This window comes from Camelus ferus, chromosome 18 (assembly GCF_009834535.1).
Source record: "Camelus ferus isolate YT-003-E chromosome 18, BCGSAC_Cfer_1.0, whole genome shotgun sequence".
Taxonomy (NCBI): Eukaryota; Metazoa; Chordata; class Mammalia; order Artiodactyla; family Camelidae; genus Camelus; species Camelus ferus.
In genome coordinates, this window is record NC_045713.1 from 3502273 (window position 1) to 3646451 (window position 144179).

Genomic DNA, 144179 nt, shown 5'->3' on the forward strand with positions numbered 1-144179 from the left:
CAAATGTCTGTGATCTAAGACTCCTGTTCGACGGTATTTTGTTTTAGCAAAGCCGACTAAGACACTTACTTTGTTGGGCTAGTGGAAGAGATGCTGCTGTGATAAGTAGGTGCCCAAATCAGAGCTGGCTCACAGTAGCAGGTGCTCAATAAACAGTAACGGTGATATTGCCCTCACAATGACGTCCATCATCATGTTCATCAGGTAAGCCCCACCTGCAAGGAGCTCCCAGTCTGGAAGGGGAGACAGATATGGGCAACAGTGCTTGAGGCACAATAACAGAAGCAAGCTCGAGGCCCTCGACAGCCCTGGGGGGTGGGAAATACGGGGCTCTTCACCCAGGGAGAAAGCTGTGTTCGCACCAAAAGCCGTGTCTGCTCTCCTGCTGCACCGGGCGCACAGGCACAGCTGAGCCCGGGGCAGGGGGTCCTGGGCCGGCGGGTGCAGCTGCCCAGCGCATCCCGCCCCGGCCCCCGCAGCTAGCTGGGTGCCACCCTCGGCACGCGCAGCAGGCGCGGGGAAGCCGGCCGCCTCCCGCGTTGTGGTGCACGACGGCACCCTTCTGGGTGCACAAGCTGTCCCCGTTCTGATGCCAGAAACGTAGCTGCGGCAATGTCATATGGAGATGGGTTTCGTCCCCACCTCCACCCCACCCCTTCACACACTACGCCTGGCGAAAAGTTAACTGCGCTTTATTTCACTTCAGGTCCATATGGCGCCTCAATTTCTGATCAGAGGTATTACAAATTACAGTCTGTCTCTACAGAACTTTAAAGCAGGCTCATTCCTTTTTCTGTGTCAACACATTAGTTGCAATTGTTTGAGAGAATATGCTAGATGGCATTCTCTTGGTTCAAAGGTAATTTTCTCTTCTTCGCTCCTCAGTGACAGGACCCCTGGTTAAGATGTTCACCCCTGCCCCTACTTCATGCCCTTCTCATGATTTAATCTGCCCAGGGCAGCCAGGCTGTTTTACAAAGTTTGTCATCTAACCATTGGAAGAGAGATGAATTAAGGAAGAAAGGATTTTCTCTCTTTCTTTCTTGTGGGTTCAAATGCTTCTTTCATAAGAGGAATCAATGGAAATCAAAATACAGGAAGGGAAACTAGGGTCCTTTACCCTCCCCCGCCACCACTCCCCAGGTCTCTGCAATCAGGGCCCAAGGCACGTGGGTCTTTGGCAATCTTTCCCCCGTAGCCCTCTGTCAGATGCCCTCAGAGAAATCAACTGAGTGCCCCTACAGGGAAGAGATGGACAGAAGGAAACTTAAACAGGATTTTTATAAATTTCATCAATACTAGCACAAAACAGAAGCAGGACAGCTTTATTGATTTAAACATTAAAATAACATGTGCTTTCTTTGCATTTTCCCAGAGGTGATAATGTTTCTTATTTTTAATCTAGATTGAAATCTCGGAGACTTTCCACAAGCCCCTTGTGGTGATTACCAAAGATTAGTAATAACATGTCTAATTAGTGTGGAAGGACATAAAAATCAATGGCAGTGTGAATGTTACACTGACTGGCAGCGCTCAGAGGAGAGCCGGCATGCGTCTCCAGAGATGGGGCAGCGCCTGGCGCCCCCCAGCTCAGCTCCAGGCCCCGGGGTGGGTGGGCTCACACCCACCCCAAAGGAAGCCCAGGGCTTTGCCGAGGATTTCCAAGTTCCCAGGTAGCCTTTCTTTAAGCTTCGGATGTCTTTGTTGGAGGAAATGAGAGAAAGAAAGGGTGATTCATTGCCAGGGGGAGCCAGTCAATCCAGCAAGTGCCCTGGTTCCCAGTTCTTGCCTCTAGGTGCAACTCGACAATATTTACCAAGCACTCCCAGGGAACAAAACGAGGAAAGACCCAGGTCCCGTTCTCCAAAAGGCCCTGGTCCACCGAGTTGAGGAGGGTCCTATGGATGGTGGAGACCCCTGTGCCTCGTCTCATGATCAGAACTCAGAAGGAAATTCCTAGGTTGGTTCCATTCCATCCGGGCAGGAGGTCAGGGTCACCCTTCCATCCCGCAAGACAGCCACACCTCCACCCTAAGACCCTTTCCAGCTCCTCCTCTAAGACCCTCTCCCTCCTTCTCTCATGCCCTCCCTCTCTCTCTTCCCCAAGGCCCAGGGTGACCCAGGTCAGACAACAGAAAACAGCCTTGCAAACTCTCCAGAGAGAATCTTCCTCCCACACCTAGGAAGGCATTTTCTCAGAGCCTCTGTTTCTGCTTCACCATATTGTCTCAGAGAGGGGGCAACCAAGGGAGGGAAAGACACGGAGGATATCCAGATACAAACATGTGGGTAATGGGTTATACACAGAGACAGCTCACCATTCAAGCGCTTGTTAATTTAACACACTGTCCTAGGAGGTATAATGAAGTGTCTTAGAAACACAGAGGAAAGAGGGGTTAATGCTACCTAGGAGGCAGGATACAGAAAAGAGCTAAGTTTGGAGATGGGCTCGAAGGGTGCAGAGGTGGGAAACAGTGGTGGGCCTCATGAGAGCCTACGTACAGGGGCAGAAGCATCAAAGTGGGGAGGCAGCGGGGAGAGGGAGGGATCCATGTGGTTGAGCAGCAGTGGCCTTCCCTCCCCACCTCATGCCTCATCCCACCACCAGCTCCCTCTGACCCGCCTCTCCGCCAGGACCTCCAAAGGCCAACCAATGGGCACCATCCAGTCTTTACCCGGTTGCATCCTGCTACTGCATTTGACCCCGTGGACCACTCCCTCCTCCTAGAAACACCTCCCTTGAGCTCTGTAGCTCCGTGTTCTCTTGGATTTCCTTACATCTCCGTTTCCTTGTCTAGGTCTTTCTTTCTCTTTCCCATTGATAATCCCCGGGACTCTGTCCAGAGCGCCCACCTCTCTCAACCTTCTCCCACTGGATGGCATCGTTCAGACCCATGGCTTTACCTCCATCTTTATCCTGAGGAAGCCCCAAATCTCCTTCACAGCCCATGCCTCCCTGTCCATCTCCAGACCCACATGTCCAAGGCATTGCCTGACACTTCATCTGGGATGTCCCACAGACAGGCACCACCCACTCCGAGGGTCCAGAACCAAACTCCTGTCTCCAGCATACAAGCCTTCTGCTAAGCCTTCCTGCAGGGAATGACAGCACCATCTAGTGGCCGCGCTGGCCAAATCCCACCGGAGCCCTCTGTGTCACCCCAGCATCCTGTCACCCCAGCTCCTCCATGATGTCCGCCATATGCCCTTCTCCTCTGCCCCACACAGCCTTGGTTCAGGAACTTTGCTATTTGTCCCAGCCCCTGTGAGCACCTCCTGTGGGTCTCAATGTCCCCCTCACCGTCCCCTCTTGGGTGGCCCCCACGCTGCTGCAGAGCTAGTCCTAAAATCCAAATGTGATGGCATTATTCTTCCTTTCAATATATTCTGAGGCCCCCTGTTGCCCTCAAGATAATGTAAAGACTCCTCAGCTTAGCACACAAGGGTCTAGGTGACCCGTCTTCTGCAATTGTTTCCCTCTCAAACATCCAGTCATTCCAGCCGGATGGAATCACTACTTGTATTGCCACTAATACACTAAACTAGTTCATCAACTCATCATTTTTTTAACTGAGAATCTACCATGCCCCAGGCTCCAGGAACACAGCTGACGCTGCAGGCAAGGTCCTGCCCTCTTGGAGCTCAGACCAGCATGGAGACGCAAATGAACAAAAAGGAAAAATACATACGATGAGGTAAACCACAACAGAGGTGCTGGGGAGCCAGCTGTGGAAAATCATCAGGGGCTCGAATTCAGACTTGGGGTCTTCAAACTTACTACGTAGGCCCTCTGAGACAAATGTCCTTCCTCCCTCCACCATATACCAGCCAGTCCCTCTTTTGTCTTCCAGGACTCAACCCAAGTGCCATCTTCCACTGCCGACCTCTTCCTCTTGTGCCCCCACAGCACCCTACCCTTATAAAGCCCTCATTTCTCCTGATTTGCTTCATGGCCTCTGGGTCTCGATTTGCAATCAAGAACTCTGTCTTTCTCGTTTGCAAATCCCTGGAATCTAGCACAGAGCCCAACACAAAGCATGCACTTGATAAATATTTGCTGGGAAAAGTGAATAAATGAAGTGTCACATGGCCCAGGTCTTTTCTCTTGCCTAGTGAGAGAGGGGACAGAAAGCCATACTGGCATTTGCTATCCCTCCCAGAAAGGTAGGTGCAGACGCCTCGGAATTACTTGGGAAGTAATCCCCAACAGTCTCCCCTCCGAGTGGGAAGGAGGAGTGTTTTGAAGGGGAGGGTCCGTGAACTATGAGATGCCAGCACCAAACCCAAGCCAGAGTTTCCAGGCTGAGATGGGTTCTGGAAGGAAGCTCAGGATGTGAACTGAAAGGGCTGGGACCTAAGAACAACAGCCGTAGTGAACCAAGCCTGGGCACCTTCAGCCAACCTGGGGATGAGGAAGTGACTCGTTTTTCAGGTATTCCCAGGGGTCTTTCTCCCGGCCTGGGAGATTATGCAGGACAGAGTGCCAACAGCGACACCATGTGGCCCTGAGAAGCAGCAGCAGGCTCTGATTGGATCCTCAGTGTGGATGTGGGGTTAAACCAACTTCGTTTTGGATTCGATTGGGATGCTTGAAAAAGTCAAGATTAGCATCAGCTTCAGGAGAGAGTTACTAACTTCCTGGAAATAAGGCATGTTATCCTTAAGCAATCACATGTGAAAATTAGACCTAAGTCTTTACTTGCACTTGGAGCTTGGGAAACCATTCAGGCCGGTTAGAGAAGGGTAGGGGTGTGGAGCCCGGAAGGCAGCCAGGGCCAGCTGCAAAGGGTTACTGAATGTCACTATGTAAAGTTTAACTTTTACACTTTAATTTGTTTTTTAACTTTCAACTTTGAAATCAATTCAGACTTTTTTTTAAAAAGCTGCACCAATAGTACAAATAATTGCCATATACCCTCATCAGCCCTGCCCTAATATTAATATGTTACATAACCGCAGTACAGTGATCTAAATTAGTGAGCCAAAGTTGATACAATGCTATGAATTAGCCTACAGACCTTATTCAGCCTTCTCCAAGTGTTTTATTAATGTCTTTTCCAGATCCAGGACCGTCTCCAGGACCCCACATTGTACGTAGTTGCTATGTCTCCTCCAGTCTCTGACTGCTCTGCTTTACTGTTTATGGCCTTGATACTTTTGAAGAGTATTGGCCAGTTATTCTGTAGAACCTTACCAAATCTGGATCTTTCTGAGGTTCCCCTCATGTCTAAATTCAGTATGTCTTGGCAAGAGGACCACAGAAGTGAATGAAGATGCCCTTCTGGGTACATCTGATGAGGACCCACCTGGGGACATTATGTGTCTTACCCCAGCGAGCTTCACGTCCTCCCTTGATAAGGTGGGACCTGCAGGCTTCTCCACTGTAAAGTTACTGCTCTTCCCTTTGTAACTTGGAAGGGGGTATGTTGAAATTATGTGAATATCCTGTTTCTCATCATACTTTTATCGGTTCATTTTACCATCCTTTGGTGATTTTTGCATAAAGCAATTATTGCTGTGGTGTTTGCCCAGCTCCATCCTTCCGTCCACACTTGATAATTAGATTTCTACTGCAAGAGTTCACTTTCCCTCCTCTTCAGTTTGTTTATTTAATTATCTACTAATGAATGGAGTGCGGACTCCTGGGTATTGATCTTATTCCATGTATTATAATCCATTATTTCCTTTTCAACTTGTCTCAGATTTGGTCCCTGGGAGCTCCTTCAGGCTGGTTCCTGTGTCCTTTGGGCATGACCCTGTTGTTTTATTTAAAGCAACTTCTTACTTGTTGGCACCGAGACATTCTAGGCTCATCTTGTGCTTCCTCTGCCCCAGCCCTGGAACCAGCCACTCACTGAAGCTTTTACATCCAGGAACACAGTCATCACAAGCAGTGTGGAAGCACCCTGAAAACACACCCTGTGGCATAGGTCCTCACTGCTCCCTCCGCACCAGCATAGGGCCCAGCCTTTAATAGTTTTTGTGCTCAATAAATTACTGGTCATTGGGTGAAAGAGAATTTGTGGCATTTATTCATGGATTCGGCAAGAATGCACCAAGCCCATACCATGCTGTAGGCTCTGTGATGGTTGTTAAGGTAGAAATTCCCCAAGCCTGAATCCCCCTTCCAAGAGCTCAGAAGCAAGGGGGAACGCAGTACTGATGTCAGTACAGGGGGAGAACAGCTCATGCTCAGACAAAGGAACCAAAGACCATGACTATCACATCCCCAGGGAGATCCAAGCCACATGAGGAATTTACCAAAGAGCAGTCTAAATTTCGGGGTAAGAATTGGAGATTAGGGAAGATTTTTGAAGACAGCCTCTTGGGAGAAAGTTGTGCTGAGTCACAACCCCAGTCCTACCTCCAAGGGGAAGGGACACTATTTCCTAACCCGAGCCTGATGTCAAGGCTCAAGGAAAGGAGAATAAGAAAGGATTTTTAGAACCAGCTGTTGATGTGCTGAGAATCCCACCTCCTACCAAGGGCAAGGGTCATAGCGGGGTCTGTACTTAGAGAAAGGGGAGATGGGCTTCAACACGAGCCACCAAAGCACTTAATACACATCCCTTAAATAGAAAGACATAAAGGGCTGGTGTCTGTTTCCAACCTGAGAAATATAAAGGGTGAGAGATGGGTGAGCCAGTCTCTGACAGATGAACCCTAGGAAAGATGGTGGCAGTCGGGTCCTTCCTCTCCCAGTGTCAGGACAGAGCATACAGGGTCTCTTATGGACCAAGTGTGGTTTTAGATCCTATCCCACAGGGCCCCTTAGGGAAGCAATGGACCCCAGCAAGAATAAGCAACAGGGCCCAGAAAGATGCGTCACTCACATCAAAGGAACTCCAGGTAACAGGTCTCTAGAAATGGGGTAAGGGTGTCTGAAGAAATAAAAGCGCCCCCAAGAGAAAGGCTCCCCACTTAAGCCTCCTCAGGGACAGAGAATGTGACATCCTGGCCCTCAAGTTCCGGGCATACAGGATGTGCATCCCCTTACCTCCTCTCCCTCCTCAGACCCTAACTGCGCAGGGTTCAAGGAGCTGGCGATAGAAAGATCAGGAGGACCAGCAGGAGAAAGAAGGGAACGAGAGGGAATAACACCTACCCCCATCCCCAAATTTCCTGTCTGCCCCAGGCTCAACATGGAAACGTGAGGTTTGATAGACTTGAATTCAGGTTGTGATTTTTGATTATCACACGAGCTTGGGGTTCAGTTTTATAACTCAGGGTGTTTCTTCCCTATCAAGACCAGAGGATTTGTGTGATTTAAACAGACGCTTCAAAAGATGCAAGAACAAAGCATTTTAAGAGCCCAAAAGGAGGACTTTAAACAAACCCTTGATTTCTGGATGCTTCAGTGTCCCGGTCCAAAAGCAAAAAAAAAAAAAAAAAAAAAAAAAAAAAAAGGAAGGACTTAGGATCCAGACCTTCCTAAGAGCCTTCAGAAGATAATGGGGATGGGGATGGGGTACAGTTCAGTGGTAAAGCATGTGCGTGACATCCTGGGTTCCAATCCCCAGAACCACCATTTAAAAAAATAGGAAGATGAAGGGGAGGGAGGGGGAGCCAGGACTGTGTATCCATGCCCTGGGCGAGGCCTCTTACCTATGTCACCTTGTTTAATCTGTGCCTAAAAACAGAGAAATGTGGTTAGATGCCAGATAGAGCCAGAGAAAAGAAAACCATTTGTCTCAGCGGACGCTTCCGCACCAGAAATCTTCATTTGCGGCTCAGTCGATAGAAAAAGAGAAACAGAAGACTCTGGATTCAATCAGCTTCCCCTCTTTTTTTTTTTTTTTTAATCTTCAGGAGCACTTTTCACCACCTGGCAATATTTCTCCTTTTAAGCCCAGATTTGTGCTTTTAAAGCTTTATAAAAAGTGCAGCGCGGGCTTCGTGTTCCAGGCAACTGGACCCTTCCCAGCCCACCGTCCTCTGCAGCAGATCCCTCTGGCCCATGTCCCCAGGGTAGGGGGCAGACTGCACTGTCGCCCACCCCCCAACCCCACCCCCGGAACGCATTCCCTGCAAACCAAGCCAGCAAAAGGCTCCCGGGGAGCAGATGTTTCTGTTTAAGGCTGATAGGAACTGCAGGGACCATTTTTCTCCCCATCAGTTTTCAAGTGTAAGAGGCAGCTGCTTGCCAGGAACACAGACCTGGATTCTGACGAGGTTCGTGGCTGAGCCAGCGCTGCAAGAGGAGGCGCCTGACCGAATCCAGGATGGAGTTATTAACGAACCCCGGAGAAAGCTGGCAAAGGGCCATTTTAACAGTCTGGAGGAGAAATGTCTTGTTTCCTAGGACGGAGTTTGATATTTGAAAAAGCATAATCAATGGGAATTGTCAATTTCATCTGATTTCTGCCAGGGATCATTGCTCAGCTTGAGGCAAGGGCTGCCGATTTTTCAGGATGTTGGTTTTGGTCCAAGGTGCCTGGTGCACTCACACACTACATCCCCAGAAACCTAACCTACGGCTCCTTGTGAGGTCGGGCAAGCAGACTGGTGCTAAGCAGGGTGGCTGTCACTCCAACTAATGACCACCCCTCGGGTGGTCCCCTGCTGCATTCTCTTATAACTTTGGAGAAACCAGGAGATTTCACACTCCACCCAGGAGAGAACGCTCCCTCCGATGAAGTGTCTCCCATACTCATTTTATCTGCAGAATCATCATCCCCTTTGCAGAAAGCTGGGTCTCTTCAAATAACCAAATGTGCCTTTGCTAATACAGATTCTCACTCATGTGAGTTTCTGCTATGATCATTTTGGTAGCAGGAGACAAAGGTTTAAGGACGAGTTTCTGATGTGGTTTTGGAGTGGAAAGATGAAAATTGAGAAAATTCCTAGGCAGGCACTGACTTCAATTTTTCTGCAAATTGGAAAACGATTGCAATTATCCTTTAAATAGAATGTTACAGAAACAAACCTTTCATTTTATAACGAAAACCCTACAGACTTAGAATAAAATCCATCTGGGGGAAAAAAAGACATTAATTTAAATTCACCATAAAATAGAATAGCTTAATATTAGAACTTCTCCTATGTGCACATTTTGATAAGGGAGAGAGAATGTACCAGAGAAAATAAAGGGCATTCCATTTATTGAGTGATTAATATGGGTCAAGACTTAGCACACATATTATCCCATTTTTTCTGCACCACAATTTTAAGAGATTGATATTATTATGCAAATTTGGCAGATGTGAAACTGAGGCTCAGAGAGGTTAAGTAATTTGCCTGAGAGAACACAGCTAGTAAATAGTTAAATTCGGGGGGGGGGGTTTAAATTAAATATTGCTTACATGAGTAAAAGCTGTATATGAAAAACACTGAAACTAGCCGAGAAGTTGCCCACAATACCTGAAGACAACTGTATTTCTGTGTATACATATGTGCATACACACACACTCATTTCCACACTTAAAATGGAATCATACATACTATTATACATTCGTTTTTTCATTTTGTGTTCTAATCATGACTCCCTGTCTTCCACACTATTTCTCATTGTCCCATAATTCTCCACTGCACTGCTGTTACCAAATTATATTTAACCATTCCTCTATTGGACAATTAGGCTGTTTCTCATTTCTTTCTACTATAAACAATGATGAAATGAATATTCCTGCAAATGAATATTAACCTGTCCCCAGGATTGTCCTTCAGGGTAAATTCCTACAAATGGAATTTCTAAGTCAAAAAATAAGAACATTTAAAGGCTTTTATATATGTTGTAAAATCACACTTCAAGAAGATGGTACTCGGTTAAATCAGTGTATGCAAATACCCCTTTCCTCAATAACCCTGGCATTGTCTTTTTCAAAAGTGACAGTTTTTGAAAATTGGAAAAATGTAAAAAAAGACATCTCGTTTAAACTTCTATTTCTTTAACTAGTAGTGATAATGAGCTGTCTGCATGTTTCCTGGCTATTTGCATTTCTTCTTTTGTGAATTGCCATTTGTGTCTTTTGCCCATTTTATAAGCATCCTTTATTTCAGTGATTTGTAAACATTCTTGATATAGTAAGACGATCACACTTTTTTCTGTAATGTATGTTGCAAGTAGACGTCCCAGCTCATGTTCAACTCTCTTTCTAGTTTATGGTGGTAATTTGCCAAACTAAAACTTTAAAATTTTAGATTGCCAAATGCACCCATCTTTAAAATTCCATCTTTGCCTGGAATATAAAAGCCCACATATATTTTACTCCAGTAGTCTTATGAATTTTTTTAAATGACACCTTTAATGCATCCTGAAATTTAATTTCCAAACTCTTAATAATTCATTGACTAAAATCATCCCCCTCACTTTACTGTGCACTAAACTGTCACATATATTGAGCCTGTTGTGCACTTTATTCTCGGTTCCCTGATTTACTTTGTCCTGAGCCAGGGCCACCTGCTTGAATCACAGTAGGTTTATAATGTGCTTTCAGTATCCAGTCACTGGGAGCTACCTCTTTCTGACCACGGAGCCTGTGTTTTCCAACAATAATCCATCTGGGGGCTCAAGGAAGGAACTGTCATTATGCTGAGGTTGGGAAGAAAAGCTCTTTCAGAAACATAGCACCACTTCCCGCTTGTCACCAGACTTGTTCGTGCCAAGGAAAGTGAAATGAACAGAAGACTGAACTGCAGAAACTGAGTTGAGGCTATGTGTGCGGAGAGTCCAAAGATTCATCGCAAGATGAATGGACGTTAATGGAGGGCTACGACATGCTGAGAATCACGCTAGGCTCCAGGGCCCCAGAGATGAATAAGGCATGACAATTGGCTTCAAGAAGTTCACCGAGCAGGGACGTGTTATAGGAAATCAGTCCCACTGACCTCCTCTCTTGGCCAAGTCTCTCCATAGCATCTCTCAGCAGGGACCACCAGCCCAGAGCTCAAGATCCGTTCTGCCCCGGCTTCTGAGGAGGCAACATGTTAGCTTAGCATCTGTCTTCCCTCCCTCCCATGAGTTCACTGCTAAATCAGTTCCCAACTTTCCACTAAGTGCTACAAGATCTTAATTTGAGTTCTAGTTGCTAACCTGCATCAAACGCAACAAACTAAAAACACAGTTGCAAGACCCAAAATTTAAAAATTGAAAACATCAGCAAATCAGTTTCCCTCTGAGACTTCCCCAGGGAAAAACAGTGCCCCTTCCCTTCCCTGAAGGCTGCAGCTCTGAAAAGTGCTAACCTGTCCCGATATCAAGGCTCACACTGCCAAGCCTGCCTTGCCGAGATCCAGGCTCCTGCAGCCAAGGACCTCCAGGTGGGTCCGTGGAGTTCAGGCTCCAGGTTTCTTCTCCCATCTGTGTACAGACAGTTAGTTCACTGGTCCAAGCCCCTGGCCTTCTGGCTTTTTCCCAAGTCACCTTCTTTGAAGAATCTAGGGGTGATCCTCTGACCCAATTCTGTGGCTGGTGAGGAAGCCTCCAGGAAAGCTTATTTTTAAAGTCTGACTTGGCTAGAACGCCTTTTTGACTCTTTACAACTTCTTTTTCTTCCTGCCTGGAGCACAGACGTGGTGGCTGGGCTCTGTGTGCTGCCCAGCTGAGGATATCCCCCATCACCGTGCTCCCTCCTCTGATGGGCCACCCAGGGCTCCAGCTTCAACCCTGGGCTGACCACAGGCCACTCTCTTGACCAGTGGCCCCTGTTCCTCTCAGCTAGACTGCCTACCCAACCCCAGGTACTGGGGAGAGAGCACTGCAGGCATGAGAGAAAAATCAGAGGTGAATGAGGAAGTGCTCCCGCCTCTCCTGGGTAAGCAGACTCTGGTGGAGGTTTTAGGGGTTAGAGTGAGGGCTGGAGAGGGCAGAACTGGAGAAAGTGGAGCCAAGGGCAGAGAAAGACCGGGTCCAGGGAAGAGCTGAGACAGAGGGGAGAAGTAAGTGTCAGATACTGGACAGATTCCCCAAATGCTGGGATATCTTAGGGCGTCCGAGATTCCCAGAGGGGGTCCGTAGCACTCCGATAGCACGCCTGTGTCGTGCCCGAAAACCTGAACCTGAGCCTGAAACAATCCTTCAGTCCTCCACGGGCATCCACTCCTCACTAAACTGTGTTAGAGTCTCTAAGAAAGTCCAAATCCCAGTCAATCTTTCCAATGAAAGGTGCACATAAAAGCGGTAATATGTTCGGCTGTGAGTGGATATACCCGAGCTTTTCTCATATTACAGAGACTAGAGTTTCGGGCATAGATCTGTGCTTTACGTAATCCATAAGTGCTAAGAAAGAGTGTCAAATTTTAGAAAAGGTCACACACATTCAGGTATTAACTCAAAATGGTGAAAAATGAAGAACTCAAAATTTCATCTCCTCTTTGTTTCCAAGGAGACCAGCAGGTTCGTATCACAGGGTTCTACAGGAGCCTATTGCTCTTTAAGTAAGAGAAACAGACACACAGTTCTCCCTCCCCCATAAAGAGGTAAAACTCATCGCTCACATGGAAGAGGGTCTGGGCCGTGTTCTCCATCTCAGGGAGTAATTGAATCACAGAGCAAGAAGGGCCCTGGGAGGCCACCTGGTCCTACCCACCCATTTTGCAAGTGGGGAAGCCGCCCCCTGCAAGGTTGGGTGAGGTCAAGGTCACACGTAGGCTGGCCACTGAGCAACGGCAACAGCTTGGGTCTTTCCCATCATGTTGCCTCCCTCTCACGGTTCAAGATGAGATTCCAGACAAAGACAGGAATCATCACCGCACGGCAGCAAACCAGAGGCTCCAGCTTTTGCCATTGTTCACAATTCAACTGCCAAAATAGTTTGACAGCTCCAGACACAGGCAAAGATCATGTTCCAAATCATGTCTTCCCGTTACAGCTCTGATTTTCCTCCTCTCAATGTCATTACTTATCTTGTTCAGAGATGTCGGACCGTGGGTGCCTGGGAGAGGGAAACAAGCCACTCCCAGGTGTCTGAGGCGCTAGGTTGATGGGTTGAGACTATAATAAAAATGGTACAAACGAGAGCTACTGTGTAGAGAGGGTGACCTTGTCTCTGGCACATCACACAGACTGACTTCTTTCAATCCCTACAAAACATTAGAAGTGAGTGTGACCATTATCCCCATTCCTCAGCTGATAAAACTGAGGCCCAAAGGCAGAAAGGCTTCTGCAAGGCAATATAATTACTAAGCAGAGAGCTGGGACCCTAAAGCCAGGCCCCTGTCCTCAGACACCTGCCTCCTCGACGATGTGGGGCCACTTCCTGGTTTGTCCACTTCCTGCCACGTGGTCTACACTGCAACAGAGCTGTTTCACCAAGACCAGACATATGCTTCACAGCCCTGGAGGGGTTCCCTTGACTAAGGACTTTTTAAAGAGGAAATAAAAGTTGGTTGAGAAGAGTTGAACCCATGTGTGGAATGGAAACCACATTTAATTTTAAGTCAAAGGTATAATCACACTGAAATCAAGTTAAAGACAAGAGCACAAGTCTCCAGGGCAATCCTCCCCTACCTCCTCTCTGCTTTCCAGCTCTCAAGTGCCTGGCTTAGTGGAAGGAACCAAGAGTCAGACGAACCTAGATGCATCTCCAGCCCGAGCTACAAAGATATGCAGCTGGTGGTGCAGTCGGTGGAACCCCCACCATCATTTCCAATCCACCTCTCCATTGAGAAGGCATGATGACCACCAGCTAACTGGGGATGGTTAAGCCATCTCTTTCCTCCCTGTCTCTTTCATTGCATTGTCTGCTTCTTCGTCTCCATTACAAGATGCCCCATGCTTTGCCTGTTCCAAGCCAGTCCAGGCTGTGAGCCCCTCACTTTTACTAGGAATCTGGGATGCTCTGCAGAATCGCCTTCCCTCTTCATTTATGAATGCACTCAAAACATACCCTGAGTACTGACTCTTTACCCAAAGTATTGATAAGGAAACTGCTTCTCCCCAGGGCCGCCTGTGATGGCTCCACTGATGACTGTTTCGGCTTCTCCCTGGGTGCAGAGCCCTGCGTTGCTGTCTTCCGTCACCAGCTCTGGGCTCTGTCCCTGCGTGCCAGAGGGTGTTTACACCTGATACCCCTACATGGTAATGTTTGCCATCACTACCAGCACTCACCCTGCACCCTCTGAGCCCCGGGGGTATAATTATTGAATGACTCAATGCCCCTACTCCGGGGCTTGCCTTAGCATGGGTGTACGCACTCACATATGTGTACGGGAAGACTCTCCCAGCTTCTGCGGTTGAGAACCCATGGGAGCCGAGCCCCCGCTCTGATACATGGCCTTTCTCTGGATGTGCCTGCGGAGACACATGCAGTCCATCTGCCATTCACATTTGTCAGTGAAGAAACAGTGATTGGGCAGAGGATCGAAAATGAGTGGTTTGGGACACTGTCCCTCCATGTGCTGACAGTAATTGGTCAGAGATCCCACTGGAGGCTCTGTAAACACAGCGGAGGTGTTGTATTTATAAAACCCTGTTATTGTTGGTTCCACTTACAGAACATTAAGGAGGGGCACACCTGCAACTCCATTCCCCTCCGGAAGGACGGAGGCTTGGCATCCTTGCCCTTCCGGTCACCCTGCCCTCCCCTACATCACCCCATCTCCCTCTACAGCGTCTTTCACTTGCAGCATATTAACATGCCCCCATCTCTTCGTCTTAAAAAAATAAATAATCCTTCCCAAGTCTTCAGTAACTTTTAAGTTCGATTAACACGGAACCATCTAGACTCAGCAGAATGGGGACAGAAACCAGCTTCACACATTCTCCCATGGTCGGTCCTGATCATTTAATGCCCACTCTCTAGGGTAGCACTTTCCAATGGAATTTTCTGGTGGTGGAAAAGTTCTATGTCTGCACCGTCCAGGAGTATAGCCACCAGCCGTGGGCACTGAGCACTGGAAGTTTGGCTAATGTGACTGAGGAACTGAATTTGTTATTTTTTTTAATTTTCACTAATTTAAATGTTAATAGCCCCATGTGGCTGGTGGGAGCCACATGGGGCTATTAACATTTAATGGCTACAGCCCTGGGACTGGACCATGATACTGGCTACCATACTGGTGGGCCCTGGCCATCCCTGAATGTCACTGCAGTCCACTGCCATGGCCTTTCTAGTCATTTTCAGTGGGAGGAAGTCTTGTCCCAGTAATGACATTGTCTTGCCTGGGGCAATAATCACATAATTACAGTCCAGTCTAGGCTAATAACAGCCCTCCATGCTTCTGTCCACTTAGAACCCCTGCCCTCTGCCCACCAGGCCAGCTTTCAGGCCAGTACGGTGTGTGCTTGGGGTGGTGGGAGGGGTGGTTTCTTGTTTCCTCCTTCCACCCCCTCCTCTCTGCCCCAGCTTCCCTTGTCTCCTCATCCCTGCAGGGACAGAGCAGGGGAGTGGGGAGAGGAGCAGTGCAGGCAGGCTCCCACAGACTCCTGCAGTGGGGGCGCAGCCCCAGGGCTGTCTGGAGCAGGGGGTGCACAGCTGCGAGCCTACCTCTCCCACGACGTATTTGTGGGGGTGTGCTCTCCTCGGTGGGCAACTTAGTTCAGCACCTGGCCCTCAACCCCCGGCCACCCCTAATGCCGGCCTCTTGGGGCCCTTTTTGGACAACCCCAGATGGGCCGCATTCCTCTGGGTCCACGGCTGGTCCTCAGAGACAGAGTCCTCGTGGAGAGTCAGCTTGCTTCCAAGGTCTCCCAGCTTCCACCCTTGTCCCCGGCAGTCTACTCTCAACTCAGCAAACCCAAGATCCTGTTAAGCATAAGTCGCAGAAGGCCACCCCTCTGCTCCACACTCCCTACTGGCTGAGAGCAGAACCCTCACAAGTCTCCCCACATTCGTTCTTAGTCTTGGCGGCACAGGACTGGGATCTCCTGGAAGACTTTGAAAATCCTGATTCCTGGATTGCATCCCCCAGGGATTCAGATTTAATGGGATTTTGATATGAAGTGTGGCCTGAGCACCAGGATTTTTAAAGCTCCCCAGGCGATTTTAATGCACAGCCAAGGTTAAGAGCCACTGGTCTGTCGACACAAGCTGGACCCAGTCTCCTCTCGGTCCTCACCGCCCCCTGCTCTCCCCTGCGTCCACACTGCTCCATCCATCAGGGCCTCCTTGCTATCCTCAGTCACCTTGGGCCTTTGTAGTTGCTGTCCACTCTGCCTGGAATGCTCCTCCCTTACCTCCTTCAGGTCCTTGCTGAAATGTCTCCTTTTTGATGACATGTTGTTAAAAACAGAGCCTCACCCATCCACCCACTGACACGTGTCTCTTCCCGCTTCTTCTCTCCATTGTAACTAACACAATTTGGTGTACAACATACTGTGCTTATTTATTTTGTTGGTTTTCTATCGCCCCACTGTGGGTCTCTGGAGGGTCCAAGTGCGTTCTGATCCCAGCCCAGCTTCCATCCCAATAGGCAAATACTCCAGGCAGCCTCCCAGGCAGCAGCTGGGCAGCCTCCAGCCCATGAGTCTTGTTAGGTCCCAATTGTAGTCCACACCACCTGTTGTCTCCTGTCCCTGAGACATCCTTCAGTTGGGCTGAGATCATGGGAAGGAAGCAGGAGAATCAGGATCTGACTCAGGCTCCCGCCTCTGTCCTTTCCAGACACCGTGCCATCTCCTCGTGCTCCAGCAGCTCAAGGACCTGCCTTATTATGATTGTCACATGTGCAGCTCCTGGTTTATTTCACATCTCCCACGGCAAGAAAATGATCGCAGCCTTAGTACCATGACTCTTGGGAACCTGTTTGTACTGAAACAGTACAGATCCTCTTGCCTCCACAACACCCAGACTCACTGCCAGTCACAGCATCACCCACGACACCACATCCATCCTCCACGGGGCTGCCCGCGGATGCCGCTCCCATGACTCTTCCCAACATTGTTCTGTGCTTTGCAGAAGAACCACAAATACAAGTCTTGCCCGGAGTACACAGGGAGAGGCGAGCAATGATTCACTTTTTGGTCGTGTTAAATGTACTGTTCTGAATTTTTTTCAGCTTTACTGAAGTGTCATTGACAATGAGAATTGTATATATTTAAGGTGTGGATCACGATGTTTTGTATACATAGTGAAATGATCACCACAGTCGAGCGAATTAACATGTCCATCACATCACACAGCTACCATTTTCTTTCTTTTTTCTTTGTTTATGGTGAGAACAGTTAAAATCTACCACCTTAGCAAATTTCAAATACATAATACAGTGTTACTAACCATAGTCGCCAAGCTGTATGTTAGATTTCCAGAATTTCTTCATCTTCCACAACTAAACTTTGTACCCTTTGAGCAACATCTTCTAGGTTCTCCCTGTCCCTTCCGCAGCAACCACCATTCTAATCTCTGCTTCTATGAGTCTGACTATTTTTAATTTCACATATAAGTGAGATCATGCAGTATTTGTCTTTCTGTTTCTGGCTCATTTCACCCAGCATAATATCCTCCAGGTTCATCCCTATTGCCACAAATGGTAAGATTTTCCTTTTTAAGGCTGAATAATATTCCACAATGTAATATCCCAAGACGCTTACATACAGTTGACCCTTGAACAACACAGGTTTGAACTGCGTAAGTCCACTTATGTGCAGATTTGTTTTCTAATAGCAGATACTACAGGCTACAGGATTCACAGTTGGTTGAATCCGCAGACACAGAACTGCAGACACAGAGGAGCAACTATAAAGTATATGAGAATTTTCAGCTGCATGGAGGGCCAGTGCCCCTGACTCCCACATTGTTCATAGTCAACTGTATGTGTGTGTGTTTTCACATTTTCTTTATCCATTCATCAGAAATTTAGGTTGTTTCCATTTCTTGGCTATTGGGAATAATGCTGCAATGAATATGAGAGTACAGATATCACTTCACAATCTGGATTTCATTTCCTTTGGCTATATACCCAGAAGTGGGATTGTGGGATCATTCAGAAATCAACTCAAAATGGAATAAAGACTTAAATGTAAGACCTGAAACCGTACAACTACGAGAAGGAAACAGAGAAAAAGCTTCTTGACATTGATCTTGGTGGTGACTTTTTTGGATATGACAACAAAAGCACAGGCAACAAAGGCAAAAATAGGTAAGAGGGTTGCAATTAAAAAGCTTCTACACAGCAAAGAAAACAACCAACAGAGTGAAAAGGCAACCTACAAAACTGGAAAAAAATATTTGCAAACCATATCTGATAAGGGGTCAATATTAAATATACAGAAAGAACTCATACTACTCAATAGCAAAAAAAAAACAAAACAAAAAAAAAAACAAGGAATACAATTTTTTAAATAGGCAAAGGACCTAAATAGATATTTCTCAAAAGAAAATATACAAATGGGCAACAGGTACATGAAAAGATGCTCAATGTCACTAATCATCAGGGAAATGCAAATCAAAACCACAAGAACGGTATCACCTCATACCTGTTAAAAATGGCTATTCTCAAAAAAACCAGAAGATAACAAGCATTGGTGAGGATGTGGAGAAAAGGGAACCCTTGGACACTGCTGGTACGAATGTAAATCGGTGCAGCCATGATGGAAAACAGTATGAAGGTTCCCCCCAAGTTGAAAATACCATTCTGAATTTGCTAGTGCAAAAGAAGAAGAATGCGTTTTCCATCCATGTCTTAAGGTCTTAGACAGTAATCTCTAAATGTGACGCACTTGAGGTTGAGCACAACCCCACCAGCCGCACACCTTTGCTAGCAGAGAGACGAGGTCAAGACCCAAGGTGGATTGAGAAGAGTGGTCACTTTCCTACAAAGAATACCTGTCCTTCATTCAGCAAAGATAAAAACTGACCCCGGAGACCATGGCATTCCAGCGCTGATGGGAGTTAAGAGAAGATTTGGTTGGAAGGACAGTTTTGGAAGCACAGAGTCTGCGGAGGCGATGGGAACGGCCACCCCCAGAGGGCTACCTGACACCTGCAGACAATAGGAGCGCACCTGTTGTAACAAAACCTGCCGCCACGCCCCCACCCTTGGACGCTGAAGACTGGAAGTGGTACCACAGATGGACAGATGTCAACGTGTCAGCTCACACATGTGGCTCAAGCCCTGGGGTTGATGGTAGACCACTGGCAGCTGAAAGCTCTGAACTCTAGCTGGCCTGTGTCAGATGTGAGTGAGAATCACCGAATCAGCATGTCAGCAACAATCTACCTGACCTCGTGCAGCCTCATTAAAGAAACACCATACTAGCAGAAGCAAGCTGCCTGCCAGGCTGCCCCCCTGCATCTGAGGCTGAGCCATGAGGTCCCAGGGTGACATCATAGGCATGATTTCTGGAGCTCCCTGGGGCATCTGGTCAACCTCACATAGGAAGTAGAGGATCAAAAAGTGCCTGAAAAGGGAGAAACAGGGTTTAGCCACCTGGATGGCACAGCTGGTCCCAGCCAGTCCCAACCACAGAAAAGGAACTTAGAAAATGTCAAGAAAGGAGCTGCTCGAGGGTGGGATCATTAGGACAGACCGGGGCTCAGGGCATCCTGTTCAGATGGCCCAGGCAGCCTGGCAGGTCCCAGGCACTAAAGAAGGATTTAGGAAATGTTGAGGAAGACCCCCCACCCCCACCCTGAGACACGAGGCTCAGAGCAGGGATCCAGCTCACCTGGGTCTAAAAGTCATGTTGTCTCCTGCCCTGAAGGAACCCATAGCAATATAATGAGTAGAACCGAAGCAGGGAAAGAGCCACAGGGGAGGGCAGTGCAAAACTCATTCACAGGCTGCTGCTGGGCCGGGAGGTGGGATGAGGAGTAAAGATACAAAAGCCACTTGGTGATGCTGGCGATGCTCTTGGCGGTGCCCTCTTCAGTGGGTGGTTCTTCTGGAGGCCACTTGCATGGGTTTTTCAGAGACTGTAAGGGAGACTTCCAAGGTTTCACCCTTCGCTGATGAGGCCCATGCCCTTTCCTGCCAGCCTTTCATTCCTGGTGGCTCTTTTCCCTGGAGTCTCCTTGCCCAGGCAGGCAGTCCTCTTAGCTGGGATCCTTTAAGGATGGCTCCGGCTCCAGCTATCCTCCCAGTCCACTTGGCCCATGGGGAACATGCACCCTTGCCCAGCAGCTGGAGAACAGGCAGCTTGCCCCAACTTCAGGCTTTGTTCCTCATCCACTTCCCTCTTCCACTTAGTAAGTTTCCCCACACTTTCCTGCTCTGTTCTCGAAGCAGCCGTACTAGCACTCAGCCAGAGCATCATGTGGCCGTCCCCTCATCTGGCAAGCACCCCACTGCCCACACAGGGTCATCCAGCAGAGCACTGTTCTCCGAGACCAGTGATGGCCTCAGAGCCCAGGGCCCCTCGTGGGCCACCTGCTCACGGTCCTGCAGGGTGGCTCCAGTGCTTCTGCTGAGAGATTTTGCTCAAAGTATGAATGGACTCACACAGACCTTTAATTATTGTGAACGTTTACGAGTACCTACAAAGTGAGTGAACCGTGGAAAATGCTTTGCAAGGATTCCCCCCAGTCAGAACTCACAATGGTCCCTTAGATAGGTGTCACTGCTGCCAGCTCCTTAACAGATGAAGACACGGAGTCTTAGAAAGGCCACAGAGGGCTCCAAGGCGTGACACAGCTGATAAGAGTTGGAACGTCTGTCCATGCTGGACTGTCGGACCCCAGTGTCTGTGCTCTCAAACCAGTGCCATTAAGCCCCCTGGAGTAGGCTCCCTGTGCCCCCAAGAAGTCAATTGTATTGGTAAATGGCTTAATGTCTATCTTTGTCTCCTTCTCCTTGAGGTCAGGAGCCTCTATTCACTGCTGGCTTTTCAATGTTTAACATCAGACTGTTTACATAGTAAGTGCTCAGTAAATAGTTATGCAATGAATGACTGTACTGTAAGACAAACGGGAGAAACATTGGCTGTGCCTAAGTCCTGCAGAGATAAAGAGGCCGATTATCGCAGCCATGAGGATTTATAGCCTGAGTCAAGTGGGCACAATACAAAAAAAAAAAAAAAACCAAAAAACAAAAAAAAACGGGTAACTCAGGAGAATGAAGCATGAAGACGCCTATCTTTCGGACAGCATCAAATCCACGCATCAGCTCCGGGAGATAAGGATTGCAGCTTCTGTACCCTGTGCTGTTATCTCATTAGGAACCTGCAAGTTCCTGGGGTTGTCAGGGGGGTCCCTGGCCAGGCAGGTGGAGTCATGGGGTAGGACATTGAGAGGAACAAAGCCAAGGGCCTTTGGAAGTAGAGGAAGGGATCTGGCTGGGGAAGAATGGGATTCTGTCCCGTTTATTCTTTCTGCTTCTTTCCCAGAAAGGCTCTTCCAGAGTCTCAGTATATGTCTCTCATAGGGAAAAAAAAAATCTGATAATGTGCTCCTTTTATCAGCAAATATCATGACTAAAGGCAACAGCATCAACCCAATATGGTTATTATGGAACAGACTCGAAAACTGGAAAGTCAATGCCAAATCAATTCCATCCAATTCCCAACACCTGAAGATGTTGCCGGGTATTTTGCAAATTAACAAGAAAGTAGCAGAGTTTAGATTGTGAATGCACGGAGACCCAGTAGTCCTCACTAAAACCCAGGGGCTCCAGCTAATCTGAGATGTGCCGCTGTCTGCTGGCTGTGCCACGTCCTCTGGACTTCCACGGAGGCATTCAGCTCCCCTCGCAGATTGCAACAGGCTTCCTGCAGTGATGCAAGAGAACAATCACAGCCTCGCGCCACAGCTCCCAGCCCCATGGCAGCAAACGCCTCCTTTTACTTTCCCCATTGTCACCGTAGCTCCTTCCAAGGAAGAGTATGTTCAATCACTGTGTCTTATCTATGCCAAGACTCATAATAAGGAATTCTCACCCAGCAAACAAAGTGCTCAGTTCTTTCCTTGCATCTACTATGACCTTGGTCTGGGGATCACAAAGGTCAACCACGTTGTCCCCAGAGTTAGGAGACAGACATACTCACAAACGTTGCAATGTCACTGAGTAAGAGTTGTTATAACCATTGGTACATGGTGTTGGAGGAACACAGGAGAGAAAGTAACTAATTCTGCCATGGGGAAAGCAGGGAAGGCTCCCTGGAGGAGGTGGCATTTGAACCGTGTCCTGTTATAGACAAGGTCAGGAAAGGGTGTCTCAAGGAAGAGGAAGGAGCTGAGGCAAAGTCACAGAGATGCAACCATGTGAGATTTATCAAAGGAGACACAAGTGCTTCCTGTGTGGCTAATCATGGAGAAATGGAAAAGGGTAGATATAGATTTTTAAGGGGAGGGCATGTCATGTGGTTGAGTAACGTTGTTAGTCACATAGGCAGTTACCAATATGCCTCCATGTCAGACTAGCCATGGATCTGGTTCTTACTAGAACTGCATTGTTACAAATTCATAACATCTTTAAGGCTGAGTCTTTTGAGAGAATCAGAACCACCCATGCATTTTACAGATGAAGAAATTTAGGAACAGAGAGGGTAGGTGACTGGCCAAGAAGTCACACAGCAGTTTAGGATGGAGCCAATGACCCTGAGTTGATGGCTACCAACTTAGGGTTCATACAGCAGTAATACACCTGGGCTCTACAGGTGATGTTACCAATTACTAGTGTTTTGTTGGACATGAAAATTTTGCTCCCAAATATAAACCATGGTATGATTTTGAGTGGTTTTTATTACATTTTATACTTTCCTCTATTTGCTAAAAAGTTCTATCATGAATATGCATTACTTCTTCAATAAAAAAAAAGTCCACATTGGTAAGGGAAAAAATAAGTCTTTTGAGTGCTTTAGACACTAAGAGGCTTTGGCTGCGGCTCACAGCAGACCTGCCCTAAAATGGGTTTAACGTAACAGGGAAGAGCATTCAGAAGAGGTTCCTGCTAAGCGGGAAGGAGAGCTGGGAAGCTTCTGTGGATGGATTTATCTCCACTGGAATCTTTGCTACCTTGCAGTGTAAGATACATTCTTTGGTTTCTAGGTGACTTCTTTCTAAAACATAATATTCTGCTGGCTTTTCACATAAAAATGTGTGTGTGGTTCTTTAAGAGAGTAAAAAACAGTAGTTGTAACCTCAGTGTATCACCAGAGGGGATCTGGTCATAGCCCTCAGAAAACTGTAACAATCCCACTGGGTATTTACGCTATGCAAATAATCAGAGATGTGCATACAAGCTGTGTGTAGCTCACACAGAGCATGGTGCCTGGGGACCCATTTTTGATGCAGGAAACAAGGAAGAGAAGGGGGAGGGAAAGGAAAATTGCCTAAAAGAGCTAAATGTCTAATAATCAGAGGTTGGTTAAACTAGTAGACATAAATATCCTGTTACAGACTATTTAAGTCAATGCATATGATGCAATGAAAGCAGAATGTAAATTCTGTGTGAATTTTGTTTTCAAGAATGTCTACGTGTGTAGGTTCAGGTGCTCAGACGCAGGATGGGAGCACCATAGCGGGCGACGCGGGCCGTGGTGACTTCTAGACAATGGAATCATAGGTGATCTGCATTTCCTCCCTCATATTTCTGTATTCCCGAAGTTTCTGCGATGGACACATTTCTGTCATCAGAACATTCACAAAATGTACTCTGAAGGAGTATTGTTTGGACTGGTTAGAAAAATGTCAGCAAAAATAGAATTGATCTTTTGCGTCTGCCTACAAGGGGCTAAGTGCCATGCGTTCATTGAGGACACAGGAAAGAGTCAGATATAGTTCCTAAGTCTTTGAGCCCAGAGGCCAGTGAAGGAGACAAATTTAGACAGATAAATACAACGTGACTTCATTAAGTTTTGCCTAGGACGATAAGTAAGAGGGCTGTGGAAATGCAAAGGGAACAGCACTCAGTCTTCTCCAGGGTGGGGCAATGAATGGGACAAGCAAAAGCATCACAAAGGAGGGGATATTTGAGTTGGGCTCTAACGAGGGAAGAGGAGTTCGTTAGGAGGGCAGGATCAAGAAAGAACACTCCTCGTAGGCTGAGCAGCATGAACATGGGGAGAAGAGCAAGGCAGGATCAGTGTTAGCGAACAAGGAAGGATACAATGGGGCCAAGTCCTGGGTGGGCACTACCAACTCTGGACTCCATCCTGCGGGCCAAGAGGAGCCAATGGCAGATTTCAGGAAAGATCACTTCAGCAGCAAGATTAAAGACGACGGCTGTCAGACTCCAGCAGAGAATGCTTCCTCAGTCACATTGTTTTTTAACAATCAGTTGTCTTTGGTATTTTTGTTTTCCTTTAGGATGATGAGACCATAGGTCATTTCCTTTTTTTCCCTATTCTCCCCCCTTTTTATATAAGTTGCCCTGTTCCTTGGTTTCATAAGTGAAAAGATTGGGGGGAAATCATTTTTATAGAAAAGCAACAAAAATTTTCCCTTTCCAACACTATCTCTTCTCATGTTTGAATAGTATATATAAATCAGGTTGGAAATATCTTTTCCTGAAAAAGCTTTTCCATTAACCGGCGTATTAAAAACGGATTCCCTCCCCTCTATCGCCCCCCAGAGGAAATCATTCCTTTTTCTCCGTTTGCGTCTAGTTGTTCAGTTGGGCATCTTCTGCGCAGGTGTGAGCACCCTGGCTGGATATATTTGGAGCCTTTTCATTTTCCGGAAGCCTTTGCCCGGTGTTGTCATCCGTTCTCTGAAGCACTACTTCAAATGGGTCCTTAATCGCCCATCGCTTACTTAAATATTCCCCCTCCATCGGACTGGTAGTTTGTGTCAAATGTGTTAAAAAATAAGGCTTCCGTGAGCCTCTACTTATTTCCCTGGAATCGGTTACTAGAAATGAGAATCTGTGCTAAGGGTGAATAGAAACAATCTCGAAGGAGTTAGAGAATATGGACATTTTTTAAGACTCTTCATACATACTTACTGCCAAATTGCTTTTGTGCGTGGGGTGCTTCAAATCACGCTCCCTGCGGAATATGGTTTTTAGCAGTTGCTCTTTTTTGTGGCAACTGGCCTGGATTTTAGTTCTCCCTTCATCAACCAGGGGCAAGTCCTCCTTCATTTCTGGCCCTCAGTGGCCTCGAATGAGGGAAATGAGTTGGGGGAGATTTTGTAGCTAAAATGTTTGTTCCTTCTTTCTATGACTAATAAATTTGGAATTAAAAGAGTCTGTGCCATCATTTTGAGCTACTGCACATGAAAACAACATGTATTTTCTGCCTTCCTTCTTTGGCTCCGGTTTTTCAAGGTGAAACCAGGCTTGAGACAAATCTCTGCAGCATTTCCCCCACACACCCACACACAAATCTCATTTTCTGCCAGATTTAAAATGCAATAGTTACAGAGTGCTGCCTATTATTCGAGTCAACATGGTGCCTTCACCCAGAAGTCTGGTCACCATTATATATAATTTATGAATCCACCCCAGAAACAAGGCGAAGAGAAAATGAACATAGACGCAAGTGTCCATGGTAATGAAACCGCTTTTCTGTATCATGTCCCCACGAGTTCAGGCTCATTTCCATTTCTCGATTTCTTCCCAAATTTGTTACTCCAGTGACTGACGCTCCAATTACAATTTTGTCCCCTCGCTTGCTCCCATGTTATCCAATAAATGCCATGGCCTTTCGCTGTGCTGTGCACTTATTTTCCAATTACTGTGGGTAAACAGGATGAGCAAGCAATTGAATTGAAGCTTTTAAATCATTTGATTTGGTCCTGAGCAAAATTTCAGAGATTGAGATATAAAACACGAAGGCCATTGTCTCCAGAAATTACAAAGGGTTGGGAGACACTGCTGTCAATACGCCCTTTTTTGCCAAGAGCCATTTCCGCGGGGACATCTTTCCCCCAAAGTGGACGTCACGTTCCAAAAAGACATGTTTCCAAGTCTGTCAGAGTGATGCCCTCATTTGTTTCCATTCTGAGCTGGTGCCCATAAGCCTCTTTCAATCTCCATTAGCAGGCTGGAAATTTGTTTAGAAAGCCGACAGGTACTATTTGGGGGATTAATGACAACTGATTTATGAATATTGAGGAGCTTTTCAATAATCGGAGGCAGAGTAATCACTGGTGGTTGCAGCCGGCTCTCTCTGCCATTAGAGTCTACAGCAATCACTCAAAGCCAGTTAAATGATTCTGATTTATGACCTTAACCTTCAGGGTCCACTCCATTTGCTCTCTCGGTGTGTAAATTCTAAAAATGCAATTCCCTCCACCTCCAGAGAGCCAATTTAAGTCAACATTATGCATGAACCGAGAATGCGGGAATTCTCAGATCTCTTATTTCACTCATTAAATTTGCACCGAACATCTTGCAATTAAAATTTCATATAGATTTCTTCTTATGATTGACATTTGGCCTTGATAAAATGAGTTCAAATTTGGTCTCTCCGAAGACTTAGGAGGAAAGAGATAGGTCTGGACATTGTTTCGAGAGAGATGATGATGGGGCACTAATACTTTGATTAGCATTTTGAGCAGACTGGTCGGGGAAAGGCTGCCTCGACCACGCAGTGAAAGATGTCGGGGAGCCAAGCCAAGAATGAGAAACCAACCCAATCTGCTTTGAAAACTCTGCTCGTTTGGTTTGGCAACAAGGAAACAAGAGACTCACGAACTCTTACAGCAAGAAGGAGCCTCGCAGATCCCATCGATCAAGGCTTCCACGTTTCAGACACAGAACATGGTACCCAGAGGGGAAAGGACGTTCCCGACACAGCACAGATGTGGGTGTTCACAGATCTCTTCTTCCTTGGGCCTCCCGTACCGTGTGACCACGGGACCAAATTCTGACCAACAGAGTATTATAGAAAGTGATGACTGCCACCTCCAGGCTAGCCCGTAACAGCTTTCCAGACCCCGTCCTCACTCCCTTTCCCCATCCTACTGCAGACAGCTGTGTGAGTGAGAAATCAACATACTGAGATCAGCCACTGAAGTCCAAGGGTTGCTTTGGCAGGCAGTTCAACTCCCCTAGCACATCCAAGGCACCCTGTGAAGCAGCAAGCCTGCCCTTCAGCAACACACCTAAAAGCACAGTTAGCGAAGGAGTAAGAGCTGGAGGCCAGGTTTCTGGAATGAGAGACGTGCCTGTCTACTCGTCAAAGTGCCTTGGGTTTTGTTTTTTTGTGACTTGGGTGGTCATGGGTTGTTGGATTTTTTTGTTTGTTTTTTTTGAGAAACAAAAGTTTTAAATGCACATGTCTAATTAAGTGTCAGGACCAAGCCCGAGCTAAGATCTGGAAAAGTAACTATGCCCCCACCCCACCCCCGCATCTGTTTCAGTGGACTCATACACCCTGGGGCCACTGTTCTGCTCTCCTGTTTCACGCGTGCTTGTCTGACTTTGGATGGGGGCGTTCTCGCAGGAGGAGAAAGGGGGCTGTAGTTGCAGGTATTTTTTCAGGGGTGGAGCCTGAGGAAAGATGGACGCGCTGTCATGTTACCCAACTCTGCAGAGAAGGTGAGGGGCTGAAACAGCACTGCAGCTGAAGGCGCAGAGTTGGTGAGGGATACAGGGAACTCCAGGCATCTGCAGAGAAGGTGAGGGGCTGAAACAGCACTGCAGCTGAAGGGGATATAGGGGACTCCAGGCAGCCCAGTGCTCTTTCAGGGCCCAGGACACAAAGTGCAGCAGGGACGGGGCAGTGATGTGTAAATGTTAACAACAGGCTGGGGAAAGGGCTTCTCCATATGTAGCGTTTACCAATTTCCGCAGCGTAAGTAACTTTCACCATGGTCCGTCTCAAGCTAACAACATGGACATCACTGGGAAGAAATGCACACAGTAGGCTCTCACCACCAGCAGGAGCCAGCGCTGGCACACCCCTGGGATGGAGCCCCAAGAATCCTGTTTGAGGCTTGAGGGGGGTTCAGTGAAGAACAGCTGGGCCAGTGGGAGCAGCTTCTCATGGAAGGTACCAGCAGCAGAGGTGGGAGAGGCCCTTTCCCTAGATAATCTGTGCCCAGCGGACCGCAGACAAAGAGGAGTGAGGTGGCAGAGGGCACATGGACACATCCTAGACACATGTGTTAGATGGAGACGGGAGCAGATCAGAGGCTGTGGACCTGGGATTTCACAGGTCGGGGACAGAAGGTATCATAGTCGGGGCATTCATATTAATACATCTTCATCTTTCCCCACAGGCTCCTGAGATCTCGGCCACTTCAGGTACCCGAGAGAGACAATGCTGACTGTTGGAACAAGAGGTTTTTCCCAGCCTAGGACTCACTAAGGTCTGCCATATATTTGGGGGACAAAAATCAAAAAGGGAAAGCACACAAAAGACTAGTGGGAAGCAGACTGGAGTCTGAGTGAGAATATCTGATTCTGGTCTCAGTCCTGCCACTTTACATCTCACATTTCTTTCTCCAACCATAAATTAGGAAGTGGGCTCCCACAGTTCACGAGTCTCCTGTAAGAATTCAACGAGACAGGACATGCAAAACACCTCCCACCCGGAAGCCATCTCAGCATCACTCAGAAGGTGAGTTCAATCTGATTCTGAGCCAGAAGAGCTGTCTCTCATCCAGACTGAAGACTGTGGCCATGATGCCTCTGCTAACCTTAGAGTCAAGCTGGAGGCAGATCAGCACTTGACTTACCCGCCTTCTTCCTGATTAGTGGGGGAACCCACCAACCCAACACAAACCCAGGGCGAGCATTCAGTTGTCAGCCAGCTGGCTTCACGGATGGAGGCCAACTGTTGTTTACCATGTGGATTCCAAAACAGCAGGCAGGGCTGCACTGAGGACATGGGCAGAACTTCAATAGACAGGGACCCATCAGGCAGAGAAACGTTAGGAAGATTCTCCAGTGCCGCAGGTGGAGCCCTGCTCCCTGGGACACGTGCCCACCTGGCAAAGGAGACGGAAGCACATCTATCCTGTAGTAAAGCCAGTCATGGGCAAGATGGAGAGGAAGCAGCAAGTTCCCATGGACCATTCCTCTCCACATCCAATGCTGCTCTCAGGGTGTCACCCCCTCCCCTCCCTCACCAAGCAGAAGTAGATGGGATAACATTATAGAAGAGGGTTGGCAAATATAAGACAGGGCTTACCATTCAGCATACAGCATTAATTCATTTCTTTCATTTGTTCATCAGTGTGTGAGCATTTGGTAAGGGCCCAGGTTCCAGGCAGGGTGCTAGGATCTGGGGGCACAGGATATGTGAGGCAAGGTCCCTGCCATCCTGTAGCCCAGTTTAGAAGGAGCTGAGGGGAAAGGAGACACATCTGCAAACAGATCACAGCAATAAGATATGTCAGGTGCAATCCAGCTATACAGGTAAGGCTTGGTGGGAACCCAGGCGGTGCTCGGCCGGGGCAATGGTCAACCTCACCTAATGGAGGAGGCTCAGGAAGGGGTCTGTGAGACGTGCTTCACGTAAGCTGAGTGTGTATTCACGAAAGAGACTTGAGGAAAGCAGTGTTTAAGGCAGAGGGAACCATGCGAGTAAAGGCACTGATTTATGGGACAGTACGGCAGTGTGGGGGGCGCCCTGGTGACTCAGTAAATCCAGAGTGCTGGGGGGAAAGGAGGTTCTGTGAGAGACAAGGTTGGAGAGGTGGGTGGAGGACAGATCAGGGCTCTCCTCACTCTGACCCCAGCTGGCAGAGGCGCCCCTGCTCCTCTGACCAGCACAGCTGCCAGCCCTTTCTCCATAACCAAAGAAAAGCATCTGCATATGGCTCAGGACACAGAAGCACAGCGAAGGGAGGCAGGACAGAGGGGGCCATGAGTCTCCAAGCTACAAGGTCACACAAAGATGCCCTTGTACCTAAAGGAGGTGCAAACACAGCGCCTTGCATGGTTGTCATGACATGAGGGGCAAACGCAGGCCCAGCCCTGGGGATGCACCTCCACTGGATATGGGCCCTCAGGGGGTGACACAGATCATCACAACCTCTCAGCTGCCATCAGCACGTGCCCGTGATGTCAGCCACCTTGTGCTGGAACTGCCCAGCGTTATCCACTCAGCGAGACTCGGCAATGCCTCTGAAGTGTTTGCTCTCGCATCACATAACCCGTCTGTGCTGTGCAGAGCGACCATGCGCCATCCTCCCAGAGGCACGAAGAAGTGGGTGGGATGGAAAGAATAATCACCTTAACGGTGACCCCACCCTGCAACCCAACAGGGCCCCAGGCGCCTGATGCACTTCGGTGCATCCCTTGCTCCGTTGCTCCGTTGCTCCGGCCTCTGGGCCGGCACTGGCGCATTTGCAAGTCAGCCTCCACACAGTCCGGGTGGGGGAGGTGGGGCTCCCGAGTCTGGCTGTCTGTCCATTACAGGCTCATCTCTTCCCCACATTGGCTCAGTGCTTAGCATGAAGAGTGTTGCCATTTCAAGACAGCGGCTACTCTCATCATAATGACGGCAGCGGCGACATCCAGAGCTGACAGGCACTGTGCAAGCTCGGGAACAGAGTGGGCATGCTGTTCCCATTTAAGAGAGGAGCCTGAGGCTGAGAGAGGCAGCTCACCCAGGACTCACAGCTGGCCCAGGTGGGCTCGGGGCGCTACCCAGTCTGGTCACACTGTCTTTTAATAAGTAAGCAAAGAGTGATCATTTGCTGACGATGTGACTCCTGACCCTGAGACGGCAGCCTGGCCCAGCAGCACTGGATGCTGTGTACAAGAGCTCCCTGTCAATCAACAGGGAGGGAGCCTGAGGGGACCCACCAGCCCTGTGAGTGGCTTCAGACAGAGCTGGGCCTCCAAGGAGAAGAGTATTAAACATCTTTCTCAGAGTGCAATAATCCTCCTTATCCAAGTTCTTTATGGACTCACAGGAGCAGTGTGTGTGTGTGTGTGTGTGTGTGTAAGTAAGTGACAGAGAAAGAGAGACTGAGAGAGACGGAACTCTGGACGGATCAACAGAGAAAGAGGGCAATTCCATTTTCAAAGTAATATTTGGGACCAATTTTTTTAAATTACGGAATGCCCCCTTTAGTTTGAAGTGAATATACTCTGTGCAAAATGTTGGAGCATCCCCGACACGGGACCCCCCACTCCCATCCTCACAGTGCTTTGTGTCCCTGCCACAGCTCTGATCAGATTCCGGACGTCACACATCACACCGCGTCCCTCTGCGCTCATGTGTCAGGCGGGTAGAACACCTCTAAGTGTGTTCCCAAAGGGCAGGATTTCCAGCTTGCACATCCCTCCACCCACAGTGCCCAGCAGAGTGTCAAACACATAGCAGAGGCTCAGCAAATATTTGCTGATGGAAAAGTTCACATTCCAGAGGGGAAATCCAGCATGCAAACAAATGGATTTTGCTACAACACGGTCACCGCTGAGGAAGAAGCAGGGACAATACACCAGAGCAGACCGGACAGATGTTTACAGATCCACGTTCGAGGCAGCGTTATTCACAAGAGTCAAAAGCGCCGCTGATGGGTGAATGGATAAACAGAATGTGGTCTGTCAGTACAATGGACTATTATTCAGCCACAAAAAGGAATGAAACTGTAACACCTGCTACAACATGGATGAATCTCGAGGATTACAATAATTGAAAGAAGCCAGACAGAAAGGGGCAAATGTTGTAGGATTCCTCTTATATGAAGAATCTAGAAGAGGCAGATTCATAGAGACAAAAAGTAGATGAAAAAATTTGCAACTAAATAGTGGTGCTGGTTGTATAACACTGTGCGTGGAATTAATGCCACTGAATTATACACTTAGAAGTGGCTAAGATGGAACATTTTGTATTAGATATATTTTGCCACAATAAAAAAAAAAATTCAAAACAAAAAGGAACCAGGAATTAATGGATGGATGACATTGGCAATTGGGTTTGGGTATTTAAAAAAAAAAAGTAGAGCAGAATGGAGAAGAGCTAATTCACTCCAGAGCATCAGAGAGGGCTTCTAGGAGGAGGTGATAACTGGATGTACTATCAAAGGCATTGGTCTGTGCAAACAAGAGAAGGAAGTTCATCCCAGGAGCAGGAAGAGTATGTGAAAATGTGCTTTCTCTAATTCTTGGTAATGAGATGTATACGAACTGTTGAATCATAGGCAATACTTTACTTCTCCCACAAGGGCTCTCTGGGTTCCAGGAGAAGGACCATCCACACCCCCCAGGGAGCCACTCTCTGCCCTCATCACCCACTTAGAATCTGCAGGACTCGGCTCGGCTCCTCCACAACAACTCCCCACTTGCCCAGCCAGCACCAACTTTCCTGCCCTGAGTCTAGTTGTGCTCTCGAGCTGTTCCACACACTCTAGGAACTTAATCACCCAGCGCTTTCTATTGCTTCCTAATCAAGGGTCTTCAGAGCCATTCTGTGGTTTATCAATCTCCCAAAATGCCCTATAAAGGAGAGCTTCCATAGTCAGATAATTTGGGGAGACAGAGCAGACCATCTCTCCCTCTCCAACAGACCAAAGCACATGAGCTTTTTAAAGACTCCAAGAAGCCCAGCAGCATTTAACTTTGTTTTGTCCGACGTGTCCTACAGAATTATTTGTCCACACGACTCTCTTTTTATTAACACCAGTTAATATCTCACTGTACTCATGCTCCCCAGGACCTAAGTAGGGAAATACTGCCCTAAGAGATTCACAAACCACAGACTTGTCTTTCCAAGGAGAATGTAGGCTCATGGAGGGTAGGAGCTGCATTTACAATTGCTTTTCTCCCATCTTCTCCTGGTGCCAAGCTGCGGAACCTCACAGTGCATCCTGAAGGATCCTGTTGCCTTGACGACCAGCACTGAATTGCTATTTCAGTTCTCTCTCTCCAGCTCTGGAGCCCCAGGAAAGCAGCAAATGCCATAAGGCATTAGTCTGAGTGTGCAGCGTTTTCGGCAAAGTGGCATTAATAACGTTCAGCTCAGCTCATCAGCCGGGGCTCCCCGAGACAGGCAGGGCGAGATGCTGCTGGTGACATATCACTGAAGCCGCCTCCTTGAGAGCCCGCTGCTAACAGGAGCACTCCGTTCTCTTTTATTTTTCCAGCTAATTTGGAAGGTGGGAAGTGGGCTGTGTTGTTTACGGCCTCGTTCTTGGAGGTAATATGACCCCTCTGGTGAGTAACTCCAATCTCTGTCACGCCATCTGTTTTGTCATTGTCAACAGCTCCACTGTGCTTGTGGAGTGCTTTATGGGGATGCTGAAGCCCAAGGGTGTTCTTCGTGCCTCTAATTATAAGGAGAGTGCAGTTTCCACCTGGTCCCAGGGAAGAGGGCTCAGAGAGGGCTTCCTCCCTCCTCAGTTAAGTGCCAGCAGCAGCTCCCCGTCTCTGGACCCTCGCCGTGTCCCCTCCATGCTGCAGTGAGCCCGTGGGCTCTGCCCGGGATGGAGAGAAGCCTAAAGCTCTTCCTAACAGCACCAAGCTGCCCGCAAAGCTCAAAGAGACAGACTCGGCCACCAGGTGGAGGGGGCATCTGTGGCCAGCTGACTGGAAACGGTAAAAGGGCTGTGCTGTGGCAAATAAGTGACATTCGCTATGGACTTTTATCATGGTTTGTTTATTTCCTTGATGATCTTCTGATTTCTAGCACCAGAAACTCTTGGTGCCATGGGTGTGTGTGTGTGTGTGTGTGTGTGTGTGTGTGTGTTCCCGCTATCCTGTGGCTTCATAGCAAACTGTCCCCCCAGCCTCAGTGGCTTAAACACCAGTTGTGAACTTTACTCACACGTCTTCAATTTGGGCGGCTCCACTGGAGCTGGAGGACCTAATTCCAAGATGGCGTACTCACTTGGCTGCAAGCTGGACCTGAACACGGGTGCTGATTGTTGGCTGGTAGCTCAGCTGGGGCTTCATCTGAGGACCTTGGTTCCTTGCCTCCTGGGCTCTCTGCGGGGCTGTGTGGGCTTCCTCGCAGCACGGTGGCTCAGGGCAGCTCCAGGTATTCCGGGAACAAAGAGTAAAGCTGCCAGTCTCTTAAGATCTGGGCCCAGAAACTGGCACCGCATCACTTCTGCCATATTGTAGTGCTCATGGAGTCACAGAGCCCTCTCAGATATATAACCACACACCCCACCTCTCAGTGGGAAGAGCTTCAAAGAATATGTGGTTATCTTTAACCTACTACGGCGCTCAATACCTGGGAGATTTATGGAACACCCTTACTTTGGCCCACATGAGCTGGTACCCAGAAAGAGCTGTGCTGTCTGTCCTCAGCACAAATCCCCATCTGTCGAGAGTTTAGCTCAGCTAATCCATCGTATTCCTGCCTCAGCGTCCGTTTTGTTTAACCAAATGTCTTGCAGGAGCCGTAAACAGACATCAGCCCCTTATTACATTAGTATTATATATTTCACATATTACATATAGCATATAATGTATACTATATATTTATGTTAATACATTATATTATTATTATGATAGCAAGCACATACCCTAGGTAACAGGCTAGAGTCACAAGTAAATGTCTGTTCCTGACATGGCTCCCCCAGTGGCCCTAGTGACAAACAGTCTCCCCACCTCCCAGGGCATTCCCCTTGTAACACCTTAGATAAGAACCCCCCAGGAAGTTTACCAAAACCCTGCTCTTTTTTGTTTGAACTGACCAATATAGACTTAGCCCAGGCCCCCCAAAGCATGCTATTGATGGGCTCTAATAAAGGCCTGGGCCCTAGTCTGTCTCTCTGCCTGCATTCCATGGGTCTGCCTTGACCTCTCCACGGGGCCCCTCGCAGCCTGCCGGGTACCTCCTCCAGGACCTGTGAGTAATAAACTTCCCTATTTCAATTCCCTCTGGTCTTTACTGAACCAAGGCTCATCGTCTGACACCCTGGAGCTCTACTTAACAACTGCTAATTTAACAAAGCCACAACACCATCTCTCGGGAGACAAAAAGAGAGGACCACTATGGGCTTCTGGGCATGACTGAGTCTTTCAAAATTTCATCTCACCTGTTTCTCACAGTGACTCTGGCAGTAGGGATTTGCTCCTTCATTTTACAGAAGAGGAGACGGAGCTCCAGAAACTTAAGAGATTTCCAAGGTCACACAGCTAGTAATGGTGGAGCCAGGATTCCAACCCAGGCCTCCTTCTTGGGGGTGCTCTAAACAGGAGTATCTCTCTCTTTCAGTCTCTCCTCCTCCCCTCCTCCTCTTCCCTCCACCTCCCCCTCCTCCCCCCACTGCAAATGGGAACCACAGATTCCCTCGCAGTCTATCACAGGCCCTGTTGGAGGCAGGAAGCCCGTATGTATTGCCGGCCTCCCTGAAGTGCCACCAGGCCAGGTGCTGACCATCTGAGTCACTCATCTGAGCAGGATTCCTAAGAAGCAGGGATTCTTAATCCCATTATACAACTGAGCTGAATTTCAGGAAGTTGCTTCACTTGTTCAAAGTCACGGGGTGAACAGATGGCAGGGCAGGAGTCCAGGGTGGCTGGTGTCTAGAAGCCCACAGTCTCCAGTCACCTCCTAAATTGTCCCTCTGTCCCAGAACCATCTCCAGGTTCCCCACCCTCTGAGTTCACCTGAATATTAACACCAAGTTACTACCATTCTTCATCTCCACTGGCTTATTTGAAATCCCACACCTGACCCGCTCAAGTCTTTCCAAAATAATCCTGGGAGTTCCCGGGGGGGTTGGGGGTGCCCTAAGAAGATCTCCACCAATTTCCAAATGCGTCAGATGCTGCCACGCCCAATTGTTTAAACGCAGCGCCATCACTCACAGACCAAAGTGGACCCCTGGATGGTCCTTCAAATCTGGGAGGATGGGGAGCAGGGTTGATGTAAACAGACAGGGATATGAAGTCCAAGTCCAGTGTTCTCAGGAGCAAATCACTACTCACTGGGTCTTAGTTTCCTCCTCTGTACAATGATTGGGTATGGGTTCAGTGATAGCATCTCCTCGGTGGGCAGGGCCAGTATAAGGGCGAAACTCACGTTTCAAAGGACTGCACTGTCTCTTGAACACGCTATGTACTAAGAAAGTGAGAACTCTTGTTTTAAAAATTGTTATTCCCTTCGTTGTTTTTATTAAATGACAGGAAGGAAAGCAGACAGAAAGAAACCAGGACTTTTTTCTGATATATAAAGCAATCAGCCCAGATGTGACAGTGAGCTGGAGATCAAGCATGATCAAAATACCCTGCATTGACTGCTTTTGTTAAAACACCACTTTTCAGAAGCAGAAGGGGTGGCTCACAGGTCAGTTAGGATTTGTGAGCACACGAGCTGCTCCCACTCGTCACGTGGCAGAAATCCAGTGCCCAGGAGTGTGCCTGTAAGGTGCAGGCCCTGCCACGCTCCTGGTCCTTCCTCGTCTGCAGTGATGACCTCCAGGGCTGATGGCACCTGACCTCCAGCCCACCTCTGCTTATGTTTTCTCTCTAGAACGACCAAGAATCATAACTTACAGTCCTGCTTCTTCCTCCTCTTTGGCTCACCAAACCCCAGTATTTTCATTCTCCAAGCATCTGATTCACCTGAGGAACTTGAAAAATGAATATTCTCACCCTGTCCCGAATGCAGACTGAGTCGATCTCCCGGACTCCAGCATCTGGTCTTAACAAGTTCTCCAGAGCCTCCTTAGCCCACCAAAGTTTAGAGGTCACTTCTCTAAATTTTGCCTATCATCCACTTAAATCTCACCTTTTCCAGGAAGCCCTCCCTGATTGCCACAGTGGGCTGTCCCTTTTCTACAACAGAGAATAGGTAGTCTTTGCAGGAAACAGTGCCATGATTGATTACTCATGTCTGCCATGAGAGGAGGAATGGGTGAATAATGTCTCCCATACCACACATCTGTTATCCCTGGGCTAGATGATCACCTTTCAGGCCTTATCTTCTAAGATGTGTGTTTGTGTGTGTGTGTGCGTGCACACACACACACACACACACCACACTACTTTATCTCCCCTATAGGAACAGAGCATGAATCTCACTACAAAATATAGACACCATCACCTGCTCCTCTATCATTGCAGCGTTGTTTCTCCCTATTTTACAAACTTTGGGTCCTTTTGAATCCAATTCTACCATACAAAAATCCCCAGTAGGTATCATAGTCTGACCTTTGCTCAGTTAAGGCCAGTAACAGCCGGTTAAGTGAGGGCCTCAACTCATTAGCATATAAACATAAAATGGATTTTATTTTTTCTCGTTAGCGCTACAACTCTTCTGTCAAGCCTCCCTTCCTCCTGGGCTGTAGGCTGCTCTTTCAACAAGATGGAATTCTGTTTCGTAAGCCCTGCTTCAGCTACATTTAATGAAACAACCTTGCTCCTGTTGCTAAGGGGGTCCTATTTGTTCTACAACGTTACCCTTGGATTTGACGCTGAACTCCCCTTGCTCCCCCATCTCAGTGCCAGCTGACGACGTCAGGACGAGTGGCTCCATCACCAGCCTGTGGTTCTTTGAACTCAGAATTCGGGGTACTTACTGAGCACCTTGTGTTCTCGTCTCTCATAGGCAGTTCCAGGAAACAGGAATAACCCCCACCCCCCGGCACCGCATACTATCCTGTCCCACGGGATCATGAGTTACCTCCTGCAGACATCATTGGTGGGTGATGGTAGGGCAGAGGGTTGGAAGTGGAGGAAGCTGAGGGCAGACAAGGAGAGGGTCTCAGGGGAGGCTGGTGGCTGAAGCCAAAGATGACCACAGCCTGGGCCCAGAAATCTCAGGGTTTCCAATGTGAGCTGGTGTCCACGGCAGAGGACTGCAGGTGCACATAGCAAGCTCATATTTCTATCTTTGGCGAATGAGCTACCTTGGATTGCCGCTCAGTGTCTCCCTGTAAAATGGCAGTGTGGGAAGAGGAAGCAAGCACCCTGAAAACCAGAGCCTGAGGACCTTCTGTTCACTCTCTCAGCGGCCCTCAGTGGCCCCCCAGAATCCACATGTTCAAGCCCTAACCCCCTGTACCTCAGAATGTGACTATTCAGAGGTGATTAAGTGAAAACGGGGCCATTAGTGTGGGCTCTAGTACAATGTGACCAACATCCTGATAAGAAGAGGAAACGTGGACGCCGAAGGAAGACCATGTGAGAACACAGCCAGGAGGCGGCTGTCTGCAGGCGAAGGCGAGAGGCCTCAAGAGAAACCCTCCCTGCCGACACCTGGATCTGACTTCCAGCCTCCAGAACTGTGAGGAGTAAAGGTCTGCTGCTTACGCTGCCCCGTCTGTGGGGCTTGGCTGTGGCAGCCCAGCAGACTAAGACCGTCCGGAATGGGTGGGGTTTCCAGTTCCTTGAATCTGACAGGCCAGCTGGCCCTAAACCAGCCTCCAGGAAAGTTGGGAAGAGCCAAGAGAGTGTAATAACAGCCAGGAGAAAGGCAAAGACAGCTTCTCCAGGGGTCACCCCAACCAGACAACAGTGGCAGCAGCTGGGGCCTCCACCAGGTCGGGAGGCCAGGGGCTCCCCTAGGCGGGGAGGGCACCACCCTGCCCCACCCCACCTGCACCAGGCCTGGGTCTCATGGCCTGTGTGCACTCAAGGGGACTTCAGTTCTCCCAGACGAATGTATCACCACCCCAGCATGACAAACACAGGGAGAAGCATAACCCCTCTCTTTCTCAACAGACCTGAGTGTTCTTGAAGAGGAATCCCAGGTACAACTCCTGTAAACTCTTATAAAATGTCCCGGTTGCACTGAACTCCATTCCATTCCCTCACTTGTCCAGAGAGGTGGTTGTAGTCAAGATAAATGAACAAAAACCAACGCATTGTCGTTATTCTCACAACATTCCTTTTACCATCACGTCAAAAACTATAAAATACGTATGAACAAATTTATGAAGAAAAGTACAAGACACACATGAGGACAGCAATAAATGTTTATTAAAACACATAAAACAAATTCTGAACAAATGGAAAAATATTATATGTTCAGTGTTCCCAAACTTTAATATATAATTTTAATGCAATTCTGCATACAATCCTGACAAGGGATTTTTGTTGGTGAGTTGCGTTTTGGTTTTCAGAATTGTATAAATGTCTTAAAGAATTATCAGTCAATTTAGTTTTGACAAAGGAATAGATAAATCAGTGGAACAGGGTAAAGAACCCAGACTTAGACGTCTTTGAATGTGAGAAATTCATTTATGACAAGGATGGCAGTTTAATTCAAGGACAATGAATGGATTATTTATAAAATGTGTGGGCAAACTCATTATCAATCTGGAAAAAAAATGAAAACAGATACTCTGTATTATTTCTTGCCCAGAAAAAAAAAACATAACCCAAATGTATTAAAAACATAAAAAGTAAAACCAAATCTAGGCGACCACATGTAAAATCTGACAGTTAAAGTAAATTTCCTAAGACTAGAAAAACAAAAACTGTAAAATAAAGACATGCATACCGAACTATGTAAAAATTTTCAATTTTAGTATGAAAAAGAGCCATAAACAAACTCAAGAGTCAGATAATGATCTGGAAAAAGTATTTGCCATATAGATGCTAGATGATGGTTAATAGCTACGATACAGAAAGAACTCTTGGGAGTTTAGAAGAAAAGATAAACACAACCAAATAAAAGTGGAATCAACCATGTATTCATAGGCAATCCACATAAGAGCAAACCCACATGGCTGAGGAATATGTGAAGAGATGCTCGCATCCTCCGCGAATTAAAGCCGCCATGAGATACCACTTCCCGCTCGTCTGGATGGAAAAGCACTGGAAACAGCAACAGCACTTAATTGTTGCAGGAAAGGAGTCTCCTCGGAGGGGAAATGTTTCCATCTTTGGGAAATGCACTCTAGTAACGTTCATCGCAAAAATTTTTTAAAAATCAGACATCCTGTGACCAAGGCTCCCACTCTGAAAAGCTTTGCCCCGGAAATAAAAGCGACAATCAGTTACCTGCAGCCTACTTCCTATGGCAAAAACCTGGAAACAGAATGAATGATAAAAATGCAAGAAGAGCTGAATGAATGGTGGTTCCCACACACACACCATGAAGTAGAGCGCAGACATTTAAGGGAGAAGATTCAGAGTCAGACCAGATGATTCAGAGTGGTGCTTCCTAAGCTTTCTCTCATGATCGCCCAGCCCATGAATTTTAATACCACAGATACACTGTCCATCTGTTTATGTTGTCAACCAGCACTGAGCTTTGGAGGGCTCAGTTCAATACAGACCATTGTAACACCTAAGTTTTTTTCACATCCTGAGACCCAAGAACCAATTTTTGTCCCCTTGGGGTCAATACTGCCCCCATTAAAAAATGCATGATTTAGAGGGATTTCCACAAGCTCCTATGAAGTAATGCAGAAAAGCATTTATAAAAAGATACTATTATTTGTCAAATAAACAATGACCTGAAAAACTTCTATACGTGTGTATAAACATCTGTATAGAATTAGATAAATACCATTACAGGGGTTAGTAATATAGGGGTGTGGGATGGGGGTAGAGGTGGAGGCAGAAGTGGGGTGGGGGGGATGATATGCCTGCATGGGAGAGGAAAAGAGTGAGAAAAACAAGAAGGAAAAGGTGGGGGAGATGATTTTAAGCATATGAATAATTGCATTTATGTACTGTATAAAATAGATAAACAAGATTATACTGCATAGCACAGGGAAATATACACAAGATCTTATGGTAGCTCACAGAGAAAAACATGTGACAATGAATATTTTTATGTTCATGTATGACTGAAAAATTGTGCTGTACACTGGAATTTGACACAATATTGCAAAATGATTATAAATCAATAAAAAAATTTTAAATAAAATAAAATAATGCATATATGTGAATATACTAATAAAGACTGGAAATAACAAGTTATAATTATTTTAAAGTTGCAAGGACTCACTTAACAGACTTGAGCACTCCTTTGGAGAAGTCCTACACATGGCCAGCCTAAAGTTACCCAGGGTCTGGCTACATCATGTCTCTCTGTTCCCCAAATAGGCTGAGCCTTTCAGGACCTCACGCCTTTGTGCAGCCTTGGACACTGTTATAGTTTCAGTTGTGTCCCCTAAAAATTCTTATGTTGAAGTCTTAACCCCCAGACTTTAGAATATGCCTGAATTTGGAAATAGATCTTTACAAAAGTAATCAAGTTAGAATGAGGTCGTTGGGGTAGACTGGAATTCAATATGACTACAAAAAGGGGGAATTCAGACACAGACTGACATGAATTGAGGCAAGAAGATGTGGAAACACAGGAGGAACACCATGTGGAGATCCGAGTTGTGCTCACCACAGCCAAGAACACCAGAAGCTAGGAGAGCAACCTGGGGCAGATCTTTCCCTGGAGCCTTCAGAAGGGACAGGACCCTGACTGAGGACATGCTTGATCTCCGACTTCTATCTTCCAGAGCTACTAAAAAATTAATTTCTATTGTTTACACCATTCAGCTTGTGGCACTTTGTTATGACAATCCTTGGAAACTAAGACCCTTATTTGGTGAGCATGTGCATCCTACAAGCTCTACATAAAATTCATATCCTCTGCAAAGTCTTCCCAAATTAATCACCCCCTCCCTCTTCCTTGTTCTAATAATATTTTGTGCATGCCCATCCTATAGTGCTTCCATAGGTGATTTAAATTATGTAATCATATTTAATTATTCAATAATTATTTAATTGAATAATTAAATTATTTCTTTTCTGCTAGATCTTGACCCTCTTGAAGACATCTGTCACATGTCTTTGCATCTAGTTTTTTAGAAATTGAAGTATAGTTGATTTACAATGTTGTGTTAGTTCCAGGCGTATAGCAAAAGTGATTCAGTTTTATGTATACGTCTATATATTCTTATGTAGATACATATATATATATATTATATGTGTGTGTGTATATTTATGCATGTAAAATCTTTTTCAGACTCTCTTCCATTAGAAGTCATTACAAGATATTGAATATATGCATCTACTTTTGCATCCTCCGTAGCCTTGCACAGTACTGAGCACAGAATAAGTGGTTCACAAATATGTGCTAAATGATTGAAAAAAAAATCTAAAATAAAGCTTTCTACTCTGTTACCTCAAAGCAGGAAGAGACAAGAGTGAGAGCAGGAGGCTCCTTGGACAATAATTCTTCTGTCTTGGCAAGGCTCCTCAATTTTAACAAATTGACTTGATAATGAAAATGTCTTTAATGGGGGCAATATGGCAAAAAGTAATTAACTCCCTAATTGAAATCCAGAACTTTAAAAGTAACTAATGGGAGGGCCAGGTTGTCCTTCACAGCAAGAGTGTGGAGCAAACCAGCCAGCAGAGGGGCGGCAGGAGGAGGGCTCCAGAAAGATGTCATGAAGCAAACCACGTTGGAAGGCAGGGCAGACACCCACATGATGAGTGTTCCCCCTCATCAACGCGGAGATGCCATCAACCAGGGCTGGCAGGTGCCACTTTGCTCCGTAGGAAGGAACATTTTTTTTTTTTAATGAGCAGAAATTTCCATCACCATTTCGTGCTCAGGCTCCGCACTTGAAGGAAGAGCCAGGGGAGCCCCTCTTTCTGAGTCAATGAGCATTACGCAAGTGCCTGACTATTCAAGACTCACAGAACCTCGGAATCCTGGCATCCTTCCATCACCTTGAAGGCTCTGGAGTTCCGCCGCCTGTGGGATTTTCTCTGTCTCCTCATTGGCTGAAGCTTGCACAGGGGTGGGGGGCGTGCCTCCCATTGGGTTTACAGCAGCCTCTCCTCCTAGCCCGTGAGGAAGCCACTGTTAAGTGGAGAATCAGTGATGACATACTGCACGGCAGCAGATGGCATCTATATTTAGAGGCCCTTCAAAGGGAGGATTAATGCCATTTAGAACACAAAACAGGCCAAGAAAAAGAGAGCATTCCAAATGAATCCTTTAAAAACCTCTATTTGTCCCGTTACGGGGTAGATTGTGTCCCTCAAAAAAATTCATAGGTTAAAATCTTGACTCTCAGTATCTTAGAATATGGCAGTATTTGGAGATAGGGTCTTTGAATATTAACTGAGTTAAAATGAGGTCATTAGGGGAGACCCTAATCCAATAGGACAGGTGTCCTGATAGGAAGAGGAGATTAGGACCCAGACACATACAGAGAGAAGATGATGTGAAGACACAAAGGGAAGACGGCTATCTGTGAGCCAAGGAAAGAGGCCTCAGGAGAAACCAGCCCTGCTGATGCCTTGATCTTGGACTTCTAGAACTTCAGAACTGTAAGAAAATGAACTTCTGTTGTTTAAGCCACCCAGTCTCTGGAAATTTGTTATGGCAGCCCGAGCAGACTAACACCTCCTCATACACACAGAACACAGCACCATTCCTGAGCTTAGCACATGTTGCCCTTGGTAAGCTGGCGCCTCTGACTCTCTTAAGTCCCCTCTCCTGCCCCTTCCCAGCCCCCCTCCCCCAGGCACATGGCCCTTCTTCCCATTTCTCCAAGCACTCCATGAACTATCCTGCCACTAGGCCTTAACACGTGACCTTCTGTCAGTGGGGAACATGCTCTTCCCCTGCGCTCTCCTCTTGAAAAGGCCTGTTTACTTTCCAGACTCAATCCAAACGCCCCCTCCTCAGAGACGACCACCCCAAGCCTCTTGCCCCCGCCCACACTAGAATCAGCTGCTTCCTGCTCTGTGTTTCTCTTACTCTATCTTTGTGCCTCTAGTCTGTCGGAGCTCCTTTGGGGCCCAGACTGTGTCTTTCCCACATAATTGTCACCCAGGCAGTGTCTGTGGAATGAGGGAACTCATTAGCGAAGGCCACATATTATGAAGGATCATGGGGCAAGAAGGAGGACTTAGCACATGGCCAGGCAGTCTTTGCCACAAAAACAGCCCCACGGATATAATGGATACAAAGAGAACAACCAATGCAATGACAGAATCTGTAACTGGGAGGGACCCTATGGGGCCTTCCCAGGACAAACCCTCCAACCCCCATCCCCTGCCTGCCTCTTGTTTGTAGAAGAACTTTTAGCCTCCTAGGCCTTCCCCAAGTTTCAAAGAATAAATTTAATTATGAAGTGAGAAAATGCAGAAAAAAAGGGAAATAGTCAAGCAAGACAAAATAATAATAGTTTACCATTATACAAAGTCAAGAGCCTTTAATTCTTTCTCAAGGGCTACAGATGAAATTCTGAGCCATGTCCTTTGAGCTGTTTTGCCGATACGGAAACCCGCACCAGGTGAAAGCATGCAGCCCACAAGCACATAGACCCCAGACTTGATGGAACTAGAGGTTGATGATGTTGACTCCTGGTTACCTCACCACCAACCAATCAAAAGAATGTCCATGAGCTGATTATGCACCCTGCAACCCTCTCCTCGGCACATAGCCCCTTCTTCTTTTCCCTATATAATTTTCAAACAAAACCTGTGGAGGGGAAGTTGGTTCTTTGGGACATGAGTCCACCTTCTCCCCATGATTCCCAGCTTCCTCTAACCCAACACTTGTCTCAGTATTGGATGCTTGAGCAACAAGCAGCCAAACCTGTTCAATAATAAAGCCACATATCAGCAAAGAAAAAGCTTAGAACCCTGGAATGCTGTGTTCTAGTCCTACTTCTGGTACTAACTTGCTGTGTAATTTTAACCAAGTTGCCTAAACTCTCTCTCCTCTCTCTCTCAGTCTGAGGTTGGACTAGTTCATCTCCAGCTCTGAGAAAAAATTCTAAGAGACTGTGACTCTGTAGCCATGGACAAAATAAAACAAAAAGACCATTTTCCCTCTGACCAACCACATTTATTCATGCTTTAATTTATTGAGCATTTATTGAGACCCTATAACTTGCCAGGAGGGTTAGACGTTTCCAGGGGATGCAACATTTGAGCAAGAAATTACAGAAGGAGACTTAGAAATGAGAAAATAGTATTACCAGAGAAATTAAATTCCCCAACTTCACAGAATCCTTCCAACTCTTAACAATGTTATGCTTTGCCATTCCAGACACAGAGCATTATTTCTGTTAAGCAAGTGTGGGTGGATGGGAGGAGGAGGAAATAAAACAGTTCCAGTGGTGGGGACACAACGGACAAAGGTCAGAAGTGAGAGAACAAAGAGCATATTGGGGAGCATGAGAGCCACATTCTGGAAGAGTGAGGAGCCCGTGGAGAGTGGGGAAGAGGACACACTTCAGTCTGTGGACACACTTTGAAAGGGTTTCAACGTTGACCTGAAGAGTCTCGACCAAATTCAGTGGCAATGGGCAGCCCATGAAGGTTTCCAAGCAGGGGAGTAAGCTAAGAAGACTCGTGTGTTGGAAAAATCCTGTTGGAAGACGCTTGAAAGCGGGATGGAGAGGGTGATTCTGGACACAGGAAGCAGTTTGGAGGCCAAGGTAATGGCTCAGGAGACGCACGGTGGGTCCAGGGATGGGGCCTCAGGCCAGGATGAAGAGAGGGTGGCTTAGGTCTGCCCAGGATTGCTTATCTTTCAGACACCATGGCTTCCCCGGGTCTCTGCCTCTTTCTGAAGTCATGGCAGGCCAGGCCCAGCAGGACCGTTCATCATTTCATCAAATCCCACATCTCCAGTAGAAATGAAAGAGCTTTAAATTCAATCATCAGCTAGAATGCATCTCTTCTCATCGTCCCCAATCCATTGCCGCCACCACCGTGCATGCACACGCGTGCGCGCGCACACACACACACACACACACATGTGCGCGCACAAGCAGAGCCTTTGTCTTCTCATGGGAAGCCTATTATTCTGTTTAGAGAAGATCTATGTGGTTTAAATTGGAGGCTTCGGACAAATTGCATTTGAAATCGAAAGGGGGTGAAGTAGCCAGATGTATCATCAATTCAGGAGGACAACGAGAGTCCTCGTCTGCTACCCTGGCCCATTGTATCCCACTGTTACTTACGATAAAAGACCACAAGCTGAGTAACTCTAAATTTCTCAGTCTGAGCCTTTGACAGGGAACTGAACGATTCATAAGTAGAATTCTTTATTTTCCATTAAGACCCAAGCCTTTTCCTTCCCAGTGAATGAAGATGACGTGTCTGAATTGTGAGCTTAGCCTCATTTCCTGCCTCCCCTCTCAGCAGAGTCCATTTGGAAAACAGGCCAGTTAATTCGGTTTAGATGGAAGGGAAGTGGAGGGTCAGGTTTTCTCAGAGCAGGGAGTACAAAAGAGTTCCAGGAGACAGCCCTGCCTGCTTAAAGGCAGAAACTAGAGTATGAGTCTGCGAAAGACCAGATTCAGAAGTCCTTGGGCAAAGCATTGCTTATTAATGTCCCGCAAGAGAATCTCAAAAACTGTGGAACAACTGACAAATTAAATACTATTGCTATGTATATTATTATGAAAACATTTATCAGGAAGGGACCCTTCAGAATGATGGGGTCCTAATTTAACTCAGAAGCAGAAAAGTAAATTGTCCCCCTCTCTGAAGCATCACCATTTAAACACCTCTTTCTACATGACGTGCATTTTTGATCCTGCAATATGTAGACGTTAGAGTCAGAGCTGCAGCCTCAGACAGCACTGGGCCAGAAGCCTGGGCTTGGCACTTAGAGACTGTGAGATACTGACTGGTGAAGGGAAGTAGCCTTTCTGAGATCTGGGTTCCGCATTTGTGGACTGGAATAATAACGGTCCTTGCATCCTCCCAACGTTCTCCCGAGAAATTCTTTGGTAAAACGTTGACTATAAGGCCCAACATGTAGTAAGTGCTCAATACTGTTTCCTTTGATTAAATTTGGAAAAAACCAACTCAGCATCTCACGCTAGTCTCAAAAAAATAGCTAGAGCTCGTCCTGCTCTCAGTTCTAAGTGTTTAAAAATATTTCAAATGAAAGGCAGACTGGTTGGAGTGGGAGAGAAGGCTGAGGTATCTGGGAAGGAAAAGACATCACAGATGGCCCATCAGGAATTTCACAGAGTGTCACATCCAGAGGTACCTGCCAGCTCAGGCAGGGATGAATCTTCTATGAGGACCAGATGCTACTAATTGGCGAGGAATCCCGTGGCTGCCACCCAAAGAAGAGAACAAATTCTTTGTCACCACGTGGTTGTTTTTTCCTTTCCAAGCAGAATGCATTAACTCATTCAAACAGTTGTACCAGCTTCAGTCTCCAAAAGTCCATGGCAACATTTAGGAAATTCTTAAGCAAGATACTGGGACATTTCTATTTCATTGATTCTGATTCTCTGTTCAACCAGCAATCCTTGGTCCTGTATGATCTTTGGGAGGACCACTGATGATGACACCCTCCGCATAGGACTTCAACTCAATGTCCCATGTAGGACCTAGAAGCTCAGTGTTTACACTCTCTGCCCATCCCTCCTCCTACATCATTTTTCTCCACCTCTCTCTCTCCTTTCCAAATTGTCACCTCTTTCAAAAACAAGGACTGGTCTTCATCCCCTTTACTGGGGCCTCCCAGAGCCCAGCCAAGGGCCTGCCACATGGTAGAGATTTGCTCAGCAAGTAGGTAAATATGACCCAGGCCCCAGTTCCATTTTCTGCATTTCCTGCCTCTTCAATTCCCATCCCTCAAATTAACACCATCTGCTCCCATCTCATCAAATTATTTTCTACCTCTTGAATACATCATGCCGTCCCGCACATCCGTGCCTCCCTACATGCTCATCTTTCTGTCTAGAGTCCCTTGCACAGAACAGGCCAAACCCCATAAAAGGAGAATATTATAGAGCAGAGGTCATCAACACCACAGCCTGTGACACCAGCCCACTGCCAGGTTTTGTCAATAGCATTTTATTGGAATATATCCATGCCTATCTGCTTACATACTGTCTGTGGAAGCTTCCGCGCTCCCATGGCAGAGCTGAGTTACCCTCGGGATTGTATGGCCTGTCAAGCCTAAAATAATCACTTCCTGGCCCTTTTGCAGAAAATGCTGCTAACCCTCGTTTTAGAGGCAAAAGGCATAGGCTTCAGAGTGAGACAGACTTCAATTTGAATCCTGGCTCTGCCAGTGATCAGTAAGTAGCCGTGGGAGAGTTTCTTTACCCCTCTGAATGGTAGTTATTTCTCTCTAAAAAGGAGATAAAACCTATAGGACAGGACGATTATAAAGACAGGATAAAGTAACATGAGTAAAAGGTCCTAGTATGGTCTCTGGCAAAGGGTACAGGCAGACTTCATTTTATTGCATTTTGCAGATACTGCGTTTTTTTACGAATTGAAGGTTTGTGGTAACCCTGCATTGATCAAGTCTATTGGCACCATTTTTTCAATGGTGTTCACTCATTTCATGTCTTTGTGTGACATTTTGGTAATTCTCACAATATTTCAAGTTTTCTCATTATTACTATATTTGTTGCGGTGATCTGTGACCAGTGATCTTTTGTCACTATTGGGAAGAGTTTGTGAACCACTGAAGGTTCAAATGATGCTTAGCATTTTTTAGCAATAAAATATCTTTAATTACAGTAGGTACCTTGGTTTTTTAGACATAATGCTATGGCACACATAATAGACTACAGTATAGCATAAACATAACTTTTATATGCAATGAAAAACCAAAAAATTTGTGCAACTCCCTTTATCAGGATATTCACTTTATTGTAGTGGTCTGGACCCGAACCCACAACATCTCCAAGGTACACTTGTATGTGCTCAACAAATATTTTCTACTTTCTCCCCTTTCCTCTTTCCTCTGTGTTCTATTCTGCTCAGGCTGAATAACAAAATACCACAAATGGGGAGGGAGGGGATGGGCCAGGGGCTTAAAACACAGAAATTTATTCTCTCACAGTTCTGGAGGTTGGAAATCCAAGATTAAGATGCCTCCCTCCTCTGCTGACAGGTCAGTAACTTCTCCTGTGTCCCCACATGGACTTTCTTCTGCACACGAGTCAGGAGAGAGAGTTCTCTGGGGTCTCTTCCTCTTTTTATAAGGACACACGTTCTAAAGGATTAGGGCCCCATTCTTACGACTTCCTTTAATTTTAATCACCTTTTTAAAAGGCCCTGTCCCCATAAATAGTCACACTGGGGATTAGGGCTTCATGATATGAATTTGAGGGGAAACAACTTCAGCTCCACAACACTCTACTTGATTCTCTTTCCTTTTTCTCTTCTAAACTTCTTGGAAATCCACCTGGGCTAGGTTGTATTATTCGCCCTTCCTTATTTATATCCAGACCCTTTGCCATGTGATTTTGCATTTCCCCTCATTAAAACAGAAGAGTAGATTTACTTACCCCTTGGCTTTGGGTTCAACCATGTGGCTTGCTTTGGCCAACAGAATGAGGTGGGAGTGCCCACCAGCTCCAAGCCTAAGCCTTAAGAGACCTCACAAATTTCTCCTTGCCCCCCTGAGTCTTTGTCATCACCATGAGAAGAGCATTCCCCAGGCCAACCTGCTGGTCCCAGGAAGAGAGCCACTTCACTTAACCCCAACCTGAGTCTGTCAGTCTCCAGCCACATCCCAGAAACATAATTGAGCCCAGCAAAGCCATCGAGCCAAGCTCAGTTGGTGTCAACCAACTCCCAGCTCACCCATAAATCCATGAGAATAAATATTTGTTTTGATTGTGGACTTTGGAAGGCTTGTTACACAGCAATTTTTTGTCAATAGCTAATAGATACACAAGCATTCATTCATCAAGATACAATTCAAATACCACTTCATTTGGGTTCAAATCCTAGCTTCCTCATTTACTAGCTATGTTGCTTTGGGCATGTGGATTATCCTCAATTTCTTCATCTCTAAAATGAAGATAAGAACATTACACCATAGTTACTACCGTGAGATGAAGGGGCAATTACTTAGGTAAGGCGACATACCGCAGACACAGAATAACTGTTGATTCCCTTTCCCTTTCCTGTCACTCTGGGAAGCTTTTCAAGAAATTCTGGGACAGAACCAGTCACTTCTCACACTAGATTTCTTAACTCTCTCTGTGCATAACACTTGTCACTTGGTCTGCTCCCCTTTCTAGTTTGTGTAGGGGCTATCAAATGGTGGTAGCTGTCAGAATCACCTGGGGGCAATTTTAAACACACCAATGAACAGTCTCTGCTCCAGTTCTGCTAAATATTTATGTTTAGGAATGTATATGTAACTCCCCAAGTGTATGTGTGTGTGTGTGTGTGTGTATTCATATATATTCATTCCCCTGGCTAAGAAACAATGACTCAGAGATCTATGAAAGCAGAGACCACATCTCAGGATCACTGGACCCCTGGGCTCCCCACCTGGCCTAACACAGAGAAGATGCTCAGTAGATATTTTTTGAATGAATGAAATTTTTGAAGTGCACATGTTTACAGGGGATCACAGCATGTAAGAGCTGGAACAAAGCCTCATTTTCCCAATGCAGAAGCCTAGGTCTAGTCTTAGAAGTGCATCTCCTAATTTCAAACCCTTTCCAGACAGAACGGGCTGACATCAGAAAAGTCAGGAAACCTCCTATTCCCAAAATTGCCATTTCTTGAACACGTTGCTTTGGCCCACCTCAAGCCCTCAACCTCTTGGTGGAAGTGCAGACTACAGGGTTGGGCAGCCCTGAGTTTGGGTCCAGGAGAAGGAGGGCATCCTCTGTCTCACACAAAGACCACTACGGGTCCGACCAGGGCTGGAGCATATAAGGCACTGTAGACCCTCCTTATGAGAAACAGGCTGTCTATAACAGTGGACTTTCAGGTTGATCTAAACGAGAACCTCCAATCTTGCTTTAACTCATGGGCTTACTGGCCAAAGGAGAGCTGAAACTTCTGATATGCCTCCCCGTATTCAGGCAAGACCTGTCACACCCACAGGCAAATTGGAGCTTTCATTAGTATCAAAAATGATACACAAATAAGCAACTCTTACTGATAGATTTAATTTAATAGCTCCTGAGGATGGCAGATGTTGTATCTCTTTTCCCATCTTGGGAAGCTTGTTAGAGCTTACCAAATATTTATGTACGGCCATACACTTCCCAGCCCCACCATAGGAGTGGAGCCATGTGACCATTTCTGGCCACTGGGATACGAGCAGAAGTGATGCAGGTGATATGAGCTATGTCCAGACTTGTAACTAGAAAATATTGCATGATATGCTCCGCCTGTCACTGTAACCACAGAAACCAGGCATTCCAGATGGCCTGGCTCCAAGATGGAAGAAACCTCGATCCCTAAGGAGGCAGAAAGATGCTCTAGAGAACTGTGAGACCCACCTCAGACTACATTAGGAGCAGAAATTTATTTTGCTTGAGCCGCTGAGATTTCATGGTTTATTTGTTCCTGCAGCATAGCATAGCCTCTCCTGTCTAAGGCATCTCCCAATCACAGCAAAAACAGACCCACAAATGCAGATAAATCCCATTTATTTTCTAAGCCCTCTATTCCTTCAACATTGATATTGGCAAGTCATGGTGATGCGCACATGGGTCATACAAAAAGTTGGCAATCCAACATAAGGGAAAAGATAAGCAAATACATATCTATATTAGACAGCTAAATGGAACAAGTGTCATGGGGAGAGACAAAAGTACTATTGGCAGCCTTCTGGCAGTGCTGTGAATTATACAGCCTGAAAAATCTAACTACTATAAAATATCTAAAAATGCTGGGTGAAAAAAGAAAAAAAAAATGTCTTCTTAAATATATAGCCTAGTAGTCTGGAAAGTAAGAAAATCTCTCAAAGTCAAAAAATGAAATGGAGCAGAAACCCAGTAATGTAGTAGAATGCTGTATCCCCGGGCATCTTTCAATCCCCCCAAATCCTGCACTACCACTCAGCAAAAGAAGACAGCCCAGGACCCATACAGGGTTGGGAGTAAGATCTGACTTCCTTATACAATGCCCAGACCACTAGGGGCTAGTCTTTCAATGAGGCAAGAGCTAGAGGAAATCTCCCATTGCAAGAGAAGATGAACAGGTAGCTTCCCATCTAAGTTTTCCTTGGAAGGAAGGAGGAGGGGTGGGGAGGTGGAAAGGGCTTATTTCTTCATCTCTCTGGAGAATTCCCAGCCACAAGTAGGCCCTCACAGGGGTTTGGGGACTGAATTGATCTTTTTTTTTTAAGCCCAATTTGAGAATTTAGTTTAAGGTGGTCCTGAGTTGGTAGCACCTTCAAGCAACTGGCAAATGTCCCCAAGCAAATTGAAGCAAACATGCATCCTCTGAACATACCCTCAAAGAATTATCACAGATAAGTATTTCAATAAATAAGTTCACAACGAAAAATCAAAAAACCAATAAGGAAAAACTATGAGAATCAACAACAGCAACAAAAACTGAGCAGAATAAGAGCCACAAACGAAGGCTTTGCTCTACAAGCAGAATTTCCTGGAGGGACATCACACACACGGCAACCCCAGGGGACAGAGGAGGCCCAGTCTAAGAACAAAGTGTGAAGAATGGAAAGGAAGTGTCCAGAAATTGACCAGAGGTCTGGAGTGGTGTCCCTAGTTGTAGTATGGATGTCCCCTGTCTCGAAAGAAAACCAGAGAGGGATTGGAGGCTCGGAGCAGTTTCTGGAAGAGTGGTCTCAAAGCAAATGAGGCAGAGTTCCCCACAGGTGCACAGGATACGCAAAGCCGGCCAGGGAGGTCAGCCCCCGCCCTCTGCCACTGTCACAAGTCTCGTCCACAGTGGTGTGGGCTTCTCCAGCTGGCACTGATCTGTCCCGTCCTCCCCTACATCAACAAAAGCAGGCAGGATAAAGAAATGCAATCTACCATCAGATAACAAACCCAGTGGCTTAATGCAGGCCGCCATGACAAAGTGCCACAGACTGGGTGGCTTATAAATAACAGAAAAGAATATTTTTTTCTCACAGTTCTGCAGGCTGGAAGTCCAAGATCAGGATGTCAACACAGCCAGGTTCTGGTGAGATCTCTCCTCCAGGTTAGACTGCCAACATCTTGTATCCCCACGTGGCAGACAGAGAGAGAGAGAGAGAGAGATCTCTAGGGTCCCTTTCACAAGGGCACTGGTCCCACTTATAAGGGTACCACCCTCATGACCTAATGCATCCACCAAAGGCCCCACCACCAAATACACAGGTTTAGGATTTCAACACATGAATTTGGGGAAGATGTAAATATTCAGTTCATAATTCTGCTTTACTTGACTGTGGGTAGAATATAAAAACTCAAAACTGTGAAAGAAAGTAAGCTGGTGAATAATGAAAATGAATTAGCCAAACTCTTCCAAAATGAAAAGGCAGAGAGAGACAAAGAGATATCTATCTGAGTTCAGAAGTGGCTAAGATCCAGAGTAAATAGTCAGCTTCACAAAATTACCCCTTTCAGTTTTGATCTTTTATACTTTAATCATCTCCAGCCACAGACACGGTTCTTACCGTGAAGACAAGGGCTCTGAATGAACACAAGGATAATGAAGGTGAAATACTATTATATTTAATACTATAATATCACTAATGCGACTGCAGTCAGAGATCAAGGACTTTTCAAATTAATTATTTCTTGTTCTAACACACACCATGAAATGGGCTTTCTAAATCAGAATGACACATCCCAACCTTTTCTTTATTAAGATAATTCTATTTTATTTCTTGGATCTTTGCAGCCTGCACAAGTTTTATAAATATTTAAGAGAAGAATTAGGTGGGAAAATGCTGGATAATGCATGAATAGCAACCAGTTGGCTGAGACGGAGGTACAGTGAGAACTCCTGTATAACCTTCCTGCCTCTAGTACACAAATTCTGCAAATTGAGACCGTTTTTTTTCCCTAGACGGTGGGAAGACTAGCAGTCCCTGTGAGTACACTAGAAGTCTGTTTGTCCTTCTCAATCTGCATTTTCCACGTTAGTGCCAGAGGAAGGAGGGAAAGTCACTGCTTGAAATATGCTCATTAAGACTGAATTGAGTCTTTACGGCCAGCGGTAAAAACTAGGCAACATATTGATAACTTGCGTATTAATGGTCCCTCCTAGGTGGACCTCTAACTGCTTGAATGGCTGATTGTCGGCAGAAACCACTTTCACTCCTCATTTAAGTCTCCAAAGAAACTAAGACCATGATCCTTGGAAATATTTGGGAAGCTTGTTAGTCATCCACTGAGAGCCACTCCTGTGCGGTGGCTGGGGGTCAAGTCCTAATGAAGGTGACATCTGCTTTCGTGGCTGGCAGAGCATTTTATATCAATGCAATCACTGATTTCCAGGAAGGGACCACCTACCTCCCCGCACCGAGGTGTTTCCAGTCTTGGTGCAGTTGGACAGTTTCTTCAAAGCAAATGCTTTCTGTGAAATGCCTCCCCAGGTGATGCTTCAGAGTTGACTAATTGCTGAGATAATCGCTTCTAACCATTTACCTTTTGAAAGCGTCACTCTTGACTTGATCATTTAATTCTCAGAACACCTTCGACTGACGGGAAAGTATGCTATTTTACTTGCAGAGCTGATTGCAAATTATTTTCTGATTGCAGATTTATTTTGTTTGTGACAAAATGTTTCCTGCTAATTGCAAAAATAATCTTGCAGGAACTTGCAGTCGAACGCCTAATTTATTAACCCACTGTAGTTTCTCCCTAATCCCTATTTTCATCCTTTTATTTATTTTAAACACCTATTTACAGGATCATTAATCCTCATCAATATTGTCTGGAATTCTTGAGCAACTACCAGGGCTGCTTCTGCAAAGAAAACCAGACAGTCAATGAAACTCAACACTCCAAAATCTGCCCCGCTCATCACACTTCCCTTTGCGCTGAAGGGACGAGGATAAGAAAAGGAAAGACCTCTCAGCCGGATCCATGATGAGAATGGAAGGAATCAGAAGTGAATCTTTTTTGGTCTATAAAGAAATACCCATTCTTCACTTGCCTCTGAACAGCCAGAAAATTAGAAGTTGCCAGATTCTTTTTTTGAATAGTCACAGACAGTCAGAACAGAAAGAAGCTGTTTCAACAATATCCATATCTGAATAGCATTCTTTTAAGACCGTCTGGCCTAATATTAAGCAGGAGGAAGACACGGACTCATTAGACGAAAAAACAGCAGTGACAGAAGTGAGCAGGTTCAGCTCACTTACGCAGGTGAGGAAACTGAGGCACGTGGCAGGTGATCAGTTTGACCCAAGATCCTGTGCTAATTAGGACTGAACTGGAACTGGCGATTGGAAGCCCGCTGCAGTTCCATTATTTAAGTGTAGCTTCCATACCCAAGATTTCCTCTCGGTTATTTTGCATTTGCGATGGAAGGAAATACTATTACACATAAATGTTCCTTTTTCTAGGGGCTTTCACACAATTACAGAAGATAACTGACTTTTCCTAGACATTCATCTTGGAGACAACAGTTTTATTTCTTTAAATGCTACTAAAGGTTAAAGCACATCGCATCTGAACCCAAAGACCTATCTTGGCGGTGTCTTGACGAAGGTCAGTTGATTCCAAGCACCAGAAAGCCTTCTCAATACTGCATGCCCCTGACTCAAAGCCCAGCAGAGAGAAGGAACTCAAGCTTTTGGGTGAATAAACAAGTGTATGACAATTTCTCTGAGCTTTGTTAGGAGGCAGTAATTCTCAAGAAAGGACTTTTATCTGACACTAATTCTCCCAGCTCTGCTTGGCCAAAGTTCATGTCAAGATGACCTTAATTCACTTACCTTCTTGGATATGCTTCAAGCTCAGCTCCATTAACTCTCCCTTCCTGGTGGGATCCTATGCTCATTGCAACCCCCTTTTCTGGATCTGGCAGGGAATTGCCTATAATTACCCTTAATGTACTCCTGGAGCAAAGATATGCATGTTAAGAGCCAAAATAGAAGGTTAACTACAAACTGTGCTGTAATGCAATTACCTCCCAATTATCCCTTTCAATGCTTAGGGAATGAATAGCAGACATTAAACCCAATTCTTCAGTAGAATCCCTGGTTGTTGGAGGTGGGGGTGGAGGAAGGGAGGGGCGGAAGGAAAGAGAAAAGTAAGTAAGGCTGCTGTGGGTAATGAGTGCCAGGGAATACTGGTGACACCTTAATGGAATTATTCCCATCAGTACTGGATTTCTTTTCAGTTCTTCTCATTGCTGTACCCTGCAGAAGGTGGACTGGTTTAGCAGAGTCTCCGTATCTATTTGACGAAGACTTTTTACACAGCAATGTTCTAGTGCAAAAGTTTCTGCCTAGAGGGATGCATCACCCCAAGAAGTGTATACCTGGGGGTTAGCTAATATTTCTGAGACAAACAGTTCAACAGACATTAGCCAGTCATTAATTTGGGGCTGGGAAAAATAGGGTACATATTCTGTCTGTCCAGATTGGATTGTATGACAAAATAAGGGTCCTGCAAAACAGGGGAGACCTGGAAAAGGTGTTCAGCCAAGGCAGCCTAGTAGTAAAGCCAAGAGGAAGGACAGGACCCCAGTACAGAGAGATGGGACAAGCATAGAACTAAATCCCCCCAGAGTAGGCTGGCATTCCTCTTTGGCTTGAGTATGGTACAGAGACTTGGAGATGACTTAAAGGGACAATGAGGGTTGGGGAATTAAGGCCGTTTGTGTGCCAGCTTTGCCTGCATCCACATCCCACTGATGTCACACATGGCTTATTCACAGGCCTGGCAGCTACTCCTATCAACCAGGACTTTATTTTTGGTCAGCTGCAGCCAGCAAACCAGTATCCAAGACATAATCTTTACTTCTCAAATCTCCTCTTGCTCTTTTTTATCCAATTAATAGAGATGATTTGGAATCCAAATTAGACTTTCTGTGATCATACTGGCTGCTACAGTGATCTATTCTCATGCAATAAACATCCCTAAATGTAGTGGCTTCAAATAGCAACTTACCGTAGTCTTGTGGTTCTGCAGATGGACTGGGACCTAGTGAGGCTCTCGTGTGGATGGCAGCTGAGAGAGCAGTCATCTGAAAGCTTGCCTGCGTCAGCATCTACAGTGGCTCCTTCACAGGCCCGGCAGGCAGTGATGGCCATCACTTAGGAGTTTAGCTGGGGCTGTTGGCCAGGGTACCTGCATGTGGCCTCACCATTGACCCTGGGCGTATCACAGCCTGGCAGCTGGGTTCTGAGAGAGAAGAGCATCCCCCAAACAAACGTGCCAAAAGACCCAGGTAAAAGCCAGATGGCCCCTGACGACTTCGTCTCAGAAATCCTAGAGCATCTCTTCACCACATTCTATTGACTGAGTGGGTCACTGAGACCAGCCCAGGTTCAAGAGGAGGAAAATGAGATGCCAGCTCTTAATGTCAGAATCACCACAAACTTGTAGGGAGGGGAAGAATTGACAATGGCCATCTTCAGAGACTATTTATCATGTTAGCAAGAATCCCAACTTTATGTCGCCTGAAAATCTGATATAAATCCCTTCTTTCTTCAGGGCTGTCATTCAGAAAAACTGGTCGACAATGCAGGACCAAGGGAAGAGTCCAATGGCACGTTGTTGGAGTCATTCTTCTAGGCTAAGTTTTCTCGAATTAATTCTAATCCTACATTAGGTGGAATTAGAAAACCCAAAATAGCAGCGGCTTTAAAATGATAGTAGTTGTGATTACTCATGTAAATCTGTCCGGGGGGGGGGGGGACACTTATAGGCTCAGCTCCACAGTGTCCCCAAAGACCCTGGATCCTTCTAGCTCAACATTCAGCCATCTTTGGGACACGGTCCTCATCCTGACAGTCCAAGGTTGCTTGACATTGTGCCAAGAAGCAAGATGGAAGTGGGGATGAAGAAAAGGAGCCAGGGACTGATGCCTCTCTTAAAGCGAGTTCCTAGAATCTGCCATACAATACTTCTGCCTTCATCCCCTTGGCCAGAACCTAGTCACACAGTCAGACCCAGCTACAAAGGGAAGCTAGCAATGTAACGTTTATTCTGGGGTTCCATCTTCCTGTTGAAAGCTCAGAGGTCAAGGAAGCACGAAATATTGGCTGCAGGAATTCACTAGCACTCATTGGGTAAATCCGCCCCCTTCTTAGTAATCATGGAATTCTCTCATGTAATCTTCCCTCCAAGAGGTCAATATAGCCCCTGGAGAGAGTAGAGTAGCTCCCTCTTTCTTCAGAATCTCTGCTTTTCCTGTGTCCCTATCCAAAACGTTTTGGCAGAACTTTACTATCTGCAGCCTCTATTAAGTAAGTATCAGGCATTTTGTGTTTGCAATCATAAAACTACATTGTAATATTTAATGTACCCTTTCAAATAGTCCTCCTTTAACCTGGCCACTGTTCCCAATATGCAGACTTCCAAGATGGAGGGGCATTCCTTCAGGCCAACTAGAGGAATGGACCTCATTCTGAGAGCCAGATCACACTGGAAGGATTGGAGGATCACACCTGGGCTTAAAGAGATGCCTTGGACTCTTGTAATGTCCGGTTTCTCCCACTGATGGGTTCTCCACACCGAACCCCCATTCAGGGGGTGGGGGCCATAACATTCTACTTCAACTGTCAACTTCTCCCCCACCTCGTATCAACCCAAGTTTACCAAGTCGTACTGGCATCATGCATCAGACTTCTGCCCACTTCTGTCGAGGGTCAGCCCCACAACCAAGTCAGTTTCTCGGCTTCTAACCTGCCTGATCCCCAAGCATGCTTCCTCTTCACGAACTCCCAAGAAGCTGAGGTCCCAGCACACCCTGATACTCAGTACCCAAAAGTGATGGCATCCAAGGGCTAGGTTCTGTGGAAATCACAATGATTGAAACAGAAATCCTGAAAAAAGAGTTAGTGCGGTTGAGACGTCTCGACTCCCGCCGAGGGGAAGGCTGACAACAGATGGGAGTGGGATGATTACTCAGCGAGATCAGCTACTGACAGACCGGAAGTGAGTGCAAACTGGATCCTGGTGAGAACCCTGGAAAAACTGGATCAATCGTCAGGGGCCAGAATTAGGAGACAAGACCTGTAGGTTAGACGCAGAGGAGTGCCAGCCTGAGTCGGGGTTGAGGAGTAAAGGTGGGAAAAAAGGAACAAAGCCCAGGATGCCTAATGTGAACAGGGCTGGGGGTCCACAGTGCCATCTCACCGGGCACGGAGCATGTAACAAGTAGGCAGTCAGCCTTGCCGAAGGGTCGGGGGTCAGGACAGGCGCTGCAGGCAGATGAGAAAATACTCAGTCACAGCCAAATTGAGAAGGAGAGGAAAAGAGCTTATTCCGAGCAGGTCTTGACTCACTTCGAAGAGACGAGACAGCCAGCAGCCACTTCAGATGGAAAGTTGCCCGGGGCTGCATCGAGTGCTTTTCCAAATGCAGCCACGGCTGTAACAAAGCCAGCCAGGCCCCAGATAAGCCTTTTGTAAGGCCAGCCGGTTGCTCCACTTTGTTTCACATAATTTATTGCTCAGTACATATCGATAATACGATTGTCGGCCCAGCAGACATCTTCCATTTTAATAGTACGCATGAGATACCACATTATTGATCCTACACCACTAAATAAAAAACTCGTTTGTCAGGGGAGCACGGAATGGCTTTTAATGGACACAGCCAAACACCTGCTACTAGTTAGGGAAGAAAAATAACCATCGTGCCTCAAGGACATTTGGAAGCAGCATCAAAATGTTCCATTTTAGAGATTAGCAGGGCTCTTGGAGAACAGGAGGTGCTTTCTCCAAAGGTCCAGAGGCTGACTTTCTCATTGATAGCAGGAAAAGCTGCCATTGACTGGGAACCTATTACGCACCAAGCGTTCTTATCTTCTGTACTTTATCTTACGAAGTCCTCACAGCAATGCTGCAGATGCACGTATTGCTACATTACGTAGGATGCTCTGGGAAGTGAGGCACAGGACACAGCAGCAAATGGAGCGTGTCCTCATGGGTGTCTGTTTCTCACTAAGCAGAAGTCTGATGGCAGGTGCCCCCAGGGTTGGCACCGAGCTCGACCGATCTCCCTATTTTCCCACAGGGCTGCAAGACAGTGGCCAGGCAAGCAGACTACAGCGACTGCCACTTTCAGATGAGGGGACTGGAGCTACCAGGAGTGCCTTAAGTGACTCAGCTGAGATTCCATGACCAAGAAGGAGCAAAGAAGCTGGACTCTTTATCTGCTTGATTTTCGGGGGAGTTTTTTTTGCCATGCCAGACACAGTTGCTTTATCACATACACCGTATTACTGGCTGAATTGTGTCCCCCTCCTCCAAATCCACATGTTGACTTCAACCCCCAGCACCTGAGATGAGACTGCACTTAGATGTAGAATCTTTAAAGAGGTAATTAGGTTAAAATGGGGTCACTGGCATGGGTCCTAATCCTATAGGACTGGTATTCTTACAGGAAGAGGAGATTAGGACACAGACACACACAGAGGGCAGACCTAGTGAAGACCCAGGGAGATGGTGAACATCTACAAGCCAAGGAGAGAGGCCTGAGAAGAAACCAACCCTGCGGACACCCTGACCTCATACTTCCAGCCTCCAGAATCCTGGCAAAATAAATTTCCATCTATCTGCTAAATCTCTTCTCTCTTCAGGAATTTCCCCCTTCCAGTGAATGTGTGTTTTTACCTCAGTCATTAATTCATTTTTAACAGTGTTGACTGAGGTATAATTTACACACAATAAGATGCACATATTTAAATTGTAGAATTTGATAAGTTTTGACATATGGATACACTCATGAAACCATCACCACATTCAACAAGATGAACATATCATCACCCCCAAAAGTTCCTTTGTGCCCCTTGGAAATCCTCCTTCCTGCCCCCACCCCAAGAAAGCCCTGATCTGCTTTCAGTCCCTGGTTAGTCTGCATCTTCTAGAGTTTTATATAAATGGAATCATATAAGTGTTTGTCTGGTTTCTTTCACTCAACATAATTATTTTAAGATTCATCCATGTTGTTGCCTGTATCAATTCTTCATTCCTGTTCATTGTTGGGTAGTATTCCATTGTATGGATATACCACAGTCTGTTTACCCACTGACCTGTTGATGAACCCTTCAGTTGTTTCTCGTTTTTGCCTGTTACCAATAAAACTACTATGAACATTCATGTTCAAGTCACTACAGTAGAAAAATACCTTCTTTTGTCCTCAGTGAATATTAGAAATGGACTGGCTGGTTCATATAGTGGGTGTATGTCTAATTTCTAAAGAAACTATCGAACTATTTTCCAAAGTGGCTGTATCGTTCATATCTCTACCAGCTGGGTATGACAATCAGTTCCTTTTCAATGCTCAGTATGGTCAATCTTTGATTATCTTAGCCATTCGAATAGGTGTGCCAGGGTATCTCATTGTGGTTTTAATTTGCATCTCCTTAATGACAAATGACATTGAGTATCTTATCATGTGCTTATTTGCCATCATAAATCTTCTTTGATGAAGTGTCTATTCTGTACACAAGTCCATTATCAGACATATTTTCTCAATCTGTGGCTTATGTTTTCATTTTCTGAACAGTGGTTTTGAAAGACCAGAAGTTTTTGATTTTGATGAAATTTAATTTAGCAACGTTTTGTCTCTTAAAAATTCTACTTATAATGTTGTATCTAAGAACTCATTGTGTAACCCAAGGTCAACTATGACACAAATAAGCCCTCCCTTCCTCTCCTTCACTACCTTCCAAGCCTGTAAGCATCATCCCAAAATCTAGTCATGAGACTTAAATAACCTTTCGAGTTCAGATGGGAATATGATGTTGGTGCCCCACCCCTGAGTCATCAGTGATGCTTTTTCTCACCCAAGAGACACAATGCCTCATCAGGAACAGGCAACCGATAAGGATGAGTGAAGAAAGGCTTTTTGAGAGAATATCTGCTTTTCTCCCCTAAGCCTGTACAAGGTCCAGCTGAGTGGGCTCCATCCTGCCCTACATACATTCTTGAGAGACTCTCACTCCCAACAGTGCTGCATCTCTTCTTATGGTTTCTTATTTGGGAGAGAGCAGCGTGAGCTTATGAAGATCACAGGAAGGATGTAAGTCTATCTAAGGGTGTGTGTCTGAACCACCTGGCATTTTTATCTATTAATATAATATGAATAATCATAAGAATGACAGTAATAAGATATATAGGACACAATAGCAATAGTAAAGATTGTCTCTGGAGCCCCACATAGTGCTAGGTAATACATACTTCTCTCTTGATTTCTTCTAATACTATTCTGCTTTCATATTTTACTCTTAGATCTTTGATTCATCTGGAATTTACCCTGGTATAGACAAGCAGTATGGGTCCAGCCTTTTTTTCTCTCCAGATGGCTTCCCAGTGCTCCCAACCCAGCTTATGGATCAATCTATTTTTCTTTTTGGATTGATCCATTTTTTCCCCACTGGTTTGAAATTCCTCCTTTATCATTTACTAAATCCTTCCAGGTGTTTGGATCTACTTCTGAACTTTCTACTCTGCTCCATTGATCTGCCTGACTAGCCACTGTTTTTATTACCAAGACTTTATAATATGGTCTAATATCTACCTGTTCTCCCCCATGCACTCTTCTTTTTCAAAATTTTTGGTATAATCATTATTATTTAAATATTCATTTGAACCTTAGTATCCTCTTCTATTATCTACCTCCACATTGGGAATCATTTAAAAATACTATGGCTTTTCATATTCCACTCCAGCCCTACCAAATAGGAATCTCCATGGGAGGAGTTAAGGAATCTGTGTTTTCAGCAAGTGCTTCAGATAGCAGTCAGCTGACAGCATGTGGGAACCACCAGACTGGGAAAGCTGATGCTCAAAACAGCCAAGTGGCATTGCAGCTACCAGGTGACAGCCTGACAGGTACATGTGGCGTCCAGTCACGGGAGGAACAATGGATCACTGGAAATTTACCTAAGGCCTGGCAACTGGGACACTCAATGCATTTACGCTTGATAAATTAATAGACAAAAGAATGAACACAGAGAAAGAACTGACATGTCTCGTGGAAAGAGGCCCCTGGACAGATTTCCTGGGAAACACTTGCCTATTCAAGCACCACTACAGAGAAACCTGCCGAGCAGAGAGGAGGGGATGGGGAGGTGTCTTGGCTGTGGGGCTGGCAGAGTCAGGAGAGGGGAGGCCAGGAGGGTGGGGGACGAGGCAAGCAAATGACACACTAGCCTAGACACAATTCTTGTGCTGATGCTCTTGCACGGGCCCAGGTGATGGAGGCAGAGGCCACAGCTTCAAGTCTGGATTGGGGAAGCAAAGGAAGAGTTAAAGGAGCCATGTGAAGAGTGCCTGCAAGGCCTGGTTAATGACAGCCAGGCTGGCCACCAAAAGAAGAAAGCCCAGGGGCAGAGGCAGGTCGGTCCTCCTGGGACCAGACGGCTGCTGCCATGGGAAAGAGGCCTTCCTCCCAGCAGCACAGAGTCAGGGGCTTCATGATGCAGCTGGTCTGGGGATGCTCAGAACAGTGGGGATCCCTCTCTCTCTCTTTCCCCTGCCTTCTTCTATCCTCTTTTTCTCTCTATCTTCATGTTGCCACTTCTACCCATAAAGAAAAATAAAATTTCTGCTCCTGACTTATCATCTGTGCAAAAGTCCTCTCCCCACCCTGTATTAGCTCCCCCCCATGGCAAGGTCTGATCATCTAAAAGCAGATTTTCCAGGGGAAGGTGTCAACATGGACACCAAGGCAGGAGGGGCCCAGAGCCGGCATACACTTCAGACAGGAAGCAAGGAGCTGAGTGGACCCACTGAGGTACGCTCTATTCGAGAAGCTGACCTTCAATTCACCCATCTCTCTGGAATGTGCTGGCAAGGCTTTGTATCCATTTTTGCACCAGCTGAGCAGTCAGGCGCTTGGCCAGAGTCACCAAAATGTGCATATGGGGAAGCTGTGCCAAAATGGAACAGAAACCTCTCTGAGCTTGTCTGGCAAAAGCAAGCTTCTTTCTTGTGCCTCGTAAAATCTTCACGCCCTGCAGGAGGCGTCAGCAGCAGCTGCACGTCTTCTTGGGGGTTGGCGGGGCTGGAAAGCTCAAGCCGCCGCCTGGGACCCGGCTATGCTATCTCCTGCTGTAGGTAAGTGCCTCTGCAAGTTCTCATAGTCTTTGCCATTAAAGAAATAGTGCAACCTCTAATGTGCCTGTTGGCATCTTTCCATCAATCATGTCACACCCCTCAACCTGCCCCACTGTAACTACGACACAGTGACAGAGGGCACCAAGGTCTCAGATCGTCCTGTCTCCCTGCAGCTCATTAACAAGTGTGGATTGCAGGTCGCTGACTCCTCCCAGTTGGAGGCCATCAATTCATACGAGCAAGGCCTTGGTTCACCGGGGCAGACAAGCTTGCAAGGGAATGGTTGGGGGAGCTGTCTGATGGCCTAGAGGCTACCGTGGTCCTGATCAGAGGCTCCTGAAGTATGGTCCCCAAAGCAGCAGCACCAGTATCACCAGGGAACTTGTAAAAAAATGCAGATTTTGGGGTCCCACCCAGAACAACTGAATCAGAACCTCTGAGGGCTTAGCAACCAGTGTTTGGGTTTTGGAGGTTTTGGCGGGGGCAGGGGGTTGGTTTCTTCTTTTTTTTTTTTTTTTTAATTTAAAGGCCGGGCCGTGCTGAGCTAAGCTGGGTGGTGAGGGCCGAGGTCCAGCCTGGACCCAGGGCCTCCATGGAGTCGGCTGCAGTCAGTGTTTTAACAAGCCCTCCAGGTAATTCTGAGGCACTCTAAAGTGTGAGGCCCACTGGTCTGCGTATTGAGGTGGAAGCCTGTCCCTAAGTTCCCCACAGGCTTCACAAAGAATCCTCATCCCCAGGGCCTGAGTGTGATGAAAGCACAGGACAGTCCGATCAGACCCGCCCCCCACCAGCTGGGCAGGTCCCCACTGGCAGAGGCCACACTGCCTGTGAGCAGCCGTCCCTTTCGCAGCGGCTGATTGAGGAGCCATTATTGTCCAAGCTGGAGAAGGAGAAGCAGGTCCCCAAAGCTCCGGCCAGTCCACTAGAACCCCCGTGAAGCTTTTCTGGCATTGACCTACAAACACAGATCATTCTATTCTAGCACTAAGGCCAGAGAAGCAAACTTAGAAATCACAGTGGGCCACCAACACTCATCCCTTGCTAGAGCCTGGACCCCCCCAAACTCCTGACGAGCCAGCCCATCAGGAGAGCTGAGCAGTGTCTAGGGAGGAGAATCACCCACCAGCCTTCAGTCTGTCATTTGGCAGCTGGAGAAAGTTAAATGAAAAGCACCAGAGGCTGCCCAGAAAAGGGAGAGATGAACTGTGTCTCATAGTTTATCCAGACACAGTAAGAGCTAGCCTTTACTGAGAGCCCACTCAGTGAGAGCACCAAGCCCCCCACATTCTCTGCTGGTGTCCCCACAACAGCTTAACCAGCCTGTGTGGCATCAGGCTACCATCACCCCATTGTACATATAAAGTAACCAAGGCAGAGAAAGGTTAAAGAATTTGTCCAAAGTCACACAAATAGAAAACATCAAAGCCAAAACCTGAACTGAAGTATGTCCGACAGTAAAGTCTGCAACTCTCACGGCTCTTAAAAAAAAAAAAAAAAAAAAAGATGAAATTAAATACATATATTTGAATGAGTGTGTGCATATGTGGGGGGGGGGGGTTATAGATCACAACTAACCCTTTGGCTGCCTCTTTACAGTCTTGGTGTAAACGCTCCCCAAGGGAGTTTAAAGAAACAGTAAGTGAGACGCAGCTGTGCCTGAGAGGGAGTGCAAATGGGGCTGGTTCAGAACAGGTAGGCCAGATGACTAACACAAGGTCATGGGCAAACAGGTCTGGCTGCATTTGGGTGGGACAGGTAAGCAGCCCTTACATAAGAGCGTGCACAGCACAAGGACGCGCCCCGGCAAAGGAGGACACCCACCTCCTTTATTAAGTCATCTGAAGTACAACTACATTCAGCCTGAAAGTAGAGAAGAAAGTGCTGCCTCTCCGTGCGAGTCTGGGCTCTTGACAGCGATGAAATGTTCAACCTGTGAGCAATCATTTAAATATTCAGTGCTTTACATGCATGCCTGGATCAGCACTGTGATCAGAATCACAGGAACATAGAATGGAATGGACCTTAGAGGCCATTATAATACAATACCTTGATTTTTGCAGATGAGGAAATGGAGATCCAGAAAGGTCCTGTTATTATTTTCCTAAGGTCTCTGGGAGAGGAGCCCAACCTCCCTGACTCCTCCTGGTCTTGTATCTCTTTAGAGAATAGCACAGGGAGAGCTGAAACCTTGCTGCTGGATCATTGATCTCATGCAGTCATCTGATAACTGAATGCAAACACAAGTTTGCCAAATAGATGTCCAAATCACAAGTTACACAGCCATGATTCTAATCTCAAGAATTTATGAAATACCCCAAGGGTGGAATCATATAACCATGGAATCACATAATGCTTAATTTTTACAAAACTGCATATGGATGGAACCAATAACAATCAATTTGTACAAAATCTTAGCTACCTGGAATACATAACAAAATATACACAGTTTATATGTCTTTTCATTTAAAAAAAAAGTACATCTTCATATCTTAATAAGTTGCTCCTTTTCATTTCTCTGTATTTCTATTCTTGCAACTTCTGGTTCCTGTGTATTAGATAGAACATTAGTTGAAATTCAACAGATCTCACCATGACAAAGAAGAGGAAAAGAAAGCTGATCATTTCTCAATGTTTCTTAGCTCATATACACACAAAATTTTCTTTGGAGGGGTTGTATGTATGTTCAAAAAGAGACATCTTATGTCCCAAAATTAACATGTGTTAGTTAAGTTAGTGAAAACAAGAATGTTGATTTATTTCAGCAGATGCACATCAACTCTGCCTTAAAAGATGCCACAGAGATTTTTAAAATAAGAATACACTGTGTTTTCAGGGTGTGGTCAAGTGGACACACTCTATCTGCTAACAGGAGTCCAAGTTGACATCCCCACAACAACGTACTATTACTGAAGCGATATTAATCAAGGAAAGTCAGTTGGAAGAGGAGGGCTTTAAGCTAGGTCTCAAGGAAAGCTATGGACTTGGAAGAGAGGCGGAGGGCAAAAAGTCAAAATGGAGGCAGGCAGAGCCCAGAGAGAGATTGCTGGGCTTCTTGGCTCATGCCTCCTCCCCACATCTTCAAAGTCAGCAGTATAGCAGCTTCAGGTCTCCCTCTGACTCTGACCTGCCTCCGTCTTCCATCTTTTAAGGACCCTCATGATTACACTGGGCACACGCATATAATTCAAAATAATCTCCCCATCTCAAGAGCCTTAATCACATCTACAAAGTCATTTCGCCATGTAATGTAACATTCCGAGGTCTGAGACGTTAGGGTGTGGACATCTTTGGGGGCTGTTATTCTACCTCCCACAGTTCTTAACCTGCCATGCCTCTATTTCCTCAACTGTAACATGGGCTTAGGAATATGGTATCTACTTCATAGGGTTGCTGTGAGGATTAAATGACAATACTTCTCAGGTGCTTAGAACAGTGCCTGGCACACAGTAAAAACTCAGAATTATGGCTATTTCTATCTGCCCACCTGAACAAATTTGTAGGACTCCTTCCTTCACCCTGGATTCCTCAGACTAGTTGTTTTCAAATTTTCTTGACCATTACCCCCAATAAAAAACACACTTTACCTCCTGACCCAGGACACCCAGAGATTTACCCACTTACGCAGCTGAAATAAATGTTTCACAAATAAAACTTAAGCCCACTCTGTGTAAAGAATTCTGATACATTCCATTTCATTTTCACACAACAAAATAAGCCAGAGGAAGCCTAGTTAAGACAAACCCTGGCGTCCAAACTCAGCATCCTTTCTCTTTCCACCTGGTGCAACTGACAACTGACAGAAGCTGTGTGAGGCTGAGAGACCCTGGTGCTTCTGCCAGTGGTCCCGCTTGACTGAGGCACATCTGATGAACCGAAAGAAGAGACTGGAAAATAGGATTCGCAACGGCTGCTGCAGATTCCTGCCTTCCTATGTCCGCATCCAAAATCGTATGATCACTGGGTGGCTTTGAGGAAACTGACAAGCTTTAATTTGTCAGCCGTCTTGTGTGAACACCGGAGAGCACCTAATTGCCCTGTCCTCCTTATTCCCACTGCATGACGGCGGCGAGGTGCCGCTGGCTCACTGAGTCGACAAGGTTTCTGTGACAGCTTCTCTGGTCCACGCAGAACCAAATCTGGAGAGGCTGTCATTCGATTTGACAAACTGACAAGACAGTACCGTCAATCTCCCAGACGGGTGAGGGACCACAGTGACTAACAAAATCTAGGGTTCACAGTGAATCTTACTGTTACTGTGTTTGGCAGCTGACAGCTGATGAAGCAGTCCTCCCACGGTTCAAAGCCCACACGTTTTTCACCTCAACTGGCCTGAGAAGTACGTAAATGTGACTGACACATGTGTGTGTGTCACTTGGGATGTGACAGGCCCTGCCAAGGCTTTTGAAGAGTCTTCCTGCTGCTACCAACAAAGTGACCAGTGTGGCCCCCCCATCAACCTCGCCCTTGGCTACCAGGTCACTTGATGAGATTGTGAGCTTCTCTGATTCACAGACATCTGAGCTGTTAGGTCTGAGGGGACTTAGACACCCAACCCAGCTCCACAGGAGGGAAGTGACACCCAAGGACACTCAAGAATAGAGACTTGAAGATGGACAGATACGATTAATAATGATCATGGATGTGAGTCTCGCTTGCAGTTACATCCTGTCAACAGACATACAACACACAACTACAGTCAGTTGCCCTCAACCTAGCTGCCCACTAGAACCATCTAGGAGCTTTTAAGAAGTATCCACGCCTGGATTCCAACCCTCAGAGACTCCGATTCTATTGATCTGGAGTGGGGTCTGGCTTTCAATATTGTAATAGCTCTCCGAGGACTCAACCACACAGCCAGGGTTAAGAAGCCCCTGGAAACTGATGACCTGGGTTCAAATCTAGATGCTACCACTTACCAGCTATGTAACCTCGGGCAAGTTACTTCCTTTTTCTGGGCCTCAGTTTCCTCATCTGTAAAAATGAGAGTGATGATAATAATACCTCCTAGGACCGTTTCAAGGCCAAATGAGTCATTAGATATAAGGCCCTTGTCTACGGCCTGATGGGGAGTACATGATCAATAGATGTTAGCTATTCCTGTTACTTAAGGATTTCCTGTATTTAAAAAGGCTCAAAGAGGAGACTTGACCAAATCATGCAGCACTGAGCTTCTCTTTATGGTCTTTTTCTAGTAAGGGATGTGAGAGAGAGAAGTAAAAAGTAACTTTATGCTTTTGGCCTAAGAAACAGGAAGAATGTTTTGTTCTGCTTCTTTTGGTTTGCTCAGTCTTTGCAACACTCCCAGAATACAGATGAAAACACTAAAGCTGAGTGATTCAATGACTTGTACAAGATCAGATCTTGGGGAGTAGCCAACCAAGAGTCTAGCTCCAAAGCCCACGCTTTCTTCCCACTCTATCATACTGAGTTCCCAGGGGCGTCTGGGTCTGGTCTGAAAGAAGGTGATGAATATGCATGAGAGGCAGTAAAAGGAAGGACACTCCAGCTGGATGGGGATCACAGATATGAGACTGACTCTAGGTCCTTTGGGCCTTAACGGTCTATGATTTTGTAAAGGAGATAGTGCTGTATCAGGATGACAAGCAGGCTGGCCCAGCTAGAGGAAAGGACCCTCAAGCAGAGAAGTGTGTGAGCCCCGCTGAAGAATACAGCAATGAAGGGGCCCGACACCACAGACCTAGGAAAGCGGATGATACACTCTAGGGAAATGAATGAGTATCTCTGTTGCAAATGCTTATTAAATTCTATTTAAAGGTGTTATGCTGAATCATGCAAACTGCAAAAACCACGATGTGAGAAATCATATAGCATGGATGATCCATTTTTCGTCAATAAATTGCAAGGAATACAAAAAGAAGGTGGGAGAAAGTGTAGATCAAAATACCAAATGTAATGGGTGGGCTTTGAATCCTGATTCGAATAAACTAAAACACACACATGCATCACACTCACACTCACACACACACACACACACACATTCACACACTTAAATAATCTTGGAAATGTGGATTTTCACTGCATTTCAGGAGAACTAATGAATCTTCCTTCAAGTACATTACAGACTAATAAGCAGATATAAGGAGGTAAGTCACATATCTGAATTATTATCTAGCACAAGTAAGGAGTAATAGGAGTTCCAGAAAGAAGCCATAAAATGCTGTGACAGTTCTGAGGAAGGAGTTTAGTGTCAGGGCAAGGAAAGGGGAGCTCCTTTTGATTGAGCATCTTCTAAGCACAATCTGAGCCAGGTCCTGCCCTAAGGTCTTTCATAACCAGCAGTGGCTTTCAAACTATGCTTGGCCAAATCCAGGGGGCTTCTTGGGAGCCTTGTCCCAGACCACATTGCTGGCCGAGGTGCAAGGCAAATGGTGGGACTTCCTTAAAACAGAATATCTTAGTTCTTTGACCATCCTGGGGAGATTTCAGCCTGAAAGAATGTGTAACTGGAAAGAAACTTGAAACTCCCTGGTCTCTGGGTTCCCCAGCTATCTCCCCTCAGCAAGCTGCCCTTACCTCTTTCAGGTGAACAAGTTTACCATGAAGGGCTTTGCTAAAGTAGAAGAAAGCCTGCTTTTCCATGAGCTGAGCACAGACAACCGTAGTTCAGCTACAATCCCTGACTCAAGTCACACAGAGCACATTTAACTAGAGTTGCACTATCTTACTTTGCCTCATTTAAAAGGACGCTGGAGAGTATAAATTTCATTGCAATAAATCTCAGCATTAACTAATGGCAGTCATATATCTGCATGGTAAATCTGATGATTAAAAATTGTTTCTACTATTCAGTGGGCCAATGAGAAAGACATAATTCACAGCCAAGGGCTAGAACCAGACCGGTAGATCCTAGAAGGAAGGCCTGGAATCTTGTCTCCAAATGGAAGAGTCCTACTAAGGAAACTGGAATTTTGGAAACACAAATAGGTCCTTCCAGGGTAGACCTCTGTAGCAACAATATGGGAAGGCAAGTGGGAGGTGGCACAAGCCTTTACCCCTACAACCACCACCACTACTGTGAACCTTCCAAGATCCAGAGCCCAAGCCTCCAGCCAGAAACCAAGGCAGTGAGTCCATCTCTAGTGTAAAATCGGCTCCCTTAGCTAGCCAGAGCTCCTCCATGTCCCCATGCACACCCCACTACCTTCCCCACCTCTCTTCCCACATCCTCTACAACATCACCTCCAAAAGGCATTCCTCATAACACCAATTCCCAAGGTTCTCCACCAAAATAATACTTGTGTTCAAATGTATCTGAGGAAAAGCTGCATATAAGGTGCCCTCTTTTGGAAATCCATATCACCTTTACTCATGTAATAGGCACACTGCTTTGTCTCTCCAGTCCTCTTGGCTCTTCTGGAAAGTGCTCTTCCTTACCTGTTTCTCCTAGTCATACAGCCACTCAGGGAGCAGCCATTTTGTTCAGTGTGATCAGCTGCACTCTTGGCTGCAGATGATTGGTCCAAAAGTAAACACCTGACCTAAGCCTGGCCAATCACAGTCTCTCCCCCAGACTCCACCTACTAGCTATAGTTTGATTGGTCCCAGGATGCCTAGTTGATTCAAGGTGGGCCAGTTTTATCCCCTGGGAATTGGGGAAGGAAACTGAGAAGTCAGTGATTTTCTAGTTCTTGAAGCTGTAAGATATAAAGCTCTGAAACCTGTCATCACTACGTTTTCCACCATAATGGCTACAGAAGGGAAAGATGATAGGATGTGAAGGTAGGAGGGGTAAGAACAAAACAGATGCCCAGTAAGGAGCAGGAAATGGCAGACAGAGTCTAGGGGCTTTTGAGTCCAGGTCTAAGTACTTTTAGAAGCCCACCGTATTGTCATTCTGAGTGCTGTGAGATACCCCATGTCCCTGTGATGAATTTCCCTTTCACAGGTTTCATAGAGAGAGAGGGAGAGAGAGAGAGAGATGGAGATTTTATATATATCCATATATATATATATACACACACGAATATATACATACAGGGAGGAAATTTTGGTGTAAAAAAGATTATATAATACACATATTAAAACTTTGCTCTAGGTGTACAGGGGAACAATTTACCTGGGAAATCAACTGATTACAGGAAACAGAAGAAATGTTTAGAAGGCATATGTTTTGTTTCATAAGGCAAGTTTTGAGTGATGAAATGAAAAACCAGAAATACAGGCTCAAGTGAAAAAGAAGCTGGCAGAGATAGGAAGAGTGCCAGAAAGCTAAAAACAGCAACAAGAGTAAAATCTACATTGGAGGCCCTAAAAAGCAAAATCAACAATGGGGACAAAAACAGATTGGTTGTGGAGATATTTAACTAGGTAAGTGCAATAAGATTGAGTGGGGTGAGGAGAAGAACAAAAAGATGAATATAATAAAAGAGAAGAAAATACACATGTAGTATAGAAATCCAATATCTAATCTCTAGATTAGCTGTATTTCTAAAGAAGAAAGCAGAATAAGTGAAGGAAAAGAAAAATCAGTGATTTAGTAGGAGACAGTTTCCTGTGCTTGAAAAAGCATCTGAGCGTGTAAATCAAAAAGACTCACAGTTTTAAGGAAAGTTATGAAAAGAGACAAAGTAGACATATTTTAATGACATTTTTGAATATCAGGGTTGGAGGGGAAAATGCCACTAAACTAAACAAAATAAAATATAATGACATGTCACTTACAAAGAACCAAAATAAGGTTGACCCTAGATCCTACCAATGCAAATAAAGAAAAAGGCGAAGCAATGTCTGTAGAATGTTGAGGGAGAATTCTGTGATCCAAGAATTCTTTGCCTAGCCCAAATGCTGTTCATGTACCAAGACCAAGGCAAGATAGTCTGAGAGAGGCAGTGCCACAGAAAAGTCTGTTACTGACGCACTCTGTCCTCCTGAAAACTTTAACCAAAGTTATAATCTCCAAACCTACCAGATGAATCAAGAGTAAGGACTCACCTGAAAAGTTATAAAATGAAGCACTGCCACCATTCACCAATGTTGCCTAAGTAATTGACATAAATATGGTACTTAAACGAATGCCTGAGTCTAAAGGGATTCATGAAAAACAGGTTATATATTGTTAAAAAAAAAAAAAAAAGTCAAGATGAATGAGCACCTGCATCCAACAATGAACCCGAGGTGATGTTAGCATGTCTCGGGAGTTGAGCGGGGAGAGCTATAACACAGCATTCATTCCTCGTTTCAGAAAGAGGAGTCCAAAGTTCTTGTATTAGTCTTGCATTTAATAATTATAGGAAATGCATGAGCAAAGATGTTTTTGAAAACTGTAAAACTGACCACTTATGAAAATTAAATATTGGCCGCATACCATCAACTATCGAAAGAGAAAATAAAAGCAAAGAAAAACTTATCCATTAAGCAAAATAATAGAATGTGAATGAGGGGAATGCATGAAATAATATGATCAATAAAACTGAAGATATTAGTTATCATAATAAGCAAAAACGGGTTCAATTCGCCAATGAAAAAGTTCAAATCCAATTTAATTAGCATCATGCTGAGGGTCCCCAAGAATACATGCAGCAACAAACTTCCAATAAATCTTTTCTTTCCAGGTTATATTACAGTCCAGAATATATATTTCTAAATTCTGTCCATTTTTATAACTATTTATTTTGATTCTTAGATGACAACACAGATGTATATATGAAATACATATGATGACTAACTTTTAAAGAAAAAGATCATGCAAACTCCCAGGTAACCACTATGCCATAAAAATATATACATTGCCAGTGTTTATCAGTAAGCACTCACAAATATTTAGATCTCAAAAAGAAAATGGGGCATTTCATAACGTATGCAAATGTCAAATCATTACATAGTGTGCCTAAAACTGACATAATATTGTACATCAACTATATTTCATACATAAATAAATAAAAACAGGGGCAGCTCATATACAATGTACATAAATAAATTTTATTTTAAATACCCTGTAATCTTCCTAGTCAACATATCTTTATGGCTCCTGAGCATTTTGTTAATTTCCAACCTTCAATCTCCTTCTCCAAGTGCCTAACTCCTCGAAGGTAGGTGATTTAACATTCCAGGTCATTCTAATTGACCAGGACCCATAAGGGCTCATCTTCCTGAAGTCTGGAAGTTGAAAGGACTATTCTTTTCTTTTTTCAATTGAAGTATATATAGTTGGTTTACAATGTTGTGTTAATTTCTGGTGTACAACATAGTGATTCAGTTATACATATATATTTTCCTTTTCACATTCTTCTTCATTATAGGCCATTAAAAGATATCGAATATAGTTTCCTGTGCTATACAGTAGGACCTTGTTACGTATCTATTTTATGTATAGTAGTTAGTATGGAAGGACTATTCTAATTTAGTGAATCTACCCATTCATGCCTACTGGTAAAACAATCAAGCAACACAGTGGGGGTAGAGAGACACAGCAGGACCCCTCTTTCTCCAAATTTTGGTTGAGTTAACAGTACCCACCCAAGTTGTCCATTGTTGGTCTGTCAGTGGCTCTTAAATTATATGTTAATCCATCTGCATAAATCTATTCCAATCAGTTTCCCTGAAAAGAAAAACTATACCTTGTTTTGATTGAACTTCCTAAGAAAAAAGATTCATAAATGTTTCAGTTTAGAGGCTGGAAAAAAAAATGAAAGGATTAAGAGGACAAATGGTTGCTGTCCTTGGAACGCTGTGTTGTCAGTGGGACTCCTGGCATCCAAAAGTGAGAAAATGCAGACAAAACGCCAGGCGGTATGCAAACACACTTGTCAAATTCACAGAGCCAGAAAAAGCTATTCCTGCAGTTTATTTGCCCCAAGTGAATTAGATACTAGCAGAGACATGGAGATTTTGTTGAGCTTACCATTTTCATTGTTAAACTTGAAAAAAGGAGAAACATGGGGAAAATAAAATGAAGAGAGGAAACTGGCACATCAGAGCTGGAAAGGTGCTGAGAGATTTAGTCCAACTCCTCCTTTGACAGATGAGGAGGCTGAAGCCCAAATAAGTAGCTTAACTTACTCCAAGTCCTTTTAAAAAAAAAAAAAACTTACATGAATATAACCACTAACAGACATCAAGAAAGGGAAATAGGAAAGTTAACCAAGGTTTGATCCCATGGGCTGTCTTTCCCCAACTGCAGTGTGGACCATAGTGGTCAAGGGTAAATTAGCCAGAGGGGCGAAGGTTGATTCCAAAACACATCTCTCCCCTTATCTGCCAATGACACAGTCTCTTATTCTCTTTTGACTTTGGTTCCGGTTACCGTTGCTATGTACAAATCCACCCCAAAATGTAGAGACTTAAAACAACAATTTCTTATTTTCTCATGGACTAGTAATTTGGACAGGACTCCCTGGGGACAGTTCATCTCACTCCATGACGTCTGGGACACAGCTGATAAACCTCGACCACCGGGAGCTCTGAAGGCACATTCACTGACTTGTCGGTGGTTGATGCTGACCGTCAGCTGGGACTTCAGCTGAAGCTGAGGCACCTACATATGATTTCCCCCTCTTACCTGGGCTTCCTGGCTGTGTGGTGGCTGGGCTCCAAGAATAAAGTCCCAACAGGACCACATGGGAACTGAATTGCTTTCTATGATCTAGTACCAAAAGTCACATAGTGCCTCTTCTTCCATAGTCACAGATGACCCAGATTCCATTGGAGGGGACACAGACCTCACCTCTCAGTGTTTTGCTGTTGAAAGCCCATGTGGAATGGGAAATCTTATTGATGGCGTCTTGGAAAATATATTCCACCACAACTTGACACAGGGATCTTCAACGGAGAGTTGAGTGGGGAGAGAAATCTGCACTTTTTAAGGCTACTTTGGAGTTGCAGGGGCTCGAGCAGGGGATGGGGGGAGGGTTGAAAGAGTATCATCAAATGTTATAATTCGTACCTGGAAACGCAAAAATGTTTTCACAACACAAACTTCAGAAAATAAAGCTTCACAAAGTCTTCTTGACTGATAGGAATCCACAGACAATACTAAGTCTCCATGGAGAAATATCAGAATGGAAGATCTGAGACTTTTATGTTTAAAAAAAGAAGAGAGGCTGAGAGTTTTCAAAGTTTGAAATTTACTGGCTGAAGACTTTGTCTGGCAATAAAAGCTGAATCTCCCAGGAAGGCAAGTCCATTTAGCCTGACCAGTTACATACTCTTCAGTAAAACTGAGTTTGTCATGTCCCTTCATACAATAAGATTTAAGTCAGGGCAACAAAACACGCCAGGACCTGAGTTTGTGGATGGGAGAGACACTGCTGAAAAGAGAAACTGGAATACTAGCCAAAAATAGAACCCTCTCATCATTTCCCCCTGGCCAGCCCTGCCCACAGGGGCACGAGGCTGACCAGGCCTGGCCTGCTACTTCCTGCTATTACCTGGTTCTTCCAGAATGGCCTGAGTTCATTCAAACATTCTGAGGACATCCCATAGTCAGAGACCAGCAAATCAAGAGGGGCTTTCATTGATGACACACGTGCCACTGTGTCCCCTTCAGGGCCAGAGCAGACATGACTAACTGATCAATGCAGGAATGTCCAACAATCTAATATCTACTTAAAAGCTTGAGTTTTATCACTGGTAACCAATCCTGTGTGCTGTTTTCCTTGAAGTGACAGGCTCACTTCGTTTATTTTTGAGGAAATGTGTGCTGTGGCTTCTCTGTCCGTTGTTCTTTTGAGGAAAAGTGGTGCTCCTTGTCCAGTGGACAACTCTCACAGTTAGAGGCGTGCTTTCTCTCAATGCTGTACTTCAGTATGGGCACTGCCCCTCTGGTCACTCAGGGTAGCAGAACGAAGTGTAGTCAAGGGTCCAGATTTAATAAAATCCACCATTTTTACTGCTTCATCAAGGACATTCTTAAGTGAAACTTTTTTTTTTTTTTTACTGCATGAACACCGTAGCAGAGAAGACAACGAGGTCAGTGTGGTTTGATGCCACAGCTAAGACGCCGTTCCTCTGGCACCGTCAGGGCAAATGGCAACTCAGTGCAAATGGCAAACAGACAACAGTAATTAGACTGTGAAAATAGTTTGTCCTCCCGGACATCCTGAGAGTATCTCAGGCACCTCCCCCACCCCAAGGTTTTCTGGACCACACTTTGAGGACCTCTGATCCAATGCCCCATTTTCCTTTTGCAGACAAGACACTGGTGCCCGGAGAGGAAATAACTGATTGTCCAGGCTTCAGCATTTTAGCACCACCTGTCAAAGTTGGGTTTCTCAGTAAGAGACTCCAAGATGGAGTCTCATGTACAAGGAAGTCTAACCGGGGGGTCATTACCTGTGGATTCTGGCAGTTCCCCTTTCCAGGTCCCCAGACTGCAGCCATTGCCCCCTTTATTTTGCCTATGCCCTATGCATTATGTCTTTACAAATGAGACTGGAAAAAAAGCTCTGTGTGCTCCAGGCAGGCTTCCATTCAAGGCTTCTCACAGGAAGTTTCTTCGCACTGAAAATATTCTGCCCGCAAAATCAACAGGCTCTGACTTTTGAAAGGATCAGTAGATGCAGAGCCTTAAGGATTTCATTTGACTCCACTTCCAAGCCACCTCCTGTTTTCCAAGGAGTCCCTGGGTTCCCTGGGACCTGGATAAATATTCTACTTGTTAGCACAAAAGCTTCCAAGAGTAACTCATTACTCACACAACAGGAGACTTAATCTGCAGGTCATGGGTAAGTGACTGCACTACTTGGCAACACAAGGCAGACAGCGTGATATCCTGGGACAAGAGGCGAGGGTGGCTCTGCTGAGCCCCGGATTGCAGGTTCAGCCCCCTGTTTCCAGTCCCTGCTCCCTGCTCAACACGCTCAATTCATCCCACACAGCCACCAGGTCAGTCTCCAAAGATACTCCTAGGAGGTCGGTCCACCTCTGAAATTTTCTGCATCTCGCTAAAGTCCCCTGCATTGAGTTCAAACTCCTGCCCCTTTCTCAAGGCCCTCCATCACCCTCTGACCTCTAACACGTACATTCTGCTCCAGAGAAACTGGCCCCTCTGCTCCACCCACCACACCACAGTCACTCAGGTCCTGGTCACTGTTCACACTGATCCCCCACCCAGACACCATCCTCATATTCAAAGCAGGACCCATTCAAGTGACCTCTTCCAAAAAGCTCCACCTGTCATCTGGACTCATTCTGTTCAAATTATGTGCACCATACAATAGGGGACTTAATTATACACCATCTTGGATGTTCACCTCTGTTTCTTGTGTTATGGGCAGCTCAGAACAGTTCACAGCAGTGTTGCCATGTTCCAGGGACTGAACTGAACAGGAAAGGCAAAGATGGACCGAGCAGCTCTGTCCTGAAGGGGCTGATGTTGGAGCACACACACAGCACAGTCATGCTCCCAAGCAGGCTGTCACCCCCTTAAGAAGAGACCCCCACCCCGACCACGCCTGGCCTGAGGAGGCAGTGCAGACAGTGACTGTCACAGCCTGGGTGCCCAGCCGGTCTCGGGCACATCCACGCCCTTCTGCCTGCCAGCCTCAAACTCTACACTGTCCAGCAGGCCTTACGCGGGTCTGGACGCCAAAAGGCAGCCTCCTCCTCTACCCATGGATGTGTCTCCTCACAGCTGAACACAGAGGTAAATAAAAAATATACCATGGGCCAGGCACTGTGCTCAGTACATTAAATGTATCAACACTCTTAATCTTCTTAGCACTCTGAAAGTGAGCCTTGGGAGGTAACAACCAGCCCAAGCCCACACAATCAATAAACAGAAGAGCCAAGAGCTGGCCCACTCAAGTGGTCTTATTCCAGAAACCCAGCTCTCAACAGTACTTTTTATTATACTTAAATAGCAGCTAATGTTTCTAAGCATAATATATACGGGAACTGTGCCAAATGTATCATGTGGATTATCTCATCAAATCCCTCAAAACTCCATGAGATAGAGTTACTAAGTGCATTTTACAGATGAGAAATGGAGTCCTAGAGTGGTTAACTTACTCGAGGTCTCAGCTACCCAGAAATCAGACACTGGCATGGCTGTCTCCTTTAGCCAAATCCCCTGGGACCCAGGAGCAGATCATGACCAGTGGCCAGTATCTGAACTGGCTACCGGCCTCGTCCCCACGCACCTTTGGTGTTCATAGTAAATGACCATCCTGCACTGACGACAGTGCGTGTCTGTGGCTGATGGGCCATGTGGCTACACAGCCCCAGACAGAGCCAAAGGATGGCTGTCCACAGGGCCCTGTGCTATAGGCTGAATGTCTGTGCCCACTCCCCCAAAATGCATAGGTGGAAAACTAATGCCCAATGTGACAGTACTAGGAGGTGGGGCCTCTGGGGGGTGGCTAGTTCATAAGGGTGGAGCTCTCATGGATGGGATTAGTGCCCTTATGAAAGCGGCCCCAGAGAGCTCCCTCGCCCCCTCCATGTGAGGCTATAAGGAGAAGGCTGCGACCTGGAAGAGGCCCTCACCTGACCATGCTCCACCTTGATCTGACTTCCAGCCTCCAGAACCACAATAAACAGATTTTCATTCTTTATGATCCACCCAGTCGGTGACATTTTGTTAAAGCAGCCCCAGAAGACTAGGATACCCTGGCTGGAAATTTGCAGACGGCCCTGCACCTCCCAGACCCGTAGGCTCAGTAAGACCCCAGAGCCAGACACTAAGGCATCAGACTATAGTCGTGCAAGACTAAATTCAAAGTTCCTTCCCAGACAGAAGTGCTGTTTGGAGAGGCTAGGAGACCTTGGGACGGTTCCTTCCCTCTCTGGCCCCCTGTTCCTCGGTCACTGAAATAAGGATTAATTGAGAATGTCCCCAAAGTGCTTGTCCTTTCTGGAAGCTCAGCCAACGGTGATATAATTATTCACAATTGGTGTTATCGGCTAAGTGCCAGGCTGCTTGGAAGATTCCTTCAGTTTTCTCTGGGATCCAGGGCACCCACATCAGGGAGGACCTGGATGGATCCCAGTCCCTTCCGCCCAAGACTCAGCCCTTCCATGCTGCTCTCTCCTTTACTGCCTGCACCCCCAGACTGAATTTCCACCTAGAAAGAGTGCTGTTGGCCTCAGCCTGCCCCCTCCTCCCATTTGTCTCTGGGGTAGGCTCTGAGGATCTCATCTAGACATAATCAACATGCTAAGTGCAGGCAGAGACTAATGCTCTGTTACAATTTTTCTACATACCTCATTTATCCTAATGGAAAGCTAATACGATATTTAAAAAGTTAATATTGTAATATGTATCTCAATTAGCTTGGTGCTGCCCCACTCGAGCAGAGGCTGCAGGCTCCATGCCGAGGGAAGGGACCCAGCGGACATCCTAGGAGGTGAGCCAGGGCCAGAAGGAAGCCCAGCTCTGGCATGAAGTGCTGATGAGAGCTGCTCGAGAACTTTCCCACTTAGAAGACCCCTGGGCTTCATTACGTTAACAACATGGCCTCAAGGTCCTTCCATCCCTAGAAGAAGTGCATTTCTCAGCAAATTATTCTACAACCAGTATTTCCCGAAATTGCATTTTAATATCAGAAACATTGCAAGCAGGGCAGAGAATGCAACGATGCACACTTGGGGTCCGTGGTGGGTTCTGGGTGAGTTTCTGGTTTGGCATGAGGGAGATGGGAAAGGGGGCAGATTGCTTAGAAAGGAGAGGGCATGAAGGGTATTTCTCTCCTTCTTAAATGCATACACATATTATTGGCTTTTTTTCCCGTAATCACTTACTCCAAGCAAAGCCTCATTACTTTAAAAAAGAAAAAAAGGCTGGAGCATCCTAACAGTAGCCCATAATTACTTTGCAAATGGTTCTGTGGAGTAATTATGCCATTAGTCCAAGTGCCTTCCACTTCAAAGATTTCTCTCTGTCTCTTCGGTGGCATCCACTTGGGTTAGGGAAAGAGAAGAAGCTCCCAAGAGCCTGAGTGATTGGGACCCAGGCTGTATGCACGGGATTTAGAGACGCCCTTCTTAGTACGTCTACTGTCAAAGCAACCATTCCTGCAAATGACATCTCCCCGCAGGAAGGCAGAATGCTAACGCAGAGGGCCCAAGGAAAAGAGATTAACAATCAGCCTTAGGAGAAAGCTTATTCAGGCAGCTGCCGCTAAGGATTTCTGGCCACTCTAGATAGAGAAGGGGCCTCAGAGCCATCTTTAGTTTCCTTAGTTAGCAGTTTGGTAAGACAGGCTGTGGCCAAGTGAAGGTCACTCCTCCTGCATTTCATATATCCATGTGGGAAAACCTTCTGTGGTTCCTGTAAAACCTGATGAGAGAGGAAAAAGGCACAGACCGCAAGTCAGCTGCTGGAACTTAGTACTTCACTCCCAGTATCTAGTAATCCACACTGTGTTTATTGCCCCTATTTTAAACATGAGAAACTAAGGCTCAACAAAAATGAAGTCACCACCCAACGTCACACGATGGGTAAGCTGCAGTGCCAAGATCAATACACAGATCTGTCAAACCCCGAACTCCATGTTCTTCCCCTTACAGCACTCTGCGTGTCACCACGGCCCCGAGAGCACGGTGCGTTCTGGGTTGTGTGTCATTGGCTATCAGCTGGACCTTAGGCGACTGTTTAGTTCACTTCCCTGAGCTTCAGTTTTCTCATCTGCAAAATACAGCTGATGATACTGTTGGGAGTAAAGGAACACATTGGAGTTAGGATGAGGGTGAATGGGAGGTACCACGATAGGAAAGGGAAGGAAACCTTGAGGGTTATCATTTGAGTTTTGGTACCTGAAGGTCAACAGGCTCTAAGCTGGGAAAACAAACACCGAGGCTTTGGTTGGTTCCAAGTGGGTCATGTCAAGCTTGTCATAACTACCATCGTAACAACAATCATGGCAGGTACCATGAGTACATCAGGTAAGGTGTTTGTATCCATTTAAAATTGTTTCTGCCTGATATACCAGTAATAGAGACCTGAAATAACAATGATTTGACAACAAGATCGAGATTTCCTTTTTCTCTTATAAAATAAATCTGAAGGAAGACAGACCATGGCCTTGTAGAAACTCACAAAATCATCAATGCCCAGCCTTCTCCAATGTTTCTGACCCAGTATCCTTAGTGAAGAGGCTTGTATCCTCAAGGTCACCGCCATAGTCAAAAATGGCTGCAGGAGCTCTATCCATCATGTCCAGTTTTCAAAGAAAAAAAGGATGCAGGGTGGGAAAAAAGGCAAAAGGACACTTTGAGGAGATTTTCAAAATCCTCACCCAATGGGACAATGGATAGGCAAGCCACAATCACTATTTGACAAAGGGGGGACTGTACAGTGATGGGGCATGAATGCTCACTGGCAGGGAGGCATCTCATCATATGTATTGGTGCAGGTTCTTGTTGGGAGAGAGGGGAGGGCACATAGCTGGTGGAACACATGGAGAAGGGCAGGTGCTACACACCTTCTGGGCCTGCAGTCCTGGGGGCCCCACAGGAACTGCCTCCAAGAAGAGAAGAATCACAAGGGACTGTCTGTTTCATAGTTCTATCCCTAGTTCTCAGTAGAATCACTTGATCAGTGAATGAATGAACAAAAAAGCAAATGATTGAATTAATAAGATGTTTTGCAGCCTACCACCTTCTTCAGGTTTAGATTGATTCCAGAAAAAAAAAAAAAGCTATTTTGAAACAAACATTCCAGACTCAAACTCTGGGCGCTCCAGAGCACAGACCATACATGCTATGATAAAACGTAGAGACACACAGCACATCTACCCTCTCTGAACAACTAGTGATGCTTTTTTCTAATTTTGGTAGCTATTTAAAACTGCATGGTGCAGTACATAATTTTCTAAGGATTTGTAATTATAAATGTATCTGATCAACTAAATAAGATGATTAGTCCATATACTGGCTTCTAAGGCATGTGTTTCATTATGATTGATTGATTGATTGATTGATTTTGGTTGGTTGCCCTCCCAAATTTAAGTAGTCAGGTAGGAGGTACCCAAACACAGATTTAAAAGACCCCTTGAGTCTCCCCAAATCCTTTGACCTTGGTTCCAGTATTCTACTTCATTACCCCCTCAAACCACTACCATTTTTTAAGAAGTTATTCATTAAAGATTCGTCCAGTGTAGAAAGGTTGGGAAGGCTACCTCTTCAGCTCTGACATCCCCACCAAAGAGGAAGAACTCCTCTGACCACCAGTGCCCTTTCCGTCTTGTGACAAGCCACTGTACTGAGGAGCGACCTGGGAGCCTGCAGCTCTCAAAAGGAAGCAGACCTAAATGGTGAGCAACAGAGGATGCCTAAGGGCACTGGGCAGGAGGGCAGCAAAGCTTCTAGAAGTTAAGCAGGAGGGACAACCAGCAAGCTTGCTGCCCTCTGCAGCCGCTGAGAATCCTAAGCAATGTGGCATCGCTGAAGCAGCCAATGGTGCAGTGCTTCCTGTTTTCCTCATCAATGACATCTTTACTAAAGGCTCAAATCCTAGGATTAAACACGCATCCAAATCAACTCATTCATATTCAGATTTGTTACTCACCACCCCAGAGATTCTGATTCAGTGGGTCTGAAGGGCCCCAGAATGTACATTTATAACAAGGAGGTGGTGACTCCATTGCAACTTGTTAACATTCAGTCCTACCCTCATGATGCCTCCCAAATCCATGCACCCTGGGCCACACCTGCATTCACTCACCCAGCCTGTGTTTGGCACGTTCTTCCCCATGACCCCTACTTGACCCATTCATTCCGGTCTGTGGCAAATATAATCTCAGAGAGTCCCTCCCCAACCTCTTGTCCCAAAAGAACTATGTAAAATGAAATCTCTACCTCTTTCTACGCAGGAGACAGCACTCCCTGAAGTTGTAACATGTACCTTGTTTACTTGTCCATTTTCTGGTTCCTTTGCTGCAAGGTAAACTCCACAAAAGCAGGGGCCCACTTCAGATGAGTCACCTCTGTCACCCCAGCACCCCCTACGTGCCCTGCCATAGACACCCAGTAAATATTCATTGAATGTGAAATAAACTATTTAAAGTCTTTACAAAAATTAACTTAATCCACAGAGGACCCCCATTACCATTCCTTTTATTATGGAGGGAGAAACCTAAGTCAGGGAAATTGCAAAGACAGCACAGCAAATGAATGACATAGCTGGGATTCAAACTCAGGACAGCCAGAGATCAGAGACCAGGCTTCCCTAATCAAACTGCCTCTTCACAGGGCTAGGACCATGGTACCTGCTTTGCCCTGGGGCATCACACAGTGTCCAGTCTATCTGACAGATGGTATCAGCTAGCTATGGCTGCATAACAAAACTCTCCATAGCATATTAGCTTAAAACAACATTTATCATCTCAGTTTCTGTGGGTTAAGAATCCAGGCTGGTTCCTCTGGCTCAGAGTCTCTCAGAAGACTGTGGCCAAGCTGTCAGCTGGGGAAGAATTTGCTTCCAAGCTCACTTCTGTGGTTGTTGGCAGAATTCAGTTCCTCAAAGGCTGTGTTAGGCAAAAGGCCTCAGTTCTTCCCTGGCTGTTGGCCCAGAGGCCACCTGCAGCTCCTTGTCACGTGGGACAAGCTTACAGCATGGAAGCTGGCTTCATCAGAGCAACTGAGAGGACCAGAGAGAGTGGGAGTGAGGCAGAAGTCACAGTCTTTTTATAACTAGATCAGTGTGCTAGGACTGCCATAACAAATATCACAGACTTGGTGGGAGGCGGGACAACAGAAATATATCATCTCACAGTTCTGGAGGCTGGAAGGCCAAGTTCAAGGTGTTGGCAGGGTCAGTTTCTTCTGTGAGCTGTGAGGGAGACTCTGTTCCATGCCTCTCCCCCAGCTTCTGGGCATTTGCTGGCCATCTTTGGTGTCCCTCAGTTCATGCATGCGTCTCCCCATCTCCACCTGTACCTTGGCATTCTCCCTGTGTGTGTGTCTGTCTCTGTGTCCATATTTCCCCTTATTATAAGGACACCAGTCATACTGGATTAGAACTCACTTTAATGACCTCACCTGAACTTGACTACAAGTGCAAAGACCCTATTTCCAAATAAAGTCATATTCGGCACTACTGGGGGTTAAAACTACCAAGTATCTTTTGTGGGCAGGACACAATTCAACCCATAGAAGCAGCCTCATCTTAGAAGTGACATCCCATCATTTTGCCAGAGCCTCTTATCAGAGGTGAGTCACCAGTCCAGCCCGCACCCAAGGGGAGGGGTTATACAGAAGCCTGGGTGTCAGGAGGCAGCAATAATTAGAGCCATTTTAGAAGCTGTCTGCCCTATACATATCTATAAAGATCTCTCGAATGAGTAATCCACCATCTATCTCACATCTAATGTCATCGTTTATACATTTATTTCTTCCTTCATCCCTGGCCATGGACTTCCTGGAAGCAGAGACCATGTCAGATTCATCACTAGAACATTGCTGGCACTTAAAAGCGGACCAGCCACATGACGAGATAGGTGCCCAGTCAATAGTTATTGAATAAATGAATAAATAAGTGAATGAAGGAGAAACAGATAATGTTTCTCTCCATCCAAGGGAGCAATTACTTCTAAACTCTGTGTCAGAAGTGCATCACAATATTGCCTTTATGTGTCTGGGATTAAATGGATTCTCCTCCAGCTGGCCCAATCTTAACTATTGATCAGAAAACTAAACACCTGTTTATTTAAGAGGGCAAAGGCAGCATTGCCTGCATACGAAGAATTCGCGGGGCAAGTCAGACGTCTGATGAGTAATTTTCTCTGCCGTTTAATAAGACCCACGAGGTACATCTGTTTCAATCACTTTGATCAGAACTAAAAACAACCTCAAACAGGCTGCCTAATGCAGCGTCTACCTGACAGGTGTGCAGGGAGTGATTATATTGTCTCTTTCCATCCCCGGAAGCGATTAGTGAAAGCCAAGATGACGGGCAGCCTGAGACGCGGCTCCTGAAAGGGGTGGGGACAGGGGAGATCACAGCAAACAGACTGCACGGGGAAGCGGAGGGGCGGAGCGCACAGAGCCCGTGTGGTGCTCTTCGCAGGAGGAGAGACGAGGGCCACGCTGGAGCCTCCGCCGGAGCGTCGTCTGACCACAGGCCGGCTTCTCGGGCTGGGATCAGGCGGCCGGTTCTGCTCTTGACACACTCACGGGAAACCCGGCAGGTCAATTCTAGAGAGCTGATGTGTCACAATAAGGTACGTATCGACCGAGCGTGCATGGGAAGCAGTGTCTGTATTATCCTGGAAAGGAGTGGACTGGGACTCATGAGGCGTGCGTTGGAATCCTGTCCCTGTCCCTTGCTAGCTCTGTGACCTGGAGAGATCTGCCTGAGCCTCTGTCTCTCCAACTGTAAAATGGGGGTAGCAGTCCTCACAGAGTAAAGTGTGTGGGCAGCGGCCTTTGATAATATCCATCAAAGAGCCCAGCACAGCGCCCAGCTCCCAGGCGGTGCTCAGAACACATCTGGTTATCAGCTTCCTGTTACATTAGTCAAGCTTAGTGAGCCTCGGCTTGGCAAGTAGCTCAGCAACAATTTCTAAGATACTTTCTTGGCTAAACGACTGAGGAGAAATCAGTGCATCCATTCTGCAGAGCTGTGTCATGAACCATTGCTTCTGCTTCTTGAGCTTTTTGTCGTGTGTGTGTTTGCACGTGTGTGTACATGTATGTGTGTATGTCCGTGCACACTCACACCTGCACTTGTGCATGTATGTGCTTAATTCCTGGGCCTCCAGTGATTGCTTGTGGTGCCAAGGACTTCGACAAAGTCCTAATAAAATCAGAGTGCTTGACACTCAATTTCCAGGCATTCTATTCAGTCCACTAGATGGAAAGCCATCTATATTCATCCCTCACCTATGGGGGATGCAATGCAACACTTAGAAGCACAGACTCTGTTTCCAGAGCGCCTGAGTTCAAATCTCTGCTTTGCCCCTCACTTTGTATGACCTTGGGCAAGTTACTTATCCACTGTGCCTTAGTTTCCACATCTCCAAACTCTAGGTGGTCGTTGGCCCACCTGATAGAGTGGCCTTGAGGATTAAATGAATCACACTTTAGTGCAGAGTCACAGCCCACAGGAGGCCTCCTGGGGACTTGACCATGTTCTGCTTTGCTTGGATGACTCCGCCAAGGCAGAGTGCTGTCTGACCTTTCAACACATTCCAGGGCAAATCAGTTTATCCAGCACCCAGTGCACAATCAATGCAAGTCTGGCAGAAGAAAATGAATTCATGAGTAAATGCAAAGAATTCCACCTGCTGCAATGGAGTCCACTGAGAAAGAAAAAGCCCAGCTTGTGTGTCTCATCTTTTAAAGGACAGGCACCGTCTCAGACTATCTGGTAAGGATAGTCTACTGGGAATTAATCGCCTCTATCTTTTGCCTGGGGCTTTGAATGTTCTCACGCTAAGTAAGGCTGATGAGTGTATGGAGAAGGGAAAAGGGGTCTCCTGGGCAGCCCCCTGGAAACCCAACCACAAGCCAACTTCCCCATCATGGCCAAGACATGGCTACTCTCAACAGGATCCCATTCCCTTCTGGCCACCCCCAACACAAAACTCTCTGAAAATGTCTCCTTTCTCATCTTGTCAAAATCCCCCCTCCTGCATGACTGGGAAGCTGTCGGTATGATCTATAACCCCCAGGCAGGCCTGGAATATGAGCTAAATTGCCTGAGTCACTAGCGATGATAGAGTCATTCTGCAGGAAATTGGAAATCAATTCTTGTCATCACCGTACAGAACTCCTTTATCAAGAGTTCCAGCTCACCCTGTAATGCAACCAAGAAGGACTTGAAGGCCAATATGGCAACAACAGGAAGAGAAAGGGCTGTGTGTGAGTGTGAGTGTGTGTGAGTGAGTGTGTGTGTGTGTGTGTGTGTGTGTGTATCAAAAAACGTATCAACATCCAAAGACCATGCCAAACCCATGAGGCCAGCAGAAGACCTCAGATTCCAGCAGATGGAGATGTTGCATTCTAGGAAGGCTGAGGACTGTGTTGTTGCCTCCACTAGGGTCAAGCTGAAAATGAGACCCTCCTCCTGGAGCCTGGCATGCGCCCTCCTCAGCAGAGCACCTCGGCCAGCGCTGGGCTAGCGCAAAGCAAAGTACAGTCTCAGCACTGCTCCCCGCTTCACGGCGCACTTGGACATCCACAAGGAGTCTTCAAGTGTGTTGTCCCAACCGACAGCACAAAGGGCTTTGGTTTGCTTTTGATTTTTGATGGGCTCAGTTTGCATGGTTGGATTGTTTTGCATTATGAAAGGCAATAAGGCCACAAAAGTTATCCAAAAGACCTGTGTTCGGGTTCTGACTCTTTTACTTACATATACTCACATACAAAGTGTTAGAAAAAGTGCTGGATTTCTCCAAATCCCACTTTTCTATATTATCCATAAATAAAGTAGCACACATAGAGTTGTGATGAGTAAAATTAATAAGTTTGTACAGGGAGAAACTCCATGTAAATTTACAATGATATATAATGATGGGTTACTAAGACTGGTGTCGCCATTTACCCATTAGGCCACTGGGTAACCCAAAGAAGTAGAATGATTTGCCTAAAATGTTCATGGGAAAATAAGAGGGCTCCCTAACATTTATGTTCGATTATAAAACACTTGCTTGTCCATCATGGATTTTGGAATAAGGATCTGAAAAGTCACTCTCCTTGTATGGAAGACATTTGGAGAGCATTAGGGGAGCACTCACAGACTGAGGATGGGGAACCTTCGTCCTTTTCTCCACTGGACTCACTCCTGATTTGCAGAGACCTGTGGGTACCCCAAACCTCATCCTTCTTAGTGGTTCTAACAAGCTCCCCCATAAGAATGATCATCCTAGAGAATTCTGAATGTTATGGGCTCACACTATCAAACTTCACCTCAGTGATCACTAACAGGAGAACACATGTTAGAAGAGGGGCATCAGATGGCTGCTCCCACACTAGTATTTATCAGTACCAGACCTGTCTCCCCCAGGAAGCCTCCATGATTGTACCAACCCTCAGTGAGCTCTTAAAATCACATGATCTTGCCTATCCCATTATTTGCACCTATTTTTTTTTTCTCATTTTCTTTCAATATATAACCTGATCATTCTGACCACTAGTCCCTTCGGGAAGGAGGTTAAACCTCTATCCCTGAATGTCCAGGTGCTGTGGATTAGGGCCACCAGGAGATGCCCAAAAAGTCTTAGATGAAGAGGAGGATGAAGAATTTTCATTCCTCACTGGATGCAAATAGTTGTAAGTCTAATGGGGAGGCCAGGGCTAAAAGTCACAAATTTGGTAGATTTCATGGCATGACTTCAGTACATCCCATAGGTCCTCATCCCAAAAGCTCTGACCACATGGTTCTGCATGATGCTAGGGTCTTCGCAACTCAGCTGGCAGAAAAAGAGAAGAACCAAATAAACCAGCTGCAGACCAACCAGTCCCAGGAGGGTTAACCGGGATCTAGTAGACAAAGTCCAGGGCTCTGGTGAACTAAAATGTGGTTCAGGAGTAGATGGAGATTCAAGAGAACCCATTCAGGGGGCAGGACCCTGCTGAGGAAAGTCAGGCAGTAAATGATGCCCAAAGTCAGGAGGCAGCATCTTCCCTGTCCCGGGTGTTTGGCCACAGCCCATGGTCCAGGTACATGAGGGAAGCCCAAGGGAAAGGATCAGCATAATGAAGAGTCTGACTCCATTTTGGCTGTTTGACTGCTGTCAGGCTCCAAGTCCTACCACTCCTCCTTCCCCTCTGTCCCACATCTGGGCAAGATGATAAGAAAGCCAAGGCGTAGGTTGGAAAAATCAAACCGCATATGAATGGGAACTCCCACACTGGCCCCACGCCCTGATCACCTACTATGGACTGAATTGTTATCTCCCCCAAATTCATATGTTAAGACCCTAACCCCTAAGGTGATGGCGTTTGGAAGTGGGGTCTTTGGTATGTGATTAGGTCATGAGGGTAGAGCCCTCACGGATGAGATTAGGGACCTCATATAAGGGACCCCAGAGAGCTCCCTTGCCCCTTCTGCCGTGTGAGGACACAGTGAAAAGACGACCGTCTACGAACCAGGAAGAGGTTCTCACTAGACACCAAACCTGCCAGCACCTTGATCATGGGCTTTCCAGTTTGTAGAAACTTGATTGCAGATTTCTATTGTTTAAGCCTCCCAGTCTATGGTCTTCTGTTCAGGCCACCCAAGTTAAGACACCACTGTGAAACCCCAAGCCAGTCTCCTTTCCCTGTCCTTTCATGCCATTATTGGAGCAGCCTGGGAGCCCACCCTCCTCTCCCCAGGAAACCTCATCGTATGAGTAATAAATCCTCTCCTGCTTTCTTAGTGCATCTGTGGCATCATCAGCCTCGATACCTGAACCACAGTTTTAGGAGGAGGGGTTGATCCCACCTTGGTGGGGTGACTACAACCGCTGGCAAGCCCTAGAGAAGACAGCCAACTCCCCACGGTCAGACCAGCTGGGGCTTGGGACACTTGGGACAAGGAATGAAATTCAAGTCAGTGACTCTAGCTGGGCTGACGTGGAGCAGAGGTCAGGAAAGTCTAAACTTGAGAAACTGTGTGAAACCCTCAGCTCCCACAAGACCAGCCCCCACCCGCTAGGGCTGCCTTGGGCAACTGCAGCGCTGAGTCTACAAGTAAAGACATACACGCTGCTACCCAGGAAGAACCAAGGAAAGCCAGGGCTGACTGGGCGCAGCTTGTCGATGGAAATTCTCCCTCTAGGGAAAATACTGGCTCTGCCTCGGCCGTGCCCACCAGTAACCTTTGGAGCAAAGCCATCAAGGTGTTACCTAAGCAGAAAAAAACTACAGACTGGCTCTTCTAACTACTCCCGGTCCTGTGTTCCTTGCCCTCCTCTATGGTAGAAGTGAGAGAGCTAAAATATTCCATCTTTAGTCTCCTTTTCAGCTAGGGATGACACTGTGACATAGTTTTGGACAAGGAGATATAAAAGGAAATTTTCTAAGGAAACTAGCTGCTCCAGGTTAAAAAGATGAAGCCCAATAAGGAGAAATCCCTTTGTCTCTTCCTACTTCTCTCTGCCTGGAATGCAGGTAGAAAGCAGCGAAGTTCAGAAGCCACATTGTGACCATGAGGATGGAAGAGGCACGCTAGGACAATGGGGCAGAAAGATAGAAGGGCCTGAACCAGGCCTGGATTGCTTTCCTGTGAGCTTCTGATTACGTGGGGAAGACAAACTCTTGCTTGGTTAAGTCACAATAGTTGATTTTCTCTCATGCAAAGGTGAATGGTGGGTAAACAACTGGCGCATCAGCAGAACCAGAGGAGGTACCCACTGATGGCTGATGAGAAGCACAGGCTTTAGCATCAGATCTTCCAGACCTGAGTCTCCGGCCCATCTCTGACTCTTTATATGCTGGGTGGACTTGGGCAATTTACTTATCTGTCCAACCCTTAGTTTCTTCATCTAAAAAATGAGTATGATAATAGTACCCACTTCAAAGAGTGAGGTCAGGCTTAAATGCAAACATCAGTGCAAAGCACTTAGCCCAGGGCCTAGCACAGAGTAAGTCTTCAGTAAATCTGGGTTATTTTGGTTAAACGAGTTGTTTCCACAAGGTCAATGCTCCATTTTCCTTGAAGGAACAATTATGAATGAGCTAATTATAACTTTTTCTTTCTTTTACTTTTCAACCATTTAGGGGCATTTGTGCTGCCATGATATTCAGGTTTGGAGGCCAGTGGGTCACATAAGTGAGTCCCTATAGACTCACTTAGACAGAGACTGGGACTGTCAGCTGCTGCCCCTTCCTGAACATGAAGAGCAGAGACAGGACTTGAGAAGGGCTCTGCGTGTCCCAAGCAGGATGTCAGGGCCAGGCCCCTGTGTTCCTAGGGACAGTGGACAGGGCCAGTTTCCCATTTAGGAAGCAGAGAGGGAAATCTAGGGGGCAGAATATCAGAGAATCAGAGAACCCTTCCCCTGACGCCTCTCGGTGAAATCTTTCTAACAGATGATAGAAGCTTCCCTTCCGTAATGAGAACAATTCTCAAATGCAAATCCACTGGGCACAGAGGACACTCAATTCTCTTTAAAGTATGAATGACTGGCATCGGGGTCTTTCTGAAATGCAGGGTTGCAGTGCATCAGGGTCTTTGCAGAAATCAGTGGAGGGAGTGAGAAAACTCAATGATGTTCTTTGCAACGGTCACAATTTTGCCAAAAGTCAGTCTTCCATGTGGGTCCAACAACAATCCCTAAACATGTTCTGTCCCTGTAGGGTTTTCCAAGCCCCAGGCTCACTCCTTCCTCCCTACCCAGAAATCACTAGCCATTGGGAGCCAAAATAACCACTGGACTTGCACCAGAAGAGTGCCCAGTTGAAGTGGGAGGAAAGGGGGGCAGGGCACAGCCACTGAAGGAATAGCACAGCAATTGAGGACAGGACAAACTGGTTGGAACCAAGATGGCAGAAGATTTGACTTCTAGTAGACCTTGAGCCTCAAGGCACACCCACAGGTACCATGACAACTCCTAGGCTGACCTTAAAAGGTCAAAAAGTGGATGGCGGGGTCATTTCCTGGAAATCCTCACCCCTTCCCCAAAGTAGCTGGAATAATCCTCCTACTTATTAGCATATGAAATTGCTGAGCCCATAAAATCTAGCAACTCCCACACCTCGTGGTTGCTCTCGTTCGCTCTGTCGCTCTCGCTCTGGCTCTGTCGCACTCACCTTCTGAGACGGCCCGCACTCTGTCTGTGGAGTGTGCACCTACTTTTACTTTAAACACACCACACCTCTCGGCTTCTCTCCCTCTCACATTTCTGAGATGACCCACATTCTGCCTATGGAGTGTGTATCTCCTAAGCCATTTTCCCTTCTGAGGGAAATGTACTCTGTCCATGGAATGGACACACACTCCGTCCATGGAGTGGATATCTCTCTAAGTAAACTTATGTTCACTTGACCATGTCTTGCTCTTGAATTCTTTCCTGGGTGAGGCAAGAACTTATTCTCCTCACAACACAGTCACCTCCAAAACATAAGGCACAGTGGACCCTCCCATCTCCCACCTCAGGACATAAAAATAAGACTTGTCCACAGATGTGCTGTGGCCTACAGACCCCACATGCAACACTGCCCACAGACAGCCGAGTGATGAGGTCCACGAGCCGGCTGGCTCTGTCACGCAGGTGGGGCTGGAGCAGAGAGCGTTTGCCAATAACTCATGGACTCAATAAACCTCAGTGGATGGCTTCCAAGCCCTGATCCATGAGACAAGCCTCTCCTCTCCCATGGGAAAGAGTGAAAATATAGGAAAAGCAAAAATCCTCTCTCTTCCAAGCAGGTACATGTGCTCACATGCACAATTGCACACACACAAGTTTAAACACAACCTCATTTGATCTTCTCAACAAGCCTGTGAAATAGTCTGGATAAATATTATTATCCCAATTAATAGGTGATCAAACTGAGGCTCAGCAAGTTTAAAGAACTTGGCCAAATTCACCCGGCCTGTAAACGCAGTCCCAGACTCTGAGGCCGTCCACTCTCTGCCTCTCTGCATAATTGCCCTAAATAACTCCCATCTGCTCCACAGCAAGGAGCGGGAGGCCACCTTCCCCCGCAACAGCAGCAAGGAGGTTTTCAATTTTTATTTTCGGAAAGTGCAGAGATGTTTTCAATAGTTCCTGCCTCTGGATGAAAAAGAATCTGGTTGGCAAGCCTGCCCTACAGATGGCCACAGCTAAATGCCTAACAGCTTCGGTCCTGCATTTGATTGCAAGTGATGAAGAAAAACAAAGGAATTCTTTAACTGTGAAGAGGCCTGCCTGGCTTCACCGCATTCTTCTGCGCCAATAGTCAAGATGTGTGCAATGCTGCCTTTCAATAATTTTTAGTGTATTATTCTCTAGAATCTTTGAAGTTTCCCTTATGGAGAAAACACTCTCTTAAGTTATTGGCTTTTTTTTTTTAAAGCAAAATATGGGAGCCTTACAATCTTACGTCTCACAGCTCATAAAGACTTGTGCAGAAGCGGTAGCCAGGCCCATGAGGACTCTTTCCTGTTCTCCGGGAGAAATAAAAGCCCCTCACCGTGTGACCCTTTGTCAGGGGGAGGAGGAAACGCTCTCTGGCTGCTGGAGCCTCCAGGCCTCTCTTGGAGGCAAGAATGAGGCTGAGGAGGAAGCCACTTTCCAGCCGGCAGTGAAATCCGGATTCATCTGAAAATCAGGGCAACGCACAGAATTCCTCTTAACATGTCTCCCTAATCAACCCCCCTTTCTTTGAAATACTGTCTTGCCCTCAACTGCACCAACAATTTTTTTCAAATATCATTTCTTTTTTTTTTTTTTTTTTTGGAGGAGGGCGAGCAATTGGGTTTGTTTATTTATGTATTTTAAATGGAGGTGCTGGGGACTGAACCCAGGACTTCTACATGCAAAGCACACATTCTACCCCTGAGCTATACCCTCCCCCAACCAAAAACCGTTTCTGACCCTGCACTCCCTTTTCAGGAAAGTTCCAAGGTTCTCTATGGCCCATTATATCAACACAAAACTCTCTGACCCCGGGCCCTAGCATCCTTGCCCCTTGACATCCATGGTGGCATTTCCGCAAGGGTTCCATCTCACCTGGCCTCTGCCCCTTTGCCTGAGCAATGCTCATCACCTGTTATGCCCTGCGACTGAACCCCCATCCCACCTTGTCCCAGGAACTTCAAGGGCTTCCGCCACCGCTGTGTTTATCACAACAATGTTCTTGGCCTGGGAGTCGGGCAGACCTGAGTTCAAATCCTGCTTCTGCCACTTAAAGACAGTTCACACCTTCTGGGCAAGATAAGGAGAATTAAAACTAGTAGGATGACATAGGTGTAGCTTTGCACCTGGCACAGAACAGGGGTTTTACAAAATCTTGGTTAAGAGACTCAAACACTTTCATTCACCCCATTGGAGAGAGTCTAAGTGTTCATCAGAGTTGTATGGCACTTACTGGCTCTTCTTTATGCTAAAGATGCTTCAATGCATATAATGTACACAATTTTAAAAATTCACAAGCAACCCTTTCCTCAAGCAGCCTGTCCTCACTCACCTGACATCTGTCTACACCCCCTTCCTTTCCTTTCTTCCTAATGAGGCTGCCTAATGAGCTTGGCTGTGCTTCCTAGACAGCCCTTCCCTAGGCAAATCTTCACTCCTTTGCTTTGCATCCCTCCAGATGCTAAAAATCCCTGCCATACATCAGGGAAGTTTGGCACCAGAGTGCATGAGACTCAGGCCATGCTGTTCAGAGAGGAGAAAGAGGAGTTCTAGGGTATGAGGGGGTACTATGGGGGACCCCAGGTTCAGGAACCACATCACAGAGCCTGGTCCCAGTGGTGGAACAGTCTGGGAGCTAGGTAGGATCCAAAAGATCATCATGAGGTCTGACCTGTCCCCGGCGGGGACATGCCATCTAGAAAGCTGGTAGGGCCCAAGGATAATCTCCGCTTGGGAAAATAAATGAGTCAACAAAGAAATGGAATGTCACAGTCTGGATCTTCCAAATCAGAATAGCCACTTTCTACTTCTTGAGCAACACAAAGATATGTCCAGCCAACCAGTTACTCAGGAAATGTGAAGACAAGTTCCTTCAATGACCTTCTCCTTGAGAATGTATGGCTGGAGGTGGTCTCACAGGGGATAGTAGGGTCTTGGGAGGGCTGCCGGGTGAAAGTAAGAGCCACTAAGGGCACCATGAGGAGAAGCCAGGAAGCCAGGAGGTTAAGACACACACCCCTGCCCCACCAGAAGCCAGCAGTCCATGTGATCAGCTCTATGGAGTGTGGCCAGGTCAGATCCCATGGGGTGAGACAGGTGTTGGTGTCCAGAGGATGCACAATGAGATTAGGAGGTTAAATAGGGAGCTGATGTTCAAAAAGCCATCTCGAACTGGCACAGCACATAGAGCAGCCTAATTCCAGGCCACTCCATGAGCAGAGAAGGTGCCTTCAATTTACTGTTCAGACCAGTTTAGCAGATGGCAGTAGTGGTAGGGTTTTTTTTAAGGCATTCTTCTGGTAACAGAAAATGTCCTACTTTCAAAGACACATCCAGGTAAGACAGATCCCACCCCCATCTTCAGGAGTAGTTATGAGTCTCAGGTCTGTATAATTTGACTATTGCATCCCCCTCACTGCAGTGATTGGTCAGTGAAGGGTCACATGACCAGAGCAGAACCAATGGGATTCATCCTGGGACTGTGGCTGGAGTTGAGGGGAGGGCATTGCTTTCTTTTCACTGGGATTCCCTAGCTTTAAGGACAAGGTAGATCTTCAGCTGTTGGAAGGGATCCTCACCGGCACATGGGGAGAGTGTGCCTGAGAATAAAACTCAAGCAGAGAAAAAGCACCAGGAAACGAAAAAGAGAAGAGACGTCCCATGATTAATGGGTAAAACCCAAGATCCAACCATACCTGAAGACCACATTCATCTCCCTTGAGCTTCCCAGGGAAACAAACCAGTAACTCTCTCTTTTTTTTTTTTTTCATTTAATTTGGGTTTCTATTACTTATAACTAAAATCATTCTGACTTATGCATCTGGCTCATTGGCTCGGGGCCAGGCTGATTCATTCTTCAGGTATGTTGCCTTCACTCCTGGATGCTAAGCAGGATTGAGGCAGGCAAAGGCGGAGCTGGGGGGGCTTATGGCACCTCCCAGGTTACCCCTCCTTGGCACAATGAAAAAGACCCAGAATTTGGCATCAGGCAGACTGTGTTCAATTCTCTAGCCTTCCATTTACCAGCTGCATGACCAGGGTCAGTTACTTAATCACTCTAGGCCTTCATTTTCCCATCTGAAAAATGGTAACAATAACATCTACCTCGCAGGCTTTTTGTGAAGTTTTAATGAGATTGGGAATATAAAGGACTTGATCCCATGTCTGGCTCACAGTGGGAGTTTGACAAATGGCAACAATTTTATGTCACCATGGTATATCTGTCCTTGCATGTTCAGCGCTGGGAACAGGGACGACATAGATTATTAAAATGTATAAATAAGGTCCTCAAAATAGCATTGCCACCAATGGTTTCAATCTTCTCCCATGTCTTTTTTTTTTTCTTTTTTAACCAGAGCTGCTAAAGACCAACCAAATCGCCCAGAGGGATAGGAAAGAAGGAGAAAAAGCACAGTGCTGTAGTTTCTGGGTGGTGACGACTGGACCCAGTGATGGCATCAAGAGCTGCCTCCTCGTTTTGGTTACAGGATGAAACCTGCAGGGCCCATGTCATCCCTGAAGAGACTCCTTGTTCTCTGCAAGTGGAACCTGCAGGGTCTGTGTCCCAGGCACTCTCCCCCTCCAGCTGGGGCTCAGGGACAGTGTAGAGCAGAGGTGCCCACTCTGGGCTAGGACTCTGGAAACTTGGGTTCTAGTGCTGAATGTCACGTAGCACCTTTCACAGTTGACTGTGCTGGGCTAGGCCTCAGTTTCCTCATCTGTAAACTGGGAGTGCAAATCAGATGCTCTCTTAAGTCCCTCCCAGGTAGGAGCCTTTGAATTTCTAGAGGCCAGCCTATAGGAGGGATCCATCTATTGGCTTCAAAATAACGCCCCTGCCAAAACCTTCCCACAATGTCTCCCTTGATGGAGTCCAGCTTGCATCCCATTAGAGGTATGAATCAAATCAAATTATAACATTGGCATGGCATATGGCTTTTTGTCCTGCTGCGGCTGGCATTCAGAGGTGCTCAGGGATGAGAGATTAGCAGGTGACATGGTTCTTAGAGAGCTGTCCCCAGACCCACGGCATCAGCATTATCTGGGAACCCATTAGAAATACAAATCCTGAGACCTCTAATCCAGACCTGGGGATGGGGCCCCAGCAATCTGTGTTTTAAGAAGCCCTCGAGGAAATTCTTATACACACTATAGTACATTCCAGAGCTGTACCATCCAATATGATAGTCACTAATGATATGCAGCTATTTACATTTAAATTAGTGAAAATTAAATAAAATTTGAAAGTCAATTCCTCAGTCACACTAGCCATTTATTAAGCGATCAGTAGCCACGTGTCTAGTGGCTATCACCTCAGACTGTGCAGAAATAGAATACCCACAACCCTGCAGAAGGTTCTGTTGGATAGTGCTTCTCAGAATACAGTCCACAGCCCAGCAGCACTGGCCCCACCGGGAGCTTGTGAGAGATGCAGGCTCTCCCGCTGTGCACCAGATCTCCTGGATCAGAACCTGAATCTTCACAAGACCCCTGGGTAACTGGAAAGCACCTTAAAGTCTGAGAAGCACTGGGTTGAACCATCCAAAGCAGAAGAACTGCCGACTGCCTAACCCTGTGAACACAGAGAAGGACAGCACAGAGCCCACCGGCCCACCAACCCACCAGCGTTAGGACTGGACAGCACTGCAGCCTCCACGGACCCAACGTCGCCATGACCGCACATCCCGACAGCACAGCGGCTCCCAAACAGCTCAACATTGCAACTGACATGGGTCACAGGCATAATGACCCCCATAAACAACAACTACGTTGCTGCTACTATACAAACAAGGTCTTGGCTGCGTACAACACACCATCATAGTTGCCAGAAGTCACGTTATTGCCCTCTGCATCATAGTATCTTCCTGCCAGCTACCTCCCAACCAGGGGTCCAAATTGGACTTGGGAAAGGGGGCTTCTCCGGAAACCTGGGAGAGCCAGAGACCCCTCAGGACTTATTACCACAAAGCTGTCAATGGCGGTGGGGTCTGTCAAGCCCGCCTGCGGTGTCTGATTCCCGCAGATGCTGAAATTCACATGCAGAGTTGGGCTGTTGCCATGGAAAGGCTCCTTGTCAACAACCCCCAAGCCAGGCTTTGCTGCTCATCTCAGAGAAGGGGAGCCCACCAGCTTGTGATCCAGACCCGCTGAGAGGCTGTGGCCCTCCCACCAGGAAGAGCTGGTCATCCCCAAGTCAGGCTGTGATGAGAACCTCCACTGACAAGACCATCTCAGGGGTGGGTACAGCTCAAGTGGTAGAGCACATGCTTAGCATGCACAAGGTCCTGGGTTCAATCTGTAGTACCTCCTCTAAAAATAAATAAACCTAATTACCTCCTCCCTCCAAAATAAATAAAATTAAATTCAATGAAAAATTATTAAAAAAAAAAAAAAAAGAACTATCTCAAGGTGACTGTGCCACAAGATTATTGATTGGTCTCAGGGAGGTTCCTGAAAGGGGCATTATTGGCCAAGACAAATGGGTAGCAACTATGTCTTCATAGCAATGCTGTGCTTTGCTGGATTTTCCTTGCCCCTTGGCCTCTTGGCTGCACCCTCAAATGCGAGCCATTGTGACAGTAACATCAACTGACCCCTGCATGAGAGTTGTGACTCTTCATGAACCAGCTGCTGGCAGGTTTGCAGGGTGAGCAGCTGCTTTTAAAGGGTCCCAACACTTGCCGATGTTCCCGAGGCCACTAGTCTCATACCAGTAACTGTCGGTTGCCCTGAACCAGGAACCCCAAACTGCCAGCTCCACTTTCACTGGCTAGATCCCCGGCGGATCTCAAACCCTGCCTTCCCAATTGGCGGATGCCTGAACAAAACCAAAGGCCTCCCCCAGCCCCAAGCAACCTTGAACTGAGTCCATGTCTCTTCTTCAGCTTCAGCCTGACCATGAAAGCCGACATCAGGAAAGATGCTCTGGAGGGTGCGCTAGGCTGGGGGTTAAGACAGCGGGGTCCACGCGCCAGCTCATCTGCTTGTTAGGCTTCAGTTTTTCCCACCTAAAAAAAGGGAAGGTAGAAGAGCGTTCCATTGCTACAGCTGTATAATGAATCAGGCCAAAACATAGCAGCAAGAAACACCCATTCATTACGTTCATGGATTCTGTGGGTTGGGAATTAGGACAGGCATCACAGGATGCCTCATCTCTGCCCCCATGGTGTCCAGGGCCTCAGCTGGAAGATTCAAACAGCTGGGGCTAGAACAGCCAAGGCTTCTCCCACCGCTCTGTGGTCTGACCTCTTCTACACAGAGGTTCCAGAGTAACTGGATTTCTTACATGTGGGCTCAGGGTTCCCAAGACCTGTCTTGCTTGGTGGTATCGGGGGGAGCCCCTCTCTACACATTGGAATTGTGGACAGAACACCTTTTAAGTGATGTGGTCATCTTTGAAAAATACAATTCACCCCAATAATACCTGCCTTAAAGAGGTGATGCAGGATTAAATGCCACAAAGGCTGTGAAGATCGCCTGGGGAAAGTGTCTCCTGTGTGCTCGGGCATCCCACAGACACTGACCAAGCACCCGCCTTGTCCTAGACACCACAGGATGCCTTCAAATACCCCTGTCCAGTTGGTACCTAATGGTTCTAATACAAGGAGGAATGTGATCGAGTGTTAGAAAGGAGGCATAAATAAGGAGCTCTGGGAAGTAGGAGGGAGCAAGGAATGGACAAATGGACAGACAGGTGGACAGACACAGATAACATGAATGAAACCGCTTTGCAAAAGCACCAAGGGATGGTGTTTTGCTGGCAGCAGTAATGATGGTAGAAATCCTGGAGAGTCTGAAAGACACCTGAAATCACCCTTTTTTTGCTTACTTCTCTTGAAGAGCCTTCCTCATTCTTTCCCCTTGTCTAAGATTCATGCATTCAATCAGTCAATTATCTATTTCTCTGACATTCATGTATGGCATGTCTATTTCATGCCAGGCATTATGGAAAACCCAAAGTCTTGGTCTGGACCCTCTGGGGGACCGAAACTCACACTCTGAGTAACTGCCATAAAGTGGGCACAGAAGGAGGAAAGCAGGAGGGACCCCACCACCGCTCCCCCACTGTCCCCTGTCATTTGAATCCAACTCTGGAAGACCAGCCCCCACTGACAGGGGCTGCTGATCCCTGTCAAAAGCCCTCAAAAGCGCTGGGTAAGCAGAGCCCTCAGCCTCCACCCAGGAGGATGCCAGCCCCCAGCAGTTTGGCGGCCTTGCATCTCCCTTTTCTCTCTCCATTTTGGCCCCTCTCCCAGCCCTTGCCTTCCTCCAGGCCTGGTCTCCACCACCAAGATCCCCACGTCTGCCTCCAGCCCAGCTTCCCCCACCATTTGAGGGTTAACTTTTTCTGATGTTCCCTGCAGGGTTTGAAAGCACAGCTGCTATTGCCATTTGGAAATTGCTTTTTCAAATTGTCCGGCTCCCTCTTGGAAACAACCACAGTGCCATCCTCTGGTCAAAGTCTGGATTCCGCTTGCTGCAGGATTCCCTCTGTGGCTGGAGGATGGCTTTCAGATCACTCCCAGGATTCTATCTGAAGAACAGCCCTGCTCCCCGGGGGACATCGTTACCCTCCTGTAGCAAGAGTTCTGCAAGGAGAATTCTGGAAATGGAGAGCACGTCACTGGGAAAGCTGAAGTGACTCAAAGGAAAAAGAGAAAAAAGAAGGCTCAGGCAAGGGAATTAAACCCTGTGGCCCCCCCTTTTGGTCAGCAGGAAACAACTGCAGAGTGAAACTGATGTGGGCTGGACTCCTCTCCTAGGACGTGGGTTCACTGGCAGGGAAGCAATACTTGGAAGGGCAAAAGGTAGGGTAGCCAGGGGCCCCGACTGGACCCCAACAGTTTGGGCTCAAGCTTCCTGCTGAGGAAAAAAATTAGAAATTGACAGCTGTTTACCTGTATATATCACACATGTTTGTGTGTGGCGTTTTTTCAACAAGTGAATGTTAGTATTATTTTAGAATATGAGTGATGAGTTTCTAGATTGATTTACTCATTTTTCTAAATTCGTTCATTTGTTCATTCAGTGCAGCTTTTCCAGTGCCAGGTGCTGATCTAGGTGCTAAGAATATAGAATCCACAAAAATTCCTGCCTTCGTGGGGTTTGCTTTCTAGTAGGAAGAGACAAATAAAACATATAAGCAAAATACATAGGACAATAGAAGATGCTGGGGAAGATGATGACAGCGACAAAAGTTGGTAAGGAGTTGGGGAGTGATGCTGTTGCAAAAAGGGGTTCAGGGAAGGCCCAAAGGAATACACAGAGAAAGACCTACGAAGAAATAAACCAGTGGCTTCCAGGGGAAGGGAATTCCAGGCAGAGGGAACAGCAAATGCTAAGGCCTTGAGATAAGAGCGTGCCTGCCATGTTTAAGGACACGAAGGAGCTAATATGGTAGGAACAAAGCAAGGGAAGAGAAGAGTAGATGGAGAAGAAACAGGGAGATAACTGGGCCCAGATTCTACAGCAACCTGAAGGTCATTGTGCAGACCTTAGCTTTTACTCTGATGCAAGGGAGTCCTTGCAGGGCTTGAGGATGTGACCTGACTAACATGAACCTCTGAGCACACTCTGGCTGCTTACTGAGAATGGAAGGAATGGGGACAAAGGCAGAAAGAGGCGGAGTCACTGGGAGGCTATTGCAATGATCTGAGCAAAAGAAGATCATGGATTGAACCAAAGTTGTAGCAGCAGGAGGCATGAGAAGCAGCCAGATTCAGGATATACCGGGATGGCTGAGCCAAGGATTGATATTGCGGAGAGATTAGATATGGTAGGAAAAGAGAGAGAGAGGGTAACTAGGAGGACCCCCAAGGTTTTTAGATGGAGCAGCGACAAGGCTTGAGCCGGGACCAATCAAATTCTTCCGCCCAAGAATCTGAAATAAGAGATGGAGACTTTTGACAGTCAGTGGCAGGTGCTGGAATGGAAAGGTGGTCAAGAAGAGAGTGTGACAGGTAGCCATGTTGGGCCACAGCCAAGAGGTGTAAACAGAAGATGGATGAAAGAGAAGAATGGGGAAGACACACAAAGACGAGTAGAACTGAGAGGGATCACCTCAAACCTGATAGATGGAGAAAGAGGTCCTGGTCCCTGGCTCTTCAGATATGTTCCCATGCAAGGCTGCCATGTCACTCAACTCCAGAGAATACCATGTACGTCACAGTCCATACAAACGGTGTCTGTGGAGTTGTGCAGTAACAGCTTCTGCAATGCAACGTGGCAGTCCTATCCCAGCTATACTTCATTCCTGGGATCAGACGTCCATGGCATTGCCTGCTGTATCTTCATCATAATTCTTTCCCTTGAGCTAGCACAGTGGGTTTCTCTTTCTTTCCAGCAAAAGAGTTTGACAAAAAACAGAGGCTCAGGAGGCAAAGACCATTATGTTGACCCCTCCCTCCCTTGACTCACTGACTGACTCCAAGCCCATCGGTATCTCTGTGCTGCACGTCACCAGGAGCATCATTCATCCAGGGATGCTGGACCTGTCTGAGGATCTGAAAAGCAAATACGTGCTACTATCTGGGGGACTGACCATCTTCTTTAGTGGAATTTATGATCCTAGTCTCTTCTATATATTTGCAGTGTTCTAGGTGTTATAGACGTATAAGGATAAGATTATGAAAGACAGTGCCCCAAGGCTCTCACCAGACAACTGGGAAATTGGTTGGGTAAGGGGCTGAGTTCCCCTACATCAGGGATTTTGATTCAGTGCTGAGTCACTGGTAGGTTCCCTACCTGGGATTACCTAAACCGTGCATGAACTGCCTGTCCCTTTCAAACAAACTCATCTGTATACATCTCACCATCTTTTCTCTGGTCCTTGCCATCTTTGCCTGGGAGACAAGCAGTGTGATACAGAAGAAAATCTATTGCCAGGCTGTAATCTACAACTAGCACCAACACAGAGAGAGGCCACTGGTCAAGGATATTTAAAAGTCATTTCCTTTTCCCATCTTCCCTCTCCAGCTGCCTAGAGCCTGAGGTCCCCCACATTTAAATCTCCAATTTATCTGTGTTACAGCTCATGAAAATGAATTTTTTTTAACATCAATCTTATATGTATTCACATTTCACGTACCTTCTGCCTTTTGGATGAAATACATTCCCCAAAAGAAATTCCTCCATGTATTCTAAGCACATTGAAAAGCCCACTGTTTGCATGTTCGCTGGTTTTCTGAAAATCAGGGTGTCCTCCTCCTCTCTGGGCTGCCACTAACACATCAAATAATTTAATGCTGTCTTTAATAAGTGGAAAGATCAGAGTGTAATTCAAATGTTTGGTGTTAGGCATTTGTTTGATGGAGGTATCATTTTCCACAAGATACACTTCTGTTTCCTAGGGTTATTATTAAAAACAGAAATTGAGTCGTGTGTTGATGGAATCAAACTGCAGCGCATACATTTTGTGGATCCTAAAAACAAAAGTAAGGGGTGCATACTCTCAAAGCCTGAGTGTTATCCGACTTCCTGGTACATGAAGTCTCAGGCAAAGGTTCTCAGGGAGGCCCCAGACCAGCCACAGCTACATCATCTGGAAACTTGTGGGAAATGAACACTCTCAAAGCCCACTCCACACCTCCTGACTCAGAAACACTGGGATCTCTGTTTTCACCATCCCTCCAGGGGATTCTGATGAATGCTCATCTTGGAGAACCAGAGTTCTAGACACTGTGACTCCTTAAAGAGTGGCAATAAATTATTGCTTAAGGAAGGGATATCAAGATGAGATTTTAAAAATATATAGTTACAGTTTCTGAAAAGAGGCAATGTCCCCAAGCAGGCGTACATGATAGCAGGAGAATCTTAATCGTATTATGCTTTGGGAGGGTCATTCATTTAAAACCATCAATGAAGGTCCCACACTGTGCCACAAAGTGGGGATATGGGATGGAATGAGAAGGGTTCCCCACCGACGAGGGTGCCCAGTTTCACGGGAGAGAGCCAGAGCATCCTAAGGACAGTTACATGTCCTGAGTGTTAACTCCGAGATGGGGCTGAACCATGGAACAAGCACAGAGGGAGGCCTGCCTCTGGCTGGGGCCATAAAAGAAGAAGTTTCCCACAGGGGAGGAAGCCCTTGCACTCAGCCCTGAAAGGGCAGGAGGAGTTGTCAAGGAAAAGGTAAGAATTACCTGTTAAGCAATGAAAACCACAATGTGAAAAAGGGACCTGATGGGCCCAGAGAGCACTGAGAAGTATGTGGTAGGTTTGGTGGCTCTAAAATCATGCTCCAGGCCCAGAAAAGGGTGCCATTTGATGTGAAGAGATGTGTCAGGGGTTCGGCATCATCCCAGAACCAGTACTCAGACCAGTAACACTACTGCCTTCTGCCCAGGAAGAACTTTGGAGTCACCTCCTCATCAGACGCTTGCATTTTCTTGTATGATATTCCTGCTGGTCACAGGCCACCTTCAGGCCAACCCCAGCACTTCTGACTCCAGAGGGCCAGATGCGTGCTGAGTAGGGCCCCTCACAGAGCGAGACAAGACCACTACCATTAGGGGAAGAATGAAAACTGAAAACCATAGGGTCAACTTGCTACACTGATCAGGAAGTCTCCCTTGCACACCCACCAGATGGCCATCCAGCTCCACCATCCACTGGCTGATCGGCTTTGAGTTCATTATGTCACCTCTCTCTGCCTCAGTTTCTTCATTTGTAAAATGGGCGTAATAATAATCTAATTTATGGGGTCAGTAGGAGGGTTAAGTGATTTTATATATATAAAATACATAGGACAGTGCCTGCAAATAGTAAATATTATACACATGCTAGCTATCATCATCATCACCGCCACCATCACCACCATCTTTTTCATCATCAGCAGCACTGCTACTACCACCATGACCACCATCTCCATGACCACCACCATCATCATTACATCATCATCTTCATCATCATTATCACCATCATCAGCACGACTATCACCATCACCCAGTCTGCTCCATCACAGAGCCTGATGATTGGAGCTGGGAACACCAAGCTAATGGTATGGCAATCACTGATCACACTGAGCCGATAAATATAACTAAATATATGTCCTTCACCTCAATCCAATCCCATTCCTCACTGGCAGCTTGACTGCCCTCTACCACATCTCCACAAAGCAGTTGCTGATCCATGTGTGAATTCTTCCCCTAGTAGGAAGATGACTGCCTTCCCAGGAAGCTTACCTAACTGCCAGATCCAGCCATCTGACTCTAGGGCTTTGATATTTCTGCAATTCCAAAACATCCATGCTATCCTGCTGTGCAGCTGATTCTGCTGGTTTGAATACAATCGGAAAATAGGCCATTATTGGTGCCATCTCCATCCTTTTTTATGCTCAGGGCAAAATTTTTGACGCTGTTCCCATTGAAAGATTGGGTCTAATTCCACCCCCTGTCCCTTGGATGTGGGCTGGCCTTAGTAACTTGCTTGATTAGTAAAATATAGCAGAAGTGGCTTCCACCCAGGTTTCTTGAAACCCTCTTGGAACCGACCCAGCCATCACCTTGTGAGAGAGCCCAGGAGGCCACATGGAGATCCCTGTGTGGAAAGGAACTGAGGCCCCTGACCAACAGCACCAGGAGAGCTCCAGCTGGCAGCCAGCACCAGCTCGCCACCCATGCGAGTGCACCATCTTGGAAGTGAATCCTCCAGCTGGCCCACGAAGTCAGTCCACCCACCCAGCCAGCCAGCTGATGCCACACGAAGCAGACATAGCCACCTCCACCAAGTCCTACTCAAACTTCAAATTCGTGAGCAAAATAAATAATCACCATTGTTTTAAGCTTCTAAATCTGGAAGTGATCTGTTAAACTGCAATAAGTAACTGAAACAACCTGAAATAACTGAAACATCTTATCCCTTATGTGAGAAGCACCCTTAAACTCCTTCAGAACAAAGGATGCGAGGGAGCCACTTACAGCTGATCTGAGTTGGTGCTGGAGATTAAATAGCATAATCCTAGTGCTGGTTAGCAGACTCTTCTTTATGATGAGGCATAACCTTGCTATCCTTCACTTCAGTCAGCCATTCAACAAACACTTAGAAATACCCATCACCTGCCAGGTGCTATGCTGGAGTCTATGAAAGACAAAGATGGACCAGCCATTGTCTCAAGGACTTTATGCTCTAGTGGAGGAGATGTGAATCCTCCCAAATGAGGCAATGTGTCAAGTGAGACGAAAAGAATGACACAGTTTTACGAAAAACTCAGATTAGAGAGAAATGTGTTCTGCCTGGTGGGGGATGACAGTGAACCGACTCCAGAGGGATGAAAAGAAGAGGAGAAGGATAATGTGGCAGAGAGAATGCGGGTCCATGAAAGGGTCGGTTATGAGGCTGAAGTGATGGAGGCAGCAAAGGGCATAAAGCCAAGTATAGAGAGGTGAGATTGTGAAACCAGGCTGGAGTCAGATCAAGAAGGACTGTAAACTAAGAGATTGGATTTTACCTTGAACACAACAGAGAGCTTCGGAGGGGTTTTAAGCAAGGGCACGGCAGAAGCAGATTTGCATTTCTGAAAGAACAGTCCGGCTGTGGTGACAAATGCAAACTGAAAGAGAGCAAGCTGGGACTCTTTCCAATAGCCTGGTCAAGAGAAGAGGGGGTCCTGAAATAGGGCAGTGAAGATGTAGAAGACAGGCCTTTGGAAAGTTTACAAGAGCCAGTTGGAGATCAGTCGGGTGGGGCAGAGACATCAGGCAAGGGTGGTTCCAGGTTTCTGGCTGGGGAGGTGCCATTCAAGCAACTGCCAAGGGCAGCAGGAGCAGGCACAATGGTGGGGCAGACGAAAGTCCCCTTTGGCTCTTTTTGGACAGCTCTGTCCTGGCTGTTGGGACATTCCAAGGCCTGATTCCATTTCAGATGTTTCAAGACAGTCATAACATCTCAAGCTTCCTGCCCGGGTACTGGCTTGAGCCTCTGCATCCCCACCATCCTCTGGTTTCCTCATTTCCCACAGGATCAGAATGCACATCTGACCAGTGCAGACAGTCTGTTCTCCTAAACCCCATGCCAAGGTTTTTAAAGTTTTTTAAACGTCTTTTCTTTAAGGATTACAACATCGGCATATCATGTTGAAGGCATCTGAACACACATAAAAGTACAAAGAATAATACAAAGTTCACCTATAATCCCATTTCTCAGAGAGATTATTAGTATTTGGGGATATTCCCTTTCAATGTTTCTTCTATTCATACATATTTGTTTTATCTGATCAACATTGTAGCAAATGAGCATTTTTCTAGGTCTCATATTTCTTGGAAAACATGCTTTCTTAAATGGCTGAATGCAGCCCAACAGGGGTGTACCTAAATTAAATTAATCCCTATCATTAGACATTTAAGCTGTTTTCATACATATGTGTCTGTGTTTTGTATTTTGTTTTTGTTTCTGCTGTTATAAAACCACATGTCAAGCACGTTTGTGTATAAATCTTGGGTGTTCTTTTCTAATTATTTCTTTAAGACAAATTACTGGAATGGTCCAAGGATTAAAAGATTTGAACACATCCAAGGTTTTCAGTGCTTATGACAAAGTTCCTCTCGAGAGATAACAGGATGGGTTTTGTCGAGTCCACTTGCTGACTGTAGAGGAATACATGTGGCCACACTTTTTGGAGCCTGAAGTTTCTGGAAGACATTTACTGACTCTTTCTTGGTGGAAATTTGAAACTCATTCCACCCCTGGGAATGGTCCTACCCTGTGATTTACAACCAGCCTGAGTCAGCTCGGCTGCCACATACACTGTCATCGCACACTGTCAACCAAATGGAACAGAACCTCCAGGGTCACTGGGCCTCTGAGCAAACACCGGGGAACGGTGGCTGTCTCTTCTGCTTCCAAAGGAATATGCTGCTTTAATAGCACTGAAGAATGCATTTGTGAAGTACTGCTCCCCAGAACTTTCTCATCAGGCTCAGGGCCCAGACAGCTTATGGTCTGGGCCCAACTTTCCTGAAATGTAATGACCGGCCAGCCAAGTCCCTGACCACATCCCCTGCCAGGCCCCCAAGCCCTATGCAAGAGCCATGGGAAAGACTAACCAACTGGCATCCAAGGAGCACGAACAGTGTGCCTTGGCCCAGACCGTGGACTCCCTGTCCAAGGGTTGGATGCGTTTCAGCTGGCTGTGTGCAAATGAGCCCTCTCCAGTCCTTTCTACCAGATGCATGGAGCGTCCTCCTCGAAACGAGACTCACTGCTTAGTGGGGGCGCAGGAAGGAAGATGTAGGATGATTTTAATTTCAAGCGGGTATAAACCACTGCAGAAAAGTCTAGGCCAGACCTGGAGAGAAGGGCTCCACTCCAGGCATGCTCAGACTCTGCACCATGGCTCAGCCAACAGGGGAAGGAGCTGGCATGGGGAGGCGTTACACATCCTCTGGATAGGAACACCCACCTCTTTTTACAGGTAACCCCAGAAGGGGCGGCTGGCAGAAATTGGCACAACTATGTGGAATCAATACAGTTCTGGGGGGAGGGAGGCACACACATGGCTGTGTTCAGAATCAAAGGCCAAAGGGGAAATGCCTTCACCTCAAACTTCAGCCCAAGCCAGCCAGACATAACAGCGCTTTATTTTAGGAAGACCACTCTGTGCATTGAGAAGATTTGCTGAAGGCAAGGCCTCAAGGCTGTAGGACATTGGGATGATGCTACAGCTGTCAAAGAGAGAGATGCTGAAGGCCAGACCAGAGATGGGCGAGGAGGTGGAGGGAAGAAGAACTCAGGAGATAACCAACAGGGTGGAAATGACAGGACTTGAAGATTATGGGACATTCAGGTGGGATGGCTAATAAACTCCAATTTCCTCAACCAGCAATGACTGTCACAGCACCTGTTGCAAAGGGACTATGTGGGTCATGTTAAAAGACGTGTGCAAAGTACTTGGAACAGTGTCTGGCTTAGTCAAATTCATTAAAGACTAGGTCCTAAAACAACATCTACAATAGCCAAGAGATGGAAGCAACCTAAGTGTCCATCAACAGATGATTGGATAAAGAAGACGTGGTATGTATGTGTGTGTGTGTGTATATATATAGAGAGAATGTTACACAGCCATAAAAAGAATGAAATAATGTCATTTGCAGCAACATGGATGGACCTAGAGATTATCATACTAAGTGAAGTAAGTCAAAGACAAATATTATATGATATCACTTATATGTGGAATCTAAAAAACAGCACAGATTAACTTATTTACAAAACAGAAACAGACTCACAGACATAGAAAACAAACTTATGGTTACCAAAGGGAAAGGGGGCCGGGGAGGAATAACTTGGGAGTATGGGATTAACAGCTGCACACTACCATATATGAGATAAACAAGAAGGATTTACTGTATAGCACAGGGAACTATATTCCATATCTTGTAGCAACCGATAACAGAAAAGAATTTCCACCTTCCTTACTTGACCCATCAGCTGGATGGATGAGAGTCCATTGGATTTGGCCACAGAGAGCTCACCGGGCAGATGTTTTCAGTGGTGAAAGGTGAGATTTCAGTAAATGGAAAGAACAGGAGCGTGCATGGAAGATGTTCATCCCCACGTTGTATATCATGGAGGAAAAGGGGCACAACCTAAGTACACAACAATAGGGGATTATGTATATCATGGTACAGCTACTCTGTCATTTTCTTCATAGCATTATATAACAATCATTGTAAAACAATTATTATGTAGCAGAATCATAAAATAGATGTGGTTTAACAGTGGACAGAGGAAGCCAAAAGACACGGGGGTGAAAGTAACATTTTTTCCAAAGACCTATGGTGATATAAATTAAAAATAGCCAAATAACAAATGGCTACTTCATACCCTTGCTTGAGAGATTTGCTGAGACTAGAGAGTTCAAGAAAGACAGTGACTCAGGGACTAGCGAATATAATGGAAAACAAGTAAGAATAAAATTTGGTGCAAAACATTACGTAGTGTAGAATGCAGCATTGTGACTGTACCAAGGGTAATGGAACAACCTAGGAAACACAGATTCTCATGAGGACTCTATACTATAAATGTATGCAATTCTCCACTAGCCAGAAAGCTCCGTGAGGACTGTGGCCTCACTCTCTTGTTCTCTTTGGGATCCCCAGTGCCTAGTGTACTGCGGCACAGACCCAAAGCAGAGTGTGAGAAAACATGGAAGATGACCACAACACAGTATGAAGTGGGGGAAAAAAAGATACATAAATATAGTATCTAGATTAGAGCTGCAATCATTAAAAATGTGCGTGATTGGGGGATAAAAATTTATTGGGGTCTGGGATTGTGAATGTGGACATTTTTCCTTCTCTGTATTTCCCAAATGTTCCATACTGGGTTTGTACTACTTTTATAATGTTAAAGCCTAAGCAATGAGGGAGAGAGAGAGAGGGAGCGGGAGAGAGAGAAGAAGGAGAAGGAGAAGAGAGGGAGGGAGGGAGGATGGAGCCAGCAAGTGTGGACCTTGGAGCCAATGACCCCAACCATGCCACTTGCTAGCTGTGTAACCTTGAGTGAGCTCCTTAACCACTCTGTGCCTCAGTTTCCTCATCCATAAAATGGATGGAAAGTGGATCCAGAGAGGAAGAAACCCAGCAAAATTTTGTTTGTCCGTCCTTTCCCACTGTGGCTCCTGGGCCCCAGTCTATGCCATTAACACTTCGATGCTGTGGGGTTTGAATGACTCCAAACTCATCCTCAAGCTCTGAGAGTGGGTAGGAGCCCTCCTTTTTGTAGAAATGTCCAGCTTGGGGCAGTTTTTCCCTGCAAAACCCCAGGAAGCCTTGCTTAACCTTCCTCGAGTCTGACCCAAAAGGCGTGCTCTCTCTATATATGATTTCCCTATGGAATAGGAAAAGCCAGGGACAACCTGAGTCCCCAAGAGCAGCTATTTACTGGAGGCATGTTATCCTGCACCCGGCTGAGCTAGGTGCCTGGCTTCGACCTCAGGACGCTGTAAACATCAGCCAACGGTGAATGGATTCTGCTTCCCAACATCCCACAGCTACGCCGTTTTTACTGCGCTAGCAGTAAACCCTAAAACATCCTGGCAGTCTCTCAGTTTTTCCTGGCTACCACATGGAGAACAGCATAAAGGGATAACTTGTCAAGATCCAAAACAACTCAGGAGGAAGTTTCACGAGGTAATAATTCCCCTGCACCACGCGTGGGTATCAGATGTCGTCACCTCTTTGCCCTTACGAAGTAGTGGAGGTGCACACCCCACCAGCCGTGCTCCTGAAGCCCTCCAAAAGGGAGTGGATCCAGGCGATTCTCTATCCCTGGTCTCAATCCTGAACACCTCTTCTCGACCCTCACACTTCACGCTGCCGACTCCCAGAAATCCCAGCCACCACCTCCACTACTGCCCTTTCTTCTTTCTTCTCACCCTCCTGCTACAACACATGCGTTAGGATCCCAGAGCCCCTGGCTCCTCCCAGTGATGTCTCTGCTCTTGCAGACTTGGGCACAGGCAGAGAGTTGACCCCACTCAGGCATCTTGTCCTTGAAGAGCATGGAAACCCCCTGCTTGGGCATCACCAGCGCTGCCGCCCCTGAGCCTCCCCTTTGCAGAGGTCTCTGCTGACCTCTCCCCCGAGCACTCCAATCAGATCCCCATCTGACCTTCTCTCTGACTCTCCCTTGGGACCCCACTCCTGCTTACAGTGATCCCTCATCACAGCCAGCACCCTTGCTTCTGACACTGAATGCACAGTGGGACTTCCCATCAGATCTTACAACTCAGCATCTCCTGGTCGCGCTCAGGTGTCAAAGGTACCAGGCCCTGTCCACGGACTCCTCTATGGACTGTCTCAGACCACGCATCAGCTGGGAGTTAACAGTTGGCAATCTCCCTTACCGTCCATTTGGCTTTATTTTCACAACTAGGTTTCTCACCTGACCTTGCTCCCCTTGGGGAGCCTATAAAAATAATCTGGGAAATGAGGTGTGGAGAACTTGGGAGATATTACCACGCCCTACAGTCTCCAAATGAAAGTTTTCAAAACGGTTTGACACCCATTTGGTCACTAAACCTTCAAAGTCATGGTACTATCCTCATCTTTCGGATGAGGAAACTGAAACCCATAGAGGTGAAATGTGTTGCCCAAAGGCACACAGCCAGCACGCAGCAAAGTAGGCAGCAAGAGCTAAGTTTTCTGATTTGAAGCTCAGTGTTTCTCTCCCACACCCCTACTCTCCTTCTGCAGGTAGTAGGGTCTGAGCCCTGGGCTGTCCCCAAGACCTGAGGCTCCAACTTGGTCTCAAAGTGCACATCTCGTGGTAGTGACAGTTCAGTGACTTTATTGTCCCCACAGGGCACTGACCACCTACCCTTCCAGACATCCCTTCCCATCCTGGCATCTCACCTGGATACAGTGATTCATGTTGAGGCCCTACTGCCTGCAAACGGCTCCAAGGCCCTCCTCCTCATGTGTGCATTGTACATGGGGGCCCCTGTCTTAGCCTGGATCCCCCAAGAGCAGAGCCCAAGACAAAGAGTTGGGTGCAGGGAGTTTCTTTGGAAGGTGATCCCAGGAAACAAGGAAAAGGCGGTGGGAAGACTGAGCTCAGAAGGGAGAAAAACTGATAAAGGAGGAGTTACAGAGGTCACCACTCTATACAGCACAGCAGTTAACACACACTCTGCTCTCCCTAGGAGGGCTCAGAGACGAAACACAGCAGGCACCACACTCCAGCACAGTGGAAAACAGTCTTCACTATGCAGACAGACTCCGTCCCACTCAACTCCCGTAAACACTCAGAACATCTTCAGAATTATCCTTCAGGATGGGGGCCAGGGTATTTGTTCACAAGTCCTTACCCCATTAGCCATATAACATAACCTAATCAAGAGAAGGACATCCCATTATCTTTGCCACATGCTGTTGGTTAGAAGCTAGGCACAGGTTTCACCTGCTCCCAGGGGAGAGGGTGATACACGGCATGACTCAAGCAGGTCACCTTCGGGCATGTCTGCTACACTAGGTCGGCAGTTCTCAACCTGACTGCACATTGGAAACACCTGGGAAGCTTTTTCCAAAGACCAGTGCTCAGGCCATACTCCACAGATCCTGCTTTAATTGTCCTGGCATGGGCCTGGGCCTAAGCATCTTTTAAGGTCTCCAGGTGATTCCAATGTGGAGCCAGGGTTGACAATTAATAGCCTGGGATGTGGGAGAGGAAATGGAATTCCCAGAAGAAAGCAGCCTCAGCCCAAGCCAGGAGTCCCGGTTGTGACCTTCACAAGTTAAAAGCGATCTCTATTTTTCATCCCCAACAAAACTAGCAACCTTCAACTTCTCATTTTGCAAGCAGTCTCTTCCTTTGCCAGTGGAGCTGGCTGGGGTCCTGCTCCTCACCCCAGTCCTTTGGCACCTGCCCACACCTCTCAGGGGTTACACACCACTCTGGCTTCATACTCTTTTCATCTACCATTATTCTCACCCCCAACATTTTCTTTTCTCACTTTCTTTCCCGTTCACCTCCTTTATCAGTCAGGGTTTGATCAGAGAATCACAATCAGCAAGAGATGTGTATAATATGGAATGTACAATGGGGATTTGCCCTTGGGCCCCTGTGGGCTATGTGAAGTAGTTGCTGTGTCTGGTGCAGGAGCCTGAGGTCCACAGGGTCAGTGGTCAGGTAGGAAAGACGGATATGAAGCAAGGAAAAACAAAGACGACCTGCAAGCCATACGGATGGGCTGGAACTTGCCCTGGTCTCTCACTGCCTCTGAGTCTCCACCTTCGATGACAGGGCTGATGTGCAGGAGAAGCTGGTGGCCTTCCTCACAGAGCCAAACACACACCTGGCCTGGAATCAGAGAAGCTGAAGCCAATTAGGTGAGCCAGAGACCAGCCCCTGGGAACTGCAGCAGGGCCCAGGGCTGGCTCCCACCTGCCAAGTGAATGAAGAATGTGGCTGCTGTTCCACATTCACCTTCCTATATCATGCGCCATGACCCTTGTGGCCCAGGCTAACCCCGGACTAAGCTGGGAGGGGGATTCTGGGAAATGTAGCTCTGGCTCAGCTAAGTTGACATGGCCCAAACCCACCATCCTCCCCTTCTTTCTTTCTCTTTCTCATTCTCTCCTCCTCTCACTTGTCTTTTTTTCACATCTAAAGGCATTTTCAGTCATGATAATTCACTCCTATGTGAACCTAAATATTTAATAAGAACCTATGGGGTTCATCTTGGTGCTAATACTATCAGGGGGTAGCTATCTGGTAGAGGTAGTAGGGGAATCGCCCCCCCAACTATCTTCACCTTCTCACCCAGGCCAGCGGAGTTACAGGGACCCACACTGATCTAGCCCGGTTGGTTGCCTCCCAGTGCCTGGGTCAGCCAGGACCCCTCAGTACCGCTCACTCTATCCAGGCCTGTGCAGAAAAGACTTTTCCTTGGGTTTTGCAAAACTAGAACACTGTCCCTGGCCTGGGGCCTGATGATATTTGCCACTACTGTATTTTTCTGTGTTTATACCTTTTGCTAAAGAAGTTCAGACTGGTGACCACTGCTCTCCATCTCCAAAAAATGTAAAGTATATGCTCAGTGGGCATCAGGCCTTGAAAAGACACAATCCTCAAAAGTTACAAATGAGGAAATGGACGTCCTAGAGAATCAAATGCCTTGTCTAGGACCCCTCATCCAGGAAGCAACAGATTTCATGTTTCTAATTCAAGTGTCCCGACTCCTGGCCTATGATCTTTCTCCTCTGCCAAGCTACTCTGTGAAACAGACTCAGAAGCAGTGCGTTTTGTTCCCCAAGGGGAGGGCCAAGCCAGGCAGGCCTCCTTCAGATCGAGGGCAGATACCTCTTTGAAGTGAGGGTAACACCTCAGGGAATAAAAGTCCGCCTGCTCAGAAGCGATCATTTGGAATTTGGGGCTCTCTTGTAGAATCCGCTGGCCTCTTAGCTCAAGCAGTTAACATGTGCTCTGCTGTCTCTCAGAGGGCTCTGAGATGAAACGCAGCTGGCCCTGCCGCACTTCCCAGCACAGCTGAAAACGGTCTGCGGGGGCCTATCTGGAGCAAGTCAGTCTCACTGGAGCGAAAAACAGCAGATGTCAGAGTTAGCTGGCAACCCGGGGAAACCCAAGCCCAGCTGCCCGCAGCTCTGCCCTCACAAATCATCCTCCGTCAAATGGCTCCCCCACACAAGGCAGCCTCTGGGCTCCTGGCTTCCCGTCTGCCCCCAAGGCCCATCTGTGGCTGCCAAAAAATTCTGCAAGCTTGAAGGGAACCCTGGAATCTCCTCAGGGGGCCATCATCCAGGAGGTTTTCTGGCTCCAAGACAAACACTCGTAGACTCATAGGACATTTAAGCTTGCAGCGACCCTCAGGGGCCTCTGATCCAACTATATCGTCTTACAGATGAGGAGCCTGAGGCTCTGACTCAGCTCTGAGGCTTTGACAATGGCCTCCATCAAAGCCAACCCTGGAAAAACTCAGACTTCGGTGAGGTTTATGTCAACCCTAAATACCTTCTATAAGGGCCAGGGATGAGTGGACAGAAAAGATGGATGGATGGACAAAGAGAGAGAAAGGGCTAGAGAGGTAAACAGAGATAGGTAGGTAGGTAGGTAGGTAGGTAGGTAGGTAGGTAGATAGATAGATAGATAGATAGATAGATAGATAGATAGATAGATAGATAGTAGAAACAAACAAACAAACAAACATAGAAAGGAGGGACAGAGAAAGGAATAAAAGGAGGAACAGGACCAGGGCACTCACCTAAGAATCTCTGATCCACAGGGAATAGTCACTACCCCTGGGTGACCTACACTGTGGCTCTTTTCACCTTGTCTCCCGGGTCAAAAGTGTTATGGGGGCCTAGACTGACCTACCCCCACTGGGCGCCTCCTTGAGCCACCAGTGTCAGGACCCCTTACCACCTCTCCCTATGCCTAGGGCTTGCCTTGGCAAAGGCACATGCCAAAAAGAGTCTTCCTTGTGAGTTAACCTTGTCTTTGGAATTTTCCAGAGCCTGCTTTCCAAACAGACCTATTCTTTCTCACTTATTTACCCAAGACAAATGATGCCAACTTGACCATGTCAGCCAAGGCCAGGCCTCTCCGAAGTGTTCTCCACACCCAATTCACTGCCACCATCCCAGAGAACAGCTTATCAGAAGGTGCTTACTCCAGTGAAGGTCAGAGTGGCAGACTGGCACTGGGGATAGATCCATGGGATCACACTCTGACTCTCTTATTCACCAGCAGGATCATTTTAGGGGAACCACGTGACTCCTCATCTATTAGTGGGGGATATAACAACACCCAGAGTCATTGGGAAGATGAAATGAGAGTGATCATTCAGCTGGGCACATGCAAAAAGGCCGGACAAACAAAAGACACCTTTACAAAAGCACTCAGCACAAAGCCCAACAGAGCAGATACCTGACATCTGTAAGTGTTACGGGACACAGCCTACCCTTTCTGACAAATTAGCGATTGGCTAATCCACTACTTCCTCCAGCACGCATCAACAAAGGAGGGGAAAAACTGGCTTTAATTTCTTTGCAGCAAAATGACCAACTTTGCAAAGCCCATGGGCTATAGGTTTTTCTAAGAGAACACAGTTTTGGTCTCATGTCCAAATCCCTGCAAATCCATCCACATCCGCACTCCACTTCCTGCAACCATTTAGCACAACTCCAAGAGCAGCACATGGAGCAGAAGCAGCCGTGACATGTGACGTGGATGGCTGGGCCCTCCCTGGTGTCTCGGGGATGGGGGGAGTGGGCACCTCATCAGGATTGTACCCAGGGTTGTGGTGGGGGTAAGTAGTTTGTGTTTTAAGTATTTAAAGTATTTAAATTTAAGTATTCCATCTTTAGTCCAGAGCTTTAAGGAAGGCAGGGGAGGACTTAACTGATAGGCGATTCCTTTCAACAAACATCTCTTGAGCACCTACTGTGTGCTTGGCCTCGTGGCACCCTAAAGGGTCTAGGCATGGGATTCAGGTCCCTAAGCAAGTCACCTGGGATAATGTGGAACCACCAGGTAACACACAGGACACACAGGCGCTGATAAGCACCAAGTTCTTCTCCATTAAGGAGCAGCCAAGTCTTTTGGCCAAAGTCCCTCTCTGGATTCCTGTCCCAGCATCTTCTTTGTAGCATCTTTTCCTTGGGGTCCCTGGACCACCAGGACCAGCACCTTCTTAAGGCAATCATGTCTCTGGAGGCTGGAGCCCCAGACCCCCTCGTTTCCTCGGGCTCACTGTCTAGCCTGTAAGGGTTTCTGTGCGCCTTGCTGCAGCTGCCCGTCACAGACACGTCTGTATCCACCTCTGCATCTTCACATCTGTGCTCTGCCTCTTGCTGCTGAATGAGGGGTTATCCCTGTCAGGAAGCCCTGCTCTCCTTTTCTACTATTTCACTTGGCTTTGAGACCCCATGTTATCTGCCCTGACCTCTGTTTTCCTGGGATCCAATAACCTGGGATCCTTTAGATTCTACTTCTCAAAGCTACTCTTCTTCCTTGGTCACCTGCCTTAAATTTCAGAAAGACATCACACAAACCCAAATAGTGACCTCCCTGATGGCACCTGCCTGGTGACCCCTCCAGTTACACTAGCCAATCGCTACTGGGCTCGTGTTGGTCCATGGTCAGTCCTGGGCTCACCCTGGCTGTCACATTTGATTCCCTCACCTCTGAGTTCTTTAGCAGGTTGGCCCCCAAGAAATTGAATCTCTGTAGCTTTTCCTTGTCTACTTCACGTATAAACATCCTCTACCAGTCCGTCTGTTGCCCCAGGCATGTGAAGACTCTCTGCCTTTCTCCTTCCTCAAGAAGAGCTGAATTCTGACAGGACACTGAGGTTTAAAAACTTAGACTTGAACATCCCAGATGATCACCAAACCCCTACCTGGATACAACTGGTCAGTTGCAGGCAGGTGAGGGCAGCAAGGAGCACGGCGGGGAGGTGGGGGGGGTTGGTATTTATGAGGATGGGAAGGAGTTAACTTATTCAATAGCCATTTATTAAGGGGTTTCTCTGTACTGGGGAAACAGGTGCTGATGATTCCTGATAAACAGGACAGATGGACTCTCTGCCATGGGAAATATTTTATTTAAGTAGAGGGAAACAAATATAAATAAATAAAATTGTAACGTCAGATCACAGCAAGGTTTATGGAGAAGAAACAGGACAGCAGACTGGAAAGTGAAGAGGGGCAGGGAGATGTGCTACAAAGACAAAGCTGAAGCCTGGGTGGTGAGGAGGTGACTGGGCAAGGCTCTGAGGGCAGAGATTTCCTGGGGCTGGGCATCGCATGTGCAAAGGCCCTGGGGTTGAAGGGGTTGGGAGAGGAGAGACAAGTTAAAGTACAGCATACACAGAAATAAGGCCAGAGAACTTAGTTAGAGAAGAGTGAAGCAAGGAAAAGTGAAGAAGAGGCTTAGGTGGGGGCTCAGAGGGACTGGAATTGTGTTGCCAATGTTTGCTCTTTGGGGTTGCTTCAGGCTCTGAGACTAATTCCTCACAACGAGCGTGGTGCCTGGAGTGGGACAGCTTGCTTGGCTTCTTGTGGCCCTAATGGTTCAGGAGACGTCAATCCTGCAGCTATAGGTCTGCTCAGCCACCAAGGGGCCAGCTGAGCCAGACGGGAGTATTGACCCCTAAACTGTCCCCTTCCCAGGAGCCAGATGATGCTCAGCCCTGGTCCAAAGTGAAAACAAGAGTTGGTTCCACATATCCTGAGCAAAAGGGAGGGAGAGCAGTACACAGAGGCCTTACCCAAACTACCTGCATCCTCAGCTGGGCTGGCAGAATTAATGCACCTCACTCTGGAGGAACATCCCTCATTCCCACCCGCAGAAGAATTCCTGTCGTATTGTGCCTCATTAGATGTTTTTGTTTCTGATTTCACATCTGATATACATTCATTGTAGAAGACAGAAAATTCAGAGAATGGAACAAAGAAGATAGCAATCAGGCACAAATCTAACAGCAAAAGAAGCCTCTAACCTTTAGCACAGTGGTCCTGAGTGTGGTCCTCGGACCTCAGCATCAGCATCGACTGTTTAGAAATGCAAATTCTCAAGCCCCACCTCCACCCCAGTTACTCAGGGGCTCCAGGGCAACGCTCAGCCCTTTGGGTTATTCACGCTCAGGTTCGAGAACCATTGCTTTAGACTACATCCTGTCTTTCTTCTGTGCTTTTTAACATAATCAAGTTCACTCTATGAATATAATTGCACATTGTGGTTATTTTCTGCCACCGTTATATCAAAGGGTGCTCCCAGGTCTTTGAAAACTGTTCGGAAACTTTTAATGAACGTCCATCTTGATGTCTGCATAACAACGTGTGCAGTGGTTCTACCATCACTGACTTCACCAGAATTCTTTTCTAAACACACTCCAGGAAGTTTTAGAAGTCCTGCCCGTCCAGCTGGACCCTGCAAAGTTAGGACGATATGGAACAGAAGTAGGAAATCACAGCTGCTGACCCTGCTGAGAGACACCTGGCTCCAACTCCAATACTAAAATTCCGTTTCTCTTCTAAACCCCAGCCCCACCACGCCCCCTCGCTCTCACAGGCGACCAGGCCCTTCAACCCCAGACACATCTATCTTATCTGTTATCATCTCTTCTGACCCCCTTGAGCAAGCAACCCTCCTCCTATAGGACAGTGACTCAGCTGACCGGGAACCCACAGCGGCAGATCATAGCCTCAAACTGTGGCCACAACAATGGTTCTGCTCCCCAGTGTTCTTCCAGATCTTTTCCAGTCTCCTGCCAGGAGGGTGTCTACACAGCCCCCTCGCTGAACCTAGGCAGGTCTGCTGACTGTCTCGCTGCATGAGAGAATACAGAGGCAGTGACCCGCAGGTGATTTCTGAGGCGATGCAGCTCTTGCCCGGCTCCCTGAAGGCGTGCACTTTGGAGTACAGGCTAAAGCTGGCTACCCTGAAGCCACCAGGCTGAAAAGACCACATGGAGACAGAGAGATGCCTGAGGAGCACGTCCAGCCTGGAGGTCAGACATGGGACGGAGAAAGCCTTCAGGATGGTCTCAGCTCAGCTTCTGCTGCTGGATGAGAAATGCTGAGTGGGGACCCCCCAGCTAAGCCCATCCAGTCCCTAGGACTGCAGGAGGAAACAGCAAAACCGATGGTTGCATTTGTGATTCGCTCCACAGCATTCACCAGCTGGACGTCCCCCGCCCGTTCTCCGCAGGCCCCGTTCCATCATCTGTACTGGCCCATGCAGCAGCAGCTCTCATTTTCCACCAGCTCCTGCCTCTCCCCAGCTTTCTGATGTTCTGTCCCCGGACCCCACCTCTCTTCTCACCAGCAACATCAGGAGCCTCATAATGCACATCCCAGCCTCTACCTCTTCCCTGCTTACTCAGTCTGGCCTGGTTGTGTAGGTAGGATGGTGTGCTGGGAGTTGGGGGGCAGTAAGATGCTGCTGCAATGATCCAGGTGGTAAAAGCAGGCATGTGGGGGCAGAGAAAGAGCAAAGGAGAGAAGTTCTACCAGAAGCCACTGATGACTGATTGGGATGGGGCACAGATTCCCGCCTTCCCCCAGAGCTCCTGACGCAGTAGGTCTGGGGACAGAGCCTGAGAATTTGCATTTCTAACAAATGCCAGCTGCTGTGCTGCTCCCAGCATTTAGCGAAAGAGGGAGAGAACGGATGCCTGCCCAGGGCGGGGAGCTCCCTCTCCAGTTTCAGGGAGAAGGAATCCCATCTTGTTCATCTCTCTCTTCCCAGTGTCAGACCCCAAGTAAGTCTTCAGCGAAGAACCTTTGAAACTGACAACCCTAAATCAGAAAATGAAGGCCCCAAAGCCTGAGACCGACTTCCTGTCTTGTGGGTGGAGATGGCAGATCTGAAGCAGAGGGTCAGTTCCTCCCCCATTCTCACTCCTCAGCTCCGGTCCCTGGGGTTCAGCTCAAAGAACAGACGCGTCCCCACCCCACCCCTTCCTCCTGCCTTTCCTGTGAGCTGGGAGCTGCCTCATTGACATGCAGCCCACACAGCTGCAGGGCTCACTTCTGGATCACTGAGAAATGGGTCCGATTTGAAAATGTCAGGATCTCGTTAGCAATTCCAATGGCCACCGCGGTAATTACGCCCTTTCATGTTCCGGCGTGTTACACAGCATCAGAACTGACACAAACACCTGGTTTTATAATATCACCGCCTGGAAATAAATGTCCAAAATGATATGAAAATGTACTAGGAAGAGATTAATAACCGTTCTTCCAGGAAGAAAGATAGCCCTTTTCAACCAGTATATTATATATTTTTTCCTCTTAAAAAAGCCTCTCTGATAGCGTCTCTCCTTGAGGGGAACTGAATTATATTATCACTCACAGGCAGTAATCAGTTCTGTCAGCTGCAGGGCTGAGCTGCTAAAGGCAGGAGTGGGGCAGGAGGCATTGGAGGGAGGCAGTTCCAAGCGGTGAGCCCCAGAAGGGACACCACACCGCCCCCATGCCACCCACCAGCCCACAGTTTTTCTTCTCCGAGGAGATAGAACCTGGACCTGCTGACTGATGAGCATCTTGTTACAAAGCAGAAAGGTTGGAAAGGGACAAAGGGGACATCCATTTACCTAGGAAGGCCCGTCTGGCCACATGGGAGAGCTGCCCTGTCCAGTCCCAACAAGGACTGTCTCTTTTAAGGCTCCATCCAGGAGCAGGAGCCAAGAGATGCTGGCCCAAGGTTGAACCCAAATAGCATTTCCCGAGCCCCCTGCCTGAGGTCCAGCTGAGCAGGCAGGAAAGCCGGGTGGGCCACATGTCCAGGAGGGGCTGGGGGCTTTGTGTGCATTTCCTCCTTTAATTATCTCAACAGCCTTGGGAGGCTGGAAAATTACCCCCATTTTAGTGAAAAGGAAACTGAGGCACAATGACGTAATAGGCACTTTCCTAAGGCCACACAGGTAAAAGAGTGTCAGCGTCTAGAATCTGATCAGATTGCTCTGACCTTGAAGGCATCTCCCTTTCAGTACTCCGTACTGCTTCCAAGGCAGCAAATGCTAACGGCCACAGATGACCGGTCAGAGAGCTGGTGTCTGAGCTGGACGCAGCAAACTTCAAGGAGGCATCCTAGCCAGGGCTGAGCTAGGCAAATGATCAAGATTAAAATGAAATGAGGGTGGATGGAAGGTGGCTGTGGATCCTTGTGTTGATAGAAATGTTTTTTATCTTGACTATGGTGATGGATACTTGAACTTACATGTGATAAAACTGCATAGAAGTAAACACACGTACACATACACACACGCACACACATGAGTACACGTAAAACTTGGAATAGCTGAATACAGGCAATGTCAATTTCCTGGTTGGGAGACTGAACTATAGTTTTGCAAGATGTTATCTACCACTGGGAGAAATGTGGAAAGGGGTATCCCAGATGTACGTATTATTTCTTCCACTTGCATGTGAATCTACAAGTCTCTCTAAACAGAATGGCTCATTTTTAGAAATTAAATGGAGAAAGCATTCTGCGTAAGGGACAGGGACATCCCACGACCGAAAGAGCACAGGCTAGGAGTTGAGAATGGACTTAGTCAACATTGGGAATGGGAACTGTTTGTCTTCCGATGGAAACAGAAATGTCATGCAGTAATGGGTGATGTGATTCGCTACCCCCAAAGGCAGGGACCGTGCCTTCTTCCTGTAAACCCTCCAGTTCCTGGTACAAAGTTGGGCAGGTGTGCTTGTCTGTGGCTCACCTCCTGGTATATATCAGTGCCAAGCCAGCCATTGATTTGGTAGATGGTAAGATATCGTGGAAAGGAAAAGGTTTAGTCACACAAACCTGGATTCAGTTCTTGCCTCTGTCACTTAATCACGTTGGCCCTTTGAGACTTTACTGACTCATCTGTAAAATGGAACTAGTAGCGCCTACCCCATTGATTCAGGGGATTCAAGGAGAAAAATATCCGTAAAGTCAGATGCCTGACACTCAGTAAGTGGATACTCAGTAATGGCAGCCATTGGTAGTACTACCTGGTGATTCACCTGGATGGGGCTAGGGGACACTGAAGGGAGCTTCTTGTGCCTTGGAGGAAAGCGGAGCCTGGTTCTGCAAGAAGAGACTATCTGAGGTGTGCGTGGTGCAGCCTTTAGTGGGGATTCAGTCTGGAGCCCAATAGGAACTGTCAAGATGGAACTTCAAGAATTCAGTTTGCATGAAGATCTCTCAACCTTTTGAGATAGTTCATAAAAGACATCTGAGAACAGGAATTTAGACCACCAAATGGAAGACGGAAGTGAAGGGGGCCCAACCCCTGCCAGGAGCAGCCAGGAGCTCTGCCTGGGACAGTGGCGTGAGGAGGAATCTGGGCATGATGACTGCTGTCAAATGTCAGCCCAGTCCCCAGGTAACTTATTCTCATGACAGCCCTGGATTTTTAGCTGTCTCTGTGCATCTGCCAGACTCCACAGGAAGGAAACTCCAATGTTCCCTCACTCTGCCCAGCCCTGCTTCTGTATTCAGTTCTGCACAAACAGACACATACACACATGCACACACATATTCATATAAATATACATATACACTCACGCAGATACACATGCAATCATACCCACACACTTACATACATATGCATACACATACACACCTGCACACACATACACATACACACACACACATACACCACACACTTGGTGCTGCTCCCAGAGTCCTTGCTTACACCCCATTTCCAGCCTCAACTTGTCCCATGGTGGACACTCACACCGTTTCTCCCCTTCCCTCCCCTAAGTTCTCATGACCTTAGTCTCCCTCATTTATGTACTGATTTCTCACCCTCGTCTCTACATTGCCTTAGTCCACCCTCAAAAAACACTATCTAAGTCATCCTGCTTCCAAAACTTGTTACCTTAGCACCTGAACTTCATGGATGCCCCCACTGGCCCCATTATCAAAGACACAATAAAGAAGATAAGCCTGACAAAGTTTGATCAGATTCTTGGAGCCCAAGTGAGAAGGGGATACTGGACAGCTTGGAATCTCAGCTGCAAAACTTGGTGGGGGAGCAGAGTGGAGTGGACACCCAACATTAACTGTTTCAGGGGTTGTATCTGCAAGGGCCTTGACTCTTTCCTACGATGCACCAGACAGACCTGGGTGACACCCTATGCTCTGTCTTCATGCTCTGTCACCTCAGAGCAAGGCCTCCCAGCCTCTCCCAGGGAGAGGCGCCGGCCCCCACCCCAGAACTCAGACCAGGTGACAGGCACGGGGGTCAGGCGGGAGGGTGCTGATGAGCTCCGGGGCGCTTGGCCACACCTTCGCTGCAGAACCGGGACATGCGATGGAGAGGTGGGAAGCAGTGCTGAATAGAGTGTTGTTTCTAAAGCAAACCAGCTTCAAAAGACGGGAATCGGGAAGATTAATGAGGCCGATTACTGCCAGCTGCTTAAAGGAACTTGAAGGCTTTTGATGTCAGTACATTTATGATGACAGAGTAATTAGAGCTAATTAAGAAAAAATGAAGCTGAGAACAGTGCAGTAGGTTCATGCCGGCTAAGTCTCAAGGTGCCTCAGACCTACTCTGGAGGCCCCAGAAAGGCTCTCCGGGGAACAGCCTACAGCCACTAGCCCTGTCTATTTGCCCTCAAGGATCAATACTGAGCAAGGACAGAGGTGTGGGTGGGGTCCCCTTGGGCTGGTTCAGCCATCTCAACAAGTCTGATAGGATGCAGTGAGGGGAAGGAGGTCCGGTTTAATCCAGCATCAAGACTGTCTCATCCAGGTGAAAACCAGTGACAGTTTTAAAGAATTTCTCTTTCAACCGGGCATGTGGGGGTCATACAAGGTTAGCTAAGAGAGAGATCCCTCAGTTACATTTTGTCCCACAAAGATTGACAGAAGAGCTGCATCCTCATTGGACAGATGCATCCCAAGGCATAATCGGATGCAGCAGTCTGCTACTGATAAGGCCAAATGACAAGCAGCTTTTCTAATGGGTGGGTGGGCTGTCCTGAGCCTTCAACATCCCTTCACTCCAGCTTCCATCTCCAGCCAGAGGCACAGATTTGCAAGGAGGCCAGCATGACTGGGCAGAGCTGGTAGTCTGGAACAGAAAGAAGGTAACTGCTCTACCCCAAAATTCAAGATGCAAGAAAGCAAACAGATGGACAGCTCAGGGCAGCTCATGATCCTTGCTTTGCCTGCCATCCTCTACCCTGATCTTCCTAGAGTTGATCAAGAGAGCATTCCCTTGGCCTTATTCACAGGCTGGCATAGGGAACATTGACATAAGAAGATTAGGGGAGCTCTGGAGAGCTCCCAGCTGCCCCACCCACCATCGATTTTGTGATTCCCTGACATTTGCTACCAAGAATTGAACCCTATACCCCAGCAGGAGAAACCCAGCCTAAAATGCAAATCATGCAGGCATGGAGCACGAGAACAAAAATTCTAACTCAAATGTACTATGCCTCATCCAGCCAGCACGCAGTATACCCAGCCCCGGCTCCTGCCTTGGCCCTCATCTCCCCACCACGGCAGGCCCGAGGGGACCAGGGGCAGGGTATCATTCAACCGGCCTGAAAGTGGGGCAGATTTTCATCACAACCGAAATAAAAACAAAGAGTAAACTCTGAAGACCCTCCCCCGCAGACGGAAGTAATACGCGCCTCTCAGCCACTTAGTATGGTCTGCCTTTGTGCTCAGAGCTCTTTAAGGCAAGAGCAGAGTGAAAAATAAACACAAGCTCATAAACGTAAAAGTCAGATTCTTCTCCCACAGGCTGAGGAAAGCACATGTGCTAATCCCACGGCTTGCCCTAACCAGCTGCTCCCACGGGCGGGTCCCTTTGCCTCTGTGAGCCAAAGCACTCATCTGTAAAGGGCCAGAGCACGTGATTTTAAGCTCCATCGACCTCCATGAGTCTAAGGTTCTGCACCCATCTCTGATTCACAAGTACTTTAGTTTAGGTGGAAAGAGGTAGGGGAAAAAAAAAAAAAAAGACCTTGCAAGAACCAATGGATCTACTTCTTGACTAAAAAGAACCATTTATTCTGGAAAATGAACTACATCCCTGATGTGGGCATTAAATCAAGCAGCATCCTGAAAGCACATGTTCAAGGGCCACAGGAGACATGCGAGTCCAATTAAAATATTTAAGCTAGTTTTCTTTCTTCAGAGAATCACAAAGTCTAACTACATACACATGTCTGGCATTTTCTGAAGCTCACGATGAGGTTTTTGCATGAGTTGTTTGGGGTTTGACTTTCATTGGATCAATACCAGGTGGGGGTGGTGTATTGAAAAAAAAACCTAGTATGCTATTCTTTCCGTGTGTTTCCTCTGCCTTCTTTTTATTTCTTGAGCCATTTTAAGCATATAGGACTTGTCCTGTAATTTCCTTCAGCCTGTTGCTGTTTTCTCAAGTGTTCTTGTTCTCGTGATCAGAGTTAGAGATCTTTACTGGGTATCAAGGTTGATGCTTCATCTCCATGATACCAAGGCAGACAACCCGGAATGCCATTGTGTCGCTGGGCTGTCCAGGAGAAACTGTGAGGAGGACCAGTCATGAGGGTGAGACTCCCTTCGTGTTGACGTTGGAGAGTGTCCTTCTATTTCTGCAGAGTGTCCTGAGTAAGGAGACCAAGCTAATGTATTAGAGTTAAAGGCTGGATCTTCTGCCAGCTAACGAGTTCATCAGTAACAGGAGTCTACCTGTTAAGAGACAGTCTGAGTTGTGGTAACAAAGAGACACAAAATACAATGGCCTCACTGAGTTGGAATCTTACTTCTCACTCAACAATCCAGGGCTAGAAGGGCACCTCTGCCACTCTCAACACACAGCCTTCCAATCTGGGTCCAAAGTGGCTACTTCAGCTCCTGCCATTACATCTGCCTCTTAGCCAGTGGGTTAGGAGAAGGAGCAAGGCAAGTTCATGCCAAATTTTTTTAAGATTTTATGATAAAGACTGCTAACTATCCACCAAAATCTGTGGTCCCTTTTTGGTTGGTTATGGCCATGTTGACAAAATTCTCTCCAATAGAATGTAAACAGAAGTGGAGGATTCAGAAAGAGGAACTTAAGCACCATGTATGGAAATGACCCACATTAATTCTGCCCCATTGCACTGGTGGGAGCTCAGTCATGCAGCCCCACCTGCCTGCAAGGGAGGCTGGGAAACGTAGTCTACCTTTGTACCCAGCTGCTTCCTCTGCCTCCACACTCAAAAGTCTCCCATGCAAAGAAAGAGAACCACTGCTTGTGGTGCACACGCCATGAAGCAGTAGCATGCTAGGTCGTTTATACATACTAACTTCATTAAGTCTGTACGATAAGAAGAATCATTCCCACTTTGTGAGGCTCAGAGAGCTTAAGAAATTGGTCCAAAGTCACACAGCTAAAGCAGGCCGTGATTCACTTTCCTCCACACCATGATGTCTCTGGGTCCTGCCTGTGCGAAGCACCTTTGTCTGCCCCATGGAAGGGGCAGCTTTGACCCTCCATGTTGACTCACACACTGTAACTGTCTGAAGAGGTCAGAGGCCAACACCGGTAACATAAAAGTGCTCCCTTGGAAGAGATTTACTCTCCAGACGAAGGCAGGAAAGTGCTCCAGAAAGCGGCTCAGGGCTTCCTGAGTCACAGCCTGCGGGGAGCACTGCAGAGCCCCTCAGGAGACAGCGCCCCTGGGCCTGACATGACAAAGGCCTGGAGGGGAAGGGGACAGAGGTGAGACGTGCTTACAACAGCAGGGCGATGGAGATGGAGGTGAGACGAGTCTCACCCACAGGTCCCCAAAACAATCCCTTCCTTGCTCAGCCACAGTCCATGCACATGCAGACACACCCCAGCCTCTCCTGCTCGGCCCTAAGGAACATTCCAAGGAGACTGTGCTGAGTTTTTGGATGCATGAATGGACCATCTCCCTGATGTTGAGCAGCATGTGCCTTATCTTGGCATCGCTGTAATGGTCCTCCCTGAAGCCCAGGATGAGAAAGCCAGAAATGGGGTCATTCATTTGGTCATTTTGTTAGGAGATAGAACAGCACAGACTCTGGAGACAAACCGAGTTCAGAATCCAGCTTCACAGCTTCTCAGATGTGTGACCTTAAGAAAAACCAATTAATCTCACTGTGCTTTAATTTCCTCATCTGTAAAATGGGGATAGTATTCTCTACAAGTGCCAGGAGACACATGGAAAATCCTGCGTCTCGGGCTTAGGGACTTTTTGGCATATGACACGTCTATTTTCTTTTAGGAAGGCCCCCAAAGCCTTGGATATTTTGCTCTGGAACATCATTTACATCCATGTTACACTGAGGAAAGGAAACAAAAAGCATAAAATGCTTTGCATAATTCTTTTGTCCTGTTCTTTGGCTTGAAAAATCATGCACGCTTGTTACTTTGTTATGAAAGCAGATGAAGTCTTCTTCCTAGGGTCCCAAATGAGCAAGGAAAAGCTGTGATTGGGTGCCACCACTGCCAGTCATCTCAGATCAAAAGGCCCTCCCCCAGGAAGGCCAGGTCATGCCCACAGAGCCTGCCCACAGACAAAACTCTCTTTGTCTTCGTCCCCCTCCACTATTCAGACTTCTGGAGGGGGTGGATTTTTTTTCCAGTAAAGGGCTGATAAATCAGAGCAAGTATTATCTCCGTTCAGAACATTGTCTTGAATTTAAAAATGAAAGAGATTCTTTAAAATCCCTTTAGTCTCATGGCTACATCTTGGTTCAGAATCTTTCGCTCACTGTGTTATAAAAAGAACCAAGACACTAGTTAGGGCCTGAAAAAGTGATGGGGCTTCCCATACCTCTGCCAGAATGTCCCAAAAGCCATGCCCCAAATGTGGCTGTAAGGACAAGAGGATGAGCGGTCCCGGTAAAGTGCTTGGAAGGGGGCTCAACAGTCAAGTACAAGACTCAGGAGAGCACGTGTGTCACTCAGCAAGTGCATGCTGGGTCATGACCATGTGCCAGGGTCCCTGCCCTCAGGAGGTCACAGAGGAGATACCCCAAGGGGCAGGAGCCACGGGAAGAGAGAAGGTTCCCCAGTGAGAGGAAGGGAACCAGTCAGGCAGAAGGATGCCAAGAGAGGGCACCCCAGGCAGACTCAGAGCAACTGAGCATTTGGGAGGGAGGCAGGTGTTTCCGAAGCGCTGGAGCAGAGAGCGAGGGCAGAAGTGAGAAGTGAGGAGGAGCCTGGGATGAGATCCCTAAGAATAAAGGAGAAAGAATGGGGGCTTTTCAAGAAAATGGATAGGTAGGAATATTGGTGAAAGGGGAACTGGGATTGGAAAGAAAGACGGAAGACAAAGGAGCAGCAGAACTGGAGATGTTTTCTTCTAAGTGGCATGGGAAGAGGCCTGGGACTTCCCTCCAAGCTGAGGTGGACTGAGGACAAAGGGAGCATCCAGTGGGTCCTACTCTGTCTCACTGGGCTCAGGATGTAGCAGCAAACTTGACCAATAACAATGAAGACATTGGTTCTCACCAATAAAAGAAGCCTGGGAGTTAGCAGTGCTAGATTTGGCACAGTGGCTCAACAATGTCGTCAAAGACAAAGGCTCCTTCTGTCTTCCTGCCCTGCCATCCCCAGGCTGTTGTTGGCTTTCTGTCCTGGAGCTTGTCACCTCGTGGTCACAAAAGGGCTGCTGAAGCACCACATAACCACATTCAAGACAGAGTGAGACAGGACAGGAAAAAAGCCTGGTTCCTGTGTTATCCTCTTTTATTAGAGGAAAACATCTTTCCCAGCAGCCCCCAGCAACATGCCTCATGTCTTATTGGCCAGAATTAGTCTCAGGTTGACTCCCAGACCAGTACTACGACTGACCCAGGGAACTTGAGGTTCATTCTCTGGTTTGGGGGCAGGTTTATCTTCCCTGGGCATATTGCTGCCTACCTGAATGTGGAACAAAACTGGGACCTGTGAGCACAAAAGGAGAGGGTACGAATGCCTGCTGACTGGGTCAGATACTGGTGTGGATTGTTCCTGCCTGGAACTAATTAATGTTTCTACTCCAGGGGCAATGAGGGGATTGGAAGAGCCATCTCCAGGGAATCAGGCAGTGTCCCTAGAGAGATAGAGGGGGCCAGAGTAGGAATGGGACTTGCCCGCACATATCCATCTAGAGTCTGGCAGAGCACTCCCAGCCAGCTCAACCTCCCAATTTGGTTTGGGTTGTTTTTTTTTTTTAATTTTTAATCATGGTAAAATACACATAAAGTAAAATTTACCATCTTAACTATTTCTAAGTGTACAATTCAATCGTTTTAAGTACATTCTTAAAATGGTCCCAGTTTTTCAAAAGCCAAAAGGATTTTCCAGCAGATCCCAGCTAGACATGTGAGGAAAATGGTAGATAAATTCAAAAGCTACTGCTTGGTGGCAGTTAAGATTAGTGCTAATTATGATATTAGGATCAGTGTTAATTACTTGGAAGGGGACAGCATGGGGCAGAGGCCAGAGCACGGCTTGGGGACAGACATCAAAAGGCCCTGTGTTCTCTGGTCCCCATCTGGCCAGTGCTCAGCTGCTCACAGCAGGACCAGGGAGAGAGACACATTGTGAAGACACTGTCACCTCTTGCTCTCAAGGTAGAAACAGCTTCTCGGCACAGCCAGACACCTCCAGACACTCTACCATGTTCACCAGCTGATAGTAACGCGCAAAACATCACCACTCAAGTTTCACACACGGTTGCGCGGTGTCTCGTTACACTGAGGCCAGCCATGCATGCTCCTGTGAGTTCCCAAAGCAAAACCCTTCTCCCCCAGAGAGCTATCCTGTAGTGGGCCCTTAACATAACTTCTTTTCTTCTCACAACACTGTCTGTGTAACACACTTCCTTCCAAGCTGAGCGCACAGTAGGCACGCAGGAGAGGCCAGTGGTTCCACGAAGAAGAAAGGACCCAGCTGGGAGAAGAGCAGAACATAAACAAAGGCCTTTGCCATCATCTCCCCCGGCTCAGAGAAGCCTAACAAGTCTTACAGCTTCAGGAAAAAAAAAATCTTTAACCCAATTATGTCAAACCCCACTGGATACATTTGATCCGGGAAAAATATCATCTCTGGCAATCATAAAGAATATTAAGGTATTAGCAGCCGCCGTTTTAGAATTGCGTTGGAAGAGGAGCTGGAAATAATTGCACATCAGTTGCTCAAAAATCAGCAGTAAAAGAAATTTACATTAGTGTATAAATTACCCTCCCAGCAATATAAATTAGGATTTTATACCTCCTAATGACAACAGTACAGGCCCTGGCTGTGCTAAGTAGGGATTTCTTGGAGGAAGGAGCGGCTGCATTCTGAATGCAGCAGGCACCTGGGCCTCAGTGCTGAGCTGGGGAGCAGAAGTGATTTGAATCTGACGGTCACCCGCCTGGAAGCCAGCCCAACTGGAAGATTCTCCAGTCAGCAGAGCACCAGGGAGGCGGGCAAACCCAGAAAGGCTCTGCAGAGAACAAAAGAAATTTGCCTCTCTCGCCCCTAAAAGCACACGCAGCCCTTCCCAACCATCCCTTGGAAACCAAAGACTCTGAATTTACTTGGAAAGCTGTTATGTTATCAACACTTTGGTTAAGAACATTTGGTGGCTTGAGTGGCCGTTCATCAGCTTTGTGGCCTGGCAGCTGAAGCAGTTTGGAAGCACGGAGCGTCTTTGCCAGAAGGGCCAGCAGAAGACACCTAGAAACCCCTTACTGCCAGGAGGCCAGGCCCAGGGCAGAGAGGGTGAGTGGACAGGGTGGGATGGGAAGAGTGGAGGGCGCTTCCTGCGGCAGGTGACTGAGGCCACAGGCAGTGTCATTTCACAGGGCAGAGGGCCAGAGCGTGAAAGGTGGCCTCTGGCTTCAGGGAGAGAGGACCCAGGAGCTCAAACAATGGGGCCAGAACTCTATCATCTGTCTGTCTGCCTACCTACCTACCTATTTATCTACCTATCATCTACCTATCTGTCATCTATCTGTCTGTCTCTCAGATGTGCATCACTCTGTGTATTGCCATCTTTCTCTCTCACTATGTAGACTAACTTTTCTCATTCAGCCAAGCACAATGATTGCCAAATGAAAAGAAAAACAAAACAAACACACAAATAAACAGAGCTGCGGTGCTTTCTCTGTCTGAGGGAGGGACTCTGATTACCTCTTCTTGGTGACCTGCCCAGCCCTGGACCAATCACTGTTGAGAAGGGGTGGAATATTATGATTGGGCAGGTCTGGCTCACGTGTTTGCCATGGCTATTTGAGTGGGTGGTGATGGAGGTGGCAATGATACATTTGTAAATCCTACCCAAGCCCACGGAGAAAGGGAGAGGAGCAGTTCTCCCAGAGGGAAGAGGGGGGCCGGAACCTCTAGCAGGTGCTTTGTTCAGGGGCCTACAGAAATCAGTGATGGAGACAGGTCCTGGACCTCTACCCTCTCCCTGCGGTCCTAAGCACTTTCTCCCGGGGAAGTGCACCCAATGAGAGACCTGGAGGTTTAGGGCAGGGGCTGATCTAAGGAGGAGGAAGCCCCAGGATGTTCCATCTCTCAACTATTTAGACCCCACAGCTTGTGCATTAGTCTGTGGGAAAGACAAAATGGAGCACAGTGGGCCACAAAATACAGCCCCAGGTTCAGGCAGGCCTGTGCGCCCATGATTTTAAACAGCTCCCCAAGCACTCCTGACATGCATCCAGTGTCAAGGGCTCTGGCTAAGGCACTGGGGTCTCCTAGTCGGCTGCGCTCAAACTGCAAGTAGGGCTGAGCGAACGGAATGAGATGCCAGGGCCACATCACACAAGCAGCAGCTGAGAACACATCCAGAGATTGGGTTATGCCATGTCGTTTCCAGTGGGGTCCATAGTTCTAATGGGCTAAAGTGAATCCTTAGAAAACAGACTCTTAGCCTTTCCCCAGAAGAAGATGCTTGGTGGTGAACCCTATTTGAGAGGCTTTAAAACAAGGAAGGCCCAGCCAAGGTCATACCAAGATCACGTCTGGAGTGGGACTAGAACCCACATCTCTAGCCTTCCCCCAACCATGCCTTTCCAGCCACCCATCCACAAAAGAGAGATGGCAGCAGAGTGACATCTGACCCACTGTCCTGCCCCTCATTTCCTTCCCAATTTAAGCTGCAGCCTCCCTGCCCCTTCCCTATGGGGCCTTGGGAACCTGGGGGAAAGAGTCCCTGAATCCAGCAATCAGGGTCAGTAATAATCTGGGGCCATAACTGTCTGTTTCTGCCACGTCAGGGTCTTACATTCCCCCTTAAATCAGAAACCCTTTGAGGAACCCAGTGTGATGGTGAGATTGTGGGGGAATGTGCCCCCTGGGAGGCAAGGAGAAGTGGGGTTGGTGCCTGCTTTGCTGTTTCCAAGCTGTGTAAGAGCATCCTCATCACTGAGGATTCTGGAGCCTCAGTCCTCTGTCCTGCAAGATGGGGATACTGGTACCTCCCTCCTGAGGCAGAGGTGAGGCGTGAGGAGATGACTGGTACAAGGATCTAGGCCCTGAGTACATGGGAGGCCTCTGGCTTTCTGCCCCTCCTGGAGGCCCAGGTCAACTCTCACCCTGTCTGCATCCCCCATGAGCCACGAACCAGGCCCTGATTGATTGGTTGCTTAATTAATGTGGAGACCAGGTTTCCATGAGGACATTTTCTGATGATAAAAAAATCCCTGGAGAATGAAATGTTACGTGTCACTTGTCAACAAGGCCTGGCACTTCTCAGTGAAATAAGCATCTGATTCTGGAAAAACTTAATTAAAACTGCTGTTAGCACGCAAGTGATTTACACCCTCATTCCCAGCCTGCGCCTGGTGGTTCCCTGGGGAGACACCAATTATCTCCTGGGGATGTTGTGAAAGTCTCAAAATACTCCTCTAAACAACATGAATCTTTAATTTATTTTAACTAAAAAGAAAAAAGGAAAGGAAAGGAAAGGAAAGGAAAGGAAAGGAAAGGAAAGGAAAGGAAAGGAAAGGAAAGGAAAGGAAAGGAAAGGAAAGGAAAGGAAATCATATAGCACTTTTTCCAGAAAAGGCTCCAAAATTTGGAGCCAAGCAAAACCTCAGAGAAATGGGAGGCTCTTGCAAACAGACCCAAATAAATCCTGGTAGGATGACTGGCTGTGTGGATGGGTAGTTGATGGATGGATAGATGGATGGATGAGATAGTGAGCAAGTGAACAAAAAAATCAGGGAACAGATGGAACATCTGCTTCCAGACAGTCATCCTTGAGCATGACTAGATTTCTTGTCCTCTTTCTGCCTGACCTCCTAGGGAATAAAACATCTCATTCCCAGATAAAAGGAGTTAGACGCTTTAAGGAACTGGTATGTGAGATATCTGGGCTTGGAGGATGAAGTGGGAGAGAGAGGGACCCAAACCACATCATGAGACCCATGCTGTCCCTGGGGATGGCAAGAGCCCTGGGTCTGACCCTGCCCAGCTGTTAACTCCACCAGAGACCTCATGGCTGCCAGCCAGATCCTTAGAGAAACAGGTCTGAGTCCCCAGAAACAGGAGCCTCTAAGCCATGACTCACTCTGAACCCTAGATGGGCCCTAGACTACAGCTTCCTTATCCACTAAAATAACTCAAAAAGCCAAAAACACTCTGTCCCCTGCTTGAAGAAATATTCTAGAGCATCTTCAGTCCCACCCTATCCATGGCTCAGCCAGCTCTGTGGCATGAAGGATGTGAATCCAGGAACTCACGTAAAGCGTCCTTTTAAAGGACTCCAGTCACTCTTAAAAGAAAAAAGACAGGAAGAAGTATCCACAGAGATGCAGAAGTAAGGTTCTGGACTCAAAATAACCTGGCCCAGCTCCACCACTCACTGGCTGCACGGCCTTGGGAAAGTCACTAAACTAGAAGTCAGTTTTCAATTTCCCCAACTCCAAAATGAGTGTAATTCCATTGCATGAGGCCTTTTCAGGAATTAAATGTCACAGTGTCTGGAAAGCCCCACATAGAAGCACCTGCACATAGTGAGTCTCCAGCAATGGTTGTGGTGATGGTGGCGAAGATGGTGACAGTGTGGTTCATGGCAGGGCCAGTCAAGCCTGGACCCAGACCACCATGATGAAAAGAATGCAATCCTTAACCATGGCTTAATAAAAAATATCTTTAGGGGGCATGGGGAAAAAAAAATATATATATATAATACATATGTGTGTGGATATAGATATAAATATCTTTGATCTTTTTTCCTGGCTCCTGGCACAAATCTTCAAAAACTCTGGATTTAGTTGAAGGATAAGAGTGCCTTTTATTACTTATAACAAGTCCCATTTGACCCATGGTGGAAGGGCCTTTAGATAGCTTCAGGATTGGGGCTTGAGCTCCAGAAAAACCAACTCAGTTAGAGGATTGGAACTTTCAGCCCCACCCCCAACCTCTGGGGAAGGGAGAGGGTCTGGAGATTGAGTTTAATCATATGGCCACTGATTTAATCAATCGTGCCTACAGGACGAAAACTCAGATTAAAAACTCAGAAACAGCAGAGCTGGGGGAGCTTCCAGATTGGTGAGTAGATCCCTGTGCTGGGAAGGTGGCCCCAGGGGAGAAGGCAGGGAAGCCCCTCCATCCCTGGCCCTACACATCTCTTCCATGTGGCTGTTCCATGAAAGGAGCTGTGTCCTTTCAAATAAAACTACAATTATCAGTGTAGTGCTTTCCTGAGTTCTGAGAGTTGTTCTAGAAAATTTTCAAACCTGAGAGTGGTGTCAGTACCCAAGAATTATAGTCAGCCAGGCAGAAGTAATGAAGAAGAAGAGTGACTTGGGGATATCCGAGACTTGCAGCTGGTGTCTGAAGTAAGGGACAGTCTTTCAGGCTGAGCCCTTCACCTGCAGGGTCTGTCCTAAGTCAGGGTAGGCAGTGTCAGAATTGAACAGAATTGCAGGACACCAAGTTGGTTTCAAAAAGTTGGTCTCGAACAGAGGGACATGAATGGGGAGCAGACGAGGAGCTTGGGGATGGGGGACAGATCCAGAGGAGGAGCAAGGAGAGGAGAACTTGTAGTTGAAGGTGTTCAAAGGCTCCACCACCCTCCCCTTCCCCCTGTTTCTCTCCTCCAGCCTCCTCTGGCCCCACCTTCCCTAAGTCCCAGGAAACACAAAGACGGATGTGAAAAGAAGACATGGCCAGAGCAAGGGCTGATCTGAGAGGGAGAATCTCAGGTCCCACTGGCCTATCCCAAGCTGAAGACAAGTCCTCTGCCTCGTTTTTCTGCACCATCCACAGCAGTCCTTGTCCAGTCCGCAGACTAGTGACTCCACGGAAAGAGGGTGTAGGGCCTCGGACAGAGGAGGAGGACTAAGCCCGGGAAGACAGATGCCCACGGAGTGGCAGGCAGCCTCCCAGCAGCGTGGCAGCACTCGGGAAGATCTATTCCAAGGAAGATCTGTTCCGTGACAAATTCCCCTCCAGAGTAAAACTCGCTTTAAGAGTTAATAGCAGAATCCATAAGAAAAAAAGATTCCTGTGAACAGAACATATTCCTGAGGGGCCCCTCTGCTTCTTGCTGTGTAGTTACAACCCTCCAAGGAAGGCTGTCTTCCCATCAATTGCTTGTTTCCAGAGAGTGGAAGGCCTGAGTTTGACAGAACAGGACAAACATCCTTCAGCCAGGCAGGCGACAGGAGAAAGGGGTGGGGGAGTGGGGGAGTGGGGGAGTGGGGAGCCACTGGCCAAACAGTGCAGTGAAAAGTGGGTCTGAGAGACCCGGGTTTAAAACACCAGTCTGTTCTCTACCAGTGATGTGACCTTAAGCAAGTCAGCCCTTCCCTCTGCCTCAGTTTCCTACCAGGGATAACACCATCCACGCAAAGAGTAGTTGGAGGATAAAATAAAGTGATGCCTAGTGAGATTCCTCAGCCAGAGATGTTCAGTCACGTGCGTTGACCCTGGACAGCCTCCAGCTCGGTGCTATTCCAACCAGCAATCCCCAGGCGAAACACTGAGGATACAGATTCCTGGGCCCCGGGATCACAGGTTCTGATCTGGGACCCCAGTGTCTGTATTTCTAAAGGGCTCTGCGGAGAAAGCACTGAGCCAGCTGATGAGCTGGTCCACAGTTATCACAACACTGCTGAACGATGACCAGAAACAGTGAGCTGGAGGTATGGCAGCAGGCGCAGGAAGGGAAGTCTCTCCAAGTTGTTATTTATCTTGGTATTCTAGAATAATCACATCTTCCTTTCACACCTGCCTTTGCCAAGCTGGCTGCATATCTGCCTCCATTCTCAAGATGCTTCCTGGGTATTTGCTCACTTATGCCAACCCCTAGGATGGTTTCCAAACTCAAGCACGCATCAGCATCGCCTGGGAAGAGGGAAGGGGGAAGGGACGCTTGTTAAAACACACGCCACTGGGCCCCACTGCCAGAGTATCTGACGCAGTAGGCACTGCATTTCTAACAAGTTCCCGAGTGGTGCCGATGCTGCTGGTCCAGAGATGGCACTGCTCCACTTCAGCGGAGAAACATTGTGCTTTGAGTTAAGACCTGTTCAGAAAGCCAGTACGCCAGAATATCCTTCCCTTGCATTCATCTGGATGGCCCCTATTTCTCCAACTCAAAATCTGCTTGGGTTGAAATCCAAGTATTTGAAAGGGGTGTGGTACCCCCCACATCCATTCTCTGCTCTTTTCTGGCTGGCTTCTCTTCTGGGAGGATGATGCCACCAAAGTATCTCTTAGACTCCTCCTGGGTCAGCCAGCTTTGGGTAAAGAGGAAGTACAGGTGGGAAATCCAATAGCTGGAGCAGAGAGAGGCTGGGGTGTATCTCTCCTGCTCCCTAGCCATGTCTCTGGCATCACAACCACAGGTCTCATCATAATCCAGGAACCCCAATCCCATTCCTGCCCCTTCAGACCTAGGAGTGGTAAGAACTTCAAGATATTGCCAATCCCTGATGCCTCCCCATCCTTTGTAGGTTCCCTTGACTCTGCCCACGGCTCTAGAAGTGGTCCTTTCATTGACATTCCTTATTGTGAAACATTTGCTGAGACCCTAATGGATACAAATGAACTATCAATCATTCATACCTCCATGCAAATTTGTTTCCTGATTCTCAAACTCTAGCTGCACATTGGAAACACCTGGGAGTTTTTAAAACAATACTAGTGCCTGGGTCCCACCCTCAGAGATTCTGGATTAGTTGATCTGGAGTACAGCCTAGATATTAGGATTTTTAAAAGCTCCTTTCTCATTCAAGATAAGATAGGGTAGACACACTTCTGCCTGTCCTTCCCAGTAAGTACAGTTACAAAGTACAAAAAAAAAAAAAAAAAAACTACAAATCAGTATTCCTGAGGATTAAAGATGCAAAAATTCTTGATAAAATATTAGCAAATAGAATTCAGCAATATATAAAAAGAATTATATGTTATGACCAAGTCAGGTTTATTCCACAGATACGAGGCTGGTTTAATATTTTAAAATCAGTCAATGTAATTCATTGTATTAACAGACTAAAGAAGAAAAATCAATTGATGATATAAATAGGTACAGAAAATCATTTGACAAAATCAACACCTATTTGTGATAAAGACCCTCAGCAAACTAGGAAGAGAAGGGAACTTCCTCAACTGGACAAAGAACATCTACAAAAAACCTACAGCCAGCATCTTACTTAATGAGAAAAGACTGAATGTTCCTGCTCTAAAATTGAGAACAAAGCAAGGATGTGTACTCTCACTGCTCTTATTCAACATATGGCTGGAAGTCCTAGTCGGTGCAATAAGGCAAGAGAAGAAAATAAAAGACACACTGATCAAGAAGGAAGAAATGCAACTGTCCCTTTCTGCAGATGACAGAATTGTCTATGAAGAAAATCCCAGGAGATCTACCCCCAAAATCCCTCCTAGAACTAATAAGTGATTTCCGCAAGAACACAGGATACAAGATCAATGCACAAAAATCAATCGTATTTCTATATATTAACAAAACATAGAAACCAAAATTAAATATACAATACTATTTGCAATTGCTCTCCAAAAATGATACTTTAGGTATAAATCTAACAAAAGATACATAAGATGTACACGCTGAAAACTACAATGTTGATGGAAGAAAGCAAAAAAGATATAAACAGAAAGACATGCTGTGTTCCTGGATTGAAGACTCAGCATGGTAAAGATATCAGTTCTCCTTAAATTAATCTGGTGGCTTAATGCAGTTCCTACGAAAACACAGCAAGATTTTTCTGCAGACAGAGGCAAACTTATTCTAAAGTATATGGAAAGGCAGAGGAATTAGAATAGATAAAACAATTTTGAAAAAATAAAGCAGAAGGAATCAGTGTTTGCAGGCTTACTTTCTCTATAGCTACAGCGATCAGGACTGCGTGACACTGGCAGAGGGACAGACACCCAGATCAACAGAACAGAATAGAGACTCTAGAAATAGACCCACGGAACTACAGCCAATCGATTTTTGACAAAGGCGTAAAAGTAATTCAATGGAGGAAGGATAATCTTAACCCCTGGTGCTGGAGCAACGGGCATCCATAGGCATAAAAATAAAAGTCAACCTAAGCCTCATCTGACACAAAAAATAACTCAAGATAGATCACAGACTTAAATGTAAAGCTGAGAGTTCTCATACTTTTAGGACAAAAATCTTCAAAACCCAGGGCTTGGTGAAGAGTTCTCGGACATGACATAAAAGCACGATCTATTTTTTTAAAATGATAAATTGGACCTCATCAGAATGCAAAACATTTGCCCTGTGAAAGTCGCCATCAAGAGGATGAAACACAAGTTACAGACGGGGATCTATGGAGAGTGGGGAGGTCTTGGTGGGTCAGAGGGCAGGGGCAGGACCGGGACCCGAGCAGTGGGGAGAGGCACCCAGGAGGGAACAAGAGGGCCCTGAAGACAAAGCCCCACCACTGCGTGAGTCTTGTGCCCCTAATAGGGTTTACGGTTGAGAAAGTGGCTTCTGCCTCCCTTGCCTTCTCTTCTATGTGTTGAAAACTTTGGCATTTGTTCAAAGTGTCACTTGGGAGGATTTGCAACACCTAAAAACTTTGGTACCTACAAAAGATGCTACCAGTCTTTAGAGAGGCACAAGTATCCCTGTAAGTACTTGAATTGATGGGGAAATGGGGGGGCAGGGTCTGGGTGCCAGCTCAGCTCCCCTTCTAGGGTGGGGAATCCATGAGCCTCTGTGAGCTTCAGTTCCACCAAATGAACGATGGAGGTCAGTACCTCTCCCATGAAGCTGTTATGAAGATTCAGAGACTTCAGAGATGCGGGCGTCAGGAGGGCTGTCAGATGTGCCGTTATTATCCCCAGGAGCAGAACAATCGCCACAGCGTTTAGGCAGGGCTCACTACATGCCAGGTGCTTTTCTATACATTCTACACATACTAACTCACAGCATCTTCACAAGAAAACCACAAGGTAGAGACTATTCTTAACTCTATTTTACAGATGAGAAGACGGGGACACAGAGAGGCTAAGCACCTTGCCAAATTCACACAGGTGACACGTGGCAAGAACTAGGTGGTCTGGTTCCAAAAACCAGTCAGCTTTTAAAGCCACAGACTAGTCTCAAGGCAGCTCCTAGCTTAGTTGAACCCAGACCCACAAACGCACATAAACAGTATCTGCAGAGGTCTCTTTTCCATCTTGACTCCACAGGGCAGTAGGCAGCAAAGCAGTGGGCTCTGATCTTATCTGCATCATTAGGTGACTGAGTGACCTCAAGGTCAAGTCGCTATGTGGAGTTGTGCGGGTTGTTTACTGCACAAAGCCACCTGTCCCCGTGGGCAAGGAGGGGCTGAGAGGCAGCTTGCATTCTGCATACCAAGTCCTGCTCCCTGGCTTGGGGCTGTGCCTGCCCGCAGGGGGTACCCTTTTCTGCATTTTTCTAATTCTCACAGATGATAATCAATCCTACTTAAATCACTTCTTCCTCCTTCCTAGATCTCAGTTTTCCACCTACAACGTGACAATGTTCTATTAAGATGACCTCTAGGCCCCTCACTGCTATGAGATCCTCTGACTAGACAATGAATCACCCTGTGGACTCACCAAGGGGCTCTTCCAAGCCCACTTGGCCAAGGCGGCTTGTAAAAGCTCTCCAGCTGGCATTCTTGGACTAAATCCCTGCTGCTCTTCTCCCTCTCACTCCTGAGAGCGCTGACTGAAGCCATGGGTTTTGATTACACAACTTCCTCCTGGCCCTTTCGCCCCGGCTTTCATTATTTCTCTCACTGCTGCAGACGTGCACAGAGGAAAAGCACACAGAGCTCCCACTGGCATGGAAAACAGAAACATCTGCTGGTGTCCGTGGGCAGCTGGCTGTGGATGTCTGGCGGCAGAGACATTTGCACTGAATCAGCTCCTGCTCAGATCTACACACAGCTCTGCAAGCAATAAACCTTCCGGATGGGACGGCCGCATGCAGTAGGAGAGGGCTGGCTAGGCTTCAAAGGAGCTGCGGAAAGTGCGGGAGAAATGACTTGGAGCGGGAACGCCCCAGGCAGCATTTCCTGCCCTCCTCTTCTGATCACTGCCAAACGTCTCCAGTTTCCAGCTGGCACAGCTTCTTCCAGCCATTCCTTGTTCTCTTCTGTTCTTCCGCAAACACTTACCCAGCACTTCCCCCACACAGGCCCTGTGTCAGGCTACACGTACCACTGGGAATCTCAGTCCTATTCTAGAGGGATGCACCTGGTAGTCGGGGACAGAGCCAGAGAATCACATAGCTGCCATACAGCGGGAGGGCTGCTGCAGGAGCAGCAACCACCAAGTGGTACCACTGTTGAACACACGGTCCCCGGGGAGGCTGGATGACGGATCGGGAAGAACATGAGTGACAGAATCCAGCAAAACTGGCTTTAGACGCCTACTCTACCATCACCGTTTCTCATTTCTAAAATGCAGGTGCCAACAGCACCTCGCAATTATTGCGCTGCTCTGGCTTATTGCAGCCCCCTGCTATTTCCACCACCGGTTGGCAACTCTCAGACTTAACTATCTTCGCCCCATAACCACTTCTCACCAAGTTTATCTGCAGATCCCAGATGGAGTCCACCAACCACTCAGAAGATGACCAGTGCCTCCAGCTGGGTGGCAAGGACACAGAGGCACCAGGGAGCCTTTCTGCAGTTTATGGCCAGTGGACCCCACTGTTCGTGTCTTCATGTCTTTGTCACCCTCGACCATCGCCCACATGCAAATCTCCCCATTACCCGCCCCACCCTCTGGAGTCCTCACGAGGCCAGAGGAACACTTGCTTCCCTCCACCCTCAGGGTCTACACAGAGTGCTCCATTTACATCTCGCCTGAACTCTAACTCAGGGTCCACGTCAGAGTCTCAATAACAGAATGGCCAGTGGGATCAAATGGCCCCAAGAAACCTTATAAGGACGAAGAAGTAGACTTGGAGAACCCAATGAAGCTGCTTTCAGTGGAACAACACAAAAAGAAGCCAGAGTGTGGTGGGTTAAGTTGTGGGTGGGAGATGAGCTAGGGAGGGGAAGTACAGACAGTGCTTTCCAGATTTTATGAGAATGGAAGGGGAGACAGGGTGACAGCTGGAAGGGATCATGTCCATTTACACGATGTCCATGCCTCTGCTCACATGGCCCCCCAGGAACACCCTCTCCTCACCTTCTATGACCCTCTCACTGCCAAAGCCAAGTCCTCCTCCCAGGAACTTCTGTCCCACTGCCCTCTCCTTCCTCTGAGACCTCACACTGACAGCATCACACACGAGAGCCTTCACTTGGTCTCTTGCTTTGATGGTTGCTCCCACCCATGCCAGCTGATAGGCCCCAGGAAGACTGGCTCATCCCCCTGAAGCCTGCCCCGGCACAGGGCCTGCCATCAAGGACCCCTCGTGAGCCTGTGCGGATCCAGCCTCAGCCATACCAGCTGCTCCACTAGTTGAAACGAGGCCAGTTAGGAAGAAGCTGAGTCCCCATGGAGGCTTCTGCCCTCCACAGTTTGCACCAGGAAGACCGGGGTCCCAGAGCCACCAGGTGTGATATCAGATCCTGGTCCACACTCTGCCGGGACAAGAAGTAGAGCTTTCGTGAAACTGTCAGGGTCTCTGTGACTCCCTCTTGTGTCCTCTTTTCCAACCTGGCTGTGATAGGCTGACTAGTGCTGACCCCCAGTAGCCCAGAGTATGAGCGGATTTGGAGACAGGGTCTTTGCAGAGGGAATTAAGTTAAAATGAGGTCATTAGGGTGGGCCCTAACCCAGTATGACTGTTGTCCTTATAAGAAGAGGAAATCTGAACACAGACACATACATAAGGAAGACCCTGTGGGGACACGGAGAAGACGGCCATCTGCAAACCAAGAAGATCAGAAAAACCAACTCTGTGGAAACGTGGACGTCAGAATTCTAGCATCCAGAACTGTCAGTCGTTTCAGCTGCCAGGTCTGAGGCATTTTGTTACGGCAGCTGAGCTGACTGATACTGCTGGCTGTGCTGTCTCTGAGTGGCTGTTCTATTCCAGGTTACAAATGGAAACAACTGTTCGCAAAGTGTCTCCATCCCCTCTCCGGCTCTTGGTCCCAGAACAAGAGGATTGATTTCTCTGTTGGGATTTCTATTCTTGAAGTTATACAACATTCCCAGACTCCCTGAATACCCGGTCTGAGAAGAGCAATGCTAAGACAGGATGTGAATGTGCAAGTCCCATGCCTCCCCACCTGTTAGAGTCGTGCATCCCGCCATCCAGCCCCTCCTGTCTGTTGCACCTGTTATAGGCTCCACCTGGACCAGGTAAACTAAAATCGCAGGCCTTCCTTCTCCCGCCCGCATCTCCCAGCCTCTCTGTCACATTCCGAATTCTGTGAGGGCACCTGAGTACAAACGGAGGAAGGACCAAGGGCAATTCGGCAGGAGATCTACAAGGAGTTGTCTAAATGCTGGTGAAGCTGCTGCTCATCCACAGTGCTGGACTTTGATTTATGATCATTTTAATATCGTAGCAAGTGAAGGGCACCCTCGTAAAGCATCATCGCTGCCTTTAAATGGAGAGAAATCGTTTCCCTTGTGCCAGGGCCATGAAACTCCGCTCTCGTGATCTGCAGTCCAA